The sequence below is a fragment of the Colias eurytheme genome, chromosome 10 (genome assembly GCF_061535395.1).
Source record: "Colias eurytheme isolate Ceu_HAF_F1 chromosome 10, ilColEury1 Martin Lab GWU primary, whole genome shotgun sequence".
Taxonomy (NCBI): Eukaryota; Metazoa; Arthropoda; class Insecta; order Lepidoptera; family Pieridae; genus Colias; species Colias eurytheme.
In genome coordinates this window covers 1,045,542-1,164,127 of record NC_142989.1, presented here as the reverse complement: position 1 = coordinate 1,164,127, position 118,586 = coordinate 1,045,542, and the positions used below count along the sequence as shown (strand labels likewise).

General features: G+C 34.2%; 4 protein-coding genes across 4 annotated transcripts; 1 reads left to right on the top strand and 3 right to left on the bottom strand.

Annotated features, from left to right (window-relative positions):
• Positions 1-4,399: 4,399 nt before the first annotated feature.
• Positions 4,400-49,454, bottom strand: Amph (amphiphysin). Its single transcript, XM_090106035.1, has 9 exons — positions 49,210-49,454; positions 15,632-15,767; positions 14,887-15,077; positions 14,341-14,445; positions 13,300-13,470; positions 12,630-12,756; positions 7,460-7,570; positions 5,882-6,024; positions 4,400-4,894 (listed from the first exon to the last, which is right to left on the bottom strand). The coding sequence occupies exons 1-9, from the start codon at positions 49,276-49,278 to the stop codon at positions 4,814-4,816; spliced, it is 1,134 nt and encodes a 377-aa protein (XP_089962161.1). The 5' UTR covers positions 49,279-49,454; the 3' UTR covers positions 4,400-4,813.
• A 518-nt stretch (positions 49,455-49,972) lies between these two features.
• On the top strand, positions 49,973-68,400 carry LOC149904983 (uncharacterized). Its single transcript, XM_090106520.1, has 17 exons — positions 49,973-50,119; positions 50,217-50,393; positions 50,614-50,844; positions 51,503-51,732; positions 52,383-52,547; positions 53,072-53,150; positions 53,924-54,127; positions 54,877-55,061; positions 61,765-61,968; positions 63,626-63,711; positions 63,838-63,908; positions 64,446-64,675; positions 65,340-65,504; positions 65,859-65,937; positions 67,033-67,236; positions 67,463-67,618; positions 68,262-68,400. The coding sequence occupies exons 1-16, from the start codon at positions 50,117-50,119 to the stop codon at positions 67,613-67,615; spliced, it is 2,466 nt and encodes an 821-aa protein (XP_089962646.1). The 5' UTR covers positions 49,973-50,116; the 3' UTR covers positions 67,616-67,618; positions 68,262-68,400.
• Positions 68,401-70,967: 2,567 nt separating this feature from the next.
• Positions 70,968-78,478, bottom strand: LOC149904982 (uncharacterized). Its single transcript, XM_090106519.1, has 19 exons — positions 78,395-78,478; positions 77,924-78,090; positions 77,509-77,711; positions 77,206-77,401; positions 76,360-76,494; positions 75,951-76,070; positions 75,729-75,863; positions 75,492-75,651; positions 75,196-75,363; positions 74,966-75,114; positions 74,726-74,879; positions 74,512-74,649; positions 74,064-74,244; positions 73,570-73,721; positions 73,077-73,179; positions 72,552-72,675; positions 72,320-72,439; positions 71,265-71,337; positions 70,968-71,126 (listed from the first exon to the last, which is right to left on the bottom strand). The coding sequence occupies exons 1-19, from the start codon at positions 78,476-78,478 to the stop codon at positions 70,968-70,970; spliced, it is 2,721 nt and encodes a 906-aa protein (XP_089962645.1).
• Positions 78,479-100,888: 22,410 nt separating this feature from the next.
• Positions 100,889-102,380, bottom strand: LOC149904981 (uncharacterized). The gene is made up of 2 exons (XM_090106032.1): positions 101,510-102,380; positions 100,889-101,082 (listed from the first exon to the last, which is right to left on the bottom strand). The coding sequence occupies exons 1-2, from the start codon at positions 101,964-101,966 to the stop codon at positions 101,027-101,029; spliced, it is 513 nt and encodes a 170-aa protein (XP_089962158.1). The 5' UTR covers positions 101,967-102,380; the 3' UTR covers positions 100,889-101,026.
• Positions 102,381-118,586: the final 16,206 nt, after the last annotated feature.

The window sequence follows — 118,586 nt, the reverse complement described above, 5'->3', positions numbered from 1 at the left end:
TTTATTTCACAAAAACTTTAAAATTTGTATGGAAACTCGAAATAAAATCAAAATTCGAATACAGGATTTGCGATATTAACATTGACACCTGACGGCCAAGGACTGACTTTGACATTCAAATTTTGATGTTGCAATTTTTTTTTGTAGGGCAATAACTTGGCAATAACATCCACATTTCTGACATTTCAACATGTCGAACAAATAAAAAAATTTGATTGCTAGATGTTGCTAGTGTGGGACTCGAATATTTTGTGATGATGAATATGAATTATATTGAAGTTCAGGGGTTAATTTTATATAAGTTGTCTCATTACAATTTAATGGTCACTGTTTTATTGATCCTGCTTTTTATAAGGGCCTTTACCAACTTACTTACTTAATGATCTAAGATTTGATATAAACATACAGTTTGTTTTATAATTTTTTACATGATAATAAATATTAAAAAAATATTTTTCATGTTGATTAGAATATTTAAAATAATTAAGAGTAAACCAAATATATTTTTTAAATATAAATTAAATATTATAGGACATTATTACACAAATCGACCTAGTCCCACAGTAAGCTCAATTAAGGCTTGTGTTGTGGGTACTAGGCGACGATAAATATAATATTTAATAAATACATATATAGATAACACCCAGACCCAAGAACAAATAATTGAGTTCATCACACAAATATTTGCCCTGACCGGGGATCGAACCCGGGACCGTCGGCTCAGTAGGCAGTTACTTACCACTGCGCCAACCGCGTCGTCGTCGTTTTTGATTTCGACTTGTGTGTAGGTAGGCTTTATTTTTTTTACCTACCTATTTATGATTCAAAAATTTCAAATAGGCACTTATTAGACTACAAGCCGGTATAGGAAAAAAATATGGGTCAATTGAACCACCAGGGGACATATCTAGAACGATAGAAGAGCATAAAATAATAAGATTCATCACTATGCCGTCACTTGTAAGCTGTCCAACTGAGTGCAGATGAGAATTCAAAAGTACAGGTAGACTCGGTAAATTTTGGTCATATATTTTTGTACGGCCTTCTTAACCATCGATAGATCCATTAAAAATAATAAGAAACCGCTCAGTGCCGTACAAAAATGGTGGTCCACAAAGTTGGAAATTTTATTTAATTTCCGAGAGTTACCGGGGGTAAATTTGGTCATTTGACCATGTACGGCATCTGTGTCATGCTATTTCCATACTGCTTTTAATCCATTACTCCGCAACGCCGTACAAAAATCATGGGGACAAGGGGAAAAAATCGAGAGTTGCAATCCCCTCTCTTTCACCACTCCAGGGGGTCATTTGACTAAGTACGGCTTCGGTTCCAAAACATTATCTAGCACTCAAAAGTACTATTAAAAGCAATGCCGTCAAAAAATAATTGTTCTTTTAAATGTATACCAATAATCATCTTAATTCGTCGTTCGTAAATCGAATTCTTGTTATAAAGAGCTGTAAGGTCATTTGACCCTGTACGGGAACTTTTTTTTTAACATGATATTGTAAAATTCAATTGTTGTATAGTATTGCCGTTCAAAAGAAACCGTTCTAAAAAAATGTTATAGAGAAATGCAAAAACTGAAATTTTGTAAAAGTTTAAACATCGTAGATTAATGAAATATAATAGTTTTCTACACTTTATTCGTTGTTTTAAATAGTATTAACATAGATAAATTAGGAAAAAACGATGCCGTACATTTTTGTGCAGACCACATCTTTTAGGCTGATGAAAGTCCCCATGGGGACAACCCATGATTTTTGTACGGCGTTGCGGAGTAATGGATTAAAAGCAGTATAGAAATAGTATGACACAGATGCCGTACATGGTCAAATGACCAAATTTACCCCCGGTAACCCTCGGAAATTAAATAAGAATTCCGACTTTGTGGACCACCATTTTTGTACGGCACTGAGCGGTTTCTTATTATTTTTAATGGATCTATCGATGGTTAAGAATGCCGTACAAAAATATATGACCAAAATTTACCGAGTCTACCTGTACTTTTGAATTCTCATCTGCACTCAGTTGGACAGCTTACAAGTGACGGCATAGTGATGAATCTTATTATTTTATGCTCTTCTATCGTTCTAGATAATATGTCCCCTGGTGGTTCAATTGACCCATATTTTTTTCCTATACCGGCTTGTAGTCTAGGACAAACATTAGGTACTATGTAGTTTATGGAAATTTATGTATCAATTAAAAGACATAAATGTGAGAAACATTTTATTTCCAGTTGTATAAACTGTACAAATTCTAACAAACTTACACATTATCATCTATTATGGACCTTCTCATGGCACTCTGACGACAAAAGCCAAAAACTTGATATTTTTTCTTTTAACTTTTGTTAAATTTATTTTAAAACTCCTATTTAATTTCAGTTATCCACTGCCTAAGTTTGGCTTTTGACTTCATTATTGCTTTGCATTGTAAAACATTTTCACTGCTGAACTCAGAAACATAAAAATATTGGAAACGTTAAATGTAAGTCGGCCTTATACACGTACGATAAAATTGTGAAAACAAAAATTTAATTAAATTGCGAACAATAGGTTCCAATAATTTAGGTGAAAAACATTGAAAAAGTGCTTTTATTATTTTTTTGCATATGTCAGTCCGTTTCTTCGCGCCATTTATTCTCTATTTAAATCTAGTTGGGGTTACTCAAATTTACCATATCATAATTAAAATTAGTTTTCTAACGTTTTTTCATACCACAATAAAATAGTACGCGTATAGGCCGATAAGAAAATGATCGCTTCTTAATCTATAATGGGAGCAAACCGTGAATTATATACAATCAGAAGCACCGTTTTTGACACACATTTTATAATATTTGAAACAATTGGATCATTATAATTTCTTTGAGGGATGTCTTCCAAACATGTGTATTATTTTTTTTTAATTCAGTTTGCGTCTTTTGCTTTTCTGATAGATTTTATTTTATTTATCATTTGAAACACATCCCTTCTCAAACGCCGTTAATTAAGCATACCATATAAATAATAATTAGCTGATGACTAATTCACTAATATGGTTAAATCAATTTATATTATGTCTACTTAACAAAGCAAGTTTACATTATTGAATAATTAATAATAAAAAAATATTATCAACAATAATATAGGGTCAACAATATGTATTTAAATCGATTTTATATACACTAATAACTACGTTGTGTCGATATAAAACATTTAAGTGAACTTAAAAATAACTGCTTCCAATTCACTTATTATATTTTGGGCGTCTTAGTTTTGTATTAGGTGTTAAAAATACAATACAAATGATTAAAATTTAATTAGATATTTTCAATTTTATTTGTGTTTCATATCAATTCCTTATAATTGCAAGTCTATGTTTTAAGAATTATTTTAAATCGTCTAGCATAAAATGATTTTGATTGATGTATTTAATGTTAATATAGTAGATACTAATATTAAAGTTATTCAATGGTTTTTAATGATTTTAAAACTCCATAATATTATTATGTATATATATGAGAAGTAAGTTTACTTTTTTGACGTGACAACGTCTTATAATTCGATATAGCCGGCTGCACGCACGAAAAAACATGACTCATGCGGCGTTACCTCGCTCTGAGGCGTTCCGTGTAAGGCTTGAAGTGCAAGCAAGAGCGCGGAACGAGCGACAAAGAAGCACAATCGGACGTTGTCACGTTCAACTATCGTCAGTAAACCGACTTTACAGACAACCAATTTTTTAATGTGATTGAATTACTCTAAAGTTACATTCACAGCAAAAATAATAAATGAAATGCACTCAGACGTAAACATATCGATAAGCGATTTTTGGTTCATATAAAATAACTTTAAAATATTTTTTTTCTCAGATTCCATTTTGTGATTCTTCTCAAGTGATATAAAATACATAAAAAGAAATCATCATATATTCCAGTACGCATTATCTTAAAAATTACTTCATAATTTATCAATAAAATTATTAAGGTCACTTTTAAACTGAGCAATTCTATTCAGACATCTTTACATATAAAATCCAAAAAATTCAATATTTCAAAAAATTGACGATATGTTGATACTAAGTTGAAACATTCTATAAAATAAAATTGTTCGATATTATTTAACACGTGTTACAAAAGAAATATATTTTATGGCATACAAAATCGATTACACCGTAATAATGATATTCAAAAGATGCCCGTATATACACTCGTTATAATAAATAATTCGTTGTAATACAACACCGATAATAAATAATATATATCTAATAAATCTCAACAGCTAAACACTAAATTTGGGAGTTAACAAAAATAGGGGCTTTGTTGAAAAACGACTAAACTTGAGTTCGACAAGGGACCTTGTAACGCAGCGCTTCGAATGTTACAAATAGTTATATAGTATACGATTTTAATATGTTTATTTACACACGTAAGATTCATTTTCGATTGAAACAAAAAGTTTAATATTCGAACAAATTTCATTCGATAATTTACAATAAAGAAACTTATGTTTCACAATATAAAGTACATTTTTCAATAAATATTTAAATACAACATTTCAAAGGAGTTTGATATTTCACTGCTTAGCTTAAAGTTCATTTTTGCATGTCATTCCGCAGCCCGGCTACAATGAATACTGTTTTGGAACACGTTGCAAATTTGTTTTCATAATACAGACGTGAATGCAAATGGCCGGTTAATACTTAAATCCATACACGCAAAAATGAACCTTATTCCATTGGATAACATACCAATATCGTTCAACATTTCGCTGCGTTACATAGATCCTTGTATCAAGTGAAGGTTGCGTGTCGTTGTTACTGTTCAAATCGGCCGCGTGAAGTTGGCCGGGAACATTCCTTTCTCGTTTGTTGATTCCTTGATACCCATTAGCCAGCCCTCCTCCTGCAGAAAAATAGATAAGTTATTCTTCTATTCTTTAGGATTATAAGTGGATATATCTTAATATATATAAATCTCGTGTCACAATGTTTGTCCTCAATGGACTCCTAAACCACTTAACCGATTATAATAAAATTCGCACACCATGTGCAGTTCGATCCAACTTGAGAGATAGGATAGTTCAAACATGTAGGTACCACGGGCGAAGCCGGGACGGACCGCTAGTACAAATATACATATATGTACATATTTGAGTCAAAAACATTTTCCATAGAGTTATGAGCTTTGATAGTCGTTACGATAGAAATGTAATTTCATATACTGCAGCAAGTTATGAAAAAAAAAATTGCTTTAGTAATGAATTTCGAAAGAATTAATAGGAGTCAAATTCAATACTAAAAAAATTAAACCATAAATGAGTGATTAAACCTTATGTGGGTAAGAAATTCAGATAAACAAGACATGTAAAATTCGATCAAGATATTTAACAGTTAGAAGGGAGCAAATATCACAATAATCCAAGTAAGAATAATATACTCACATAAAAATCGTTCAAAAAGGGAACAAGTCTCACAATAATCAGACTGAAAATTAATCTAGAAACTAATATTATAAAGCTGAAGAGTTTGTTTGTTTGTTTGTTTGAACGCGCTAATCTCGGGAACTACTGGTCCGATTTGAAAAATTCTTTCGGTGTTGGATAGCTTATTTATCGAGGAAGGCTATAGGCTATAGGCTATTTATCATCGCTCTACGACCAACAGGAGCGGAACCACGGGGGTGAAACCGCGCGGAGCAGCTAGTCTAATATAAAATAAAAATTATGTGTGTACTAGAGTATACACGTAAGAAGTGAAACTTCTTTATGACCTTAAAAATGTCACGAGTATGGCGTAACGCAAAAATGTCACGCGTACGGCGTAACGCAAAAATGTTACACTAAATTTTTGTCCAACCCCGATAAAGAAGTTTTCACTTCAACAAGCTAACCTGTTCATCGGGATCGTCGTACTGCACGACGCGTATGACGTCGCCCACGTCGAACGACAGCTCGTCGCTGTCCTCCCGCGTGTAGCGGTACGTCGCGCGCACGCGGTACAGCGCGCCCGCCGGCAGACCCGCGAGTGTGGCCCCTGCAAATGTACATCATCTTATAACATAAAAATGAATCGCAAAATGTGTTGGTAAGCGCATAACTCGAGAACGGGTGGACCGATTTCGATAATTCTTTTTTTATTATATTACTTGAAGTACCAGGATGGTTCTTATGTAGAGAAAACATAAATATGTACCACGGGCGAAGCCGGGGCGGACCGCTAGTTTAGAATAAAAGCGCCTATTTCCCATCTTTTTCACAGATATAATGATCGTTGGACCCTTTTGTGTCACCATTTCAAAAAGTTTTTTATTTTATTTTATGAAACCTACCGTAGCCACGCGTGCATATTTAAAATTGCAACGACTGGTTCGAATTTCACCATATGGTCTATTTTTTCTATTTATTAAAAAAAAACATTTTTTTAACATATTTAATGATGAAAAAAACGTTTTGAAACGCATTTCCATTGGGACGAGGATGTGCTCATTCAATTGAAATAATATTTTACTATGGAAATAACTTGTCTGGCATCAGCTTGTTGCAGATTTCGCTTGAAAGTTTTTCTTGTTCATAATTTGACTAAAATAATCTGTGGTAACATCTTCATACCTTTGACGATCTATAATACCTACATGGCAACTTAATTTACATACCTGAGCAAATTGGCAAAATAAAAATGATTATTGATTTAGAATTGGTTATTTCTTATAGTTAACAAACACAAGCAAAGCATGTATATTAATTACTTCAAGCAAGAAATACATACATAATAAATATTTACAAATAATACTACCACCGGCCTGAAATCAGATATAAATAAATAAAATATATACAATGTTAGAATACAGCGTAATTATTGATGACTAATTAATATTTTTAATAAAAATGTGACATTTTATCTCAATTATCTTAATTCCCCAAATATTTAGGTTAATGATCTATTAGGATCTGTATCGATAAAATAACGAATCTTAAATGGCAGTCACTTGCATGTTCTTCAATTTACTTCCAACTTTAACTCTATATTATATAAAAATGAATCCCTATTTACTTTGGTAATGGCATCACGCTCGAATGGCTGGACCGATATTCAATAAAATATATTTTTTGCGCAAAAATGAAACATAACAATATTTACTTAAAATGTAATTAAAATAAAGATAATTTAAAGTAAAAATGTTTGATCAAAGTTGTTCAAAATATTTCTACTTACAAACTTACTGTAAAAAAGTTAACATAATTCCAAGACGTTCTGAACATTGTAAACGATTTGTAAAGCTAGGCAATGTCGCAAAATATTACTTTTAGAAATCATGGCCAAAAAATATAAGGCACGCACGCACCGCAACAAACAAAACCAATACAAGCGCCTGCCAAAAAAGATTCGCATCATATTAGCTACCTGAAACTTAACCAGAGCCCCGTTTACACTAAATATACACAAATACGACAACAACATATAAACTCACCAACTGGTATGTCATACACATCATCGGTCTTCACATTGTTGACTTTCTCTTTATCCTTGTCCTCATCCTGTGCTTTATCTTCCACGTTATTTACCGTGTCCGCTGTCGACCCTGAGAGCATTGTATCTATTGGCTACATACTACGGTACTACATTCATCTATACAATACCTATGAGAAAGATTAGGGATATATCATATACAGTACCTATGGGATAAGTATAGTCAGGCAATAGTGCATTGTATCATGCTACTTTGAGAATAGGTGTAATGACAGATTTAATAGCTCCTTTATGAACCTTAAACTAGTGTACCCAAATAGCCATTCACATCTATAAAACCTGTATCAATGCATAATTTAATCATACAATAAAAGTCAGGATCTGTACACAGGAAAACATTCATTTCGAAAATACTACCATAACTAAAATACATACTTTTAACTACACTATACATATCTATAGAATCACTCACCAACTGGTATATCATACAACTCCTCCACCTTCTTATCCTCTTGTGCCTCCTTAGTATCGTTGGCCGCTTCGCTGTCCGCGTGTCCGTTGAGCGGCGCGGGGGACTTGGGGGACGGTGGGGACACGGGGGACGGGGACGGGGAGGGCGGGGACGTGGGGGACGCGGGGGAGGAGGGCGGGGGGGAGGCGAGCGTGGAGGGGGGCGGGGAGGGCGAGGGGGAGGGCGGCGCGGGGCGCGGGGACGGCGGCGCTACACACACGCGCACACTTAGCAACGAACACATGCCCACACGGTTATATTGTACACGACAATGTTACCCACGCATTGATAAATAGAATAGAAAGACATTTATTCCCAAATTGATACAGTATCAGTGAATAATGACAGTATGGTTTGATAGTAACTTCTTTTGATATTCAGTTTTTTTTTATTCTGGCTATAAGTTTCATACCAAAAGTGTTATGATATTTTTGCTTTTTTATTTGAGTTTGTTTCTGTAGACTCTTTGACTTTGACTAATTGAAATTTTGCATCTAAATTCTAAGAAATTCTAAAAAAGATAAAAAAGGCAAACAAATTAATTGAATACGCATCCCCAAATGCTTGGTAATTCATTATTTTAATTGAATTTCATTCGTTGATTAATTGGTAACATTAGCGTGTACAATTTTGTAAAAAGTTAATGTAAAAAAACATTGTAAGGAAGTTATTTTACAGAAACCTTGTACAATACCAAACAAAACAAACAATAGTTATTTTGTGAGTAAATAAACTACCATTCGCCACGGACGTATATGGGCATGTGTCAAAAATTAATAGTAATGTTTGTTCACAGGAACGCTTGTGAAATTCAATATTTACAAAAACCTATTAAAATTATATTAACTTGATATGAGCACGGATTTTTTGTACTAATGATAACAGATTTTTTTGTATTAATAATTACTGCATAGTAATAACTAGATAGTAATTTAAAATTTGCAATATTGATGCACAAGCAATCCAATGTAATTTTTTAAAATTTTTGATTATTGTGAATAATGAATAGTTTTGTATCCAAAGATTTCAAGTATAATGTCAACAATTTGAAAATCTTAACAATTAATTAGATATAAACTCGTATGTCTTTTCAGTAAAATATGACCGAATTTAACTAAAATTATTGTTGCGAATGTTCGATTAATTACTACAATTAATATTATGGTTCCTTTTTATTCAGATATCAGAAGTTGAATTTTTATTCCAATCTATCTATACGAATAAAGCTCAGTTTGTATTAAATAAATTGTTTCGAAAATTTTTCAATAATTCAATTAGAGATAACTTTTTCTGTATTAAGGGCTTGGTCTAGTAGTGCAAACAAATGCATCCTGTCATCCTATATGTAAATAATACAAATGTACTAAGGGAAAATTGCTCCACTTAATTTTTAAAAATTAAATCATTCGTATGCATAATTTAATATTCGTAATAAGTACCAAAAATGACAATTTGAAACAATTTTCGTGAAAATTACACCGGGTGATTTTTTTTTATCAGTACACAAAATTTGCGAATACTTTCTATTGATATCTTCAACTTCATGTTTATATAACTGATCAACTTTTACAAAGAAATTTGGACGAAATATAAAAAAAAAATAAGCTTTCCATACAAAATGCAGAACTCTATACATTTTTTTCGACCTAAGTTTCTTAGTGAAAGTTGTTCAGTTTAACTAATAAAACGGATAAACAAATTTTGTATATAATAAAAAAAATGTAATGTTTGTGTTAAATGAAACAAAAGATATTTATTTCTGACTAGCTTCCGCCCGCGACTCCGTCCGCGCGGATGTCAGTCTTCGCGTCTTCTACAGATTTATTATATTATGTGTAATATATAGATTTATATTGATAAACCTAATAAATCTTTTGCTAGCATTCTGATGCTTTATCGGTTGCACTGGATTTATCTCTTTTTTTCAATCGCTTGAATGATATAGGATGGGTCCTTGATGGGCATCGAATGCTGAAGTCTCGAATCAATCAATTCTGACAGTAGGCAATTTATGTAAAATCTTGATAATGGTCCATCATTTTATTTTGCCTAAACGTTACATACTTTTTTATATATTCTATTTATAACGAATGATTCACTCCAGTCCAAACAGCAAATAAGCAGACTTCTGCTTCTGCAACGTTTAGTTGTCCCTGAATTTAGAAAAAATAGTCATGATTCTTATCTATGACAAAAGTGTTATTTTTTGCATTGTATTTCAAATATTTAATTTTTTTTAACCGCATCTTCCGCATTCATGTCTTTTGCCGGAATTAGACATTTAACTTCTACTAGTCCCATTTTCCCTTTTTGATATGGGAGTGTATAAAGTAAATTTTTTAGATATTTCTCGTTATACTTTTAAAAAGTTATTATTGTCATTTTGCTCATTAGGTAAAGTAATTTCGATATCAGTTTTAAGTTTTTTGATACCTGCAATAATAACGTCATAATCGCCTGCACATACTTATCGATTACAACCTGTATACAATCCACCATCCACATTCATAATGTTTTCCTGTCCTCCTCTCCTTTACGCTGTTCACCGATACATTTGAAATGAGTAAATCTGCTACCACTGAAGGATGTTTCATTGTGATCAGCAAATATTCACCACTGTTGTCGATTATTTGTTTTTCATTTTTAATCAGCAATTGGGAATCATCAGTTTTGTTTTTTGCAGATTGGTGATGTACCCTAACAATACGTCGAAAAGGGAAAGCATCAACGAATTATCGTTTTCGTCCTCTTTTTTTATTCTTCGCGTCTCTGTTACTTCTGTTTGTTTAGTTCTCAACACCCACTGAATTTTCTATGTTATTGTGATCTTCCATTACATCTGACTTTTGATGATGTGATGATAATCCATTCGTTTTAATATTGGTACTTAGAGTTGGTAGACTAAACTAGAAATGGCGGACTAAATTTGTCAGCGCGTCTGTAAGATCAGAATATAAAACCAACATCCTGTATTTAAGTTACAAAATTAATAATCAAACAACATGCCGCTACGTTGAAAATGACTAGAAGAAAAAATTAAAACACCTCGGATCAATTTTGGAGTAAACAAAATATTTTCCCCGTATGGGGATTTCCCCGGATGAACTTGGGAAGTTCAAGTTCTCAATACAAGTTTATATTATATTTCGTATTTCTCAAACGAAAAATAAACATTTTTGGAACTTCAAAAAAATTATATTATAAGAAAATTTATGAGCTTACTTTAGTTTTAAAGAAATATACATCCCTTTACTGACACCCCGTAAAATAAAGAAATTGTTGCCAATCACCTTTGCAATCTATTTGGTTTCATTAACTTTATGTTCGAAGATAATTTTTTTTCTAGTAGTTACACGCGTATTTTTTTTCGTTTATTTTCCATATCGAAATCAAATGTTTAAAAATACGAATATTTGCACAAAACTAAGATAAAAATAATCAATTAACAAAAATATTAAATTTAATGAAGTAAAGCAACTTTCACTTCGGTATCAAGGAAAATCGAGCGTAGAGCACACGTCAGAACGCTCCGGCCCAAGGAGCGCGACTAAAGAAATTCGCTAGGATTTTTCCTAATTATTTTAAATATTTTTTTAATATTTAAGGAATTATCAAAATTAAAAAAAAAATTTTTTAAAGGATTAATACTCATTTGGTCTTCAACCAACTCGAATAAATTAATGGAAAAAATAACTTTTAGCAGTATTTATCAATAGATTTTGTAAGGCAAAAAATGGGAAATTTAATGAATTTATAACGTTCTAATTAAGAAAATCATAAGTTTTTCGGCAATTGTGTTCAGCAGTTTTTAATAACGACTATATAAAGATAATAATGCGCTGATCAGAATGTGTAAATTGTAATCGGTTGCAACGTAGTGAGTGCACAAAGTTAGCTCTAAATGTCTTTGGGGGAAAGAGACTTATCTTTAAGGCCTGATTAAGGTAACATAAAGTAACTTTATAAATGTGAAAAAATTCACGCGCATTGCGTATATAACACTAATTGATAAACAAGAAAAAAAAATTCAGTTTATCATTTCATTAGCCGGGAAAAAATTGTCAAATAACTTGTTGAAAACGCAATTTTGCTAGACTGCAGCCTTAACAAAAAAGAAGAAAATATATGAATTGGAAAATTTAACGCACATAAAATTGACTGGCGAAGAAATATTATTTTTCTAACATCTAATCTTAGTATGTTAACAAATTAATCATTTTAATCGCCACCAATCAAACTGCATACCGTTAAAACATTCAATTAGTGAACACGCAACAAAACATCGAACATTCTCAACCAGTTGCGCAACAAGTTGAGCAACAGTTTACACTACATGTTGTACAACAGATCGGGCAACAATTTTGGCCAACGAGTAGTGCAAGTTGCTCAATATATCGGGCATCAAGTTGACCAACAAGTCGAACAACAACGTTTCACAACAAGTTGGCCACCAAATCGAACAAGTTGTTCAACATATCGCACAACAAGTTGACCAATAAATTGTACAACAAACGCACGATTTGTCCAACAAATCATACAGGTTGGCCAATAAGTTGCACACCCAGTCGCACAACAGATTTTACAACCAGTTGCTCAATCGATCTTACAACAAGTCACTCAACCGATCTTACAACAAATCTTTCAACAAATATAAACTCACTCTGCACCGCGTTCCCGTTGTGCGAGTTGAGCGTGTTGCTCTTTACGACGTTGTTGGTCTTCTTGTAGCCGCCGCGCTGAGAGTCCATAGCTAGTTTGTCCGTGATCGCTTCCAGTTCGGAGAACACCTGGAATTCAATTTAAATCAAATATTATTAACTAGTTTACCACCCGCGGCTTCGCCCGCTTTGTCTAAAACCAAATAAATCTTAATATATGTATCACATGTCACAATGTTTGTCCTCAATGAACTCCTAAACCACTTAACCGATTATAATAAAATTCGCACTCCATGTGCAGTTCGATCCAACTTGAGAGATAGTTTAAACATGTAGGTACCACGGGCGAAGCCGGGGCGGACCACTAGTTATATGATACTAAAACCTTCCTCTTGAATCACTCTATCTATTAAAAAAAATCGCATCCAAATCCGTTGTGTAGTTTTAAAGATTTAAGCATACAAAGGGACATAGGGACAGAGAAAGCGACTTTGTTTTACACTATGTAGTGATAATATAGGGGGGTTCGGAAACGCTAAACGTGTTTATATGTGTAGAAGTAAAAGTATTATTTACACATTTGATATATGAAGAACTGACGATTTTGTTGTGTATAAGTAGTTAACCTTTTACCTGACCAAATAATATTTTTATCATACGCTCTTTCATTACCTTAGAACTTTCCGAGTGGAACAGTTGCTCAGCGGAGAACAGAGTCTGCAGATTGTTGACAAAGAATAGTACGCGAGAGTCGTAGAGTGCGGGCAGTTCATCGTGTAGTTCCGAGTTCAGGATTTCGTATGTGCGTTTCGCTTCCTCCAAATGTTCCTTGCCTTTTGTCACCTGGAATACCGTTGATATGGGATTATTTTGAGCATTTTATTATTAAGAATGGGGAAATGGTGGTAGGCCATGTACCCTAAGATGAAGACGCTTCAGTAGAAGGTACCAGTTAATTCTCTCGTCTTAAACTACCCTCATCTAGTTATGTCATATCACCATATCTTAAAATGTGGCTATTTATGTATCTTTCGCCAATAAGTAGCCATGATAAGCTTAATAGTATATTATGATAATATATCGATATTTTCAGATTGCTTCATACAGAAATACTCAAAAAATATAAAGTGTTATTTCCCAAATGTGTATATCCACTGTATAGTCCGTTGTAACATCTTCGTTACTATAATATGCTACCGCTTGAATTCGATCTACCTCTCGAGACTACCCATTTAAGATTAATGCATTGGAGAATTTAAAACAATATTCGATAAAGCGGTTACTGCAGGCCTTGATTTATGCATTTATTTTGAACGTCATGCACTTAGTGTATGTATGTATGAAGTTATTTTTGGAGATACGTTTAAAAATATGCTCATTTTTTCATTATGTCTGTTCAGTTAAGTATTGAGTACAAGCGTCATAGAGATATTTACTAATAACTTTTGTAAGCTTTGCATGATATGAAAATAGTAATTTGATGGTCTTTCATATAGAGGTTACTTTGTCTCGTATATTATCGTTATCACGCAAGTCTATTCCACTTTCGTTTAAGGCTTATGAACTTTACGTGTTATTACATATTTGCCCTATCACGAAGCTTAATATTGAAGAACAAAAGAAAATTTTTACTTTTACATTCTATAGAATATTTAGTACAATTATTTCTAATTATTAATTTATTATTCGAAATAAAAAGGGTATTTGACTTACCTTGACGTCATCCCTTCTTTTGGCCGCGTTGGACTGCAAGTTCTGGAAACTATGCCTCTGACTGTCATAGTCCACTAACTTGCGACCTCGTTTTTCTATCTTTTTCTGTAAAACAATAAGGTTTTTGAATAAAACATAATTTTAATAAAAAGTACATAGAAATGCGTTCAAATTATTCTCAAGACAGTACTAAACGGTGAAGTAAAACAATATGATAAAACCGGCATATTCCAGAACCCGCATATTTAACAACATGTGACATCTTACTATCCTAGATTCTAGATAGATATCTAGATTCCCTATAATATAGAACACAATAATAAATTTATTCTGCAATTGAAATATGCCAATAAGCCCACTAAAGATTGGCATAATTTGAATGACATAAAGCTTTGAAACCACTTGCGGTGTTCCCGTATTTTCGCGAATTGGGCCTTTCAAGAAAAGAGTGTATTAATCATTAAAAGCACCTGCAACACTTAGGTATGTTTATGAGCGGTGATAACCGCCACATACTTAAACAGGTCAAATTATAGCCATACTAACCCTGACTTCAGGAAACTGGTTGGTGTACGTGTTGAGCGGTATCAGCACCTGGTCGCCGAGCTTGTGCGAGAAATCCTGCCAGAGCATCTCCATGTTCTGCGCCTGCACATACAGCAGGTCGTGGCCGGACCACCCGCTCTCGTATACCTCTGTGATCGCCTCCATTAGCGATTTGGACGCTGTTTGCACCGCTGTAAGGTTGGGGTGGGATGTTGAGACTTGTGTTTTATGTAATGGTGTTTCATGGATGAATGAACAAAAAATTTTCGTACACAATTATTGAAGTAATTGGTTATGTTCACGTAAGAACGTTCACAGAACTTTTTATAATGCATTTGAATGCTATAGAACTAAAATGTTAAAGTTAAGAATTATTAAGATACTAGCGGTACGCCCCGGCTTCGCCCATGGTACATGTTTACGTTTTCTCTACATAAGAACCATCTTCGTACTTCAAGGAATATAATAAAAAAAGAATTATCGAAATCTGTTCAGCCGTTCTCGAGTTATGCGCTTACCAACACATTTTGCGATTCATTTTTATATATAAGAAAGATTACGATTGTTTGACGATTTGACGAATATGTTTTTTTATTTACTTTTTGGGATAGATTATCGAAATAGTTTCAACTGTACAAGTAAACAAAAGCATAATTTTTCTACAAATACATGCTTGCTTAACCTTTATGTAAATGGAGCTTCTTTTTCATGCACGTTTAAAGAAAAAAAAATCAATTTATCTCACCTCGTATGCATCTTATATAATTATTGAATTCCTTCTGAAGCCGCACGGCCTGCTGGTGCTGCCGGTTGAAGTTCTGGAGATGCTCCTCAAATATGTCATCGAGTGTCCGGTCTACTTTGCCCAAATTTTGCAATAACTGAAACAAAAAGAAACTTTCATGAAGACAAGTTGTTTATAGATTTTCATATTTTAATTTGTATAAACGAGGAAAGATTTTTCCTAATTTTTTCTTATTCCAATTTAGAATTATTCATAATCCGTTTATCTGTGGCACATTATGGGGCAGGCCTTCGTCCAACAGTGGACTTATCCGGGCTAAATGGATGGATAGATGATAATCATTATTATGATAAATTAAAAAACATAACGGTTAAACTATAGGAAAAGGTTACATTATATTTTAATATGTTCATATTATGAGCTGTGCTGAACGACCTCTAAAATACCACGGCTAAGCTCACATAATAACTTAGTATTGAAAATTATATGAGCTGACCTACTTACTTCGTAACACCTAAAATTCATGTCTTTTTATTTCCTAGTTTATATTGTGAAAATTATTTTCTAATAATAACGATATGAAATGAAATACCTAGAAACTTACATAATATTAATATTATGTATGTCGTAAGTTGTAACTGAATGCAATAAACATTGAAAAACATAAAAATAATAAAACCGGCCAAGTGCGAGTCGGGCTCGCGCACAAAGGGTTCCGTAGCAGCAAATATAATAAATTACAGTTAAATCAACCTATCTCAAAAACTATAAGAGATACTTTGATCAAACCAAAAATCGTTGAAAGAGTTAATTAGCATGCATCACCTCTATTTTTTTTAGAATTTTATACCCCGTAGTTATAAAAATAGAGGGGGGGGGACATACTTTTTACGACTTTGAGAGCTGATATCTCAAAAACCGTTCACTTTAAGAAAAATGTTTTTTAGAAAACTTTATATCATTTTAAAAGACCTTTCCATTGATACCCCACACGGGTATGTACATCGAAAAAAAAAATTTCATCCCTCAGTTACATGTATGGGGGGCCCCACCCCCAATTCTTTTTTTTACTATTTAGTGTCATATTTTTGTAGCGGTTCATACAACACATATTCCCATCAAATTTCATCACTGTAGTACTTATAGTTTCCGAGTAAATCGGCTGTGACAGACGGACAGACGGACAGACGGACAGACGGACATGACGAAACTATAAGGGTTCCGTTTTTGCCATTTTGGCTACGGAACCCTAAAAAGTTCAATGACACGACGGCTATACATATAATTATATATAACATATTAAATTCGATAAGGCTTTTCATAATATGATAATTAACAGACAGACACAAGTCAATGCATTCAAATTACGTAAAGAAATAACATAATATCATCTCCTACAGCAAAGTTATATTGGAACAATTAATGAACTACATAATATGGCGAGTTTTGTATTAATTCTCTATAATAGGGGCATGTAAAGTCCTTTATAAATTATAATACCCAACCTGAACACAATTTAATATTCTAAGCTCTTTCTGAGGGATTGTTCATGAATACGTACCTACAATAAAACAATGCCTACCCTAGATCTCCAATCCAGTATGCTGTATTTTAGTTGTTTCCAACTACTGTTTATACAAAAGTTGTTTATAATATTAATAATCAGTGACAATCGTCGGTTAAAATTATTAGGTTTTTGTTTACCTCACCTCTTTGATAAAATTATTTTCAAGCAGTCTGTTTTTTTTCTTATCCGTTGCGTTTCGATTCATTTTTACAAAAATACAAATTTATCACAAAAAATGTACCGTTGCCAAATAAATCAGACACGTTTTGACAAAAAAATAGATTTATGCAAATAATTATTTGTATGGATTTGGTGAAATCACTAAAATCCCTATCAGTAACATGAGTACATCGGAACAGATAATACAGGAACAGCTAGTATCAATTACTAAAACACACAATACACTCGACATGTAGTCAGACATAAATCTAGATTGATATATTTTTGCAGATAGCGTAGTATGCATTTTCATTATTCGAATTGAGTTTTGCCAAAAAATTTGTTTCACCCTAGGTATTCAATTATATTTGCCAAATTTCATCAAAATTGGTGCTGTGGTTTTGTGAAAGCGTAAAAGGCATACAGACTGACTTTCGCGTTAATACCTAATGTTTATTTACTGGACTACAAAAAATGTTTTGTTACTATTAAAAAAAATTGTCTTGATGCCAAGACCTAAACAAATTATGTACTGATAGGTATTCCGTAATTTGTAAAATAACAGGAGCGTTTATAAAAGTAAGGAGAGACGTAATTTAAATTATAGGATGAATAACAGATAAAAGATAATCCACTAATAGATAATTCACTTAAATTCAAGCATTTTAAATCAATTGAATCGAATTGACAATATTATAGTAATAGAAATTACACGCGAGACTGGGTTAAATATTAGTTTGAAATGTAATTAGAATGTACTGCGATTCTACACAGCTACCTAATTGATTAACAAATCGCAGCAAGTCAACGACTTTTAGCAAAGTGAAGGTAGTTGGGTCAAACGTCGTATAAACAACGTCCGAGCCCCTAGGCACGATCCGTACGATTGCGCCACGAGTCAAAGGAAAGCGGCAATTTATAGTATTCGACAGCTAAGCATGTTCTGATAGGTGACAGTGACAGCTATATTGACAACTATTCATCCACAAAAATATTAAATCAAAAGTTACGTCTAACACGGCCATACTGACAAACGTACGTCCTCGTACGCCTTTTCTCCTATTACAATACAACGGTAGTTCATCTCGGGATTTCAAAAACACACTGCCTCGGCCACACTGACCATACTTTTCTACGCACTCGTTAGTAAAACAGCGACTAGACAATACCTCAACGCTCAAATCCGACTAGCGAGTCAACTCACTACGGACATACAGACGGCGACTTGACGGTATATCTACGCTCGTACGACTAGTGAAATACATCACTACGATACGTCAGCGACTAGACAATACCTAAACGCTCAAATCCGACTAGCGAGACAACTCACTACGGACATACAGACGGCGACTTGACGGTATATCTACGCTCGTACGACTAGTGAAATACATCACTACGATACGTCAGCGACTAGACAATACCTCAACGCCAGGGTTCGACTAGCGATTTGAATCACTACGAGTCAATAACACTCATCGTCAAAAAAATTCGGCACATGCTTCGGGACACCACTCGCCACGCCAGGGCACCATATTATGCTGTGCCGCGGCTTGAGTCTCCTTTCCGTAGTCACCACAACGAGTTTCAACTCGTATCGACCACTAGGCAGGATGTTCACTACTTCGTAGGGCCCTCGCATCCCTGAATCTAATTTACCTGTGAACTGAGAGGTTTTTATTACAAACACTGGACCGCAGCCCAGATAGCACACACAATTTCTTCGATGGACTACATTCCCGTTACAATAATCCACGTAACAAACTTTTACTTTACGCAACGCACGAAAAAAAAAAAACACAAATGCCAGTTACAAAACTACGTAAACATAAACACATTTAAAAATAGTGGGCTTGAATTCTATCCCAATTCTGATAATAGAAATTACACGCGAGACTGGGTTAAATATTAGTTTGAAATGTAATTAGAATGTACTGCGATTCTACACAGCTACCTAATTGATTAACAAATCGCAGCAAGTCAACGACTTTTAGCAAAGTGAAGGTAGTTGGGTCAAACGTCGTATAAACAACGTCCGAGCCCCTAGGCACGATCCGTACGATTGCGCCACGAGTCAAAGGAAAGCGGCAATTTATAGTATTCGACAGCTAAGCATGTTCTGATAGGTGACAGTGACAGCTATATTGACAACTATTCATCCACAAAAATATTAAATCAAAAGTTACGTCTAACAATAGCGTATGTTTACCGTAGCCACTTATGATGTTATTACAAATAAGGTGCGCTTCAGAAAACAGTTTTGTCCCAGTTTTACACCATAATAGAGCAACGAATCAACGTGATTTTTCCAATGACTTGTTTTTTTAGAGTTATGATTGAATCAGATCAATTGACTTGATGAAGAAATGCCTTTAATAGCAAAGTTTTTGTTAGATGTTATTGACGTGAGCTTACAATAAATGAAGTAACAGGATATAAAAGAAGAAACCGTCGGCCTACTGACAACTTTCGAAAAGGCTTGCAGCGATAGTCCGTCTTGCTTACATCGATGTGTGAACTTAAGAACATGTTTACAATTTACATTTTAGTTTTTCTAAAATAAAACTACGTACAAAGTTTCATTGCTCGTGCTATTAGAAGCGCGTGATATTATATTCACAAAGCAGAAACAATACAATGCAATACCTTTACAAGGTTGCATACGACAGATCTGTTAGTTTCATAACCAAGGTTTCAAACAAGTTACCAGTTGAAAATATTTAGGCTTACATTTGAATTCATTAACGTCTTTATTAAATAGAGTATCTAGGTATAAAGAGAACGGCTACGGGCTAAATAGAAGCTGTATTTGCTTCGAAGTCGAAGTAATAAAATATGATTGTGATCTGGAGCCCTTATGCAATTTTGTTGGCGACAATGTTTTATTAATGTAGATTGTAATATGGAAATAATAAAAAATAAAATAAATACATTTCAATATTTCATAAAAAATCAGACACACAGTTAAAAATGAAAATCATTTTTAACACAATGTAAATTCTTCCTCACACAACACTGTTGCAAAATTTATCTTATTGGCCTATGATATTAGCGTGTATCATATGCATGTACATATTATAAATAGCAACAAACACAAACGATCTAGGAATACCTAGGAATGCGAAAGGTTAGGTGTCGGCGTCGCGGAACACGAGCTTAATCCCATGCGTACTGTTAATGTTATGGTAATGTAGAAGTCATCGACCGTCCGATCAGTTTTAACTTTCCATATTGTACACGCGACATGGGCGCAAATTGATGCGTATTGAATTAAAATTATACATTGATTAATACCTACTTCGCAATGGCATGTGTTCTTTGAAAAATATTATGTAGCATTTTGGTCAATGTCGATACAAGATTGTCTTTGACAAATTGCTGCAAGTAATTTATATGATTTTAGCGTATTTTCGTGTTTTTCTGTTTTAGGAGTTTATAATATGCGAATTTAATCGATAATAAATTAATAAACTTGGTTATATAAAAATTGTGTGTTAGTCATGCACGTGGTGGCTTGTGATGTGTTTATATATTTAGAGGGCTGTTAACCTAAAAAATATTTTGATTTACAAATGTTTACGATAAAACTATTTTAGACATAAGTACATAACGTTTGGAAATGATCGCAGTACTCCATCCATCACTCCTAGAGTTGTACGATACTTAGATATTATAATCAGTAGTTTAATCTATGTGTGTATGTTTAGATATCATTAATAGTTATTAGGTAATCAATAATTCTGCCTTTTATTAAATTTTTAGTCCCCTAAAAGATAGAGGATCTCCATTCCTAACGCATGATTATTTATTAGAATCACGCAACATTTAATAGTGTCTTTTAACATAATCACGTACGTTTCAAGTTTCAACGCCAATTTCAACAACATTTCACATTCAGCAATTAGGTATGTACTTTACTACCTCGCGCAATGTTTAGAAGTTTTAACATTACTGACTTCTTCATCGCTATCTGAATGGTTGCCTAATCTTCTATAAATTCATACAAAATTGCCATAAACAATTGTCATGAACACAGTAAAAAAACTCCCAGGTAATCCAGTATCTAATTATATGCTAGAACTCAGTATCAAGTGTAACAGCCGTATCATTACTGTCGTGACGTCACATCCGGCGTCGCTTCCTTTCGTTTTCGATTGTCTTTGACCGAGGCCTCCAGTTACACGTATTGTCTCTGCGCACGCGTCTTCGATTACAGTTAACTTGTCTATGGGCATTTTCACAAAAATGTATACCCCCTGATTTTCAACTGTCCCTCGAATTCATTAAATTCTTTATAATGAAGTAGTTGCCAGAATTATTTATATATGTTATCAAAGTGATTATACGTATACAATATTTTGTTTTTTTAACAAAAACTATGACATAATCTAAAATAAAGTTAAGTTAATTATAAATAACAATTGAAAAATGGGTAATTTTACGCTGTCCCCTGCTTACTCTTACGCGTTTATTAAATTATTTCTTAACTTTTTTGTAAGAAAGGTACCATCTTTTAAGGTTTTATTTGGTCCAGGATAATCAGTTACTGTGATAATAGTTAAAATATAATAACCTTATATAACAAAATAAAAGATAAAAAAATAAAAAAGAAAATCAAAAAAATTGTCCTTCCCGGAACATTCAGTTGTGTCACCGATTTTCTAAAAAGAAAATTACTGTGGTTCAAATAGTTTTGCATTACTGTCAACACCATAGCTACTGCTATGCAACTTATCAGGTTAGAAGCCGTCAGGGTCAAAAAACTGCTTAGAAGGAGTGCACGCGTGTTTGCAAGCTGCAGGGACCAAATTCTTCATTCAGGTATGTGACCATATTTTGGCTTATTTCTATCTATTTATCTTGTAGTATTTAGTTAATTTTGTTTTAAATGTTTTTATATGTAAGTTGATCAAAAGTTTTGATGAATATAAGTGTTGTGGTTATATTTTAAACCGTTTTTATTACTAGAGGATTATCAAATGTGACTTCCGCTGTGTGACTATTTGAGCGGTCACATATACGCTGAACGAAAAGTCACAACATGCCTGAACACATAAAGCAATGTTTACATGGCGATTTTCTTGAGCTATAAAAATATTTTTCTAAGACATTTTTGACTGAGTAGGAAACTACGGCAAAAAGTAGATTTCAAAAATAAAAATTATTTCCCCATACAAATCGCAACAGCTGATTGATCATTTTGCATGAGGAAGTAAAATTTTTTTTTGAGGAAAAAAAAAAAGAAGCATTATGTAGAAAAAGAAACAAAATAAGCCAGCAGAACTAAGAATCTAGACAATGTGCCTTGTATAACTACGAAAGATAATAATGAAACAAAAATTAATTTTTTTCACGATATTTTTCATTGGTTTTTTTTTATTTACAGATTAACCTTCGTGTTTGCAGCGTCCACTGAAACAAGATTTTTTTATCCAATATGGTGATTGAGATTATTTAAGGTTAATAATAAACGAATCACGAAGACTGATTATCGACTGATTAATTTGATTAGTGCCAATATAAAACATAAAAAAGACTTCTTATTCTTGAATCTTGATAGTAATTAACCCTTTAGATTCTTAATACTATTATAAAGGCGAAAGTTTGTATGGATGTATGGATGTATGGATGTATGGATGTTTGTTACTCTTTCACGTAAAAACTACTGAACCGATTACAATGAAATTTAGCACACATATAGAGGGTAACTTGGATTAACACATAGGATAGGTTTTATCCCGGAAATCCCACGGGAACGGGAACTATGCGGGTTTTCCTTTGAAAACGCGGGCGAAGCCGCGGGCGGAAATCTAGTAAATAATAATAATGTGATGGCTTAAGCCCGAACTGATTGAGATAATTTAGTTTGAAGTTAAGTTAAGTTTATAATTATATTTATTATGTGTGCCTGCGTACTTTTTTTTCGCCATGTAAACGCACCCTTTCCCTTTTTAGGTATTCGGTTGTGTGACTGTCCCTATATTACGGAGCTGAATTTTTTAAATATTTGAGTAGATTTTACATTTAATGCCCTTCAAATCAGTCCCTTTAATGGAGAATAATACATAAGTGTTATATTTGTTGCCTTTTCTCTAAAAAAGTATCTAACATTTTAAATGTAAAGATAATAATGACAGTTAAAGTACCAGAGTCACAATACTGAATGTACTATTGTTTTTTTTAATTAGCTTAGATCCAAAAGTTGGGAATAGTGAGTGTTTAAAATATACAAAATAACGATTTTAAGTTAATAAATAAACAATATCTAAAAATTCTTATATTTTGCACTGTTTTTCCAGCTACTGAATATAGTCACACAACTGATATAAAATTGCGAGACTTTCCATTGTGTCCTATTATTTTTACAGTTTTCTCATTTTAAACCCATCATAGTATATTTTTTCTTGAAGTATATTGAATTTCCGTTTTAAAGAGACCAAAAAAAGTTTAAAATATAATACTATAAAAAAAAATATATTTTTCAAGGAGGGGGTACATTTTTGTGAAAATGCCCCTATCTATTAACGAGCCGGTGATGACGTCGATGGTATTGAGTTTGTATTCATTTTTTTGTGAATTTTCCGCTCTGTACCTTTAAAACACCTTGATCCTAATGTTCTTTGATATACAGCGTCAATTTGCAATTTGCAAACAGCCTTGAAAAATTGTCGGTTTTGTAACGCAAGCCTTCAAGTGTGATTTAAAGGAAATAAATTATGACTACAGTCCTTGTACTAATGATAAGACATAATATCTCCTAAATGTCCATTTATATTGCACCCAAACAAATATAAACACAAACAAAAATTGGTGTCAATATTTTTACTACTAATCTGAAGAAATGCCATGCGGTAATTGAACAAAATCAAAGCATCGATAACTGCAATCAGCAGGCAATCAATATGTTTGCAAACATAATTGACACCGGTCATATCGGTCGATTGTGTTATCGTTTTCCTGATCTTTAACATCTATAGTGGTTTAATTTTATGGGAATTTGTTTTTGATTATCACCACTTTTGGTTCTTTTTAAGTTTTATTTTCCTACTAATAATGCAAAACGGAGTTTATAACTATATTCAGAAATACTATTACCACAGACTAATATTGTGGTCAAGCTCTTCCCTATCGTCAATAAAAAAAAAAGACTAATAATAATATACTACGCTATTACTAACAGAATAACCCTATTTAACTACGGTTTTAATCTTCGGATATTTTTCAAGACATTTTTAAAAGGAGCTTACTGACATTTTAATCCGAGATTAACCGTCCTTTGCCCTTTTTAGACCTAAAACAGTTTCCAAAATACGGGGAGAATATTCCAAGCAGAGTAAATTTTAATAATATCTATATAAATTAACCTTGTAACGAAAGGCTTGTGTTTGTGATATATTTTGAAGCAATTGTGAAAACCGTGTGTTTTGATGAAATGTGCCTACGGATATAATAATTGGGTTGTTTATAGTTACATTGATCTTTTAAAGGTTGTTAAAGAAAACATATTAAATGCTAATATAAGTTTAATTAGAGACATCGTTATAATAATAAATAGTAATGATATAGCTATCGAGGTTCATAATATCGCCACTTGGGTAAACATACACGTCAAAAGTATTACGTTAATTAAAAGTGTATTTTTATAATTTCAGTAAAATTACGCAACTTACAAAAAAGTGTTTCAAAATTTCTCGTTGATATTTTATCAGACTAGCGGTCCGCCCCGGCTTCGCCCGTGGTACATACATGTTTAAACTATCCTATCTCTCAAGTTGGATCGAACTGCACATGGTGTGCGAATTTTATTATTATCGGTTAAGTGGTTTAGCTGTCCATTGAGGACAAACATTGAGACACGAGATTTATAATATATTAAGATTATAAGAGAAAACTAATAAGACAACAGATTTCTGTTTACTGTACACGATTATGAAACGAAGAAAACAATATTCTATACTTAATTGTAAAATTTATATTATTGTATTATTCTATACTTTCTTGTTTCGATAAATTTTCTGAATCTGGTGTATTTTTATAACAACACATGCGTAACATCTGGGCAAAACTTGTTGGGGGTCTACGAGTTGTACATTATTTTCTATAGCTCTTTTAATAATTGTATTTACCAATTAAAAATTACAATATCATGATCATGGTTCACATCTCTAACGAGTATATTATGCAATTCAATTAATTCATCTTTCCTAAACACAATTTTTCTTTAAACAAACTCGTGTAAAGACCATTAAGAAATCCACTTGCACATGACTTGCACATAGTTTTTTCCATCTAGCAATTCTGGGTTACTAAATTCATTGCATACAAATGCATGCAACTACACCCAGATACTAAAAATAGACACGATAACGTCGTTCGCGATATGCTAACATGTTCGCTATCTCCATAACATCCTTTCAGACTTTCGTTTGTAAACAACCCAATTTGGTTGTCGTTTTTAAAGATTACGAATTTTCAAGGTAGCTAGAGAGTAAGATATTATGTTTTCCGGACCAACCTATGTTCATAAAATACTCCTGGAGCTGTAGGGCAGCAAAATAAATTTAATCACACTTTCTACAGTGACGGAATAAAAACAATGTAATTTGACCATGTTCTAATCCGACGACTTCATTATAATCAATAAACTTAAATAACAAAAACTTGAATAAACAAATTTCTTTGCAATCTATTCCATTTAAAACTTGGACGTAAAAAATGACCCACTTTATAGGAGAATTATAATAGAAACAAAATTAATTACATAGTAACAAAATTTCGCTCGACACTAAAATTCAATGAATGCGTGACGAATAGTGCAATAACTCCTAATAATTAATGATCCATTTGTATGGACAATAAAAGTTTATGTTTCCCATTGTTCACGGGTTATCTAATCGCCGCTGTTCTTACTGAATCTATTGAACGGCCAATCACAAGAAAACGTGTACAAAACATCGATAAATACGTCATTTCATAAAAAAGTGCACGTAAATAACAGCTTAAAATATAACAACGAAGAATAAAATGGACAAACATCGCTAAAATATACCCTTTGCCGTTTATCCTCAAATGTGAAGATCTTTACAAGTAATTGCCATAAGGCTTATAAAACATCCTATAATATGAATTAACTGCTTTTACCCATATTCAAGAAGTTCCATCCACAACTGGCTCTAACCCACCAACCGTGTACTAAAGAACCCTTGACCTTCCGTATCAGAGCACAGACGTCCACCGTGAAGGTCCACGGAACCTGTAATTGATGGACGAGCGAGCAATCATGCAATAAACATTCCTATCTCGAAACCAAGTCGTCGAGACAATGACGTATAGGATCTGCATAGTTTTTCTTACACGTGCGCATATTTTGGACTAGAACTTATGCATAAATAGTGTCGAGATGACAAAGGGAATGACGAATAATGTTATTTCTGAATTTGGATAGACGCACGTCTAAAATTAGAATTTCTAAAAATAGCATCTATTATAGTGCCGCTTAATTATAACCTATTAATGTTCCTTTGTTTGAATCTACTTCACATAATTTAAATGGGTTTAATCGCTCTTATAATATCAAAGGATGAATCTAGTAAAGCATGGAAATTGGCAAAACATCATGACTATTTCAATTTATTGAACAATGGACGTATCGTAATGTTTAGTTCAGTGCTCACCTAATGCAAGCACGTGCTGTATAGATGCAAAATGTCGATTCCTACTAAATGATCGGTGTGCACATTATTAATATCATGCATGACTACAGTACCTATTATTTATGTTTAATTGACTGCATAAGTTATTTAATATATTAAAAGATTATTAACGCTCATCGGTTAATCTGACCGATGACATCAATTTTCAAAATCACAAATTATTTTGTCCATTTTAGCACTAAAATACAACATTTTTAATTAAACTTACAATATAAATAAGATGTAAAATAAATTGTGTAAGTATAAATTTAGTTTGTAAACTTTCGTAATTTTACTACTGTATAGTTAATTATCTATTTAATTACATTTACATAGTTAAAATACAACCTTCTATTTTTTCTCATTACCAACATTTAGCGCCACTTTAGCTACACAAGATTCCAGGGACCACCTATACCTATAATAAATACTAATCCCAGGTCGCGAGGAACGTGACCACCCGTGGTTCAGATTCATAACAAAAGAGCGGTTATTTGTAGAATGTTGGGATACAAGTGCTATCCCACAGCCCACACCAACCAACTTCCAACCGATTGCGCGAAACGTAATCTTATCCGAGAGTTATTCAATATCACAATACGCTAAAACTAAAAACTTTCCAATATATGCAAAATGTTTAGATTCTATCGACGTTCATTACACTTCAATGTTTTCTAAAAACGTTTAATAAATTGTAAGTGTAATGATAGTTATAGATGCGAGTGTAGAAAGTGTTATTGTGACGTTTAACTTAGATATCGATGAATGAGAGGGTTTAATTTGGAAAAATTTCAATGAAAGTTACGTAGGTACTGTATAAGTTATGTCTTAAGAATTGAATGTAACTGTGAAAAGAGCAAAACTTTATTTGTGACTATCGGTATTATCAAATACAGAAGCTTATCCAGCTTCGGTATTTACATTTGTCCGATCCAGTATATAATTTTTGCAAGTAGATATGTTAAATAAAATTATAGACAAAATTAAGATTGTTATTCGAACCTAAACATTTCAATCTAAAGTAAAGTATGATGCCGAAGGATCAATAAATTCCGATAGAAAATATATTCATAATCAGGCAGCTTATAAACGAGCAGTTTTGACATGGTTATGGTTATGCATCGTACGAATAAACATCGTCGAGGTTGAAAACTCGAAACCTGTTAAGGCAACGGGAATTCGAACTGCTATCTAATTGACCAACTTATCAAACGGAGCTCATTTTGGAGTAAACGAGTTTTGACCCTGACGCACCGGCATCTTATTAACCCTTGGTCAGAACCGATATTTCATGTTTGTAACTATTATTCCATATTCAAGATCATCATTAAACTACAAAATGTCAAAACAATAATACGAGAAGATACTTTGTATCAAAAATCCCATTATGATTCTCTTATTTTTAATTCTAAGCTGATCCACGTTGTTGGTTAAGGTCAAGTAAGCTAAAGCGTATTTCACATGTATAATCTTAAGCTGATATCACATGCAACATCAATATTCATTATCTATATGCTTAACCTACAAAACAATATATGAGTTGATTCTTTAAAACATTTCTACCGTATATCATCGATACATCCTCCGTCTGTAGGTCACAAACATATTGTACTGTAATTGGACACTCTTTCTCTCATACCTACGACCTCAAATAAAAACGTTACAAACTAGAAAGGCTTGCTCAACAAGGTCTTAAAAGTGTTGTTGTGTAGAATACCTTTTGTGCGTACAGTCCAGAACGGATGCTGTTTTCATTGTTGCTCTGACAATACACACATCAATCAATTGTGGCGTTACGTATGCAAACTGGACCAGTCTGTGGTTTTCCACTTGCATTGAGTTATTTAATATATTATGAAAAGCGAAGTTGTCGGAGCTTGCGGTATGTCACGACCACGAGACATTTCAGTTCTGTGCTGTGATATGGGTAATTTATAACATTAGCCGATTACACATAAATGCGAATTGCAGGGTTTCAGGGAATTGTTGAGGTACACATTTTACTAAAATGTTTGCTGCAGTCTAGGTATCTTTTTCACATACTCTATTGCGAAAATTCAGCACACTGAATCCTTGCGTCTAGTCAATCTCAATAAAAACGAAATAAACCGGGAAGCCGAACGTTTCAGAGGACAAGACGTTTTGGCAGGCGTCCCAGTCGACCATCTGTCTTCCCATTGGTCGATCCGGGCGCCGTAAATAGTTCATACGATTACTGTTCATATAATAGTGATTATAAGTTCGGATCGTGATTTAGACCGTTGCTGGGTTAAGGACGCCGTTACAGCAACGCATTCAACGCACTGCCTCGTATTTTCTAACGTCAGCTGTCTAAACTAGTTAACTCTTCAAACTGCTAATTTACAGTACTTCAAATTTAATACTCACGAACCAAAGTGTTAATGAAATGCCCATATTGTGACACTTTTCACATCATAAGTGAATCTGCAAATACCATTATTCTTTTATAGAACACATTGATTGAAGACGGAATTTTTTCCTAAAATGAAATGCAATTTAGATGAAGACAATAGAAAATAACTTGAAAACAGATATTTACAATTCTGCTCCTAACCGAATCTATGATAACAAACTAAATCTTAAACGTAATATAACGATAGAAAACCTAATATTTCTTTACGTCACGCGGCCTTGTGTATGGCGCTAATTATTTTCCGTACTGTGTACTTAACTTTGAAAACAGATCCATTGGATAAACAAACATTGTGCCTCACTGAACAGATATAATGATAAGAAGCTTAATGCATTGCATAAATTGATGTTTTGAGCATACTCGAAATAACTCGAAATTATTATTACTGTATACTGAGAGAAACAGGTGAATATGATATGATTTGTAACATCAATCCTAGTACGGATAATGGTATATATGTAGTTAAAATAGTATTTACGTTTGAAACCCTTTGTAATTCGAGATTTTAAAGCCATATCTCTAATCCGTTCATGCTAAAGTTGGTCCAAATCCGTTTAACTTTCGTGCCTGATTGGATAACATAGTAAGAACCTGGAAATGTAAATAGCACAATTTGTCTATATTTGGAGAGCTCAATTCAAATCTCTTATAACTTCAATGTGATCAAAATTTAAAGGCCTTAATGGGAATTAGTTATCAAGGATATCACCTTAATTATAAATTATACAATAAATTAATTATGCATACCTTTTATATGGTGTGTGTTAATTGGTATCTAATCGTGTGTATAATCCTTTACCTTCCTTATACGATGATAAAGTTATATCTTTATTTCAACAGAATCTACAAAATCCGAAAGTTACCTTTAATCATGTTCAGAAATATAACTTCTCTTGCAGTTAAAATGAATCAAAATGTATATAACACGCTAAGCACCACACGGGTGTAAAGTGTAATATAAAATGCCACAGTGCATCCGTACAAATGCGCAATCTGTGACACTGGCCGGAGAAACTGCACATGTGAAGGTAAATCGGAGTCAGGTGATATGGGGACAAGTACACGAGAAAGTGGACATAGTACTTATCTATGGTCATATGATACTAAAGATTATTCTATAATCTATATAATGGTAGTTTCGATGGACTTTTTTTTTTTTTTTTTATGTATAAATCGGCAAACGAGCTTGCGCGTCACCGTACAGAAAGCGATGATTGGCGCCGCCCATGAACAACCACAGACTCTGGACTCTGGAGTATTGTGGTTGCGTTGCCGGCCTTTAAGGGAAGAATACGCTCTCTTCTTAAAGTATTCTAAATTATAGTCGTTGGGAAATGCCGAATTTGGAAGGTCGTTCCACAAAGGAGTAGTGCGCGGTACGAAAATATTGTGTGACTTGACGACGGTGATCTCTAAATTGACAGTAGGTATTGTCTTGACCAGCGTGGTGGATTATGGTTTGAACCTTCATAGGAATGTCCTTGCAGTAGGAACATATTATATGAGTAATAATGATAACGTATAAATTAAGAATAAGAATGTTCTTATATGAATTAAGTTAAAACGTAAATTGTACAATCAGAAATCGTTTTTAGTAGACATAATAAGACGCCTCCACTTTTTACTATTAATGCTATCCAGATATGGACTTCCCAATACCATCAAGTTATTCAAGACTATAATTGGTCCTTCAAGTTTCAACATTGTGTTAAAACATAGCTTGAAGCATCGATAAAAAAAAAGATAAAAAAAATGAAAATTTTCCATGAAAATCTGAGTTCCAAGGCATATTGTAATTATGAGGAACATTGTAATAAATCTGGTAGCTCTACAAATTCATCTAACTACATCACTTGTGCATTTTAAGATGTAAAACAGTCTAATCTTCTTCTTATATATAAAAATGAATCGCAAAATGTGTTGGTAAGCGCATAACTCGAGAACGGCTGAACCGATTTCGATTATTCTTTTTTTATTATATTCCTTGAAGTACGAGGATGGTTCTTATGTAGAGAAAACGTAAATATGTACCACGGGCGAAGCCGGGGCGGACCGCTAGTACATAATACATCCGAGTCTAGAACATTCGTCTTCAGCTCTGTTCCATACCCATTGTCCACTCCTCGTACTGTAACTACAATAGAAAACAGTAAATTCGCACAGATTGCTAAATTGAACCTAATTCTGTAGGAAATAGACACCTTATTCAAATGAGGCAACGAAGAGTCACGTGAAGATTACAACAAATATTATGTTTTGTATTCTTTATTATATGTATACGGTAGTGTTGGTTACAGCAAATGCTTCTCAATTATCATGGAAAATGTATGATGTTGTAAAACTATTGTTTTGAACACAGGATAATTGATATTTACATAACAGTTGTTTAAAATACGATTCGCAATATCTGTTTACTGATATAATTAGTGTTTTGTAATTCAGGATTCGTAGAATTTGTTGATATTAAAATAATATTTAAAAAGTAAATGTGATTTGCGCTGGATGGCATATTTATGAAGCAATATGAATACATATTATTCTGTTTGTAAGTGTCCTGATTTCAAATGGGTAGATTGGAGTTCGAACTTTTACTATAGTATATGTACTTTTAATGTCCATGTGAAGAGTAAGCAAAAAAGTAACATAATCTTTACGCTACTTCTTTACTATTATATAACCTCACGTGAGTACACATGCCATAAATAACTTGTATAATAACTTGTAACAAAACGTTGTATAAATAATCTAAAACATATACACAAAACAGTTAATTACGTTTAATATAGCGCGAGCGTGAAAAACAAAACTCGCCAGCTTGTTGCAACGCATTTAGTGTAAACCGACATTTCTGAAGGAGGAAATGTACTTCAAAATTATTTCTACACGAGTTTCTTAATATCTACATAAATCGAAACTGGCGTGCAGTGTTGCCGACAACTGTGTTACAACATTTACAATTATAATGTTATAATAATAGAGATTGCAAGTGTCAGCAAGAACCTTATACTTAAATATTTAAAACACAAATGATGGTAAACGTATCGCTTAATAGTTTTGATAAACTCATTTCTATATTAAGTAATTTAAATCAAAATGATTTATTTATTATATGTAGTTCAATGAATGCAAAAAGTAGGTCAACAACGGATGAGAGATTCATCGGCTTCAGTTCGATATTTTATATCGTAATCCAAATGGAATATTATCTAGAAGCCAATTTAAATTTCCTTAATTTTTTCACACACAACAAAAGAAAGATCTAAAACATAAAAGACACGTCACATAAAACATTAATTAACATAGTGACCATGGGAAGAATGTAATAATGCCTAAAACTATGATCAGTGAAAACTTACTTGAAACAATGGATTTCTTTAACGAATGTGAAATTAAAGTGAAACCGTTTTAAGCACAATGAACGGCCGTAAACTTGACACTTACGAATACATAATAAATCGAGACGGAATAAAAAGTCGCTTCATTTCTGGGTTACTGTTACTATCGCATTTCACCATAGCACACCATGTGAAAATCCTTCGATTTGCAAAATATGTATTTAAAGAAAGAAAGTTACAGTTTCCCGACCCATTGACGTATGCTAATTTATAGGTGTAAAAAAATCGTCATAAAACATTTCTATTTACAATTTATTTTTTCCATTTATTTATTTAAAATGGACAGACACACAAAGGCGCAACTAGCAATATAAAACATCCATAACACTTGTATTTTTCACTTCAAAATTGTCGAGTCAGGCTTAAATATTATATGGGCAGTCACGGTTATAGTTTAATAGGTTTAAATATGATATAATAAATCTACAATTTAAAATAAATTATACATCACGTATGCAAGTTATAAAATTTAGTAATACTCATTGTAATATTATTCACTATTACAAAACGCAAACAAAACATAATTCAACACAGGATGATGTTACATTAGGAACGCAGATTTCCCTAATAAGTTAAAGTAGAAGTGCTAGTATGTCAGTTTATTTGTTTACCTGGCTTATAAACCAAATGCATTATGTTCATAAATCTGCTACTAATACATATTTCCGTTTCGCAAAAATATCTTTCCATATCTGAATACTCAATGGTCACATTTTTTTGGCCATTGCAACCGCGTAAACCGATCAAAGAAAATAGAAAGCAACGGAAGGCGCAGAGATGTGTGTCGCTTCACAGGTGTACTCTCTGAGAGGAGGGAAAGCGTGCGAAAGGGACAGACGACAGCCGGAACTGAATTCGCGAACAAAGAAAAGGGACGGCCGGCTGGTCTGACAGCTTCGGGTGGAAAAACGTTTCCGAAGAAACTAGAGACGTCTGGCCTGATTCAGAAATTCGTTATTACTGATTAACTGGTGTAATTAAAATAACATTGACACTTTAGAAATGTTTGTTTTGGATGCTTCTACTTAAGGTGGGATAAATTATACGATTTTTAAAGTTACTAATATGTTTCCATAAATGCGGTCAGTTATATATTGAGATCAAACACTGTCAACATTTTATTTCTTCTGAAAACAAATTTAACACTGTTTAGTGTTTACCTTCTAATACCAGAAATCAAACAAGAAATGTAGGTCAAGTACATACTGCCAAATAAGTTTCTCTTATTCTTCAAACTAGTTAGCAGTTGAGAAAAGAAAAGCGGAGATGTACCCACACCCATTTCGTCATATTCAACCTCACGCGTTTGCCTCCATGACATTTACTGGTTACCCGCGTTAGTTTGGACGTTCACATTCCAGCTGATAACTCGATTGCTTGCGATACCGTGAGAACAATGCCATTGACGACTCGTAGTAATGCATTTACATGTTAAACACGTTATGGAAACAGAATTCTTTGTTTCAAAAGCGGATTGCGAAAGTGTTGAATAGTTCTGGAGCAACGAACCGAGCGTCTTAAGTAATAGGAGCCAAAGTAGATACATTGTAGACGAAGATCGAAAATATAACCCCTATCTTTGAAATCATCCATTTAATAGTTACACGAGTTAAATAAATATTTATAATTGATTGTTTCTCGGATTCAAATAAAAAAATATCAATTCTTAGTATTTCTAATGACCAACCAGGAGTATAAACGTCGACACTATCCAGAAATAAAATCACAAACGCTTTAAATCTTGACCTCATTTCTTTTTAGGTCGCTTACGATTCCAGTTTATAATAAATAGAAATGTTTTCATATTTCTGTGTTAGTATTACTTCAATTCCGAATTTATCATCGGCAACGATAACACGAGAAAATAGCATAGATATGATATGAAAAATATTTGTGATGTTATGACTAGGTAAGCAGTAGGTATATTCCTCTGGATATAACACAAGCATTATCTTTAGTATTTTATTCCTCTGAAGATAAAACTACCTTAATCTTGAATATTTTTGTAAGACATTCGAATTCGCTTCTTCGATGAATTTTTTTCATAGATATTTCATTTTTATCTTAAAATAATAAAAACCATTTCGTACAATACATTACCAGCTACAATTTTGAACAGTGATTGAAAGTAAAATAAACATTCGAAGTATTCCACATCGTTTCACATTGTTTTCATTAACGAATCTACAATAATTAGATCCGTTGAGAATTGGCCGATTTCCGAGATCACAGCCCAATAGCTAGTGATAGCCCAAATATTCAGCCGGCGTTACGACCTTGTTTTCATTTTCGTTCAGCGATCACCGAATGTCACGACTCGGTTATTGAAGTCATCGATAAATGACATAATACAAAGCAAACAGCCGAGTAATGCAGCGGAATGAACACGTATTACAGTACCATTGCGAGCCGGAGGTGCACGTGTAGATATTCTTAACCTGCTCCATATGTTGCATACGTCTTAAAAATTAAACAAGTGCTTATAATAGACAATACGCATATTTCTTACACGCGTATATCTCGCTCTCTAAGGCCCTTTAAATTGAAATAACGACACCTAGGATTCGTATTTATTAATCGGATTGGTGTTTCATAACAGTGATCAAGTGCCTTTTAATCAATATGCAAATCGATGAATACCAATCTTCATGTTTATGGGGCTGACGACATTGACCGGCCCAAATTATGAAGCCATAAACGATTTAACAATACCGAGTTAGTCACAAAACAGCACCAACTATAGCAATCAATAATACGTAATCCTCTGTCCATAATACATAGAATAATAGCAATTGTTCATATAACATTGAAATTAGTTTTCCCCCATTAATAATGACCAAGCATCATGTGCGCTTTGAATGACACACGCCAAATAGACATTCGCGAGCCATCCGATACACTGAACAGCTTCCCAGACGGGAATAGTCGCATCCCTGGCCTGGCTACCGTCCATAATGAATTAAATAACAAAACGCCTTAACTATCAACGATCTCTAATCGATTATATATCTTAACCCCCAGCATTTAAGTCGATAATCATACGAAATGTACAAGGCGTTTGGCTGTAGTTTAGTCTTTGACACGGATATATGCGTCTGTCCCTTACGTAATCTAGTAGATGAACTCAATACGTCACTATAACTCTTCCGGAAGACGGATCGTGCATTTAAGTTGGTCCTATCGCAGATTATTACAATAAGTACAAGGTCACCGTGACCTTGCATTTGAACCGTGTCATGACTTTAATGGTTGCACCTTCTCTTACTTTCACCTGTCCATAAACTTTGAGTGTCTTGTACCCTTGTGTTTCAGATACTTGTGTCTTATTAGGTGAATCTTTATCTGCAATCTTTCCATTATTTACTATAAATAATTATACAAATCATATAATAAATTTTCTTGATTACGAAATGGTTTCTCTGACTTCAAATACAGTAAACACAATTTTGGGTCAGTTCATTCAATTTTATTAGGTAAATAAAACATTAATTATTTTAATTAAAGGAAGTTTGCGTAAAGATAAACACAGTTTCAGGCAGATGAATAAAAAGCAACAGTTATTTTTAAACTATCTCGGAAGTAAGGCTCGATAAGTCTTCGAAAAAAATTTCAAAGTTAACTTAATTTTTAACCGACTTCAAGAGGAGAGGAGATTATCAATTCGGCCGGTATATTTTTTTTAACTTTAAAGAAACAAATAAATGACCATTTTCAAAAAAAAAAAACTTAAAAAAGCAAGACTTCCAATACTTTCAGAATTTCTAATCCAGGAAAGCTTCAGCACTAGATACCTCCTCGAAAAAAAAATCAATTTGTATAAGAATTGGTATCTCGAAATGATAACTGTGTTAGCATGACAACGTCCAATTTTAGGACATTTCGTAACCTTTTAGTGCACGCTGCCTAACTTAGCGACACCTTTTGCGTAACTCGTGCGTGATGCCTCGTTTAGGAAGCTAGCAACCTCATGACATGACGAGAATTATATTTAGCAATGTTTACGATAATAATTTAGCGTAAGATGACCAATATGCCAGGACAATTCATGTGAAGCGAAAATAAGATGGTTACAAACTACAGTATCACAAATTATCAAGAAAATCCATAAACAAATAGCCAAAAAAAATGAAATCCAACAAACTTATTAACATCTTATAGTCCGATCACAATAAATAAACAGTACTGTACATGCATGTACAAGGCATGTACCCATATTATATCAAACGCTTCTAAAGAAGCAGAGCACTTTCGTAACATATTAAGTACAAAGCTCTTTATCGTTTGCATAATATCATTGACGAGATGCCAAAGAAGTCAACGTATTCCTGTACCGACAAAATAAACATAAACCAGTTCAATCGCTTTGCATTTTACAACAACACCATTAAAACAAGGCTATCGTTTTAATGCACATTCTTGGAATAGCACTTAAGTATATGATAGATATTTACCTCTCTTTTCAATTTAAATTCTTATCCCTTTCGAATTACGGATACCTAGTAAGGTATCCGCTTTCTAGTATAAGCTGAAAATTATTAATTGCGTCCCACGAGCTAGCATGTAGAAATTTATTAAAAAAAGTAACGACCCTTAGAAATTAAATCAAACACTAGAAAATACTCTTTTACCTTGAATAACTGCCGTGATTTTATTTTTACTGATGAGATAGTCCTTATTCGCGAAATTCTACACTATACTCTGTCCATTATATTATTTGCTTTTTGACAGCTTCACGCCTATGTAGGATTGAATTGTCTATGTTAAAATGTCATACAAATAATTATCGTACTTCATGGACAGGTCCCGCCCACTTAGTGATGCCTACACAGAATTATACAATGATGGGTCGATAGATTAAAATAATCGATAGAAATACTCTGTAAAATATATCCGATACAGAAAAACTCTTCTATTATGTTATATAATTTAAACGTAAAGACAACCAAATTGTAAGATAGAAACCAATTAATAATAAAATATTAGTTTAGTTTTAACATACAATGCATAGATATGTGGTCTTATTATTACATATCTTATTAGTACGTTTACGTTGTAATTATTATTTACGTACCTGATTCGATTTATCATAATATTTTGAATTTATAATTGAAATGGTATCACAATCGATAATCTTTTGAACATCACTTCTGGTATCACCCGTCGAGCTGTCAAAAAGCAATTCTAATAGTGGACAGACTATAGTACTACTATTTCTATAGTTTCAACGTTACTTGAAAATAAAGTGTCCATAATAAAAATCACGCTTTAGAGACATGAGATTTTCAACAAACAACAGGTTTGTAAACATACTTTAAAGATTCTTGGCAAAATTTCCTCCTATTATTCATTCACTTTATCTTTGCGTTACATTAATTTGCTGTTTGTACAATTACAAGAAAAATAGAATTATCCTGTTCCATACACTTTACTTTAAATACTTGATAACCACTGTTTATGGTCCCTTCTGGATTAAGGACATTAAATATGTGAGGGGACAGGAAAATCTAACTAATGAACTTGATAAAGTACTTGGTTGGATTAACATAAGTATTACAATAGGAAATATAAATAGAATCATATTTTTAACCTTACAAACATTACGCATAGTGACAACTATATGAGTTAATTATAGCTTAAGCATGCTCTGAATACACTCTGTGAATAACGTCTTCAGAATTGGAGACAAAAACCACAAATCTATGCTTATCTTCATTGGATGCATAAACCCAGGCGGAAATTGCAGTTTTCCTGCCAAATTTACGTTCCATTTGCCGTCTCTTCTAAATTTATAAATTGAGACTAAGTTGTCAAAGGCAACCCAGAACTGATGTCTAATATTTTGTCGCGTGGGCAGGGCCGTTTACCCTAGAACCCTGACTAACCGACTTGCTTTTGGATCCATTCCAAATAAGTCTATAAGACCGAAAAGGCAATATCAGTTTTGTTAAGCACCTGCCTCGCCTTACATCATCAGAAATATGATGATATTATTAATTCTTACTACAATGTTATAGTAGAATTTATATATACTAAGCTTAACGTTCGAAATAACCATAGAACCTCATTATATTGAAAATTCAAGTTAAAGGAGTTATCTACTATCATTCATATCAATGTTGATATGAAAATGAGCTGCGCAGTTACAATGAAACATAACACCAATAATTTCACGACGCATCTCAATCTACAGATTTATTGACTGCAAATACAATGCGTTTGAAACTAAATCAGTCTCCTAACACGACACTATACACATGCCAATGGAAACGTGATATACCATTTATAATAGCCGTAATAGTCTGTAATTAGCAATTACATAGTCACAAGTAATCGAGAGTAACATTCGACCTTGTTTCTAGTGAGGATTCATCACAGTTGCCGAGCTAATCTTATCTGATAACGTCAATGGCAAAGTGAGGTACAATGTTTTTGTCTATTGGGAAGTTAAAGATTGAGACGAATGTAGTCTAAAGTAAAAAAAAAATGTCCTTGATTTGATACTTGTGATTCTGCTGCCACAATGCATACAAATGAATAGTTTGGAATTAGAATTTTAAATTTTGAGAACTTTAATTACTTACGAACTTAAATTCGGTAGCTCTTAATTATATAAATTAATTATAATGCATAGAAACAGAATTGCGCAATAACTCATAAATATTAACAATGGATGCAGCCAGTAAGATGCACACATAGATGAAACAAATAGAGATTCTATGGGCAAGTTACAAAGCTTGTCTTTATAAAGGCACATAGAATAATATGTAGATTTTGAAACAGAATACTTGTAGTATACCTCATCGCTATATAAATATGTATTGGTTAACACATTTATGTAGCAATGATGTTAACAATTCCAAAATATACAGTCACGTGATGAATTAGGTATCTTGTATGCAATTCAGGTTGTAGTAAGAGATTTTTCGTGAAAGTATAAGTTAGTGAGAGGAATGCGCTTAAAGGCAAAATACTCGTCAGCCTGTTAACGTGGAATTTAGGACAGTGAGTGCAATTCTGAGGAAACCGCAACATTGGCTAGGTCGCAACCTAGGTATAGGCAATATTGAACATAATTATTCTCTTACAAATAATTAATGAACGTACATATTTGGAGTTTATAGACTTGAGGATACACAGCCTATTTGCTTTCGATAAAACGGACACATAAAACAATACATAGTAAAGTTTGTTAAAATAACATAAGAGGATTAGGACACTTTAAATTATCTTTATCTGTGAAATATAATGAAAGTGGTGATTTGGAAAATAAATTAAACAAGGCAGACTTAAAACATTAAAATATGATAACACTTTTTCTAGAGAAGGCACTTCCCAGGTTCATGACGCAATGAATCTTAAGTGTCCTAAATCTGAGAACTATTAATAAACACAAAATTCACAGTTGCTCGGAAGAATTAAACGCAGCACAGGTGTGGTTTGTAATTAAGATATTATCGCGGATCCACGAGGGAATTGTAAATCCGATGATTTATCTACAAAGTGCGAATAGATGGTATTTCTGATCGTTGTCAGGAATAATTAAAAACCTCTTAGCGCTATTGATTTGCGAGAAAATTGCTCCCTAACACGATTATGAAATTGTAAATTGAATAAATAGTGCGGTAGAATGATGTATTATTATATTTCTCACCATGCAAGAATATTGTGGTAGGAGAACGTTGAATTTATTAAAATTATAGCTTCTAATTCATTTTAATAGGTTCTTTTAATCAAGATACTGAGATACTATCAAAAGAAAAAGGCAGACGAGAAACCCCAACAAATCTGCAAGATACACATCGTGTTATAGTAAGTAGTGGCACGCGAAGTTGTTAGCATGCTTGTGTGTCACAACCGCATTGCATGCAGATATTCGCCATTAACTCCAACCTAAAGTGTGTCGTGAAGAAACGAGCGAGGTGCGTGCGCGCATAATTTTAGCATTTTTTTATTTAATAATAGTCCGGAACGAGACGGTTGTAAGCTATTGATACGAAAGTGGACCAATTGGCAAGCGCCGTAGGAAGTGGGCGAATTGTGACGAAACTTGTCGTAATATCGGCATTCGGCACACTATTACATGCACTACTCCGAATTGTACCACCCGCGTCTCTTGTTCTAATGACACTTTTTGAGTTTGGATTGGTGTGGTTCATTGGTCAGAAATTAAAATTCTATTTCATACCTACTTGGCATAGGTAAGGTAATGGCGTTCTGAAAGTATCCGAAAAATTTAGAGGGTTATTAAAACTGTTGTCTGAAGAAAGACAAGAGCAATAAACCTAATTCTTTAGTTGTAATAAAAAAGTGACGTAAATCTGCTTGCAAACAACTTCAAAAGAACTAAATCTACATTCATTGCAATGCTTTCGCCTAGCAAGTGTTTCATCTAAGATTCAAACAAAATTAAAAATAACGCAAAAATCATATCATCAATGTGAAGTGCATATTACAACAATATAAATGCTATGGGTACCTATGCTATCCAATTTTGAAGTCGGTCGAGTGTTTTCGGCAATATCCTATATTTTCCCAAAAACTTTCACTTTACAAATATAAACAAACATACATATCAATCAAAAAGCATCAGAGCTCACGTAAATGAATCCTCCAAGTAATTCCATTGAGACACTCAACAATCATACAAATCGCTGCGTTTATTCATTGTTTCTGTAAATCACGGTATATTGCTTAATATGCCCAATGAAAGTGCTTGCTTGTAATCTGTGTGGGCGTCGCGTGGGGTGGCTTAGCTGAGCCGTGGGTGACAAGGACACGGCCCACGGTGGCATTGGGATGTTTGATTTGTTACAATATTGTAACGTTTATACAGTTCTATTTGGGTGCTCTAAATCTAAAAGATTAGTTGAGGAAATGGGAAAAATTAATATGGAGTAACGGTGAATGGATTGCTGCATGTAGGTAGGTACTGTATGATTATATTACATACCATTTTGTTGATATTACAAGACAAAAAAAGTTTTCAATTTAATATCATAACTAAATTCTAATGTTAAACTTAGCCAACCCATTCAAATTATTTATCTTTAAAGATTTATACTTGTCATATGATACCTATGCTTATGTTTATAGTTCGATATGTCGTAAAACGAGCACCTGAAATGTCCTAAATGCAGGTCAATTAAGATAAACAAAGTAGTTGCACGCTTAATGTTATCTGTATGATGTCATAGGTTAAAGACCTTACAAATCGTACCAATATTGTGCAGTTGAGCAGGATATAATATCGTATGACAATATATTATTCAAAATCTCTTGTTATTCAATAATAACATGCATAGAGTTACTTTATACGAGAGAACTTTTATAGTAATATAAGTACATTATATTCTGAAAGAATCAAATAGTATGTCTTAAAAAATGAAACTATAAACTGAAAGCGACGATAAATTTTTCGTTCATCTAATCCATTGTTTCATTTTTCCGTAACTACCGTATACGGTATTACGGTATAGTTAGTTAATCAAACATTTAGATACAAAACTATGGTGAAGGTTAGAGCCTGAGAGATAAGATTAAAATCAATGTAAACGTTGAGCATTGTGAGATTTAGGAAAATTTATCTTCACAAGCTTGAATAACCCGTTAAAATGAATTGTAGTTGTAGTTTTGGAGTAAAATCTTTGAATTTGGGCAAACGACACATCAATGAAATTCCAGAAAAAGTATATTTATTAATACATTTACCTAACTGTGGTGATTATTTTGCACACATACGCTCTATCTATTTACAATATTAATAGATTTGTGGACATTATCAGTCTCGACTCGTCTCGAACGAGGACGTAGAAAGTGCTCTTGACAAATAGACCGGGAGATACTGACACAAAATTTCGAGTCATTTGTAACAGGATGGCTGTTCTACAGGGGTCTTAGTACGCAATGACAAAAAGAAAAACGATGGTGTGAACGCTGGTACCGGCGGCTTAGTCGCGTGGGCGTTAGTCGAACTCGTCGGAAAAATAGCGAAGTCAAACGATTTGTAACACAAAAATTTTAGAATTTACCGATAGCCCATAAAAAAGAAGTAGGCGGTAGTGTCATGCCATACTTTTCCGGTGTGACTTACAGCCCGCCATACCGACGCGAATGTGTTGATTTAAAAAAAACAATTCAACCATTTGTACCAGGCTAACTTTTGCACAGGTAACCATCGTCGTGCAGCCATTTACGAAAATCGCCATGCCATACTTTTCGGACGATTCCAAATGGTCGCCATACCGCCGAAAATCTGCAAATTTTTTTTTTCGCCGAACCATTTGTAACACCCTAAATTTTTTTTTCAACAACTCCTGAATGATTATAAATAGAAGTGTGATAATGCCATACCTGTGGGAGGTGGCGAATGTGTATAAGATTTTTTTTTATTGTATGATTTTATTCGTATTTTGAACGATTTTTAACAGTATGGCATTAATCTTTCCTATAAGTTTGAGGTTCAACAAATATAAATACAAAATTTCAAAGATCTAGGTGGTAGAAATCTTCACTTCTATAAATTAATAATAAATTTATTTATGAAGTATGGCAGCACTTTTTCCCCCTACTAGAAGTATGGCAAATATAATAATGGTCACATTTTATCAAATACTCTCCAAAAATCCAAATGCAATACTGGTACAAAAAGTTTGGCGAAAAAAAAAATTTTTGCAGATTTTCGGCGGTATGGCGATCATTTGGAATCGTCCGAAAAGTATGGTATGATGATTTTCGTAAATGGCTACACGACGATGGTTACCTGTGCAAAAGTTAGCCTGGTACAAATGGCTGAATTGTTTTTTTTTAAATCAACACATTTGCGTCGGTATGGCGGGCTGTAAGTCACACCGGAAAAGTATGGCATGACACTACCGCCTACTTCTTTTTTATGGGCTATCGGTAAATTCTAAATTTTTTGTGTTACAAATCGTTTGACTTTCGCTATTTTTACGACGAGTTCGACTAACGCCCACGCGACTAAGCCGCCGGTACCAGTGTTCACACCATCGTTTTTCTTTTTGTCATTGCGTACTAAGACCCCTGTAGAACCGCCATCCTGTTACAAATGACTCGAAATTTTGTGTCAGTATCTCCCGGTCTAAAAGCCAAAATGACCTTACACTGGGTGAGAATTTGCATTATATACATATGGTCACTTTCAAATATTCCATCGATGTCTGATAGTTACTATAATATGTTTTCTTCTAGCTTCGTTTTACCCGCGGCATTGCTCCGCTCCTGTTGGTCTATGCGGGCTATGGCTATGTAGCGTCATTATATAATGCCTATAATGCTTATATAATGCCATTATATAAGCCTTCTTCGATAAATGAGCTATTAAGCACTGAAGGAATTTTTCAACTCAGACCAGTAGTTCCTGAGATTAGCGCGTTCAAGCAAACAAACAAACTCTTCAGCTTCTCTTCTTTATATTGTGGATATGGTTAACTATTGTCAACATTTATGTGCTCTTCCCATGACTTTTATGTGAGAACGGTCGGGAAATAGACAGGTAGGTATTTGTAATTCGCATTGGATAAAAGATTAGCATTGTGACTTTGATGATACTGCCGCGGAATGTTCCTGGAATGTTAGTGTCTATTATATTATGCTCTATGCATGGGAATTGGGAGGTAACTTATTATACTATTTTACATGCGTATAACTGTTCTACTGTACATATTATTTTTGGTAAATCCGTCCTGAGGAATTAAGGATTGAGATGAAGTATCCTCATCTAGTTTTATTCTTACTTAAATATCGAAAAAAAGTGTAATGAACTGTAATTTGTATAGTTAATTATTTGAAATATTAGCCAAGGAAAATATTTTCGATTCAAACAAATTTTTCCTCCGGGCTCCGACATACATACTAGCAAAGTTGAAACACTTTGCTACAGATAAACTATTACCTATGTTATGATGAAGAAACGGTTAATTTTATAACATTATATTTGTATTATAATAATTAAAACGAATTATTCAATCAGTTTTTATAGATCGGTTATGATATTCCTCACGACACGCGCTCAATACACGATACCCAACGTGAAAGAAAGAGGTATCGTATCGTTATTCATATGCAATTTTATTCCAGTTAATTTATTCAATTAGAACACCACTAATTACCATTTGCGGCTACAAACGTTAACGTGATTTATCTATTGTAATTTTCTTTAAGAATACGAAAATAAACTGTAACGAGTGCAAAATTCATGGATATAACACGTTCATTTATCGAATACTAATGTGATATAGATTCTAATAATAGTTTTTTGACGTGACAACGTCTTATAATTCGATAGAGCCGGCTGCACGCACGAAAAAACATGACTCATGCGGCGTTACCTCGCTCTGAGGCGTTCCATGTAAGGCTTGAAGTGCAAGCGAGAGCGCGGAACGAGCGACAAAGTAGCACAATCGGACGTTGTCACGTTCAACTATCGTCAGTAAACCGACTTTACAGACAACCAATTTTTTTTATTAATTTAAATGCATGATAGCTGTTATGAAATTAACATCTATGATGGTCAGAGGCGTTCCCATGTCGACGTTACGATAGATTGTTAGGTTGATCAATCGCTATTGTGAGTCCTACCCATAACCCATTGAAGAGTTCAAATATATTCAGCATGTATTATAGAAATAATATCGATTATAGGTAGTAGGACCAGTAGGTACCTACGTGGAGGTATAAAAAGTAAAAACGTCCTTCTATTCTTTGACGATTGCCTTGATATTATTTTAATTGCATGTGGAATGATGTTGACTAATAATATTAAAGTTTTAATAAAAATCGAAGTTTCTCGCAAAAGTAAACATTCTAAAAATTCCAGATATAGGTAAATCCTGCGTGCATTTTCAATCAGTTATTGACCCAATGGGTCAGATCCAGTGATCTAAGAGAAATGATTAGTCTAAATTCTTCGATCATTCTGTAAGATTCTATCCGGTAATCGAAGACTGGACAAATTAGTACTTACATAATTTTAAGAGTTCGCTATAATAATTTTCTATTAACAAATATTATCCAAAAGTCGGCAAGTAAAAATGTCGAAAAGAGCTAGACGCGTAGGTGATCGCCGGCCACTTGATAAACACGATGATATCACAAACCGGTTTCCACCGGCCCCGTTATGGTGACGAGAAATTCCTTCTGACCATTAGATTTCTTAACTTTCTTCTTGTTTTCGGGTTCTGCCACTTATACACAACCTTATGCGGCGATTACACCTAACGAGTACAGTGGCGAGTCAGTGTCCTCGGCCGAGTGCTCGGTTGGTATAAACACTTCAACGAGTGCTCGGCCGAGTACTCGGCCGAGAAGAGCGGCGAGACAGTCACTAGAATCCCAATTTGTTTACTCGGCCGAGTACCCACTCGCTATCCCGCTCGGCAGGTATAAACACGCACTCGTCGCGTCACTCGGCCACTCGCCACTCGTTCGTTTCGTCATTGTATTTTTTCAAAGAATTATTATTTTTATTTATTATTTCTAATAAATCCCACAATTCGTTAATAATATCTGGTAACAGCCGATTTAAAACCCGTTTAAATTCTTTTTTTTTTCGATCCATTGCAGACGTCCGCGTCGTGATCAAAACTGAACTGACTCGCCACTAGTGAAATACGTGTAAACACCCACTCGGTTCGGCAACTGTCTCGGCCGAGAGCGTATTTACTGACTCGCCACTGTACTCGTTAGGTGTAATCAGCGCATTACATGCAAGAAATGAGTGATAACTCAATGATGGAATGCTTTTGGTATAAGTAGTTTCCCCGCCAAAAAATGGTGGCTTTGCAATATAGCTACTATATTATGTATATTTTACTAGTTAATCTATGTTTTAGATTTGGATTTTTAATCTAAACATTACATTTAAAAAGGTTAATACATATTCTTGTAATCTTGTGCATCTTCACTTTAAATATTTATTTGTGAGATAATTTGTCAGACTTTATTATCTGCATCATTCTATTATGCACTACACCTAGCACACACACACTCACATGCAAGTACATAACAAATGACCTTAGTAAGACTACTTTCAAAGTTAAATATTATGAATAGACATCGGATTATATGCACTAACAAAATGCCAAAATATGCATGCAAATATGCACTAAAAAAGGCCGAAATATGCACTAAAAACGACTGATATGCCTAAAATATGCACAATACAAAATCAAAAAACCTTTATTATTTTTAAAGATTGTACAAAAACAGTGAAATTTTCTTGAAATTAAGTATAGTTTTTGTGACAATATACAATTAAGTAAGCATTTTTACCAAATTTTCGAGCGCAAATTTGTGAGCGCAATTTTGGGTAATCTAACCCTATTTTGAATGGCTCAAAATTAACTTAAAATGGAGCCCATTTTGTAATTTTTTGCCATTTTACCATGCCAAAATAGGGTTTGTTTACTCGCTGAGCGCTCTGATTGGCTAATAAAGGTTAGTCGACCAATCAAAACTCCCGCTACTTAACGAAATATGCACGATTGGGGAAAAAGGCTAAAATATGCATTAACGCCGTAATTAGAGAGTTTGCATATGCAAATATGCAAATGCATTAAATCCGATGTCTAATTATGAAGTATTTCCATCCACATATCTATTAATATAAACATTCATTAACTGTATACTTAAACAAATGTGTGGGATTGAATTCTAAGTCAAGATTTCCTCAACAAATTTGCAATAATATAAACATTATAGCAACATTACCATATTTAAACAGCTATAAAATTTTATTTAATAACTTGAGGCCTTATATTATTTAAGATCTTACATAAATGGAAGTTCATTATATATGTGCTTAATATTTTGTAATTTATATTGCTCGAAATAAAATTTATTTAGATATTAAACTGGTTTTGAAAATACATATAACTTTTGTTTTCTTTTTAAGTTTATAGGTTGGGTGGTTTATATAATAATTCATTGTCTCTAAGATTATGCTTATATTTTTTTCTTGTTTTATAAAATTTTCTTTATTTGAGTAGTTCAATTTTTACCCTACAACTGCACACAAAAATATTTAACACATAATTATGTTGAGTAAGGTAAATTTGTACTAACTTAAATATTGTAATTCAGTTGAAGCTATTTTTGATAAAAATAGCATTGTTGCAGTGTAGCAAAAAGAGATAAATGGATTCAATGTCATTATGACTTGAAATCAACTCATTTTTTGCAGCTACTAACGGAGATCATATACCGTTTATCACAAATAATTGGTAATCTTGTAACTATTGTGTGACCGTCAACGTTTTTTTGTGAGAATGCTAACATTAAATGCAAAAAATTGTTTAGTCATTAGATAATGACATACCTTCCTATGTTTTTATTAAAATTATACTCAGAAAATAATCTGTTTATTTCATGTTAGGTAAGATTTGCCTGGTTTTCAAATATATAAAACAACTGCATGTTTAGCTCTGCATAAAATTATGATAGTTAAGATTTTAAAGAAAGATAGTTAATTTTTCTTTAGTTTCAATGTGATTATTTTTGTTCCTATATAGTTCAGCTTAACCTTTTATTTATCCATGTGCTCTCTCTTTATATTTAACATGCAATTGGCAGTGTTTGCACCGGCCTATGGGCTTCTTGCCAAATAGGGTCAACATCCTACTATGTATGCCAAATATTAGCCAAATTTTACAATTTGTAATAATTTTTTTATCCCATTTTATATAATGATAGAAATGTTTATATTACTAAATGTATCTGCAGCTTCTTGCCCCAAATAAATATTAACAAGTCACAAAAAAATGTGTGTTAAATAAAAATAGACGAAATAGAAATAACTTTAGTATGAACTATGTCTGTCTGTTACACTGACTAATGCTATCAGAACTATAAATAAAATTGGCATTAATATAACAATTTTCTCGCATTTGATGTTTTAGATCTTGATGCAATAACTGTGTCAAACTTTATTTTAATTTCTTAAAAAATCGTGACATCTCAATTTCAGTCCAAATTTATCACAACCGGTGCGTACTATAAATAGGCAGCTGCGTACCCTGGAAACCAGCTCATCTAAACTAAAGCACTATAAACGATACGTCAAGTGACAAAGAAGTCAGCTGAGTGTGTAAACAAGGATTACGTCGCGTATTTTACTTCGATACGATTCTTCATTCTACAGGTTATCAACAGGTGAAATTCGACCTTTAGTGAAATTGCGTACGGGTTTTATAACTCGGAGATCCGGTAGCATTTCATGCCCAACGCAAGTTCTCTCAGAAGCACACTTTCACATCATTTGCAGATGAAAATATTGAACACAATCACCTGACACAGTAGTAAGATAAAACGATAAATACCTTTTCCTTTGCCCGTCCGGCGTGTTTTTGCACTGTTTTCGCTATTAACGCACCTTTACTTTCTGCCATTTTATCACTATTTCATTACCAATCGTCTTTATTTTTATGCACTATCAAACTGCAACTGTTTTGGTTGCAGTGTCCTGTCACACGTCAAAATCCAGAGGCTGTAAAATTGTGAACACTCAACACTGACTTGACGCGAGTTTCCACTCTGACGGCGGAGAGCTGAAGACCGATTGTGACAAATTCTTGTATATAGTTTCTAATATTGTCACTAGATGGCGCTCCAATATTTAAAGTTGTCACATAAAGCAAACTAGATGGCAGTGTGGCATAGAATTCTAATGATAAAAATTAATTAATGAATTGCGTATGCCTTTTTATAAAATTATAATGGTATTTATCGTAAATATATTAAATAAAACATATATTCTGTGTTTTAGATTAATATAATAAAAACGATTATTGTTTTAGAACGAAAATAATAATGTTGCCATTTAACATATTTTGCCATATTCTAAGTAATTTATACAACAAATCGTAACATGCCTCATACTTATCGAATTATAAAAGGATCTTCGTCTAAAGTTTACATAATTAAAGTTGGGTTTTTGCATGAAAAAGGAGTTGTTTTTTAGTAAATTTGTTCGGATTTTATTTTTACCTAATTTTTTTAAGGTATCACATAAAATACACACTGTACATATTATAACTAATAGTAAGTGCAAATTTTCATCTGTGAATGTGGCAAGACAATACCAAATTAGACATTTGTTTTTGTTTTGAATTTTCAATTTTCAAAAACGTTCTGTTTTCTGTTTTAATTTCATCGAGTCTTTTGCTAGATTATTATCAAATATATTGTTATTAATTCCTAATTTTCATTCCATCTGATGCTGTAATCATGGTAAAATAGGGCATTATTATTTTAAATATTTATTTGCGTCACCGAGGAAGAAATATTCAACTTGCAGTACATAACGTAACTTTGATTTTCTTCGCAGGAGGCTAAAACAGAATTACAGAAAAATGCGATTGCCGAAGCTCGTCGTAAAGAACTTGAAGCTTTCCAGCGAGCTCTAGATATACAATGGTTGAACAGCCGTATGGAGGACGGCAGGATGGGCCGCTGTCTTGCGCTCATACAGAAAGAAGCAGAAATGGAAAAAGATTTTCAAGAGGTGAATACAGAAATATTGTATAATATATTCTATACAAATATGGCTTTGTCATAATCTTTTACCATTTGCTAGTTTTGAATTTGAATGAAAATATCTTTGAAGGCAGGAATGTATGTATATAGAAAGACGAATCTATCCTATTATGTACAATAAATGTTTACTAGTTTTCAAAGGAAGTTTCAAGACTACAAGTTGATAAATAGTAAATACTATATTGCAGAGAACAGACCACGCAGCAATAGTAAATGCTAGAGCGAACAAAGAAATGGCACTCGGCATCGAAATAGCCAAAGTGCGCCGTGAAGAGGCCTGTGAATTGCTCCGAAGGCATTACTTGCGTGAACGAGATCCAAGCTTAAGGGAGCTTAGCAAGAAATTACATGCTGGTTATGTGCGCAGAGATCTGCAGCAGCAGATACTGCACAATCAGTATAGAAAACTGCAGGATAAGGTCACAAATTTAATATTTTTCTTTATACATTTTATGCATGTAGTTAACTCATGGTTCAATTTCTTTTTTTTTTCTTGCTGTCCTTGGGAAGATTGAATATTTATGTTGGTAAGTTTATTCATTACTAAATTTCTGTCCGCGGCTCCGCCCGCTTTGTCTAAAACCTAATAAAATATATACTAAAACCTTCCTCGAGAACCACTCTATCTATAAAAAAAAAGACGGGTTGCACTCCGGGAGTGCCAGCAGAAATGAAAACTTGATTATTAACGTTGAGCATGTTTGATATTTTGGAATGGTATCCGTCTTACGCTTTTTCGATCAGGTCACGTGTCCTGACGCGAGTTTAAGATTTTATACCCATTACAGAAAAAGTGCTCAATGCTGCTAAAGAAGTTTTCACTTCAAACAACTGCATCAAAATCAGTTGCTAGTTTTAAAGATTTAAGCATACATAGAGACAGAGAAAGCGACTTTGTTTTATACTATGTAGTGATACAATATGTAATAATGGCATAATTCCCATCATATTAAGTTTATTCATTCCTTTTTTGTCCATCGCCAATGTGCACATCTATTTATTATTATTGTTGTATAGTATAATTTCGATGAAGATCTTAATGGTCCAAAAAATAAATTTAAATATAATATATTACAGGTAGAAGAAAACGCAGCGAACAGGATCCTCGCGAAATCCCTCTCAAGTGACATAGAAGCGAGGGAACAAGAAGAAAAGGACAAATTAGAGAAAGACACAAAGTACCGGCTCCAATTACAGCAGCAATTAGTTAATAGACAGCGGCAGAAACAGTGCGAGTTTGAAGAAATGCTCATTGAAAAGAAAATGCTAGAGGATATTGAAAGGACTATAGCTGATGAGGATCAGAGGTTTGTTACTTTATCTGGAACTAGCTTACCGCCCGCGGCTTCGCCCGCTTTGTCTAAAACCTAATAAATAAATTATATACTAAAACCTTCCTCTTGAATCACTCTATCTATTAAAAAAACCGCATCAAAATCCGTTACGAGTTTTAAAGATTTAAGCATACAAAGGGACATAGGGGCAGAGAATGCGACTTTGTTTTATACTATGTAGTGAAGTTCTAGAATGTATTGAAGTGTGATAGATTTTTTAATTTGAAAGAATGTGTAATAATCTATACTTATTTTATAAAGCTGAAGAGTTTGTCTGTTTGAACGTGCTAATCTCGGGAACTACTGGTCCGATTTGAAAAATGCTTTCGGTGTTAGATAGCCCATATATCGAGGAAGGCTATATGTATCATCTTGCTGGACTCTCGCTCACCAACAGGAGCAGAGCACTGCGGGTGAAACCGCGGGCACAGCTAGTATTGAATATACACCGAAAAAGAAAGTATTCAAAAGTATTTTAAATTTTATGCCTTTTTCATTTGATAACTTGAGTCTAGTAAAATTCTTTAAGTTATTGTGTGTTGCACATATATCAATGATTTATAATTACATCATATATGTATCTTCAAAAAAATCAATAAAACAAATATTGTATATTGTTCCAGAGAATTACAACAGAAACGCGAACAAATGGATAAGTGTCGTCGCGAAATGGTCACATTCAAAAAGGCGCGCGAAGCGTGGAAAGAGAAACAAAAGGAAATGCTTGTTATAGAGGAAAGGAATATCGAGAAACAAAGGAAAGACGCGTCTGATAGGAGTTCGGCAATGTAAGTGAGATTATGTTAATTTAATTGAAAATATCTTGGATATCTTACACAAACGATAGCAATGTATTGTAGTAATATTTTTTAATGATTTTTTTTGACGTTCAAATTCCAGTTGAGTCTAGGCTGAATCGCAATAATAATAAAAAAAATGTGTGTGTGTACTAGTGTACACACGTAAGAAGTGAAACTTCTTCATGACCTTATTTTTCAAAAAATAACTTACTCTATGCAACTTTACACAGAAATACATCAAATCACGCGTGGTAGGGTCTAGGGATAAGAAAAAGATGGCGCGTAACGCAAAAATGTCACGTGTAACGAAAAAATGTTACACTCAATTTTTTTCCAACCCCCATAAAGAAGTTTCACTTCAATAGTGTATTTTACATCATAATTCGTAAAGCATGGCACTGCTACATGCCTGATGATAATAGAATTGTTTAAATTGGTCTAGTTACTAGGACATTTAAGTTAGCAAGCAAATAATGTATTAATAAACAATAACAGCATTTCAATGATTTTAGTATAGCAGAAAGAGAAAGAAAGATGAGGGAGAGAGATGAGTTGACTCAGAAAATTGCTGCTAAAATTTTAGCTGAAGAGGTATGTAATTTAATTTTTTTTTTCTACACTCGGTTAAAATTAAAGTATTAGCTAGTTCAATAAAGAAACGAATCTTCAATGGCGGCCAAAGCTGACTTTGACAGATGGTAGGATCAGCAAAAAAGAAAATAAAAATAACGTAAATTGATAATTATTTTATTAATTATTTCAAATTGTTTGTTGACAAACTTTTTTGTTATTGTATTTGTGTATTTATATGAATTATCATATTTACGTATACAGAATGTAATAAAATCCCCATAATACTTGTAATAAGCCAATAAAACTGAACAACTTTTCCCTAAGAACATATTTTGTCAAATTCCAAGAAAACATTATTTACTTTCGCAAATGCATAATTGTCATTGTAAATTTATGATAAAAACTATTATAGGGAAAATCAAATACATTTTAGTGATTTTATTTTTCCATTTTTTTTTTTGCATACCGTACGGCCGTGTGTGAGCGAGAGGGAATGATAAGCGCCGCCATTGAAGATTCGTTTCTTTAAAGAACTGACTAATAGTTGTATACGTAGTATATTATTATTAGTCTGTGCTAATAGTTAAGATTAATCTACAGACATAAGGTTTTTGCAAAAAATGGCGTAAAGGTTTTCATTTTTTATATGTCAAACGAGCTACCTCATATTAAACTTTTACCAACTTTCTATATAAAATTACTTATTTTTTAAAATTCAAAATTCAGAATTTTTATACATATCAATTAACACATATAGGAGAATTTTTAACATCTTACCATTTATTTCTCAGGCAGAACGTTTAGAAAGAGAGAACATTATAAAGTCCCTACAAGAGCAAGAATATTTAGAAAAAAATGTACAAGATGACATCGCAGAGAGAAACAAAATGGAGTTTGTGAAAAAGGACACAAGAGAATCTCTTATCTCACAGATGGAGAATAGAAAGAGACTGCAACAAGCCGAAAAGGAAAAGGAAATGGTTTTTAGGAAAGAGGTAAGAGATTAATTATTGATCATTTTTATATAAAACTAGATTTCCGCCCGCGGCTTCGCCCGCGTTTTCAAAGAAAAACCCGTTCCCGTAGGATTTCCGGGATAAAACCTATCCTATGTCCTTTCTCGGGTATCAAAATATCTCTATACCAAATTTCATGCAAATTGGTTCAGTAGTTTAGGCGTGATTGAGTAACAGACAGACAGACAGAGTTATTTTCGCATTTATAATATTAGTATGGATAATCAACCAAGTAGAGATATAAATTACGGTACCACGAGCAAATCCATTTTTTATAATCGTACCAGCTCCCACGCCACAACTTCTCTAAGAGCGTATACGCACTATGCGGGTAGCCGCATTGCGGGTAGCCGTCCGGCTGACCGCAAGCACAATTATGTACGTAATACATATTCATTTCTATGCGCACTGCGATGCGGCTACCGCAGACCGCACAGTGCGCATAGAAATGAATATTACGTACATAATTGTGCTTGCGGTCAGCCGGACGGCTACCCGCAATGCGGTTACCCGCATAATGCGTATACGCTCTAAGTGTGGGAGCTACAGTTAATAATTTATATTGTATAATAAGTGACAGCAAAATATGATGTTGTTAAATTTTGTTTTGTAACATACTGTGTTTTTGCTGAAATAAATAATTTTTCATTTTCATTTTCAACTTTGAATTAGAATATTATTATGAAAAGAATAGATATCTAATGAATTAAACTGCATTTATCTAACAGACGGAAGCAAAAATAGCCGCCCAAGATGAGAAAGAAAGAGAAAAAGATAGGAAAAAGAAAGAGAAAAGTGAACAGTATTCAAAAGAGTTGCGGAAACAGATTGAAGCTAATGCTAAGAAACGGCAAGTGGAACAAGAGTTAGAGGCTAATAGAGCCAAATATGTATGGGATTGTGATGCTGCCTGGTATGTTAATTATTTATGTCTTTATAATATACTAGCGGTCCGCCCCGGCTTCGCCCGTGGTACCTACATGTTTAAACTATCCTATCTCTCAAGTTGGATCGAACTGCACATGGTGTGCGAATTTTATTATAATCGGTTAAGTGGTTTAGGAGTCCATTGAGGACAAACATTGTGACACGAGATTTATATATATTACTAGCGGTCCGCCCCGGCTTCGCCCGTGGTACATATGAAAAATAGATGTTGGCCGATTCTCAGACTTACCCGATATGCACAGAAAATTTCATGAGAATCGGTCCACCCGTTTCGGAGGAGTATGCAGACTAACATTGTGACACGAGAATTTTATATATAAGATTAAGATAAGATGGATGAAATTTAAAATGTGTGTTTGCTGTTTAAAAAGAACTTTTTTATATGTCGGCGCAACGACGATAAACGACTACCCTCAAACTACTAAATAATTATAACTAGCTAAAGTTTACTTTGATCTTTTTAAATAAGTGGTTGATTCATTAATCAACCACTAATGAAATAATTAAATTAACGAAATAATTAATGTTTGTTAAAAATGGTCAAAATTCATCGTAAAAATCCGAGTGGCAACACTCAAACTAATTCTTGTGAGTCATGGTTTGCTTTAAATACGAGCGCCCGATGGCACAGAGCACATTCGACGATGTCACCGGGCTCTCCTATGGAGACCGGGACAACCGGCCCAACATACGCGGCCATGGTCGCGTCTCCAAAATCTCCTGTGCCCATACCCTCCACCTCCTCCGCTGCCGTTGCGCCCGCCCCAACTAACAAGACTGTGACTGCGACCGACACTGTTGCTCCCGCCGGCACTGCAAGCGCCGCGCCTCCCACCAAACAGCCCAACCGCTACCCTCCGCTCATCGTAGAGACGCTGCCCGACTGGCCAACTCACTTCAAAGAATTAAAGAAGGTCCTCGGGCACACCCCGAACGGACGTCCGTTTGGTAAGGGCGTCCGATTCATGCCAAAGACGGACCAGGAGTTCCGTGTCATCCAGCGCTATCTTACGCAGCTGGAGAGCAACACCGGAATCTCCTGGTTCTGCTACTCGCTACCCGCTGAAAGAAGCGTGAAAGTAGCGATCCGCGGCCTGCCGGCTAACACAGAACCGGCACTTGTGGAGGCAGAGCTGCGCGAGCTCGGGTTCACCCCGGAGCACGTGCGCGCAATCCCAGCTCGCCCGGGTAGGCCGGGCTGTTTGATGTTCGCGCAATTGCAGCGGACTCCGGACCTCATCCCAGGCATTTACGAGGTCAGCGAACTGCTCTGTATGCCTGGGATCATTATCGAGGCATGGCGCGGCAGGAAGGGGCCCGCGCAATGCCATCGCTGCCAACAATTTAGGCACTCCTCCCAAAACTGCCACAGGCCATTAGCCTGTGTGCGGTGTGGTGGGAACCACCCGGCGAAGGAGTGCCAACGTCCGCGTGAGGAACCACCGACGTGCGCCAACTGTGGCGGCGCCCACACGGCCAATAATGCGAATTGTCCGGTCTACCGCAAGGAGATGCGCAACCGCAGGGCCGGCACTATCGCCCGCACTGCTACAAGTGCGCGCGCGCCCGCAGCTGAAGTCGACGCACCTGGCTCGCTCATGGCTGCTGCCAACCAGCCAGGACCGACAGGTAAACGCCGCCGTAGGCGTGGCAAGCGCACCCGCACCCAACCGCGGCAAGCAGCACCGCCAGTTGCGAAGCCCACCGCGCCGCTCAATGCACCACCTGCACCAGCCACTGTACCGCCTGTTGCATCTACCGCCAGGCCGCGCCCTGCACCGCAAGTCGCGCCGCAGCCAACCAAGACGTCCAAGCCCACCGTGGTCGCTGCCCCCGCACGGGGGACGAAGGCGAAGCGAGTGATGCCGCTGGACCCTCGATTGACTAAGGTCATCAGCACCCTTAATCAGGTACTGGTGGCCATCCAGGAACAGCGTGACCCAATACCGCTGATCCTGGGCTGTATCGCGGAGCTCTGCGCCTCTTATGGCTGAGCTTCGCATTGCTTTTTGGAACGCCGACGGGCTCTCAGCGCAAAAAGCCCGTCTCTTCAAAACCCTGCTCTCCCAGCGTCAAGTGGACATCGGCCTGGTTAACGAGACGCACCTCAGACCAGTAGACAAGTTGAAGGTTTCCGGATACTATGTCTACCGGGAGGACCACACCTCGCCAATCGGGACTGCTTATAGGGGATTAGTAGTCCTGGTCCGTCGGAATCTCATCCACCAACTGCTGCCAGTACCTCAGTTGCAATCGTCGTACGCCCTCGGCGTAGAAATCTGTGTAGATCGCCAGCCCATCCGTGTGTTCGCCTTTTACAAGCCGCCGCAGAATCGACTCGCAGTGGCTGATGTCCGAACCTTGCTGGACTCACCGCTGCCCACGATCCTCGCTGGCGACTTCAATGCGAAACACACGGCGTGGAACTCCAACACCGTAAGCCCGGACGGCAGACGCCTCCTGGACGACGCAGACCGCCACGGCTACGAAGTGCTAGGACCAGAGGTCCCAACGCACTACCCGTACTGTGCAGCACACACTCCGGACGTCATCGACATAGCAGTTGCTCGTGGCCTCGTCGCCGCACCGTCGCTTGACGTCCTGGATGACCACCTCATTTCCGACCACCAAGCCGTCCTCATGACGCTGACACTGACTCCTATGACAACATCACTGCCTTCTCCGAAACATCGCCAGGACTGGAGAATCTTCGCCGTACACATGGCTGGACATTCTCCGTCCTTTAGAGTCGAGAGCCCTGCAGACGTCGATCGACTCGCCACGGACTTCAGCGCAGTCTTGTCCAACGCGCTTCGCGAGTCCAGACTCGACGCTGCATCCACTCGCAAGAAACCCCAGCTCCCTGCCTACATACAAGCGATGTTAGAGGAGAAGAGGAAGCTGCGAAGATTATGGCAAAACCTGCGATGCCCGACCATGAAGACGCGGCTGAACGCTCTGGCAGCCAAGATTTCAGACGCACTGGAAACGGTAGCAGTCGAATCTTGGCACACCGCCATCGAGCGAGCTGGCGATGACTGGTCCGGCATGCACCGCCTTTGCCGCCAGCTCTCCAGGAAGCCCTCTCCGATTAGACCCCTCATGGCCGGTGACGGAACCCCACGTTACCGCGCCGAGGATCGAGCGGAGATTTTTGCAGACTTCCTGGAGACGCAGTTTACGCCTAACCGGACTGCGAATGTGCAGCACGTAGAGACTATCGAGCGACATGTGATGGACTACTTAGAATTGCCGATACCGCCGACAGAAGATCCCGTCGTGTTCTCCCCTGGTCGAGTCCAAAGGATGATTCGACGAACTAAACTGCGCAAAGCCCCCGGTCCCGACCGAGTCACCAACGAAGCGCTGCGTCACCTACCCCCGCGAGCCATCGCGACGCTGACGCGGCTCTTCAATGGAATCCTCCGTACCGGGCACTTTCCATCCCCGTGGAAGCTCGGCCGAGTCATCCTGATTCCCAAGCAAGGCAAGAACATCATGCTGCCTGAGAGCTATCGCCCCATCACTCTTCTGTCCTCTATCTCGAAAGTCTTTGAGAAACTACTGCTGCTGCATATTACGCCCCACCTTCAGCCACGCGACGAACAGTTCGGTTTCCGCGCCGAACACTCCACCACTTTACAAGTGACGAGAGTACTGCACCACCTCGCTACCGCCTATAACAAGCGAGAACAATCAGTTGCAGTATTCCTTGATATGGAGAAGGCGTTCGATCGCGTTTGGCACACCGGACTCATCTACAAGCTGTCCACGTCCACTACTCCACGTCGAGTAGTTAAGACTGTGGCCACCTTCCTGCAAGACAGGCGTTTTCAAGTGGCGGTTGAAGATGCTTTGTCCTCAGAGCGCCCCATCCGAGCCGGTGTGCCCCAGGGAAGCTGCCTGTCGCCCGTCTGCTATAGCAGATACACGGACGACATTCCAGTCGCTGGCGGAGCCATTTTAGCGTTGTATGCCGACGACGCTGCGTTCATTACCACCTCGCTGAACGCCAAGCACGCATCGGTAAAGATGCAGCGAGCACTGGATGCACTTCCCTCATGGCTGGAGGACTGGAGACTCAAGGTCAACGTGGGTAAAACTCAGGCGATTTCCATCGGGCGGGCGCGCCTTTTGCCGCCCCCGGTGTCTCTCATGGGCGAGAACGTCGAATGGTCACCGACGGCCAAGTACCTTGGTGTGACCATTGACAAGACACTCTCGATGCGGCCCCATGTGAAAAACGTGGTCGCCCAGACGCGAGCTGTGCGGAATATACTCCGCCCCATGCTGGCGTCTCACCTGCCTCTCCGTACGAAGCTGTGCATATACAAGGCGTACATTCGCACGCGACTTACCTACGCGGCCCCTGCGTGGTTCGCGCTGACCAACGAGACGGACCGCAAGTCTCTGCGAGCGCAGCAGTCGCTAGCGCTCCGCACCATCTCCGGAGCACCACGCTTCGTACGGAATCAGGTCATCTCCAGGGACCTGCGCATGGAGAGCCTGGACGACTTCGTTCGCCGCCTGAGTTCCTCAATGTTCGCGCGCGCCGACGGAGCGCGATCCCAGCATTTGCACGGCATCGCGCCATACCATCGACGACCGCCGGACAAAAGAGGCCTACCACGTGACCTAATCTCCTAGGACACGACCGCTTCCTCGCCGCTGGCTGACGGGCGCTCACCGGCACACTGCCGGCGAGCTCGACCTCGCTGAGCGGCGGGCGAAGCACACACGGACATTCCCCCCTGCAGCAGGCGCAGATCGCTCGCGATACCCCGCGGACTCGATCGCACTGCAGCAGGATTCCTCCCGGACATGACACCTTGGACCATCCGGTCCCACCCAGTGCCCCGCCTGTAGTAGCAGGCGGCGTTGCTATCACTGAAAGGGGCCATCGCCCCGAACAGTTACCCCGAAGCCTGTGAAGGCTTGCGTGGAAGACCCGAGTAGTACAGAGCACATTCACTCGCCGGCCGTCGGAGCGTTCGGAGCTCTCTCTATAATTTAGACGTAGATTAAAAAGGCAGTAAAATACCTACGGGCGTTCTACTCCGAGTATGAGCTTCTGCTCTGATGATGTTGACGTCAGAATTGCTGACGTCACTCTTTTTAAAAATAGCCTTTGGGCCCCTTCTTCCGTCATCAGAAGTTGGATAGAATTCAAGCTCTCTCTCTTTAAATGTTAAACGTTTACGTAGTTTTGTAACGGCATACTGGCGTTTGTGTTTTTTCGTGCGTTGTGTAAAGTAAAAGTTTGTTGCGTGGATTATTGTAACGGGAGTGTAGTTCATCGAAGGAATTGTGTGTGTTATCTGAGCTGCGCCTCTCTTTGTGATAAGCATAAATCTACGAGAACCTCCGAGAAATCTACGAGAACCTTCGAGAAATCTGCCTATATCACATATGAGTAGGTGTTGATCACATGATACGCGAACGGACTGTCCCTGTCATGTGGAGTGTTCAGTATTCTGAAAGGTCAGTGTGGCCGAGGCAGTGTGTTTTTGAAATCCCGAGATGAACTACCGTAGTGTTGTAATACGAGAAAAGGCGTACGAGGACGTACGATTGTCAATATGGCCGTGTTAGACTTAAAATCTACGAGAACCTCCGAGAAATCTACGAGAACCTTCGAGACTCTCCGAGAACCGACACAAAATACGCCGAGAATCGTTCTCTTCTTCTTTGTCGATTCACTCTTGGCAGAGTGGTCGTGGTCACGTTGAGACATCCACATCGGTAGTGGAGGCGGACACAGCTTTCCGCACGATCTCCCGCCATGTCTTCCTGTTACTAGACTGTCTGGTGCAGTCTGATACACAAATTCCTATAGCAGATTTCACTTGGTCGGTCCAGCGCATAAGTGACCTGCTTTTACAACGAGACATTTACAACGAGGCTGGTGCAGAGCGCGCACCGCCTGTCAGTATGGCCGTGTCGGCGCAACGACGATAAACGACTACCCTCAAACTACTAAATAATTATAACTAGCTAAAGTTTACTTTGATCTTTTTAAATAAGTGGTTGATTCATTAATCAACCACTAATGAAATAATTAAATTAACGAAATAATTAATGTTTGTTAAAAATGGTCAAAATTCATCGTAAAAATCCGAGTGGCAACACTCAAACTAATTCTTGTGAGTCATGGTTTGCTTTAAATACGAGCGCCCGATGGCACAGAGCACATTCACTCGCCGGCCGTCGGAGCGTTCGGAGCTCTCTCTATAATTTAGACGTAGATTAAAAAGGCAGTAAAATACCTACGGGCGTTCTACTCAGAGTATGAGCTTCTGCTCTGATGATGTTGACGTCAGAATTGCTGACGTCACTCTTTTTAAAAATAGCCTTTGGGCCCCTTCTTCCGTCATATATTTTAATGTTAAAAAGTCATTGGACAGAGATTTATTAATGTTTATTTCGTTAAAATGCAGGTTTACTTGCTTTTTTTATGGTCTGAGAACTCTCAAATCACGAAGTTTGCATACAATTTTAGCAATTGCAGAAATTTATTACACAAACAGTATTAAAGGCATTTTACTTTTACGAAGTACAGAAGTTCTATTAATTTTATTAATATCTGAAATGCTGCTTTTTCAATAAAAAAATTACTTCCATATAAAACTGTTTATGTAAAATTCACATATCTATTTATTATGTTTTAGGCGTAAAGAAGTATCCGAAGAACGGAAGAAAATTATTAAAGAGCATGTGCCCAAAGTGCTTGGTTATTTGCAAGCGGGAGTATTGAAGGAACAAGATGTGTCACAGATAAAAGAAGTTATAGACCTCAATCTGGACCTTTCTAAACCAAAACCTACACGACGACCTAAATGTAACGCACAGTGTCGAATTATTAGAGATTATTAGTTATGAAACTGTGATATTTTATTGTAATTAAATTTTAGTGCATGTATTAATTTGCCAAAGATGTTTATGAAATTGATAACAGGAGAAAGTGTTTTTTATGTAATCTATTTTGGATGAAAAATAATCAATGGAATAAATTATTGTTGTTGTAATAAATAAAGCTTTTCAGTGTTTTCATTATTTATATCTGTAGCTAGCTGCTAGAATAATGTATAAACTTAGGTTATAGATTGATGTAGAATTATTGAGAACTAGCGGTCAGCCCCGGCTTCGCCCGTGGTACATGTTTACGTTTTCTCTACATAAGAACCATCCTCGTACTTCAAGGAATATAATAAAAAAAGAATTATCGAAATCGGTTCAGCCGTTCTCGAGTTATGCGCTTACCAACACATTTTGCGATTCATTTTTATATATAAGAAGATTATGAAGTAACTACCTACCTACATAATTTAAATTTCATCTATAGCAATAATAGAATTGTAGTGTGTTTCTAATATTAAAATAACCGCTTTTAATGTATGTACACACTACACACGTAGACAGAGAAACTACACATACCTATAGCAAAACAGTATATTTTTACATCTTTTGTCTGTCTATTTGTTCCGGCTAATCTCTGGAACGGTGGGACCGATCTTAACAGGACTTTCACTGACAGATAGTTGATGTTTTAAAGAGTAAAAACTCAATTACGCAGGTGAAACCGCGGAACGCAGCTAGTTTAAAATAAAACGTTGCATTAAGGTTGCATCTAATGCATCTATCTAATATAATAAAAATGAATCGCAAAATGTGTTGGTAAGCGCATAACTCGAGAACGGCTGAACCGATTTCGATAATACTTTTTTTATTATATTTCTTGAAGTACGAGGATGGTTCTTATGTAGAGAAAACGTAAACATGTACCACGGGCGAAGCCGGGGCGGACCGCTAGTCTAATATAATATTCGAACCACAATTCGAACATTGTCCTTATTTCTATGGTTGCCTGGAAAAGATTACTTTTAAGGAATAAGGCCGCCTGTTGTACACTTTTCAAGTTTATGTGTTCATTTCATTTCGATTCCTGATAAATTTATAATGAAGTATCATAAATAAAATATTTTAATGAAAGGCGAATCGTCAACGTAGCACGGAGCAATGACCGAATGAAATAAAGAGCATCCCGAACTATCGGGCACTAGCGTATTTTATTATTATTTATTGTTGTAGTTATTTTTTATTATTAACTGTGATTATTAAATAGTATATTGCCTGCTCTGGCATTCCGTTGATGCACTATAAACTATTCCACTATGCTGTCTGCAAAGTAAAGCCAGCATTGTATTCGAAAAATGATAAAGACCATGTTTATCAATGGAAAATTTATAGTTGATTACAATGGCCATTACCATAATATTACCCACGTCGCATTGCGTAGGTATCCGCCTACTACGTTCGAGCGAGCGAGCACGAGCAACTTTGTCTCCGCAACTATTTTGTCTCCGCAACTATTTTGTCTCTCCACCCATGGGCTAGTATGAAAGTGCGCGTAGCGACGCAACTCCCCATACAAATTGATGGGAGAGACAAAATAGTTGCGGAGACAAAGTTGCTCGTGCGCGCTAGCTCTTCAAGTTTAGTATTTGTTCTCTGTGGACATGTAACTGTCAGTTGTCTTTTTCCGTCTGTTTTCAATTTACCGGCAATCATTTTCAAGGCTGCAAGCTTGGGCCCTGTGTCGCAGTATTTGGTGTCTGGTACAGTTGTTACCTTTATTGATCCAAAACCTTGAAATTTGGTGCAATCTTCGTTTTTTTTCGCAAAACGTTGAAGCATCGCACGGAAAATATTTATATTTAACATTAACAAGTAAGAAAAAAAAGCACTGATGCAGAACTACGAATCTGGAGACTGCAGTTATGTGCAGGACAAGGAACGTAGGCGGCAAGATAGAGTAAGTATAAGAATTAAATTAACACCTACTAGATAAAATATCCTTGTTTGGATTTATTTTGTTGTTGCAATAGTATTGAATTAGCTCAATGACCATCTGTTCTATAACTATCCCTATTGTACCTTTATATGCTTAAAATCTATAATTAGGTCTTGACTAATTCTCGAAGCGAATATTGTCTTCCAAATTAGGCATACGATATACGTGACAACTGGAGTTTTCTTGGTTGATTTCTCTTTTAAAGATCTAGGTCATCCAAGTAATGACTTAAATCATGCGAAAGTAAGTAAAATACCTATAAAACTACAAAATACGTGTATAACGTACCTAATTCGTTACAACATATAGGTACCTAGGTACATTTTACATTTTATGTTACATCAATCATGATCTGGTGATAAATGAACACATGGCATAGAATATATAGCATAAGTGTCCCCCAAATATCCTTTGTTTAAGTTGGTTTTAAGTTTATTAATTAATCAACATGCTTCTAATAAACTCATTTTAAATTTAACTTTTACCACTTGGCTACAGTCAGATGATGTAACATTACACAAGAATCTCCATGACTCGTTCAATGAAAGTGACGAGTCCCATGATCGTTATGAGCAAGCTCAAATGGATAAAGACACGAAGTATCGTAATGACTTAAAGCAGCAGTGTCAGGATAATGCAGAGATGAGACATCAGATTCGTGTGGAGTCTTCAGCGATGCAGCAAGTGAGACAAGAAATTGGTGCAGTTATGGCTGATCAGAACCAAAGGTGTGTATTACTTGAGTCTAAGGCAAATTGTGGTTTAGGCTCTGACTTTATTGGTCTAGCAGTTAATAATATCAGAATGTTCCAGAATTAAGGATGGGCATAGAATTTTTATTAGTTATTTGATAACTATTATACATTATATTATTACAATATGATTTGTTTATAATATCTAGTTAAGGTAAAATAAATAAACAAATTGTGAGCTTATAATCTAGTGACTGGTGCCTGAAATAGGTTTCTAAATAACTTGGGGTTCTTTAGATCTTTACAACATAACATATACATACATAGTAAACATGATGATGTAATGTATAAATATAACATATTGTCATAAATAAGCAAACAATTCTCACATATTTGACGAAGCGGTTGGCGCAGTGGTAAAGTAACTGCCTACTGAGCCGACGGTCCCGGGTTCCGTCCCCGGTCAGGGCAAATATTTGTGTGATGAACTCAATTATTTGTTCTTGGGTCGTATCGTCGCCTAGTACCCACAACACAAGCCTTATTATTTTATGAGACTTACGCGCTGCCTACTGCACCACCGAGGCTTAACACAAGCCTTAATTGAGCTTACTGTGGGATTAGGTCGATTTGTGTAATAATGTCCTATAATATTAAATTTATTTATTTATTTATATTTAAACTATTCTTAACTGCACAGATACATTGAACATCAGCAAGAACAATCAGACCAACTGCGTCAAGACATAATCTCGTTCAAGCAAGACTGCGCCGACTTTAAGGACATGCAGAGAGAACTGATCAACATCGAGGAGCGCAGGATTGATGGACAGCGCCATGAGACTTCAGATAGGAGTGATGCTGTGTAAGTATTGTTTTTAACCGACTTCTATTCAATTAGTGATATAAAAATTCTGATTTATAATTAGGTAAATTGTGGATTATAACTTTGTTTTTGCTAATTTCATAGATTTACTCAAGTCCTTTAGTTTTTGAAGAGTTTTAGTTGTGGTTTTGAATCAAAATACAGAATTAAAATATTTGGAGTGTGGAAAGCAGTTTTAGAGCACAAGATTTATTTATAATTTTTCATTGGGAATTTATCTTACAAATAAGTATATTATATTATTTGAAATAAAAAATGAAACACTGTATTATGCTCATGGATACATTTGATTTATGAGTTTTTTTATAGCACTTGATCAAATTTATATTGCAGTATTGCTGAGCGAGAGAGAAAAATCCAAGAAAAGGATGACTATGATGATAAACTGGCTTCAGAATACTATGCTGATGAGGTTATTATATTTATTTTATTCTAGTAATTAGGTTTAAATGTATATTATTGAAAAAAAAACAACTATTTCTATTTCTATTTCTAAATAATTCATGTAAAAATTGTATTAAAGAGTTACTGAATGTGTTCTCAAAAAAAAATAATGAGCTATAACAAAATGATATGTATGTAAATGGTTGCACTGGCACACATTTTGATAAATTAATTTGAACACAAAGTATATTAAGCACTATTAACTTATACTTGCTATAACTTAAATTATAAGTAAATATTTTTAACTAACGGAAATATGATCTAATAGAAAATAGGGTTGAAAGGATGAGTCACGCCGCACGCGCCATCTTGTCGCGACCGGGGTGTTTCCCAGCCGTGCCGGTTCGTGAAGCGTAATTAATAATTATTTATTTACTAGCTTCCCCCCGCGTTTTCAAAGAAAAACCCGCATAGTTCTCGTTCCCGTAGGAATTCCGGGATAAAACCTATCCTATGTGTTAATCATAGAAAGCACTTCAGTTATTTAGTAACTTCATTCCATCCCTTGACACTTCTCAAGTTCTTATATTAATAATTAGTAGTTGTGCTCCGCGGTTTTACCCGCAGTGCTCCCCGTTGGTCTTAGTGAGATGATATTATAGTATAAGTCTTCCTTGATAAATTCAAATTCAAATTGCTTTATTTGCAGAATGTAGAATTACAAAGATGTTTGTAGATACAGATAATATAGATCCTTAAACATTCTGCTCGTAATTGAGCGTGCAAATATATTATAAACTACATTAAATACAATATTATATCCCACAACACTTATAGATCGACATATAAATGGGCTATCATTGAAAGAATTTTTAAAATCGGACCAGTAGCTCCCGGGATAAGCGCGTTCAAGCGTGGTGTTAAAAAAAAAAGACGGGTTGCACTCCGGGAGTGCCGGCAGTAGTGAAAACTTGATTATTAACGTTGAGCATGTTTGATATCCATCCGTCTTACGCTTTTTCGATCAGGTCACGTGAGTTTAAGATTTTATACCCAACGCCGCTAAAGAAGTTTTCACTTCAAAAATTGTTTTCTTTCATTAAATCCATTTGAAACATTCCAGGATGAGCGTCAAGACCGTGAACACGACCTGGACGTGAAGCATGAGCGTGAATACCTCGAGAAGCATCTCCGGGATGACCAGAGGAAGAAGGATGAGCATGATGAGGAGCAGCGGGACCTGAGGGACTGCCTGCTGCTGCAGATGGAGGAGAACAAGCAACACGTGCGCGATGAGAAGAAGCGGGACATGGTGTTCAGCGATGCGGTGAGTGGTGGTGGACAGGAGACCAGGGGCAGTGGACAGGAGGGAGTAGACCGGGGCAGTACCACAGGGGCAGTAGACCAGGGACAGTAGACCAGAGGGAGTAGATCAGAGGCTGTAAATTATTTTGAGTAACTCATCAAACATAGTGCGTTCATTCAAACCTATTACAACGATATTTGTATTTCTATTCTCAGATGAAAACTAACTATTTTTAAATATATTACAGGCGAATGTTCTTATGGCCCACAACGACGAATTGGAGAAAGAGCGTGCCCGCAAGAAGAAGGAAGTCAACGATCAGTACTACGAGGACCTGCGGCAGCAGATTGAGGATAATGCAGTCCGCAGGAAGCGGGAGAAGGAGGAGGATAGAATGTAATGGGTGGGTAAGAATTGTTTTGTATACTAACTAGGTTTTGTCCGCGGCTTCACCCACTTTGAGTAAAACCTATATTACTAAAAAAGAGCCGCTCCAGACTCTGAACAGATTTCGTTAATTCTTTTTTATAATATTCCTTAATGTACGAAGATGATTCTTATGGAGAGAAAACGTAAACATGGACCACGGGCGAAGCCAGGGTTAACCGCTCGTTGTATACTAAAACGTACCTATTGAATCACACTATCTATTAAAAAAAAATTGGTTGTTTGTAAAGTAGGTTTACGATCGAGATGTTTACGTGATAACGTCTTATTGGTTGCAGCGCTCGAGATGAGACGGGAGATCGGTCCGTCTCTCTCTCGTTATATCTGCGATCGCGCTCGTGAGCTTTTGGTGTGACACAAGTTTCTGAACATGTCACCCCACTAAAACGATTTCGAAACGAAAATTGCATCGAAATTCGTTGTGTAGTTTTAAAAATAAAATACATACATATAAACATTACGACAGACGCGGAAAGCGACTTTGCTTTATACTATGTAGTGATTACTATCTGCCTAAGCGTTTGTTCGTTCTGCCCCATTGCCCTTTTGTCATAAACACATGTTGAATTTTTTAACCTTAATATTTTATTTTGTTTCAGGATGTTATCGTGCAGGATAAGGAAAGAAGACTAACATGGATGCTTTTGAAAGACTTGTAATTTAGGAGCTGTATGCCTATACTCGTAGCGAAATGCATTTGCACGTGCTTTTTAATATTATTAAAAATAATAAAATTAATCTTCAAAAGACATAGATATAGAATGTTACAATCCTTTGAAATGTGTGGTCTATTATAGATATTAGTTTCAGTGTGCGGTTTGGTCGCGATTTCTAAATATTGTGTGATTTCTAGCCTATATTCCAATAAAAATTGATCTCTTTTTGCGATGGGTAAAATGGATAAACAAACGAACAAACTTCCGTATTAAATTATAATGCATTAAATGTCAATAGAGATAGCTTTGGTTGGCTTGTTGTCAGAAGTATTTGTGTATGGAAATCAAAACTTAGCAAAGCTGGTTTAAAGACAAGGATAGTAAAGTAAATCATTTTAATTTTTACATTAATAACATAAATGTTAAAAATTTTAATATCTTTAAAATTTTAATGTCAAAACATTTTAGAGACTTTTTAATATGATATAACTTTTAATCTCATAAATTATCACAATTATTATTAACGTTTGTTTAAGGACTAATCATCATAGCTTAGTTCCGTCCAGTGTGAACTATTAATATTGGTAACTTCTCTTTATAAGTTTTTTTAATTATTATCTAAAAGACTCATATTTTCATTTCGTTTCAAATATATAGAATCTTCATCAGTTTTTGTTCATGTTTCATTATTTTAAAATTGTTTGTATGACGATCAAAAATCAGTAAAAGTAGGTTAATATAAAATATATATAATATGTTCTTACCTGAATGTATAAAATGCATATTATGTGTTACACAATCATTATTTTAATATTGTATAATGTAATATTTATGTACTGTCAAAGTGACATTTCACGCATATAAATTTAAATAAAATACAGCAAAATTGTCAATCAAGAAACATTTTATTTTTTTCAATGTATCTCGAAGTCTCAATATATACTGAGAGGCGTTGTATGAGAATTTTTATGTTACGTCATTTGCACACAATACCTATGTATCTACAAATTAATAAATGCTTAAAAAAATTGAGTGTTTTATTTATTGAATTAAGTAAATACTTGCAGAAAATATGTCATGGGCTTTTGAGTGAACTGGTTTTCAAAAATTCCCTTCTTCATTTTTACATAGCAATAATTTTCTCAAAAGGATGAACTTAAAATCTTTGTTCTCTTTCTATACTAATTATAATTATTTTCAAGTATACAGAGACATATTTAATATTATAATTTTTTTAGTTATCTACTTTCTAAGTCAATGCCTTCATTTCATTATCCCGCCAACGAACATGAAACGATGTTTATCTATACATCTATACAAATATTTTAAAGAGGAAAGGTTTGATTTTTTGTTTGTTTGTTTGTTTGTATGAATTGAATAGGCTCCGAAACTACTTGGCAGATTTGAAAAATTCTTTCACTGTTGGAAAGCTACATCATTTCTGAGTGACATAGGCTAGGTTTTATCCCGGAAATCCCACGGGAACGGGAACTATGCGGGTTTTTTTTTAAAACGCGGGCGAAGCCGCAGGCGGAAAGCTAGTATTATAATAAAATAAATTGTATATTACAACGAGAAAGTAAACATTCATATTGTATCATTATTTTATCCTAAGCTGAATAATAATGGCTTTTTAGACAATATTTACTTATCCGAATTTAATATCAAATACTGTGCGGGAATATTAAAAAGGGAGACAGTGGGGTGGCCATACCACAGAATATTTAATAGTAGCTAACGCTAACCATACTGCATTTATTTAAAATATAATTTATTTATTTTATGAGGAATTTAAATCACTATATTGATAAAAAATTATAAGTCTCATCACTTCACAAATAAGTTTGTTTATTCAACGAACCTCAACCTTCAAAAGAATAACTTTTATTGAACTCCAGTTAGCGTTTACTATTATTCTGTATGTTATATTCTGTGCTCCAGTATAAAATGTACGAATGATATATGCAATAAATATAATAATTATTGATGTAAAACGAAATAGAAGAAAATTAAATTATTTGTACGTAAGAGTAATGCTACAGTTACACAATCTTGCTGCGTTTTAACCGTTCTTATAAGCGATACAAGTTTCTCAATTTATAGCATTACTAGGTATTTTTTTTTATTTTCAAAATGTCTCTCAAACTCCGAAAGCATACGTACTTGCGACTCTGTAAAGAGTTCGCATTCGTTGGCAATAAAGAAGTGAAACGGCCACATCAGCATTTCAGTAAACAGAGTAACATCGAGCGATAAAAATCACAAAAAACACCGCCCCGAGCCGAGTTCACGGCAAATTGACACTCCATACGGGGTTTATTTGCTGACTTCCATTACGCGGGCTTATCTCCATGCCACAGACTAAAATATTTGTTTTTACAAAATATTGTATTGTTGATTGTGTTTGCTGAATGCTAATCTGCGATAACATGTATTATGTGATTTCAATTGCTTTTTCGCACAATTAGATTTTATACAATAGACTGCGGAAAAAGTTAAGTTTGGTTAGATATCCAATGATAGAATAATAGGTATTATAGTCCGGCTCTAGGACGCATAGATAGTCTACGATTACGATGTACATTTTTTACTTAAATAAAAACAACCTAAATTTATTTAACATTTTATTATAATTATAAAATAAGTGCATCACAATTTTTTTAACCCATGATTTTTCTTTTTCTTCTCTTCTTTCTCCCTCCATTTATTCACCAGGTTTTGGAATTCAATTTGCTCTTCCAAATGTTTCTTTTCGATTTTGCCCCATTGTGTTTTTTCGTCATACCATATGCGATATTTTTCATAATCCTGGAAAATAAAATAGGTACTTATAAAATATGTGTGGTGATTGAATAACTACGTTGTACTACGGTGAACACTTGAACTACGTGCCTATCGGAGCAATTTATATGTTTATATACTGTAGGGATGTATGTAGGTACTAACAATTTTAGGTTCAGTTTCATTTTGGATAAAGTGTTCATAAATTTCATTAGCCTTTAGTCCGTACGCGGCTATTCTGTAATAAAATAAAAATGTTGTGTGGTTTTATGAAACCACGGTAAAAGCACAGTATTACCATATTTCCTACAGTAGTGCGACGAATGTACTTGTGCAGAGAAGCGGAGGGGAACTTGCGGGGGTCGGGCGACGCGGACCGCGTAAAGCAAACACGCTTAGTTTGCTTTACCTAGCGCGAAAGGACGACGCAGTCGTATTTTTTGTGTAATAATTTTATTATACATAGGTACTTACATATTCTATTATGGCGCGCACAAACAGTTCCGTTTACGGATGTAAATCTACATTGAAATCCCAGAAGGAAACAATATTTCAGAAAGATTGTATTAATTGTATCTGTTGAATTAAAATCAAAGCTATGTATATGTTGTCCTCATTATTTTCTAATCAGATTGTACATCCCAATGCGAATGCATTACTTAGTTACATGTTATAATATACAATTAAGAACATCCAAAAATAAAGTGTCCACGTAAATAATATTTAGCAGTGCAATATCTGTAAATATATATTAATGAACAAATAATTACACCAGATTTAAGAATCGCAATTATTTTGAATGTACATATGAATAAATGATTTCATCATAATATTAATAATCACAATTGTTTTATTTCCCATTTGTGGCAACCCTAGCGTATTTTCGTGTGCTAGCGTAAGTACCTACGCTGGCGGCGGCATCGCGCGACATCAAAGGCGATTCCTTACTGTAGGAAATAATATTGTAATACTGTGGTAAAAGTGAAACTGTTCGAACGGTTCCGAACACTGCTTTGTGTAGCGCATGTCGCGTGACGGTCGGCTGCCGAGTAGGTAATAGGTATACCTACTCGGCAGCCGCGATACACGCGACATGCGCTACACAGACCAAAAAGTTTGAGACGATGTAATAAAAGTTTCACTTTAAAAGAAATAAATTTACATATTGTTTGATTTCGCCATTTACAAACTGCGCTATCAGTTTACAAGCGATTACAAACCTTATAATTCGTTCAGGCGATAGGAAATGTTCCAAATAGTTTTTCAAATAACCAACTGAATATCCTTGAAGCATATGCGCCAAACTTTGTGTTTCCAAAGTTGTCGGTATGATGCGATTCCTAAAATATTTATGATATGAGTAAATTAAATTATTTTGCTTTTATGAATAGGTAAATATAAGTGTAAGTATAATTGGGCAAGAATAATTGAATAATATAGGTATTTACTTACTTTATCATCCATTGTTGCAATACCAAGTGTGTAGTTGTGTAGTTAGTCGGTGGTATCATGACTACATTTGAAAAATGTTTTAATATTAGTTTACTGTTTGTTAACCACGGGTCTATGCAGCTTCCTGAAAACATTTCGATTTGGAAACTGTTAACATACATTTAATTACTCTGGCATACAATACAGCATCAAAGCATCATCAATTTTAAACGTGTTATCTATCTATCTATCTATCTATCTATCTATCTAATTTATCATCATAGTGGCTTTCTAATAAATACACCTGGCAAACGAAAAAATATGGCTGTATTAAAAAAAATATTTTTTTTATTAGCAACCTCGGAGCAATTATCAATAGCAACACACGAATTGCAACTTCACGTAAAACATTAAACTTTTAAAAACCGAATTTTAAGCTTTTTTTTAATTTTTGTTTCTATCCCTGGCTGTGGCGGGTTACATAACAATTTGTCATAATTATGTCATAATAAAAATGGAATAGATATAAAAAGACATTAGACATACCAATTAGAGTAATTTTGTCCAAAGCATGAATCTTCATAATTAATCTTTTAATGATACACTTTTTCAACATGGCCGCATTCAAACTGACATCATTAGACTGGGGCTGAAATAGAGTTAAAGTAAAAGACGAATGAAACTTAAAATAGATTTGAAAAATTAAACACCATCTAAGGGATTTAAATGAGATTAAATAATCATATTATTTATTCATACTAAATTAATCACAAGACTCTATTTACAGAGTTGTGCAGTTTGGATTTTTTTCATTAAAAAGTAATAAAGCTAATTTGATAGAGATATAAAAATACTGGCTTTTCACAGTAGTAAACAATAATTAATTATACTTAGTTACATTTTATTTATATTTATTAATAAAGACTTATTGAATCATATATACCCTCACAACCACAATCAGGTAGGTAGGTACTTACCAAAACCTTAAGGTTAACATACCTATTTATGATATCTAATAATACGTGAAGAACTCGCTTACCTTTCTGTAATATAGTCTATGGACATGTCTGATATATATTATCGATGGTTGTGTAGTTTTTGCACAACTAATTAAAGCAGCGATAATTTCCTTCACAGTCTCTACTGGCTCTTCATTCAATTCAAGAAGATTTAAGTCGTATAAAGTTGCATCTGTATAAAAGAACAGAGCATTACGAATGGTGCAAACTGCAAAATGCAGTTTAATTGTTATATTAAATAAAAAAAATGTATGCGTGTACTAGAGTACACACGTAAGAAGTGAAACTTCTTTATGACCTTAAAAATGTCACGAGTATGGCGTAACGCAAAAATGTCACGCGTACGGCGTAACGCAAAAACGTTACACTAAATTTTTGTCCAACCCCGATAAAGAAGTTTCACTTCAAAAACATAAATATACAACGTATTAAATTGTTTAAATAAATTCTGCCTTTCGAATTTATTCAGTGTAAAATAATTATAGATTAAATCTACTTTTCAAATAAGTTTAACTGCTTATTGATGCCATGACGTGAATTAAAGTTGTCTTTCCACTGTTCCTAGGTCCAACTAGAAGAATTCTTTTAAATCCATGCGTCACTTCTCGGCACTTCTCCCACCAAATGGATAACATTTCTCCTCCAAGAGGCTGGACAACTCTATAAATAATTAATATTATGAAGCAATTGCATAGCTTCTATCGCGGGCCTTGAGCGCGGGGACCGAATCCAGAAATTCCGTAACGAAAAAACCCCACTCCGACGGGCGCGGAGGTGTGGCTTGAAGGCATAGCATGTAATAGCTTTACCGCGGCAGTCCCCGAGTGCCTTTTTTTAAATAATCATTATGTTTCAGTATTTTCTAGTTTGACAACGCGCCACCAACGTATTTAACGTTACAATCTCTATCATTTCAATACTCAATTTTATTATCCTCAAAATATAATAATTAATGATTTCAACGTACTAATTTTATTTATTAATTTAGATACTAACCTAAGATCACATTTCAAATCGTCCCCGGCAAACTTATATTCTGCTAAGAAATCTTCGAATCTGGTTTCTGGGTATTCCACCAGGATACCTTTGGAAACAAGATTCTGAAACAAAATGTTCTAAGCCTAATACCTTCAGAATATTCAAATTTAAAAATGCAATAAAAAAGTGGTTACGTACTATTAGTTTTTCCAAAATGATTTCCTCATTTACTGCTTTGACCTTGTGCTTTTTCTTAAACCGTTTTACTTTTTGTTTGATATTTTCTGGCATTTGTTCTTCATTCCTTGCATAATCGTCTTTTAAAGCTTGCTTTAATTTCTTGAGTTCCTCTCTAGCATAATTTTGTTAGCATTAATAAAATGAGTCGTTTACTTATTTTTAATTTTACATTAGGTAAGATTTATTTTATTTCAATACCGCATATCCTTGTCAATGGTATTTAAAATTTCATGTTTAGCTTCAGCATATAAATTATTGACATCAATATCCTTTAAGTATCCTTCTTTAATTTCTTTACAATTTCGTTCATCTAAATGTAACCATTTCTTTTTATATTCTTCAACAGCCTGATACAAATATATAAAATAAAAGATATTATATGTATATTATTTTTATTCCAAATATTGGCACTAAATAAATTAAGGTACCTTAACAAGTCGTTGCATTTTCTTAGATTTTGGATAATGATATCCTGGATGCATCTTTGGATTTTTCATAATTTTCTTTAATAATTCAGCTTCTTTCTTCTTTTTTCTAATTTCTTCCCTTTTCAACATAAATTCTTCCCGCTTTGCTTCCATTTTCTCCCATTTTCGCTAAAAGTGTTCATAAAAAATAAATCATGGAGCAAAAATGTTTTGAGTTATTTAATAGCTTAAACATTACTTAGGTACCTCCTGAATGAATCGTGTGCTTCATTTAAAAAATATAAACTGATATTTACCTCAGTTGCTGTTTTATTTTTATTGGCTTTTTTATTTTCCATATACGCTTTATATTCCTCTATCCACTCAGATGGGGATGATACTTCTTCTTTAAGAATAATGCTCAAACCTCCTTGGTTTTCTTTCGGTATATCTAAGAAAAACTTAACTTCGTCAAACCTAAATAAATTTAATATGTATTAAATTTCTATCCCTTCATGGTTTGTCTAATAGCTTAGTTACTATCTATTTCGTACCATTTTTTAAACCATTCTCGGATGTATTCACGAAAATCGTCAGCAATATCGTCCCTTTTTCTTTTTAAAAACTTATTTTTAATTTCTTCACATTCAACCAGCCACTGTGCATTCAATTCTTTATATTTTTGCGATCTGTCGAATATCATCTGAAACGTCAAACATTAATTAACTAGGTAATGGAAGTAATAAACGTAAACGTAGTAATTAATTAAACTATACAATACCCTTTGTTTATCTATTTTAATTTCATTTTCATCTGATTTCTTACGAATTTTAATTCCTATTATTTCATCATACTGATCGTCTCTTATTCTTTTCCGTTTAATTTGAAAATATATTCTGGAACACAGAAAAAGTTTAACGTAAAAGTAATAAAGTAAAGAAATACTTAAGTAAAAGATTAGGTACTGTTGAGTAGTGCTTCTGTACCCCAAGGTTGCCCAAATAATAATGCCTTTCCTTTAATCACTTTATTACTCTCCACAATATATGTGTTGTTAGAACTAGCCGTTGAGCACTACTAAATAATAAATCTAATAAAATGTAGAAAGCGTCGGGGAAACAATGTGGACGCACACATATACAAAAGCTCGGTCAGCGAATTGCATATGTGTGTCCCTACAGGTACCTTAAAACTTTTTGAATAATTATTGCAGCTTTTTCCCTTATCTGTAATCGTGCTGAAGGATTTAACGTTCCTTTCAACTCTTTTTCCCACAAATACCGTTTATGTTTTTGCCACGTTAAGTTTTGAATTAATTGCCTGTAATAAATTGAAAACTATGTGTGTATTTTGTTGTAACTGTATTTCAAATGTAAGTTTACTGTCGAAATACTGAATGACTTATTAACTGTAATATCATCATCATCATCATCATTATTTTTATATACAGGGTGTCCCACTTTCGGTATACTAAGCGCGAAGGGACTTGTAGTTTTGCATACACTGATCACATAAAAAATACTTAAATAACAAAATTACGCGAAAAATTTTTTGCTAAATTTTTCCTTAAAATCCATGTAATCTCTAGCTTCGCGCAGCCGGCATATACCGCTTCGCTAATGTGAGTATTTTGTCTATGAAAACATAATCTTAAACGATAGCTCACATGCGGGTGGCAAAGTTGGGCGGTTTGCTTGTTGGGGGTGTACACATGGAATTTTAAGAATTCCTCTATTTTAAAAAAAATGCGTCTGGAATTTTATAATTATTTTTTACGTACTCAGCGTATGCAAAACTACAAGTCCCTTTGCGCTTAGTATACCGAAAGTGGGACACCCTGTATATAAAATTCTCGTGTCACAATATTAGTCTGCATACTCCTCCGAAACGGGTGGACCGATTCTCATGAAATTTTCTGTGCATATCGGGTAAGTCTGAGAATCGGCCAACATCTATTTTTCATATGTACCACGGGCGAAGCCGGGGCGGGCCGCTAGTAATTCTATAAAGAAATAACATTATAATGCTTACCTTGACTTTTCATGAGCCTGTATAAGAGCGATTAAATGTTTTCTATGTAGCGTTTCTTCTGAAATGATTTCCTCGACTTCGTAAATAGCTCCAATATTTATACCATGTTTTTTGTCACTTTCCTCTATTACGTCTGTTTCATTCCACCAATCGCCATTATTTTCATCAATTACCGTTTCATCAAACTCATTCAAATCTGAAATTTAAAGAATTATTATAATGATAAATTGTGTATTGCATCGCTCTAACTTAATTACTCCAGATAATATCTATCATAATAATATTTATTAGTTAAATATCAACCTTCTTCTTCTTTTATTTCGCGTGCTTTCTGAAAGGCCTCGTTAATTATAAGCTGTATATTTTCTGGGCGCTCATATTTTTCTTCTATAATATCATGTAATTCTGCATCGTAAGGTGTGAGTTTGTGTTTTATTAAACCTCCACCTATAAATTGGTAATAACTTCCTTCATGTTTTCGTAGTTGTTCTTTCAACTCGAGGATTCTGTAAATTATTTTTCGTTATGTTTTATGATATTACCTGCCTTTTATTGGACAAATATAACTAAAAAATATAATAAAATAACTGGACAGATTATTTTCAAATTCAATTATAATGTTAACTTTAACTGACATCCTTTTTATCTTAGTTCGTTTCGTCCTGGTTGAAGGCATCTTTCAAAAACTAAAAATTAAATTTAAAGTCATTGAACATACCGTCCCACAATAGCCTTAACAATAGCGTGAATATCTTCAGATTTCTGCACTTGTAAGTTCTGCTGTGAGCACTCAAGAGCGTCGTTGTAACAAGCTATGTAACAGCCGAGCATGCCGGATAGTTTGAGAGCCGCGTCGCACCAACTTTTGTCGTGTGATTTAGTTTCCTGGAATATAAAATATATATTTAGCGTTAGCATAATATTTTGAAGTTACATGAATTTTTATAGCAAATTTTACTGAACATATTAGTTAGGTCTAGGTAACTAACATGTGAGTAGGTCATGTGGTATAGGCAGCAATTTCAATTTTCGTAATTGGCATTGTAAAGACTTTTAGAATAGGTAGGTATACATAGAAGGCTCTACCTATCTAGTCTATATTCTCTAAATAGTTTTCTTAAGAACAAAGGCACGTAATATTATTTTGTATGGAAAAATATGAAAAACATATTTTCCATGACTTTCTAACCTGATACTCAATATCTAAATACAATATTTGTTCCAGTTTGTGAAGCGTTTTTTGCCATTGTTTGAAATAGTATTCACTAGACATTTTGGATATCAAACTTTAGTTTTTGTTGCAGCAAAGAAATCGTGAATTTTAGTACTGTGATATTTGTATATTCTAGAGGGTTATGAAATAAATTATAAAACATTTTTTTTTCATTCCATTAACCAAAAACCTATTAAATTTTTATGTTGCTTATTAGGTCCGGATCATCCGGCGGAATTGAAGCAATCTTTAGAGTTTTACTTTATTGAAAATGATTGATAATCAATAATTAATCCTAATACCTACAACAACAAAAAATCAATAATTTTATAAACCTGTCTTATGAAAATGAACAAATTAGAGAAAACTATTTCACCGAAGCGATCCTGCGTTTTTCATATCAGAAATATCTCTCCAATACAACGTTCAGGAATACCATTCCATAGGTCAATAATCCTAACAAGAAAATATTGGCGTAACCCTAATATCTCTACGAGGTGTTTAACAGCGCCGTTTAGTGGAAGCAAAGGGCAAACGATCACCATTACGTGTTATCATCTCCAACGGAAACCCCTACATCATACCCGATGAGGGAAATAAGCGATCGCACTTGACGGCTACGGCCTTTGATGTTTTTCCACGAATTTGACAACCCTATCTTGTGAATATTGCTATATTATTTTCCACTTTACGCGTTGGATGTAAGATTGAAAATCCCATGATTAATATTTGTGTTTATGACATTTTGTAAATTTCAATGTTATGTATACGCATGTAGAGCGTTGCCAAGATGAAATATACTTTTTTACTTTAGTTTTAAAGTCTAAATTTATTGGATATTTGCTACAAATGGTACACAGAACAGCAGCCGATATACATTTAAAAATAAAATATTTTTTCAAACGTTCGCAGAAGTAATAAAATTGTGTATAAACATTTGGCTTTTGTAGCGAAACATTAAAAGATTAAACGTTTTAAATTAACCTATTTTTTTCTTTTTTAACACTTCAACGACATAATTATATGAAATATAAAAAGCGAATTAAGGTTAATATAACAATTATAACTTTGAGGAATAGTATTACAATCCATATTTATCTGTATTTATACACACACAGTTTGTATAGATGAAAATTGCGTATACGCAAGACGTTAGCTGCTCTATCGTCTCTATCGTTAGAACTACTGAACAAACCTGTGTAGTCTGTTCAGAGATGTCGCAGTCCAATAATATTCTAAAATTTTATGCATGTTTCAACAACAGCAACAACCTTGTAAGCTTTAAAAAAATAAATATCATAAACATTGAAGTTGAACACACACTCATTTCTAAAGTCTGAATGATGACGATTTTAATTTGAAAATGTTCCAAATACATATAATATAATTTTATAAACCTTTTACATTATTCTGAACGTGTTTTATCGTCAGGCAGCGCGGCTTCCGGTTGCGCGCAATGGCGGCCATCTTGTCACCGGAAGTAGTAAAGCCTTCCGTAGCACCTTCCCCCGAAAGCGTCGTTCTTAAACGTTAACTTATGAAATACTTATTGCTTGTATGTATTTTGTGTAAAGAAATGTGATCATAATTTACCAAATTTTTGATAAATACATAATGATGACTCATACTATGACTATAATATAAAGATAGAGCTTACGGGTTATTTACTGTCACAAAAAACATATAAAAGGTCTCTAATGAAATTGTAAAAAAAAATTCTATCCAATTTATGTAGGCGCGCAGAAATTGTAAATTATTAAAAAATACGTGAACCCTCAAAGGAATAGGTAATCGACACGCTAATGGAATCCATCAAACGCCCTCATAAGAGATCTCATAAAAATTCGATACATCCTCGGGGAAGGAAAATAAACTATTTTGCATGCAATATTGTGATGTTGGCGCGAGGGCTCGGATGAGTTTTCCTTGTGTAAAACATTTTATGCGTATTTTTTTAGCTTTGAAGTGGGTACGGGACTTGGGAGTGTAGAGTTTTAATGAATATATTAGCTTAGCGCCATCTAGCGACCCATATTACAAATATGTAAATTTTTTTTAATTAAATATGTATTATTCTGAATAATTTATTCATAAAAAAACGTATTAAAACTGCAAGATATACATTTTTTTCTAATGCAATAATATGTAGCTAATAGCTATCTGTTAAAAAAATAACATATGGAATCTTCATTATGAAAACATCCCTTGATAATTTAATTTGTTATTTAATTTTAATTATTCCTCACTTAATTATAAGACCCACTTTGTAAGAAGCAAGTTCTGCAGATAGGTACATAAGATTACCTACATACATAAGATGTTACACAATATTCCACATTAAACACAAATAAACGGAAACTAAGCTTCTATAAGCACATACCAAGTGCACAAAATGCAATTATGCAAAATAAATCGCAACAGTCAATTAAAACACTGCTAAACTTCCCCAATTACATGCATATTCTCCACGAATTAGCAGAGAAATCCCCGAATTTCCATTGTTTACCCCGCTTACAAGCCACGGGTTAATCTCTTCAACCTTGCAGCCATATTTCAGGAGAGAGGACATTTTTACGAGCTCTTAATCAAGAAATATACGATCGCAGCGGACGATTAAGAGGCGAAATTTACAGGCAAGCTAATGCAGTTGGGGATGATGGGTGGCCTTTGTCTGTTCAATCCTTGAGGAGAGGAGTAATTGACGTCGTCGAGTTTTGCTTTTGAGGCGTCTAATTGATGTACGTAGGTACCTAATAGATTTATAATAGGGTTGTTGTGAATGGAATATATTTTAGTTTTTTTTGGTGACTAATTTGTGAAAAGCGTAGGTACCTACAATATGTGACCATTTTATCATTTATTCGTAATATTATGTGTAATACATCCTTTAATTGTATTATTGTAATTTATTTATAGATAAAATATATCGTAGGTATAAGAAAAGCTCCAGAAACGCTCATATTGCACTAGCTAGTCGGCGTGCAGAACTAAGACAAAGTTTACATTGAAATATGTAACACAAAGTTGTATATACGATCTGAGAATTGCTTATCTTTGTTGGCGAAACACTGCCTCTACATTTTATTGAGAATGTTATTTCTTTAGATTTACTTTATGTAACACAGGCTCTTTTCTTCAGTTAATAATAAGTTTAGTTACTAAGATCATAGTAGCAGATGACGCTGACGACCATAATATTAATCTTATTAATAACTTTATTTAAAATACCTACATATTTTTTTAAATAATTACCTATTATAAGTTTTTTAACCTTTACGAGTGATGAGTTTAGTCAATAGGTAAATAAATTACTATCAAAAGTTTTTACAACTAACAATTGTAAAACATATTTAACTATAATTTAGTTTCCAGTAAGTTTTAAGACTGTATTCAGAAATTCCTTCGTAACTATAACTACGTGTTAGAACAATGCGAGTTTCGCAAAGTGAGATTATAGTGAGATAGCGAGCGATAACTCAAAACACTAGTGAATTATATCTAGACGTACTATCAACGAAATGTGGCATTCGGACGTGGTAAGTGCTGCAATTTATATACGGACCTGAGTCGCGGGCGCAAGTTGTGGACGCGTTCGAGTCGTGAAAACATAGTAGGAATTAGGATATACTGTTATACTATTTGTATAGTATTTGAAAGAAGAAAAATGAGTGATCGAATTAATTGATTGATTGAATAAAAAGATGGGCGGAATCTTATTATGGCCTTAAAGTTTATCACTATTCAATCAGTAAGAAGCCGATGAGAGCTTTAAACTTTACATTTATATTTTACATGATTACAGAATAATTTTATACTAATTAATATTTCTATTCTTTTTCGAATACACAAGTCTTATAGATTAAATCTTCCAGCTTCTACTTATTCTTAAGACTAATTTACACTTATCTAGAGCCTAGAGTTCCTACAGGCAATACAACAGCAAAAACTTAAACACTTAGTAGTTTTTCATATCCGTATCTAATTTCTAAAAAATGAAGAGAAATAGCGCATATATACCTAAAAGCTAAAAATAAAGTTCCAAAGCTCTTTTGAACACAATTTCCGTCGCCGTAACACGAAACTTGCACCACATTATTAGTAACGATATTTCACTTTGAGCGGACATTTTTATAGGTATTTAGCGAAAATGTCGCCTCCGCGGGCCAATTTGAAAGTTGTTTGCGTGCCCAATTTACGAGGAAAGTTAATTTGAAATGGCGTGTCTTCGGCTTGTTTATTACTATTATATTGTCTCTAATAATACTTTATTGTCGCGAATGTAATTACTTTGTAAGCATAGTGCGATGGGAGAGAGATAGCAACTTTAGTGCTTTAGCGATAGTTAAATATAATGTTAAGTAGAAGGCTATGGAGAAGATGTTAGTCAGATTGTTGCAATTTATAGCTCTGAAGCGGTAAATTCGGAGACAGTATCATCACTACATAGTATAAAACAAAGTCGCTTTCCCTGTCCCTATGTCCCTATGTCCCTATGTCCCTTTGTACGCTTAAATCTTTGAAACTACGCAACGGATTTTGATGCGGTTTTTTTTAATAGATAGAGTGATTCAAGAGGAAGGTTTATATGTATAATAACATTCATTAAATAGTGGAGAAGTACTGTTATTTTTGAGGTTTCTAATGTGATGTCGTAAAAAATTACATTTTTTCCGCTTACATTGCAAAATAATGTACTAAATATTATACACATTGAAAAGGTCTAAAGAAAAGTCCGCGATGGTATATGTCTATCTCTTATGGATAACCCACAATAACTTTTTTTTGTCATTTACTTTTTACGACAAATAATGGCAAATTTTCGATGCGATTTTAACCAATACAGCATTAATCCTTAACCAATTAAATACCTTGAATACATTGTTCATTTAATATAGATCTATATGGCCCTTTACACCGTATGATTTAAGTGAATATTTTCGAAGATATTACAGATTTAAAAATGGGGAATAATAAAACGAGCGACTGAAAATAAAGTGAGCGACTGATTATGAGATACTGATTTAATAACTTGAGCGGTATGAATTTGAGTAATCGACAAATAAACTAAACAAGCAACGAAAATTAGTTGATAATAAAATACAGATTGAGCGTACTGAAGGAGGATTGTGATTAATCCATTTGATATATTAGAATTCTAACTGTGTAATTACATTACTATATGAGCGACTAAATTACTAGTTGAGCGAATAGATTACTAAGTGAGCGCCTAAATTACGCTCATCTAGAGTGACTAAAAACACTTAAATAAATTGTTCAAATAGTTATTTGATAAAACTTTCAAAAACAAATTGAACTGATAGTAACTACTCTGTCCATTATAGTATTTTTCAAAGTTATTTTTCTATTCGAAATACCTCGATTAAGATAAAATGCCACTCAGTATAAATAAATCATATGCCAAATAATGAATATAATACAAGACGTAATTTTGTCATTCAAACAATTAATATTAGGTCGCTCAAATATTATGAAGCTGCTCATTTTGTATTTTATGTAACGCAAATGAATGTTTGTTAGTTGCTGATCTATTAATTTTTCATCGCTCGCAGTCAGTCGCTCACTTAGTAATTCTGTTACCCCAATTTATTATTTTTGTTAACTAAAACTTTAATTTACAGTCACTCGTTTAAATACTACCCTTTAAAAATTGCGGGACGTAGCCTTTGCGGCGGTACCGGCCGGCCGCCCGGCTATCTATTTTATACCCGTGCGAAGCCGGAGCGGGCCGTAATGTTTTTATATACAACGTTCACAGTTTTTCTGTAGTGTATTTAGTATCAGCATTGCACCCGTGCGAAGCCGGGGCGGGTCGCTAGTTTAACATAAAAAGAAATCGTAAATGAGTCAATCTTGCAAAGTTTTATAGTGCGATTTAACATTTGTTTTAAATTGTCTACTCTTCTGGTTTTTAACAATGTTGTGAAAAGAATAGATACGATTAATCTTACAAAAACTGTGAATGTCGAAAATCTTAAACAATTTCTTACTTTTTTACTTAAGGCAATAATTTCAAGACGTTAAGGTAATTCTGAATATAGAGCTTCTAATGCTTTCTGTCTTAAAATTCGTTACCAATAGGACATAATAATAAGTAGTGCCCACTCCGGAGTAGAATAAAATATTTTTCATTTCATTACATTTCATATTTGATATTCAGTCCCCATACATGACCGAACCAAAGTCAAGTACAGCAATCGCAACACCACCGCAATGTGTCTTACGTTTCCGTCCGTTTCAAGAGCCGCGAAATAAAAAGTGAGCACATAAAATATCGCCGGCACATTGTCCCGGATCCACATATTTCAGTCACAACACCTGACTTCTGCGAAACTGATTTATGGCCGCATTCGTGTGACGCTATTAGTGTTGCGACATACGTGTTTCATTTGTTTCTGCTTTCTGTGCTTTTGTAGGTAGCGTTTGATAGAGTGGTAAAAAGATTGGTGGCGTGTGGACAGAGCTTTAGGACAGTTTTAAAGATCATCCTCATATCTTGCTTGATATGTCTAATCCAAAAGTTTGTATGAATTAGATATTAAAATTATGTACCTACTATTAAATTAATTTATTTTTGTAAACACATCAGAAATAATGATACAGATTGCTGTAATACCTAGTGATTCAAAAGCTCACAAATAAAATAGCTATGTAATAAAAACAATATTTTTTACGTTGTAAATAATTTCTGAACATATTTTCCCATTGTATACCTAGATATCTTTTTTTTAAAATTCAAACCACTGAAAACAAAAACAATACGTCCTCACTGAATAATTCCATACAATTTCAGTACAAGATGAACTGAAGAGATAAATCCGAAGTCATCGGTAGATGGCGTCACTTTCTACACATAAAATATGTGGGGCCCGGGTCAAATCCCAGGGGAGTGCACATTTTACAGCACCTATAAATCTACGAGATAGCGGTACGTACTGCCATTCGTCAAATGAATGTTTTATTTTGCGAGATTTTTGGTGCGAAGGTTGGATAATAGGAAGGCGGTTGCATATCTTATTAACTAGGTTGGTTAAAGATTTTACCTACTACTAATTGACCCTTTATTACTACTTACCTATATAAACACTGAAGTTTCCATGATAGTAATTTGAAATTTCCTACCGCCTTGAATGAAAATCATCCAAAAATTCGTTCTATGTTTTGGGTTATGACATACATATTAATTGTAGAGAAAGGCGAAATCTCTATTGTTGCAACCGAACTCAAAAAACTTTACATTTTATGAACAAAGCACTTCTGTAATATTAACAGAACTGATAAATTCTAGACTTTGTCTTAAAAATGCAAAGGCCTTTTTAGCTTTCATATATTTTACTCTACACCATAGTCCATACAGTAACTATTTAGTAATCTGTGACGTAGCGGTTAACTTATTTGGCGCTAAATTCACAGCAAGAACAGTTTAACAGATTAGGAAGGGTCCACGGCGTCAAGAGGGAAATGAATTTGTCAGACCCTGACTGCTGGCAGCCACCGAGCCATATATCAGCGCAGGTTGATTCACGAATTTTGTAGACAGTTTTATTGCGTTGCGATTTTTATAACTTATTATGTTGGGTTGAGGATATGAATCAAATTTATTCGATTCATCAAAGTTTTCGTTGTAATTACGTTTACTTATTACCTAGTTATTATGCTTTTCAGAGACCGGAAGAAGTATAGTCAGATTCTTCAACTAATTTCCTATCAAGCTAATAAAACGGACGTAATTTTGTGTGTTATTTTGGTATTTAATGCATTGTGATTATTGCCAATCATGCTGAAAAACTGATATTGCGTAAAAGTCAAGCAAAACATTGAGCAAAATTTCTATTCTTTATAAATTTATATTTATAAAGCATTTGAATGTCATTAAACGAAAAATATCAAATTCATTAAAACATTTTGCAAAATTTACTCCCTAAATTTCCCACACGTGAATCCGTTTATAAACCTGATACACACTTACAATGAAGCACATTAAAATAATAATCCGGGGATAATGTAAAAGTCGGAGGATTTACGCCTTGAAGGTGGATGGTTTCATCAGGCTATAAAGCATTCGGCGAGGTTACTTTTCACCCTGAAATATGGGGCGAGGTCGAGAACTGTGCAACCATACATCACTCTGAGCTGGGATTACTGTAACATTGACTTGCCTTGTTAATTCGCAACTTTTGCTATGTCATGCTACCGTTTTTGTGGTAAGAAAATAAACTTCGATGTACGCGTAATAAGAATTGGCATTATCGTATAATTATAATGTAATATTATTGATACATTATCTACATATTGTTTATCCAACTTGGATAAGATGCAATGTGATTTAGCCTTTCAAACGATGAGCTAAGCATAGGAGAGGCGTTCTGCTTACCCCATTTAAATTTGCTTCTACTAAATCGTCTGCCTATTTGGAAATAACCAGCACTTACATGCAAGCCTCTGGCTGTCAAAGCTCGCTCGACTACCGCACGTGACTATTTCAGAAATACCCAGCCGACTCACACGTAATTACTACAAAGAACACAAATATACCGTTTCATATAAATATTCGAGCCACACATTTCAATACCAAATATGCGATGATTTCAACGCTATAAGAACGATGGGATTTTATCAGCTTGAGTTATGGGGTTAGGTCGGGCGGGAGCGGGCAAATGTCCCTTAAATCACTTGTTACAAGGATCGGTGAAACATTGACTTAGTAGGATCCCGCAATTTTTCCTATGGGAGATATAAAACGTTTAAAAAAATTGGTCGTCGTCTTGTGTGATTACATGAACAGTCTTGAGGGTTAGGTTAATGTAAGACGACATACTGAGGAATTGGTAACACCTATTAATAATTTAGGTTATTATTAAATTTACTTTTCATTTAACTAAAATAACAAGATATAAAGTATCGTAGCGTATATGAAAATGAAATTATTTTTCAAAAATTTTAATAAATTTCGTAAACACGCAAAATGAACCCGGCGATTATTGTATCATTTTTTTTAACAAAAACAGTTATTAATTTAGTCTTACAATGTTCATGTTTATAAACCATAGTCCTATACAAAACATATATACCTACTACAGGCTCTAAATACCTGAAAACCCTACTTATATAGACATAGGCACTGCTATAATCAATATCGATCAAAGTCACAAACAAAAGCTAGTAAGTAGATATCTTAACAACAATCCCTTGTTGCTTGCTTCAATAAAGATAATATCGACATCGTTTAAACAGACACAAAATACAGTCAAGTGCAGTTAGCGTTGCTGAATATTCATAAAGATAAAACAAATTTATGAGCCCGTAAACCACCAGTGTAGTCTGATAAAGAAAGTTGTTTCGTACTTTTCTCCTTTTTCCGTTTATTTTATGGATATAGGTCACTGGAGAACTGCGGATTCATTTTAATGATTTATTTTTACATTTTAACTATGCGGTTTTTCGAATGAAAGTTAGGCTTTTGTTCATAATGCTGATGATGTTAATATATTGAATAATAATGGTTTTATCAAAGGGTTTTATTTCAGTTCATAAGACAATCGTTCCATTTTTTTCTTTAAAATTAAATTATTATTATTTATAACAATTCCAATACATTTATATTTGTGAACTTTTAGCTATTATCTAGAATTCTAGAGTCATACCTAAAACATTTCATAAACTATAAATAACTACAAATAGAATTATATTTTGTATGCTCTACCTAAAGAATACGAGCAATAGTGTGTTATTAAAGTAGACATATTCTGCTTTTATAATATTTTTATATTAAATTTAGCTTTCTATAAAGGTACCGTTCATAAAAGTTTCAAGCACAATTTATTTTTAATGAAAATTTTAACGCCTCTCAAAATAAAATAGCAAAAACGTTTGACGTAGCTTTGCCGGTTAAAAAGAGTGACACTTCCCATTTCAATATTGTAAATATTCGTAGCCGGGCGTCTTTGTAAATATTTAATAATTACAGCCGCGTTGTTTGAAAGGTACTTTAATGATTTCCCACGCCGGCATTATGCTGTCAACCAATAATTACATTTCCACGAACATTCCACATAAATAGTCGATGCGCTGACGTGGCTCTCGCAAAACGAGCCACGGCACTAGTCACTACGACAGTTAATATAGTTATTGCAAGGGAACTTAATATTCATTTGTAATGACTAAATTATACGGCAGTTTATGACGAGGTCGGTAGTGCCTTGGTCTGTCATTACGTTTATTGATTGCTTATTGAATAGAGCCTGTATTTCTTGTATAAAGTAATTTTGTTTTTATTACGAGAAACGAAATGTCAAGTAAAATGTATTAAGTTGCTTTAATTGATATTAATGAGGCACTTTCGTATTCAGAACCTTGATCATATACTATTGTGTTATAAAACAAACATGACAAACACGATCTTGATATAAGTTCAGTTTTATTATATTAACACGTATAAGAATGCAAAAATATATAATTTAATCTCATATTTATAGTGTCATTTATAGTGTCAAAAACGTAGTAAATTCCTGAAAGTTTTAAATTCTGAAAACAAATATCTTGAAAGATGCTTATGATGCATGCTATTGCACGCCTCATAAGCGAAGCGTTGAGGTGGGTACTACTGTCACTTCGCGCAAAACATCTGATTTTTCAAACTTAAAATGTCTTTATGTATCATACATTGCACTTGTAAGATAATACATACACACACATATTAAGAAAAAACACTATTTTTAACGTTCATGATATTTTTGATGTCATTTTTGTTATTTAAACTAGTTAAAAAACAGTTTAAAAAAGTTCTGTCTTGGACGTCCGTGTGTCTGTATGTGCGGATCCTTTTTCTTGTTAACACGATAGCGACCGAAATACTTTACTAATCGAGTCTTTTTTTTTCTCTTACGCTTGAGTATGCTCAGGAATAGAACCCTTTCATTTTTCAGGGTCTGATTCGATGTGGTTTAATTGTTATTAAATAAACAAAAATAATAATTAATAAATATTTATTAAAAAAAAATTATGAGGCGTGCACTTTTGGATTTTCCAAATTATTGATGTATGCTTTTATTCAGGGACTTGAAATTTATAAATTTTATAGAAAAGAGTACCTAATTAGTACTATTTAGAAATCTGTGGAAAAGCATAGAAAGCTTCCTAGGTACCAACAGTGAAATTTAGCAACAAATATATACGCCTATTTGTTTTTTGTCTGTAAGTCGAGCTTGTTATTCCATTGTCACTTTGACAGCGAGCTGTCACCGGACACAGAATGGGCGGGAAAATGTCGAATTGAGTTTTGTGTTCGTACATAATAGGCTTATGTTACGCTTTATGCATAAAATAAGTGTAGGCAAGACCGTCAACAGGGATCCTATTATTTGTAGATGTTATTGGATCGACACGACATTTCTGCATATACATCAGTATTTACCGTTACTGAGGGGACGCAAATACATCGTTTCTCCCATTCATATCTTTGAATTTCATTACCTAGGACCTACACGTTTACTTGTAGCGCTATAATGCGGGGCATTAACTAATTTCGCTTTTTATTATTAACAGCTAAGTAAAATTTAAAGTATGCAATGCAACCGTTTATCGAATACCTACTTACCTAATAACTGAAGATTTTTATTTTATTTTAATATGTATTTCTTTACAAACATCAACAACAAAGGTTCAAACAGGCAATACCAAAATTTAATACGACTCCATAAAAGACGGATTAACCGGGATATTTTCGCACTCTATTGTTGAGCGTCCACAAATTCGCATTGTTGTTCGAGTGCTAATTACGCGCGTGAATAGACGCCTTTTGACGGCTCCCGACGGATTTGTCATTACAACTGTCAAAAACATTACCCCTCAACGCGAATTTAACAAAAACAATCCCTATTACCCAACAACTAAGATCGATTGTCCAAATAACAAAAAAAATAATGTAGATTATAAAGAAAACAGGCTGGTTATAGATTCTAATCTTGATTTTAATCATAGTTCCACAATCTTGGCTTATTTTCAACTAGGCATTGAGGGAAACGAAACAGTTTGCATGTTGCTTTGCTGATAAGTAAATTATGAAATTACATGCTTCACGTTGATTTATTTGACTCGCTGAAATATATATTAGAGTTATTTATGCGTGCGTTAATATTGCAAATAAATTACTTTTATAATATACAAGCCATTTGCTATTGCACGCCTCATAAGCGAAGCGTTGAGGTGGGTACTACTGTCACTTCGCGCAAAACATCTGATTTTTCAAACTTAAAATGTCTTTATGTATCATACATTGCACTTGTAAGATAATACATACACACACATATTAAGAAAAAACACTATTTTTAACGTTCATGATATTTTTGATGTCATTTTTGTTATTTAAACTAGTTAAAAAACAGTTTAAAAAAGTTCTGTCTTGGACGTCCGTGTGTCTGTATGTGCGGATCCTTTTTCTTGTTAACACGATAGCGACCGAAATACTTTACTAATCGAGTCTTTTTTTTTCTCTTACGCTTGAGTATGCTCAGGAATAGAACCCTTTCATTTTTCAGGGTCTGATTCGATGTGGTTTAATTGTTATTAAATAAACAAAAATAATAATTAATAAATATTTATTAAAAAAAAATTATGAGGCGTGCACTTTTGGATTTTCCAAATTATTGTAATTTTTATTCTTGATTGGTACTGATGTAATTCGTGTAATTTGGCCTAACTTGATGATTAAAATCATGGATAGAGTTTTTATTAACTTTGATGAAAATTAAATATAATAAGTCTGAACTTGCGAAAGCTTTAGAGATCAAACCAAAAGAAATCCTAAGTAGTAGAAGTACAAATTATAAAAAACTACGACATTGTAAATGTATCAAATCTAATCTTACATTCTGCATCATTCAATTTCATGGTGGATAATCTATAATAAAATCGCGTATTTATAACAAAAGCAATAAACTCTGAACCATACGCTGCAGTCTATTATTTGGCGTTGCAACCCGAAACTATTGTCAAATTGCATCAGATTTAGTGACAATAAAGCTTATTTGTGCACGCCCTTGGGCGTCAAGTGACCGAATCCAACATCACAACTTAACACTATTTTATTACAATAGTTATTTGTAAAGAAGCCAGGGCTGGATTTTTGTAAGGGTTGTCTAGGTACCTACTTATCGCATTTTGGGGCTTAAAGCTGGGGGCAAATCATTTAATATTTTATTTAAACTTTCATGAGGTAGGGCTTAATTTTTGTATCTATTCTGTTTCGTTTTCTTCGTTAAATTTGTATGACATGTTCTTAATGTATGTACTACGACAATTCCGGCTTAAATAAATGATATCCATTTTTTTTAATTTGTAGTTAGATAGTTCATTTGAAAAGCAGTAATCATTTTAATTCCTTTGATATTTGATTTATATAGGATCAATGTTTGAATCCGGCCCTGGTTATTTTAATACTCGAAATTCTGTCAACTGTCGCATCGTAACGAATCGAGTGACATAATACTATTGAAAAGTAGAGTGCTTTGAAAATAGGGGCTCGGTTTGAGCTCTATACAATTTTATTGACATGTCATAAATAGACTATTTGTACTGTAAGATGGTTGTTACGTATCAGATGTGAGAAGACTTTGTAGTATTAATTCAGAGTCCTAACATTTTGATCGTTACCTATTATTTTTAATTTATAGACTGAACACTTGGCTAGTTATTTTCAGGTTGCTTTTCCTATGTAAAAGCTTAAAATTTACACTTTACAATTTTTGAGTGTGCATTTTAATTAGGTTTCAATTAATAACGCAAAGTACACGAAAACAGGTCACAGCGCAGAAAAAATTTTACTAATTAACGTTACACGCATTACATGAGCGAAATATAATAATACCAAAAACATAACAATGCTGTTCGAATGATGGACGTAATCGTGAAGCACAAATAATAAAACTATTGAATACAAAAGGCATATCGAATATCGTAACAGAAGCATGGTAGTTACAGACCGCAATCTGACGCCCCCAAACATCCGTCTACCATTACGGCCCACTTTCAAAGGACCTTGGCTATTGAACTTCTTATTTTTGCTCGTAGAGGAAATGAATTTGTAGTGTAATTAGGCTGGAGAATAAAAGTTGTTTGCTTTATATGACTGACGAGTGAAAAAGATGGGATTTGTACACACATATAGAGTACTTACTGCATACTCTTCAATTTTCAGAAACCATGTTGCGCAGTCTTCTATGCGTAAAACATAACATAAGAGCTCTTGTAACTTTCTTTACACATTTATTATACTTCTCTTTGTCATTTATTGGTAACTTATGAATAACCAATCAGATAATAGTTTCATAGCTTTCACACAAAACATTAAGAACGCTCGTATCCCACCTATTTCTCAACCTTACAATTTTATGAAAAACGTCAATAATTACAGATCAATTTGGTTTTAACGAGAATCGAGTTATAGTAATTGCGATTCTAACTACAAATTACGGTTAAAACTGATGATTTGGCTTCACCGTGTGTTATTTGGGCCCAGTTTAATTATACTTAATGCCAGCGTTTACAAATAATCATACGTCGTTGTAATTTGGGAGGCTTAGATTATAGGGACGGCGGCTTGAGGTTTTATTATATTCTGTATGTTTTATGTGAATATTTTGTTACATTAATCTTGTGTTTTGACCGTTTTGGAACGAATTTTACGAAGAATATTGACGGATGTTCTATTGCAGGGATGATTTCCTAAAGTTAATATAAATATATGGATATTTTTGGATTCTGAAACTAAAGGAAACGGACGAAGTAAAGAACGCCAAGATAGGACTTTATTCTTTGTTCTTTTTTCGTTTTGAAATCTTTTGTGTTTAAGGAAATAGCTGCAGTTGTATCCTGTAATTGCATATTATGTATTGTATACTGTATGCTTACATTAAGAGTACGTTTAATTCAAAATGATTTAAAAAAGTATTACGTAAAACCTTCGTTGGAAATACAGCAAAGAATTGGCTAGAAATTGATATCCAATCAACACTAATTGAACTCTTTTATTGGGTCCTCTTAGCCGAGGGTGGTTTTTTGCAAGTCAAAATAGGTTAGCTGTCGGCGGCCGAGTGATTTTATGCAAATTTCAACCGTTTATTATGCAAAGCTGAGTTTTAGGGATGTGTTATGTAGTATCGATGATTTTAAAGTCTTCTAACTTTATTAAAGGTACAAGAGAAAACTATTAGGCTAATAGGGAAAGTACAAAATAGTGTCTATTTCGCTGCTAAGTAATATGTTAATTTAATCAACAATTTAATGTAAACAAAATTGTATGTAACAAATTTCAGCAACAGATATTCGCCGGCAGCGCACAGGTACACATACATATAAACCTTTCTCTGGAATAAGTCTATCTATTGAAAAAACCGCATCACAATACGTTGTGACGTTTAAGTTCCAAGCAAACATATTTCTAGACAACCGGAAGTAATTTCGTTTTATACTATGTAGTGATTTAGAGATGCTTTTAGTATAAGATTTAAAGACATCTTCGAAATGTGATAATTAAATATGCATTAGGCTTTGTGATTTAATGCATGAAACAAGAGAAATATATACAATAAACTCAGCTTAGTTTTTTACTTATTCAAAGTATAAAAAGCTTAAAAGAATTATGTCACTTTTATTGCTCTCAAATGTATCACGAATCATGATACAGGAACAAAGGAATAAACAAAATATTATGTAATAGGTATTTATGAATGTCATATTTCTGCAGCTTTAACAAATCGACTTCGACTACATAAAAAGTTCTGCAAAATATCGAATAGATATATTTATCGATATCGATAAAAATCGTCGCATCACTAACTTCATCTCGTGCGGGTCGCGGTCACCAATTAGCGTTTTAATTAACTATACGCGTAACAGGCTTGTTTTTGTTGCAAATTGTTTCACCGCACTTTGTAGAGCAATTCTGGCGCTTTTGTATTATTAAATTTCGCAAAAGCAAATACGACTGTGAACGTGAACGAATTAATCTTAACTGATATTTAAATGAGATAAATGCTTTTTATTTGTTTGTTTTATAGGTTATTTCATTTAACATTGCATAAATTGTACTAAATTTAAAATTAAGTTTTTAGCATCACTTTGTTATTTTTAAGAATATAAAATAATTTTAAAATCGTTAAATATAGTCACTAGAATATAAGTGTACCTTACTATAACAAGATATAATCGAATAGACAGTGTGTTTAAATTCTTAAAAGAAACGAAATCATTCTTTCCATTATCTGTATTTACACATTTACAACATTCATATTTAAAACTATAGTGCACTAAAAAGTTAATTCGGATTAACAAATGCACTCGACATTATTAAAAACAAAACGTAAACGAAAAGCAAATAAGCGTGGCTAACTCTTTGATATAAACGACAACATAAACAATATTCCAGGAAAAATAATGGCTCTTGCATTCGTGTAATATTACCATAACAACCAGCTTTCGCGTATTATGTTTTAACCACAAATAAAAAGAAGTTTTTTATATTACGTTGATGATGATTGTAATATTGAATCTAATCTTGAAAGTAAGTCGAAAAAAAAACAAAGTTCGTCAAATAGCTTTTAACCATTAAGTATCTACATATTATAATTTTTTTCTATATGTCTCATTTCTCTGTGTTGTAATTACTAGTTTCAGCATGCGGAGTTACTTCCACCAAACTCGGGACATCCTTGTAAAGAATTAAAGGAAAATCTAATCAACAATAAAATCGTTAAACCGAATATTTCATAACACACCAATGTTGTCATACAAAATAAACGAGTTCAATTTTCGCAATTTTTCTATCCTGGTCACCCCAGCTTGCAGGCGATAAGTTACAAATTTAACGACAAAAAGCTAGGCCATTTAACGTGAAATACTGTGGTGGGAGACAGCTTTCATAAAAGTTAGGGCTTTCCGTGATTTAGTGCTCCGGCTTCCTACATGATTTGTTTACGCATTTAGCGCTGTACGAAATGAAAAAATGTGTCATAAATTTTGGAGGGATTGTTAATGCTTCTATGGCAACCCATACCTTTGGTTTAGTGGTGAGCCAGTGGCCTGGGTTCGACGCTGTATGGAAATATTCTGGATGTAAAGCAGCTGTGTAGTCCTTCGTAAAATATAAATGTTGCAAAAAATGCAGTGATATGTTGTTAATTTATTTATTTATTTAGGAATATTTAGGTGTTATGTTATTACTGGATTGACAATAAAACCTTAACAGATTGTTGGTAATAAGCAAAATTGGCTAGGATTTGCCAAGTGTGAATTTTATTTCATCTTTAAGATATTGCTTGTAACTAGAAAATTAAAAATTATAGTATTAATAAACGTAAAAGATAAAACCATAAATTCGGCCATCCCGAGTGCTGCATAATTCATTTATTTTTGTTAATGTAGCTTGTTTGCCTGTAGGCAGTTATTTTTTTTTTATTTGTCCAATCACTTCCTTTCCTTTATCCGAATATCCTAAGCATAACCATAAATTGTGACCACGTAAATCCTCTATGACTATAACGGCTGTAAAATACAGCCAAGAAAAGCTATTGAGAAAAACACATAATATTAGAGTTACACTAAATATATTTTATGCGTAAGTATACCGAAAGAACATATTTTATACCTTGTATCAATCAGCCAAGGAAAGCTTTTGAAAACACATCATACTACAAATATACGAGCGTGGTATATCGTATATTTTAGGCGTAAGTAGGATAGCTAAAGGACATTACACATTGTATCACATCCATTGCAGGTCCAATACAAAACCCTTGAAAAGCTATTGTGGAAGAGCAGCGTTAGCGATGTCGTCCCCATTAGTCACAGTTAATGGCCCGTTCGGGGCGATATTTGTAATTTACGGCCCGCGTTGATATACCGCGGGCTTGCCAGAGATTCGCGTTTTCTTTTAACTATCGTGATTAAGGGAAGTTCGAGGTTAGCCCTACTCCGAATATACTAATGCCAAGAGTGTGTTAGATAATATCATGGGTGTAATGCCTCTTTATAGCGGCTATATATTTTTTACAGCTCGTTGGTTGCTGATAGAGCCTGTGGAGACACAGATTACTAAATAGTTACTACGTACTAGGATTTGTTTTTGTTTAAACCTTAATTCTGAACTATGCTTCTGCTTACTATACTATACTGAGTATGATTAATTTTATCTTAGTCCTTATTAGTTATTACTCTAATAAAGTTGACTCGTAATTTCGATCGAACAATAGGAATTCTATTGCGCTAAACTCAAACTCAAACAAACTCAAACATTTATTTATTCAATTAGACTACTTTTAGTAGCACTTTCGAATCGTCATTACATAAGTATTTTTAACATTTACCACCGATTCGGAAAGCAGTATCTATGGAGAAGAACCGGCAAGAAACTCCATAGTTGCTCTTTTAAAATCATATTGTCAATATTACATAATCTGTAACTTAAATCTAACTACATAATATATCATAATATGCCAAAGAACTGTCCTGTGGTTCTTACGCGACAACCCTCCATGGATTTTCATCTTCCATATATTCCTTAATGCTATAATAGGCTCTCTGAACTAATATATTTTTTACATAAGTTTTAAATTTAGCACTACCAAACTCTTTAATATTATGAGGAATTCTATTGTAAAAGCGTATACCTTGACCCATAAATGAATTTTTAACTTTAGCTAATCGGAAAAATGGCATTTCAATTCTATTTCTGTTCCTTGTGCCATAACAGTGTCTATCTCCTACTCTTGTGTGTACGTCGGCATTTTTGTGTACATGCAAAATATTATTAAATATATACTGTGATGGTACAGTAAGGATACCAGTATTCTTAAAGAGATCTCTTAGTGAGTCCCGAGCACGTAAATTATCTTAGATCATTAAGTAATGGATGGAGCACGCTGGCAAATGTTCTAACTAAACTTTCTGCCGGTTTTGGTGCGGGGAGGGTAACTCACACTTTGAAACACAATCACACATTCACAAAAATAATTTGTGTCTTTACAAACTCAAACTATTACAAAATGGACAGACTAGCATGTTTTTGCACACATACATCGATTACACAGAAAAATCTCTATACATATACGTAATAATACAATCGCTCTAAAGGGATGTAACCATATCGATATTACAAAAATAATAATTTTGTTGAAATTAGAAATAACATTAATATTATATTCATAAAAAATACTACACAGGTCATTTGTAACGTTTTCATCATTATTATATGCATACGAAAAAACAATAAAACGCCATTTTATTTGTATTTGAATATGTATTTATTCAACACATCACATATTATATTCAATAAAATAAATATCGGTCCAGAAATTTTTATTATTTCTGTACCGAGGTGTCCATTCTGATTTTCTCCCACAGCATTCAATCCACCTTAGCCTTAAAGCAGGATTTTTTGTAAATCTGAAATATACGCAATATTCGTACATACATATAAACAAAGTAGCTGCTCCGCGCGGTTTCACCCCCGTGGCTCCACTCCTGTTGGTCGTAGCGTGATGATATATACCTTCCTCGATAAATGGGCTATCTAACACCGAAAGAATTTTCAAATCGGACCAGTAGTTCCCGAGAATAGCGCGTTCAAACAAACAAACAAACAAACAAACTCTTCAGCTTTATAATATTAGTATAGATTACATCATAGAAAGGTTACAAGATTAACATTACAAAAAAAAACGGCTAAATGCGAGTCGGACTCGCGCACGAAGGGTTCCGTACCATTAAAATGTTCTGCCAGTTAAAAGTAACCGAGCGTAAATTTTAATAAATATATACAAGACTTACAAAATAAACATTATACTCCTTTTTATGCAGTTGTGTAAAATTTTAATATAATAAAGATTAATTCTCATCTCATTTCAAATTATACTTAGAAAAATATTTTTTTATCGACGTTCAAGTTAAAAGCAGTCCGTCACTAAGAAAGTCGTAAAAATTAACGACCTTTTAAGCGACGAGTTTTTAAATTCAACTCTATCACTAAGTTCATAAAGATTAAATTTGAATTTCTCTTCAAGATAGTCTCGCTACATCACTTTATAGTCTCGTGGGGAGTGCGGTTCAATATCGCGTTCTAAATTCAACTTTATCGCTTAGTTCATAAAGATTAAATTTGTATATTTTCTCTTCAAGATAGTCTCGCTACATCACTTTATAGTCTCGTGGGGAGTGCGATTCAATATCGCGTTCTAAATTCAACTTTATCGCTTAGTTCATAAAGATTAAATTTGTATATTTTCTTTCCATGATAGTCTCGTGAGGCCGCATCAATGATCGAGTACACACATGACTCGATTATTTGTCTTGATCATATCGCTAAACGATACATCGACGATTATTAGAAATTGCATTTAATTAGAAATGTACGTTAAAAAAATATAAAAAATACACAAATGAAAGGTTATTCCATCTTTTTTAATATTCGACATGTTTGAATTGCTTCTGCAAGACTTGACAGTGCAAAACGGCATTTTTAGCGGAGCACTCGCAGACGTCCTTTCGATGTTTTACGAATACGCAGAGTGTTCGTAATCGATTACGCAAGTAGTTTTTATGAAAGCATAAGATTTTTCGATTCGAATAATCTTATACCTCGGCAAAAGGGGAAACGCCTGCGTGTGTTATCCATTACTTAATGATCTAAGTAAATTATATATAGAGCGAATGGCTCTTTTCTGTAAGATAAATATAGTTTCTATATCTGCTGCCCTGCCCCATAGTAGAATTCCATAGGACATAATACTATGAAAGTAGCTGAAATAAACCTATCTAGCTGTATCTTCATCGGTGAGATGCCTTACCTTTCGGACTGCATATGCTGCTGAACTGAGCTTACCTGCAGCGGTGTTGACATGGGCTCCCCACTGTAGTTTCTCGTCCAATGTTAACCCAAGAAATACAGTCGATTCTGTAGGGTGTAATACCTCCCCGTTCAAGGTAATATTTCTGCTCAACTTTTTAACGTTAGGTAGTAAAAATTCAACACAAGTTGTTTTTTTGGCATTTAATAATAAATTATTAGCAGTAAACCAGTCGGATATGTGTAAAAGAGTACTGTTCACTTCGTCAACATTTGGGTCATGCCTATCCACATTGAATATTAATGAGGTATCATCTGCAAACAGAACTATTTCACACCTATCCTGTAAATAATAAGGTAGATCATTGATATATACCAAGAACAAGAAGGGTCCTAAAATAGATCCTTGTGGAACACCAATGTTAATTGACGCACCGCTAGAACGTTCTCCATTAACAACTACAGTTTGTATCCTATCATGCAGGTATGAGGCTATGAGGTTCTGAGCTTGTCCTTTAATCCCATAGTGATTAAGTTTACGCAATAATGTACAATGTTCAACGCAGTCAAATGCCTTGGAGAGGTCACAAAATATCCCCAAAGCATTTTTTGAGTTTTCCCATGCCTTATATATGTGGGGATGGTGTAAATAAAAACGCCAAATTAGCCCAATCAGTTTAATTCCCAGACACCGAACAAAAATACATTTTTAACAATCCTCCATTTCTTTTCGTACCGAGCCACAAAGTCAAGTCATAGATAATCATCAATCTACAGATAACATATCCACAGAGTAAATAATAGAAAAACACAGACTAAAAATAAAGCTAATTATGAAATACATCTCAATATTTTATCCTATTCCCACACGGTCATCCTGCAGAATCATCTGTCCCAGATGAGTCAACAGTCGCTACCCATGGCTTCATCATATCAGCTGAGCTTGAGCTTCTTTCTCTTTTTATAATTCTTATTATTATTATTTTCAACTTGTATATTCTGAATATTTGCTTTCGCCATCCTTCTTAGTTCTTCACGGTCGTTGTAATTTCTATTTATTAATTCCTCAGTTTTAACACAACCAAAATGTCCGTTTTCATGATGTTTTCTTATAATTTCATTTTTTAAATCAAGCGAGGTAAACATTTTAGCATAAGTTAATCTGTCTAATTGATCTTCAATGAGTGGTAGTGGATACCTTTCTTTAATAATTTTCTTATTCAATTTCCTGTAATCAACGCACAATCTATAGTTTCCATTCTTCTTTTTTGCAAGCACAATTGGACTAGCATAATCAGACTTACTTGTTTTTATTATTCCTTCATCAAGCCATTCTTTAATCTGTTTGTCAACAATGTTAAGCTCCAAAGGTGACAATCGTCGTGGATTCTGATAAACTGGTACATCATCGGTTAATAATATTTTAAGTTTTACATTTGATTCTTTAGTACATCTTTTGGGGTTATATTCTTTTATAATATTCTGTATTTTATTCTTATATTCTTTGTTTTCAATATTTGTGATATCTTCATTTTCATTCTCTAGCATTGTAAGGTGTAATATTCTTGTTGCAGTGATAGTTCCAGCCTTAAAATTGATTTCTACTTCTTTCAGTACAGGATTTCCTAATATAATGTTGACAGGGATAGCGCCATCATCAACAACATAAAATAAAGTTTCAAAATAACAATCATCAATTTCAATTTTTGCTGTGAAAGATCCTTTTGTATAAATTTCCTTTTCAGCTATTCCAGTTAAAGTCTCTGTGGTTCCTGAACTATAAGATAACAATTTTTCACTTTGAATCTTCCTAAAATAAGACATAATTATTAAATTAGCATCGCTTCCGGTATCAATCAGGGCTTCTACATCAATATTGTTTATTTTCAGCTTCTTAAAAGGTCTCACATCAATATTATTCTTAGTTGACATAATTTCCAAACTCTTCTTTATACTTTTAGAACATTCAGTTGATTTATGGCCAAACAAGTTGCATTTAAAACATTTAATGCCTTTAGTACAATTAGGCGACTCATGATCTAAATCTCCACAATTGAAACATCTCTTTACTCTTAATGTTTTTTGAATTTTCATGCCAATGGACTTTGATACTGAATTACTTTGAATCTTATTAGGTGAATAATATGATTTTTTCTTAATTTCTGAATAAATGTCTAACTTCTTTCTGAATTCTTTAATGTTACAAGCGCCATATAAAATATTTTTGTTGGACTCACTGTCTTTAATACCGTCGATGACATATTCCATCAGGGCTTCATCTTCAACATTCCCAAGTACTGCAAGTTCCTTCATATGTAAAAAATATTGCTGATGAGTCTCATTCATCTTCATCCGGCGTGTTGAAAGTCTCTTGTGAACAGTTGCACTGTTCAACTTCTTACCAAATTCCTCGCGGAGCTCAGACTTAAGTGTATCCCACGTGGTGGTCCCACTTAGTGAACGTAAAAATAGCTTGGCGGTCCCCGTGAGGAGCCGCTTCGAAAATATGAGTTTTTCTAATTCGCCCCATTGCATTAGAGAGGAAACGTCTTCAAATTCTTTTATGAAAGCCTCGACGCCATAAGCATCATCACCCGAAAATGGCGTCATTGATTTTTCTAAATCAGTAAAGGAAATACGCGGCGATGGTTCACCATAATCATCATCATCCTTTAATAGTCGTTTCGGCGGCATGTTGAATAATGTAAATAATAAGTTTTATATAGTCTTCAAGTCGTAATCGTATAATCATAAGCTTCTTTAAATCTTAGTCTTCTTAGTTCATAATTCGTAAAGTCTTAATCTGGTTTAATCACCGCAATCATAATCTTCCATTTATTTTCTTTATTCCACCATCCCGGACGAGCCCCCAAATTATGTGGGGATGGTGTAAATAAAAACGCCAAATTAGCCCAATCAGTTTAATTCCCAGACACCGAACAAAAATACATTTTTAACAATCCTCCATTTCTTTTCGTACCGAGCCACAAAGTCAAGTCATAGATAATCATCAATCTACAGATAACATATCCACAGAGTAAATAATAGAAAAACACAGACTAAAAATAAAGCTAATTATGAAATACATCTCAATATTTTATCCTATTCCCACATATATATGTGTTAGTAGTGCAACTCCAGCATCTGTGGTTGAGCGCCCCTTTGTGAAACCAAACTGTTTGGTGTGCAGCAAATTATTAGAAGCAATTACATGAAACATTTTGTTACATAATTGTATCAGCTAATAATCTATTTTACATAATTTACGTTCAATAGGAAACAGCTTTCCTTCATTCCATTGGTTATCAATGAAAACTATGTCAGCGTATAAAGTGTTGATGTTTGATGTTATCAGCTAATTTATTGAATATTTTACACTATATCCAATTAATCTGAACTTTCACCTTTAAAATACGTTATCGGTACTATTTATTAGTTTACATTTTTGTTAGAGTATAATTAAATTCATTGATATGCAGGAAGCGATAAGTGTTAGAAATATTCGTAGCATTCTGTAGCGATCAGATATTGCTTCTAATGAATATAAATATATATATTTTTCATATTCTAGGAGATATATAAATATAAATAAGTGCATATTATTTAAGAAATTATTTGGTTAAGTCTCTAAACCCAGAAAGTAAAAATGTTGAAATATTTTGTATTCAATCATGATAGGTTCTAAATAGTGTCAAGTAACCGACAATTTCAGCTGCCTAAAAAAAATGGAAGCAACTGCGAAAACATTGAGACGATAATTTAATAGGTTTTATTTGTAACATATTATACATATATTACATACGACATTGAAGCGTTCTTTTAGCACGTTGTTTTAGTATAATTATCAATTATATAAAACTCACCACATTTACGCACATTCTGGTACTTTAAAAATGAGTCTTTATTTAAGAACATAAAGATTATTTAATGAAGGAAATGCTTTATAATTCAAAAAGGACAATCGCAGGCAATATCACAGCAATATGATCATTTGTATGACAAACGTGCCGGCTCATTATTTCATTGTCTCGATTGACGCTCGATTGTGTGGAGTGTGAAGCTCGGGGGTCGGGACTTTGATGATCAGCGATGCTTGCGGCATGATTGACAGTGTTTTTTTTAAGATGGCATTTATGTAGAGAGTGGTACAAACATTTAAGCTGATAACTATATTTATTTATTTATTTACTATACTATAGTCTATACTGTGATTTTAAAAATTAATATGACTATTGTTTTATATAGGCACGCACCGGTGTGAAGATGTATTGTTTTTATGTGTTTCAGCAATGTTATGTAATTTGTGTAATGTTTTTGTTTGAATTATTTAATTCAGAAAAATTAAAAAAATAGACATCAACACTAATTGTTTTATTTTTGAAGTGACTGAGGACCGTGTTTTTTATCATCCCGCAGGTTATGTAAAAATACATGATAAATTAAGAAATTGTCCAATAATCACATGCAACAATGGAAAAATTTGGACCATTCAGGTTCATACAATATTTACAGACTAATTAATACATAAAGTACGAAATGTATGAACCCCCATACAATAACTATGTTGTTATAACCATCACGTAAAGACAATGGCCTCCCAAGCGACGCAGATGCCAGATACGTATCGCGCCGTGTGTGGCCGGGGCGTGAGACTAGTCTTGTAAGGAATATCATTTTGGTATTTATCGCCTTCTTTATATCATTAGATGTAAGTGAGATTTTGATTCGGAGTTTTATAATGTGCTAAATTATCATAAAAGCTTATATTTTACAAGTTTACCTACTGTATATTCTTACTCAAAGGTAGATTGCTGCTTGCTACTCCTATCTATCCTATATATACTATATACCTATCCTATATTTGCTTTTGTTAATTCTAATACTAAAATATATTAGTAGAAAAGCTTATTACATATACTATGCTCTACTGTTGGTAAGGATATTTTTTACCCAGGTACCTACCACACGAGTGACGCTGCGGCTTCCAGCTACTAACATTTAAACAAATTATTTGTTCAACAAACATGATTTCCATGGACCACTCTTAGTATAAAATATTACGTTCACACAAACGCTTCTCATTTCTCAAAACAACGAATACTCCGAATTTATAAACACTCGATTCACCAATTACATTTTATGCATTCGACAAGAAACTTACCACCTTGATGCAAGAATGATTAGAATTCCATACAGCAGCCGCTGCTGGTGGTCCTTCACATTGTCATTCACATCACAACAGGATGTTTGTCGGTCTGTACATACGTGATTAAACAAATACTAATAGTTAATGAATAGCTTTATGATCACGACGCCACGGGAATTATGGTTGGGGTTAATGCACTGAAATTACGATGGTAAGTGTGGGCTGTTTATGGCTTATTTGTGGGCATTTTTTTTATTGCATAGGGGAAGAGTCGCCTGTTGTCTTTTAAAGAAAAAATCTAAATATTTAAAATCAATAAAATTAAATAAAACGAGTGACATGTTCAACTATTTTAAGAAAGTTGTGAATTTGTTTACGTTTGTTGAGTTGGCGAGTGGTATCTTTCAGGCGTCGTAGAATGAGAATGCCTAGTTTAATTTAGGCAATGCATTCGATATCTTCTCTTCAATATGATTCATATACATACATAGTTTGATATGTTTTCTACAAGAGTAACCTCACACTGCTATAACAAAAGTTGACATCACAATTACACAGGGACTCAAAGCCTTACTCGTCAAATCTAAAAAGCAGTTAAGGTAAATTGGTCTATTTAATCCCGTACCGACCACGATTACATTGAACAAACTTTCCCAACTTGATAATCAAACAGTTAGGATTCGGGGCGGGCGATGGGGCCCTATAATCGTGTAGGGGCCTCGTTTGGCTGACGTTTCGTGAATTTTTACTGCCGGTCAATGTGACCCGGCGATTGACGGGTTTATTGCGTCCGACATTGTCGTTGATTCCATTTGCTTTGCGACGAGCGGTGAATATTTGTGACTGTTTTGTTTTGTCTATGTTTGCCCGTCACGGTCGTAGTAATGTACTAATAGGTTATCCGTTATCCTGTTAAGTTTGGCGCAAATTCCATTAAGAGGATCAAAATTAAAACATACGAAACAAACCTTACACGCATTTTTTATTTCTACAGCTGTTATTTTCATGATAAATTTGTATTACTTATCACGATTCATCTGGAAAAAATCAAACCGATGTCCGCACGAACTAAAACTTATAATTAAGTATGTTATATAATAATCATTTTCTACAATTATTAAATACTACATTTTCTTGCAATATAATTCACAATCAAGTAAATACATTAACTACCATTAAACACATTTATAAATGTCCTGTAATTAACACGGTACAGTTAGACGTTATAAAGATAGCATATCTAGACATCAATTGACAATTTCCAATTATAGATCTACACGCAATAACAAGTAAAGTGTGTAAGGTCAGCCGAGATCAGGGGTATAAATTAACATGAATATTATCATAAATTAGTCGTTACATTCATCGCTTGTAGTTGATAACTTATCATCGACAATATTTCTTTGATAAGCGGTGACATAGCTGATAATATATTGCCTGTTAGTTAACAGGTCGTTTGAGCTGATTACTTTATTTTTTTGTTAGTTTTACCAGCTTTAAAAAGTCTTTGATTATTATCAATCTATGGAAAATTGTATTATTGTTTTTAAACAACTTTCATTGGCCTACTATAACCTATTTATTTGTTTTTAATTAAAGCTCTACTTCCGCTCTTACGAACGCTAAGAAGTATTAACTGAAACAAAAATAAATTTCTGGATTGTACTGGATTGTTGTATTAAGTTTATATTATAAGTATTTCAAGTTAAAGAGACCGAAAGTCAAATTAATGCTATTCTTCGCGAATATCAAATAAAATATTCATTCAATTTAAATCGTAAAGAAGGCTCGAAGTGATTTACAATGGTTGTTTAACTTATCGTTGCATGTAAAGGCGCACCGACTCAAGTGGTTTATTAATGACTGTCCGACCCAACTCGGTTTCGACTTAATGCGAAAGCCATTTGTAATTTCGTCTCATTTTGTAGCACTCAATAATTTTCCGGGATCCCATTTATTGCGCACGATTAAAGGGTTATTTTGATGGTTGGACAGCTTATTGAAGCATAGGTTATAAATAATGTTTTATGTATAGGTAAAAAAGTCAGAAGATGAAGATATTATTTTTATATGTTCTTATCATGACTCGTGGTTTGTTATGTACTTAGATAAATATTTCAGAGTTTTATAAATTATTTATGCATTTATTAATTATTGTACTGTAGTGTAAAAAAAAATCACAGACGTAGACGCATACTATGCACTCTAATTTTCATTCTTTTGAAAGCCAGACAAACACAATCTAAAATGGATATTTCCAAAGGGTGAATCGGATTGCCAAATAGTACAATTTGGTTAAAAGATTTAAGCACTGGGCCTCGCAGACGACCAGACATCGATGAAAAACGAAATTTAACTTTAAGCCAATTATTTGGGGGTCTGGTGCGGCGCTGATCAAATCCGAGTCATTAATTCTGGCTTCTCGGATTTCACTGGGAATAGTTGTGCTATTTTGAACAGTTGATTGATTATACATACATGATTTACTATACAAGGTATAGTTCTAGACACCCCACGATATAGTATCGTGTCGCGACATGTAAAAACATCGTGCAGGCCTCGTTATAGAACAAGACGGACAGCATGTAATCACACGTCAGTAGGCTGTAATTTGCAGCACTTTACGATCCTCTCAATCAAGAAAACGTATGCTTTTTGTTGCGAGGTAATGTTCTCATAACTTCCACTCTTTATTTTTTTACAATTATGGATAGAATAGAGTTTTAACTGATTGTTTTTATGAATAAATGAAACATAATTTTAGTTTGGTTTATATTAAGTTACTAATGCAAGAATCTTAGAACTTTACTTGGCATGAATAGTGATGATGTCCTCGTCTTTCCAGTTCTCAACATTAGAAAAAACTTCCAAGGAGTTATTACCGTGAAATATGTTAAACATATGCTAAGAGAAAATACTAACGTTTCTATATATTTTTTTTGCGAAAATTGAAATTATTCTAAAAAAGTGGGCAATGTTGGCATATTTCACGGTACTACTTTTAAATTAACATTGAAACGACAACCTAATTATATGCACAGTCATTTTCTTAGCTATAGCCTAAATATATTCAAAAACAAAACAAAGTGAAGTGTAAGTTTATACAAAGTCCTTTGAACTTAAAATCTATCACCAAGAATAAAAAGTACAAAAGTTCTTTTAATAACAATACATCCAAAAGTATCCAGACTTGAAATATTAAATGAAAAAAAGCGTAGACGATATCATAAACATTACAGAAATAATTAAAGTCCCATCTGAAGATAGCTCTCACAACAAAGATCTAATCTCGGCGAATCCACTTTATATATTTTTAATTTCTAAAACCGAGATGCGAGTGACGGCCTTTCTTCGTCTGCAAATAAATTTTTCAAAAGAGTTTTTAATCAGCCGTAAAGCGATTTGTAAATTAAACAGGGGCCGTGTTATGAAGAAATATGGCGCGATGTGGAAACTTGTGTCCATTGTATTTGGGAAATTTGATTTATATTTAAGGATTTTTTTTGTTTGTTACACCGCGCTGTGTATGTCCTTATTTTCTATAAAATATATTTATTATGGTGATAGTGGTGGATGGTATGGTGATATGAAATGATTGTTAACTAAGGTAATTTTATGAGTAGGTGTCTGTGTATAAAAAATTGTAAAATATTAATAAAGAATGATTTCAGGATTTAATTTAATTGATTTTATTTCTGTCCAGGAAAATGCTGCTGATTCTAAAATAGCAAATAAATAGGATTAGAAAGACAAGAACTGATAGTCAAACTAAGAACTTAGATAATTCTCAGCCCCGAAAATCGTATCGCCCCCAACAATGGAAACGCACCAACAAGAAATATAGCAGGAAAGGATCTCCGCAAAAAGCTCGCAAATTTCGTCATCAATTATCATTATTAGGGAGAGAGCGACGACGGCGAGTAATTGAGTTTTATAAATGGCTGCCGCGACGGCTGTCATAAATACCGTGTGACGTGACGTGCGCCGCACGACCGTGGAAATGGACGGCTGCTAACAAACTTTGGAGACGTGTCGATCGGTTTGTATTGGAAAAGATATGATTTAATTACCTTGAATGAAAGTCGTGTCTATGATCTTACTTTTCATTATTGAATGAAATTTGCAATTCTTTCTAGATAACCACTTTTTTATTATTTGTTGGTCTGTTCTATTGCACGCCTCATGCGAAGCGTTGAGGTGGGTACTACTGTCACTTCGCGCAAAACATCTGATTTTTCAAACTTAAAATGTCTTTATGTATCATACATTGCACTTGTAAGATAATACATACACACACATATTAAGAAAAAACACTATTTTTAACGTTCATGATATTTTTGATGTCATTTTTGTTGAAAAAGTTCTGTCTTGGACGTCCGTGTGTCTGTATGTGCGGATCCTTTTTTTGTTAACACGATAGCGACCGAAATACTTTACTAATCGAGTCTTTTTTTTTCTCTTACGCTTGAGTATGCTCAGGAATAGAACCCTTTCATTTTTCAGGGTCTGATTCGATGTGGTTTAATTGTTATTAAATAAACAAAAATAATAATTAATAAATATTTATTAAAAAAAAAATTATGAGGCGTGCACTTTTGGATTTTCCAAATTATTTTTAGTTTTGTCACTCAGGGCTTGTAAATAACATCTATTATACTTAAATAAAGAATTACGTCTGACACTAAACACTTGATGGAAAAACTTAAATACCTGCCTATTTTCAGAAAGATCATGTCATTAAAATACATATATTAACCTATATGTATGATTGTCTGTCACACGATATTTTTATCATCTTTATAATACTTTCTACCAGTGTTTACGTGTATCAAGCAAAAAATAATTAAAATTTTAAATGCGTGTATTAACAGACATCTTCATTAGGAGCAATAAAAATAAAGTTCATACTGTTACTTTTTATAACTTCGACAATAAATTTTATTGTCATGATGGGACCTTATAAAATGTATGGTTAAAGAAACAATGAGTATAAACAGAAATAAATATTAATACGCTATAAATAATAAATAAAAGAACTAGCTTTCTATTTGCGGAATAGTTCGTTTTTAACATCATGCGGCATACAGAATATTTCCTAACGAGCTTTTGCCTCCACAGCTTTTCATTTTTATCTCAAAAAGAAGACTGCGGTTTCAACTCCTTCAGTTTTATAAGTTCAGTTTAATCATTTTTAAGCAGATCAAGCGTGACTTCTAAAACTCCACAGAGTCTGATATTAGAAACTAATTTTAAAATTATTCAAATAATAATAAAATTAGGCAGGTTTTTTTATTAGAAATTGCATGAAATGTTATAAAAATAATAAAACATAGACTGTTATAAGAAGATAAAGGCTAAAATAACTGCTATTAATTTCAAAATAGCGTTACAAGAGTCTATAATCTCAAAAGCTCCTATCCTGGAGATACATTAAAACAATTGTATATTTTTTATTACAATTGATGCATTTTACATTACACATGAATAATTTATTATAAAGTTTACAAATTACAAATGTCATGACATAAAAATTAATAAATTATTCAAGTGTTTGCACATGGCGGTTTTTGTGGACGCATCATGCGAATGTTCATGTTTAACAGTAGTAATAACATCTTAACTAGGTAATGTATACTAAATCTATATAAAAAGTATCTATTTAAAATGTTGACTACGACTTTGTAATATAATTTTTAATTATTCATAAATTAATGAACATTTTAATTAAATTACCGGGTCAAATTACGTTTTAAGTTTTAACAAACCTTTTTGAACGTATTCAGCAATTAAAATATTTATTCGTAGTAACGACTAAAACCTTTTTTTCCGAATTAATGCGAGCAATTAATCTCTGTTTATTCATTCTGAGTGCCGGCTGTTAATTCGTTAGCAGATGAAAAGTTAAGCTATTAAGGGGATACTTTTTTCCAAAAGCACTCTTAATCTTGCAGTCTGACAAATTGAAAGTTGGTAATAAATTCGTGAAACGCCTACTGTTTTTCATTGTTATTTTTTGTATCTAATTAGCATTTTTGTGCTCGTTTATTTGATTGATGAAAGACATTGTATGATGTTTGCTGCTTTTAGTAGATATAATGACAATTGATAGATTCATTTAACGTTTATTATCAAGAAATTCAAACTCTCCCTCACAAAATATCCTCTTTAAGAAGCGCTTTTTAAATATATATGTACTGTCTGTATAAAGAATATAATAACGATCCACAGGACAGTTCTTTGGCATATTATGATAATATACATGTTACATATTTTGTAAAATTAAATTGTAATACTGAAATGATTTAAAAGAGCAACTATGGAGTTTCTTGCCGTATCTTCTCCATAGATACTGCTTTCCGAATCGGTGGTAAATGTTAAAAATATGTATTGACATTTCAAAAGTGTTTCTCGAAGAAGTCTAATTGAATAAATAAATGTTTGAGTTTGAGTTTGATCTAGAAAGTTCATTTAGTAAAATTGAACACATTATTTTTTATTGTTTAATTGATTAGATGCCAAATAAATTCGTTCATCGTTCTTCAAATACAGAGACAGATTATAAATCATTATGATAAATACAATTTATATTTTCAACTAGCTGTTGCCCGCGACTTCGTCCGCGATTACGTCGTTTTTCGTCATTCGTCGTTTAAAAAAAAAATGTGTGCGTGTACTAGAGTACACACGTAAGAAGTGAAACTTCTTTATGTCCTTATTTTTCAAAAAATAATTTACTATATACAATATTAAAGAAATACGTTAGTCACACGCTCGTCGCTACCTACTTAAATATTTACACCGGCCGCTGCTGCAACTCGCTCGCTTCGCTCGCTCGGCTCGTGCGGTAGTTCAAAAGTTAACCTAAGATGCTCGTCGCTTCGCTCCTCGCTACCTATTTACATATTTACACCGGCTGCTGCTGCAACTCGCTCGCTTCGCTCGCTCGGCTCGTGCGGTAGTTCAAAAGTTAACCTAAGATGCTCGTCGCTTCGCTCCTCGCTACCTATTTACATATTTACACCGGCTGCTGCTACAACTCGCTCGCTTCGCTCGCTCGGCTCGTGCAGTAGTTCAAAAGTTAACCTAAGATGCTCGTCGCTTCGCTCCTCGCTACCTATTTGAATATTTACGCCGGCCACTGCCGCGACTCGCTCGCTTCGCTCGCTTGGCTCGTGCGGTAGTTCAAAAGTTAACCTAAGATGCTCGTCGCTTCGCTCCTCGCTACCTATTTAAATATTTACACCGGCCGCTGCTGCAACTCGCTCGCTTCGCTCGCTCGGCTAGTGCGGTAGTTCAAAAGTTAACCTAAGATGCTCGTCGCTTCGCTCCTCGCTACCTATTTAAATATTTACACCGGCCGCTGCTGCAACTCGCTCGCTTCGCTCGCTCGGCTAGTGCGGTAGTTCAAAAGTTAACCTAAGATGCTCGTCGCTTCGCTCCTCGCTACCTATTTGAATATTTACGCCGGCCACTGCCGTTTTCAGCTTATAAAGGATTTCGACTTAGGCGGATTTTGATTGGACAGAGAGTTTGAGGTTTATTCTTATAAATTTTGAATTCATAAAATTATAATTGAACACCTGACACCAATCAAGCAAACACGTGTTTACGTGAGTCATAGATTTATTATCGTATACTCCTAAAATGTTTTCTAAGAAACAATAGTGTACTTACATTGTCGGCACGTTCTTAAAGTCGGTAACTTATTTTTGTTCGAACAATAGAGGTAATAAATTCCTAATGATCAAGTTGTAAAGGTTGTAATATAAAAAATATTCTATATTAAAACGTATAAGTATATAATATGTGCGTCATTAATTTCTGACTGTTTCGAAATTTGGTGCAAAATAAAATAGTGTGTAAATAAAATTTGTAAAAAATCAATAAAATAAAACAATTGAGTAAAGATCTATAGGCATATTATGTATGTATTTATACAAGATATGTATATACATATATTTATACAGGGAACTTCTCAACGTGTTATCTATGAAATTATACTTTTACTCAATTGTTTAATTTTATTTACACGCTGTTTTATTTTGCACCAAATCTCGAAACAGTCAGAAATTAATGACGCACATAGTACATTATATATACATATTAAGACAGAGGTTAAGCTTAAATAACTTGAAAAATAAATAACATGATCACGCCCACGTGTTGGTGTTTTAAAAAATTCAATCAAAAACTGAGAATAACTGTAAATATTTTAGAATTAGAAAAATAAATATGTACCACAATAACATTCAAGTATTAGAAAAAATTTATACATAATTCCACCCACGTGTTAGTGTATCTATACATATTATAATAAAATTGAAAAATACAATCAAAAAGTGAGGTTAATTTTAAATAACTTAGAAAAATAAATACCATAATTACACCTACGTATTAGAAAAAGATATGTAATTACTTACTTTTTTTTTAAATTCACTGGAATTAGAATAATTAAAATAAACACTTTGATTGTGCTGATCACTTTAATATAATATTATCACGTCACCATAGAGCGTTGGAAATAAATACGAGTGCAATAGAAAAACGGTCAAGTAAAGTGGTAGGACGTACGTTAAAACGATACGATATCCCTACTCCGCTGGAGAAAGTATACGTCGAATCACGCGTGGTAGGGATAAGAAAAAAAATGTCACGAGTACGGCGTAACGCAAAAATGTAACGCGCGCGGCGTAACGCAAAAAATGTAACGCGCGCGGCGTAACGCAAAAAATGTCTCACAAAATTTTTGTCCACCCCCGATAAAGAAGTTTCACTTCAAAAATACGTGACACTTTATTTTTGAATGTTCTTAATTGTCTCTTATAAAAATTAACTACATTAAAATTGAATACTCTGATAAGAAAATCTTAAAATCGGAGGACATCGAAAATCTGAGGAAAACATGAGTGAATTTGATTTAAATTCTACATTACTTAGTAATTCAAATAATAATCTAAATTAAATGTAGATTAACAGTTTGAGCGCATCATTATATAATATGTACCTAAGTATTAAATTACGTTATAGTTTACATAGTAATTTTACTAAAACACGATGACTTTCTTTCGCGCTCGGTACAACAAACTAAGCATGTTTGTGGTACGTGGCCCGCGTCACTCGACCCCCCCTGAGTTCCCCTCCGTTACTATGCGAAAATACATTCGTCGCCCTACTGTAGGAAAAATTGTAATATTTTAAACGAATAGTCGAATACAAAATATATTTGAAGAAACTTAGGTTGGCCTTCAGGCAAAAGGGATCCTATCAAATGATAAACTTGACCTTGTATCTTAAAAGTAAGCATGAAAGGGTCCTCTGATAATTGTTGAGCACCAAAGGATCATTTAAAACGCACTACTATAAGAGCGAATATTGTCTAAGAACTGTTTAGATTGCACATGTTCCTCTAAAAGTAGTGATTTCAAAGGTTCTGGTATATCTTCAAACGAAAGCCGACTCCTTACTCTTCTTTAAAGCATTACAAAAAGAACATACTACGTTAATATCGCCTATACAGAAGATGATCTGTAATCAATTGTGAGGTTCCTTATAAGCAAACCCACTTTTATATTTGTCGGACCACACCACCGAACTCGTAGATTGATCTTCTATGTTTACCTCTAAGTCATTAAGACTGTCGAAATCTGTCTACAGTAAGACGGGCCTCTCGCTATTCGTCCGTTTCAAGAGACCAAATAGTTTCAATTCTTAATCTTTCATTAAACAAACTTATTAATCGTACTTGTCTCAAATAATCTTGTCTCAAATAATGGTAATATTCGCGTCCCTACTCTAGTCATTGCTTATGCTCATGTTCATCTTCAAGAGATCGAATAATATTATGGTGCACCCTATTATTTGTCAAACGGTCTTCATATTGAGTAAAAGTTTCAGATTATCGAGATAAAATATACCATTTGCGATCAGCTGTGAGACGTTATACCCTCTCAGTGAAGGTTTCGGTCTCACAGGCAATTCTCGTTGTGAAGCGGTTTCAGGTTCTCGGCATAACACATGTTGTTTTCGGTCAATAGTAAGCCTCTTACCTCTAACGATCCTTGAGAACTCTTATTTCTCATTTTCTTAGCTTTGCTCGAATTTCGATATAAAGATTTTTTAGGTGGCACTGATGCGAGTGAATAAAAATTAAGTTAAAACGGACTGAGAGTGTTATAATCATCAATCATCATCATCATCAATACATATAATAAAATTGTGGAAAAGCAATGTCTGTACAATGAAAATATGTAGAAAAAAATTAGCAGGTGTTATTATTAAATCGATCTTGAACCCAAAACTGTAGTTAAAATTTTTTTTGTCTGTTTGTCTGTATGTTTGTGCACGCTAATCTCAGAAACGGCTTATCCGATTTAGATGCGGTTTTCACTAATGTATTGTGGTAATTTTCATTTAACATTTAGTGTTTATTTCATATCAATCGGTTCATAAATAAAAAAGTTATGACAACTTATAAGTAATCACGGCGAACATTTGCTAAGGCATTCTATTGTACACTGTACAGTGTACAATAAAACGTAATTTATCTGTTATATGTACGCTACAGTTATTCCTTTACATGTCCAGGTGATCATATCAAAATTCCCCAAGGGTTTGGGGGTAAGCTGAGGTAGTAGGGGGGGGGGGGCGGGGTCAAATTAACATAATGGTTACTTCTAATAGGTAAATTTTCCACATAAAATGTCCTTTAAATTATGTCGTATTATATTTTTAACCCCCGACGCAAAAAGACGGGTGTTATGTGTTTGACTGCTATGTATTAATCTGTGTGTGTGTGTGTGTCTGTCTATGGCACCGTAGCTGGCTAACGGGTAAACGGAATTAGATGCGGCTTTTTTTTTGTTAGGCAGCATATTTTCCGACGCTGGTTCTTAGATAAATTGTATCAAAATCGGTTCATCCACTTATTATATATAGGGGTAAAAGTGGGAATGAAAATGATATAATAATTTATTTTTAAAGATCGTCGGGAAGTTTATGAAATTATTTATTCCTTTTTCTATACACTTTTCTTCGTCTAAACGGTTTAGTTACGTGCTCCCTCTCTCTCTCTTCAGCCTTTAGTTACGTGCGTGAGACAGGAAACATCTAATTTGGATTTGTTCCTGGATTTGATAAAAATTGAGTATCGATTAAGCTGATCAGTGGCTACACCATACATTATTAAAAACATCCATTTAAGAAAGGAAGGAAATAGAATTTGCTACTCTCCCCCCCTGGTTCCTAAAAAATAATATGACATAATTTAAAAGAAATTTGACGTAGAATTAGGCATTTCTTTTTTGATTTTCCATATTGTATACTAATCATAATTTTTAATTACAATATTATGTAGTAACTATTTGGTATAGGTTAGGCATTTCATTTCTTGATTTTCTTTAATAAGTTGGTACGTAAGTTTTTTAGCTCAGTTTAGTAAGAAATTTTAATAAGTAACAATTCTTTTAATTATATTTTATGGTAGTACGTATTTACTCAATAATTGTATGTTAAGTAGTAATTCAGCATGGGCGTAGCCACGGTGGGGCTGGGTGGGGCGCTTACCCTGGCTTTGATCTGGTAGGTACCAATTGTGAAGGGGAGTGGGCGTGGGCGTTGGCGTGGGCCTGGGAGTGAACGTGGGAGTGGAAGCATGAAAATAAAAACAATTATTGTTGCCCCACCCTGAGCCCATGGTCATAGGTCCCATAGTCACTATTCCACGCGGACGAAGTCGCGGGCACAGCTAGTAGACAAATATAATCAGAAAGCTTTGAACTCCTAAGCTCAACCATAAAAGATAGACATTTATGATGTCGGGAGATATTTTTTATATAATATGGAGAACAGAGTTACTGCTCTGCTCACGAATATGAAAAATAATTGTACCAAGTTTCGTTTAAATCCGTCGAGTAGTTTTTGTTTCTATAACGGTTATACAGACAGACAGACGGACAAAAATTTTTGGCGTCAGTGTCGATCCCTAATCACCTCGTGATAGTTATTTAGGAAATATATTTCATGTACAGAATTGACCTCTACAGATTTTATATAAGTATATAAGTATACATATAATTAGATTCCAATTTCCATGTAACGTTAAATTCGACTATACAATAACTAACAGACAACGCAGGTTACTCTCGTTTCCGTAAGTTGAAGCGGCTACATATTCGGTCCTCATAATATTTGTGAACGAAACGACAGTGCGGTTTAATTCGATGCCAACATCATCAAAAAAAAGGAAATATTTTTAATTGTGAAAAAATATTATGATTTACACTATTAATACTATTTTAACATTAACACAAAATATAAGACTGTGAGTGTGTAAAAATAAATCCAGCTAGTTTCACATCAAACTTATGTTTTTAATTAGGTATACGACATGAAAATATATTAATTACCAAGCAATAATCATACAGGTAAATACTGAACAAAAGTATTAACAGTCAAAGTATATTTTTACTTACAACATGTAAATGATGAAGGAATAATAATTATCAACGAACTAACCTTTTTGTATTATTGTTTATAAATATAAATTCATAAACAATAAATTTATAAAGAATAGAAAAAATTCGACCACTAAAGAATGCTGGTTCGAGTCCCGCCTCGTTATCCAATTTTTAAAACACGAAGATTTTTAAAAATGTAACCAATGAACACAATCAATATTAGATTAATTGTAATGGTGTCTAGTTTGACTTAAAATAATAAACATCTACCCTCACTTTTAAAAATGTAGTATATTCACACGAATTATAAGCGCACCTTATAGGGAAGGGAAGATATTATGGGTTAAAGAGTTAAATAAATAAATAACATAATTATATTTAAATTATTAATTTTTAACATTGTATTCAGTAGTGTTAACATGTAAATTGATTTGATTTTTACGAAATCTCATAGATGGCGCTGTTTCAAATTTGTATACTAATAAATTCATTAAACTGATTCTCTGCCCAAATTACGTAAATGACATAGTTTTTATTGTGTAAAGCTAGATAATAGCATGGCTTACCCGAAACCAACATTTAAACATGAATCTTTAGATTGTACGCTGTCGTAATACACGGAATACGTAAGAAAAAAAAAGGTTCACAGCTCCTCCCCCGGAGGTGATAGCATGATAATATGTTTAAAAAAGCCTCACCCGACCTGTTAGTAATATTCATGCAAAATTTGAAGTCAATCTATGCAGTACTTTTCGAGATTAGCCTGGACAAACATACAGACAAACAGACAAACAGACAAACAGACAAACAGACAAACAGACAAAAATTCTAAAAACTATGTTTTTGGCTTCTATATCGATTATAGATCATGGATTATGTATTCTTTTAAAAAAATATTCAATGTACAGTTTTGACTTTCCTACGATTTTATTATATGTATAGATCAGACAAGACTGCATAACTTTTAAACACCACAAACGCGTCAGCCAAAGGCGATAATTTATTTTATTAGATCTTAAACTGTTATTTATTACTCAACTGTTTATTTTGGGATTAGATAATGAATGGATTTAATAATAAATAAAGTTGTTACGTAGGTTTGTTGCCGGCGAATTTATTTATAATTAGTGAATGTTTGTAAATGTTTTGTAAGCACGGGGAGCCGGGTTATTTAGTGATATGTTTTGTTTAATATTATACATATTAACGTCGATGGATTGAAGAGATTTATTAAATTTATATTTTAAATTAGAATTGGCAATATTTAATACAGAAAAAGCTTCCTTTTCCATTGTACAGCGAACTTAAGGTGTGTCCCATTTTTATACAACGGTTTTTACAGACTAAACATAACACATTTTTTTCACAACTGGATCGTATTTACTGTAATAGATACCTACATTGATAAAATACATATTTATACTTGCTTCGAGACTCTCACATCCATACTTTCTGTTTATTAATTGCTTAAAAGCCACCTTTACATTGGTTAGTGATGAAATCAACTATCAAGCGTAATATTTTATTTTAATTAATTGTACAAATGTAAGGTACATATATGGAAAATTTTAGTTTTATAAAAATAAGAAGAAATTAAACTTTTTTTTATGTTAAGTAGGAGTTCATCAGTCGCAAATTGTCAAGTATGAATTCAGAAAACTAATGGTAATATGGTTTATCAATTGCGCTTGACCAATGATTCTCTAGGAAGGT

Excerpts from the sequence above, each read along its gene's own strand:
- Amph (XM_090106035.1), bottom strand. The coding sequence starts at position 49,278 with ATGGCAGAAAGTAAAGGTGCGTTAATAGCGAAAACAGTGCAAAAACAC. Across the intron at positions 13,471-14,340 it reads AAAGAAGGGATGACGTCAAG|GTGACAAAAGGCAAGGAACA; the intron begins GTAAGTCAAATA and ends ACGGTATTCCAG. Across the intron at positions 6,025-7,459 it reads TGTGTATGACATACCAGTTG|GGGCCACACTCGCGGGTCTG; the intron begins GTGAGTTTATAT and ends GTACATTTGCAG.
- LOC149904983 (XM_090106520.1), top strand. Across the intron at positions 53,151-53,923 it reads CTAAAATTTTAGCTGAAGAG|GCAGAACGTTTAGAAAGAGA; the intron begins GTATGTAATTTA and ends TTTATTTCTCAG. Across the intron at positions 55,062-61,764 it reads TGGGATTGTGATGCTGCCTG|GCGTAAAGAAGTATCCGAAG; the intron begins GTATGTTAATTA and ends ATTATGTTTTAG.
- LOC149904982 (XM_090106519.1), bottom strand. The coding sequence starts at position 78,478 with ATGTCTAGTGAATACTATTTCAAACAATGGCAAAAAACGCTTCACAAA. Across the intron at positions 77,402-77,508 it reads CGAAATAAAAGAAGAAGAAG|ATTTGAATGAGTTTGATGAA; the intron begins GTTGATATTTAA and ends TTTAAATTTCAG. Across the intron at positions 75,115-75,195 it reads AAATGCAACGACTTGTTAAG|GCTGTTGAAGAATATAAAAA; the intron begins GTACCTTAATTT and ends TATTTGTATCAG.
- LOC149904981 (XM_090106032.1), bottom strand. The coding sequence starts at position 101,966 with ATGCCGCCGAAACGACTATTAAAGGATGATGATGATTATGGTGAACCA. Across the intron at positions 101,083-101,509 it reads CATCGACGGTATTAAAGACA|GAAGATTCAAAGTGAAAAAT; the intron begins GTGAGTCCAACA and ends GTCTTATTTTAG.